At 40.5% G+C, this 144179-nt stretch overlaps 1 protein-coding gene across 1 annotated transcript; it reads right to left on the bottom strand.

Moving 5' to 3' along the window:
- Positions 1-39860: 39860 nt before the first annotated feature.
- Positions 39861-126468, bottom strand: dysf (dysferlin, limb girdle muscular dystrophy 2B (autosomal recessive)). The gene is made up of 58 exons (XM_084560033.1): positions 126152-126468; positions 113528-113583; positions 112806-112897; positions 112380-112485; positions 109799-109922; positions 109459-109715; positions 108971-109099; positions 108470-108532; positions 108270-108320; positions 108141-108171; positions 107887-108002; positions 106778-106904; positions 106589-106692; positions 106414-106482; positions 106270-106313; positions 106021-106103; positions 103625-103657; positions 103282-103397; positions 101987-102100; positions 101721-101898; positions 100957-101081; positions 100724-100830; positions 100351-100546; positions 98457-98603; positions 98243-98374; positions 96874-97040; positions 96370-96484; positions 95973-96078; positions 95305-95447; positions 93905-94078; positions 93380-93464; positions 93211-93288; positions 88963-89144; positions 88729-88869; positions 88071-88100; positions 87918-87953; positions 87721-87762; positions 86530-86631; positions 86199-86360; positions 82315-82489; positions 82159-82232; positions 77125-77184; positions 70841-70852; positions 66804-66902; positions 60858-60986; positions 60217-60372; positions 60047-60138; positions 56867-57037; positions 56637-56779; positions 54612-54751; positions 54436-54524; positions 53548-53643; positions 53329-53470; positions 48205-48304; positions 45086-45258; positions 44506-44615; positions 43885-44032; positions 39861-43520 (listed from the first exon to the last, which is right to left on the bottom strand). Exons 1-58 carry the CDS (start codon positions 126237-126239, stop codon positions 43464-43466), a joined length of 6417 nt encoding a protein of 2138 aa, XP_084416159.1. The 5' UTR covers positions 126240-126468; the 3' UTR covers positions 39861-43463.
- Positions 126469-144179: the final 17711 nt, after the last annotated feature.

Genomic DNA, 144179 nt, shown 5'->3' with positions numbered 1-144179 from the left:
ACAATTCTCCTTCAGCGTAATCTAGCTGGAAACCTTGTAGTCCAAGTCAGCGCATCCAACCACTAGAACACAAAGTCGCAATATCGCCCATTACTTCAAGTGTAATCATCGACATTGGCCAGTGTAACAATCGTCTATAGTCTACACTGGAATCATCAAGTGGATGTATCTTGAGTTCTTGAGTAAGCTTTTTCAGGGTTTTTGCCAAGCTAGCGGTGTAATCAAAGTGACTTCACTCTACATTGAACCAGGCGATTGATTGATTGATTTGACAGCATTTAAATCCTAAACTGGTATGACTGGGATGCCTTTCTGTAATAGTATTTCCTGCTGTCCCTGCTTGTACTGGTCTTCTTTTTATATAGCGCCTTTCTACCTACCTGGTACTCAAAGTGCTTTACAGTCACAGACACATCTACCCATTCGCTCACTCAAGCACACACACATTCACACACTAGTGCCATGCAATGGGAGCAGCACCGCTAACCCTCTGGTTCATGGATAACCCACTTTACCTACTGGGCCACAACTGCCTCACCGTGCAGTTTCACAGTTTATGCATTTGGTATAAGTTTCAACTTTGCCAGTAGATTAGTATAACTCATAGCTCCTGCAAGAAAAGATCTATAGTGCTGCTGATTCTTTTATTGTTTTTATTTTATATTTTGTTTCAAGTGACTGATCCATCTTTTATTAATCGGCTTACAGCTAAGAAATAAGACATTATAACATAAAGCAGACATGCACACAAGCAGACTTGCCTGCAAAGAGCTTAACATTTTTCTTTGTGTTTCACATGATCACAAAACATAAGTGTGGAAAGTCAGACCCAAAGGAGGAATAAATTGTGTTTCCCTGTAGAAGTTTAGCATGATTGAAAATATGTTTGTGTTCACTGTAACCTCCAATGTACAATCTACAAAACATGTTTTAGAAAGATCTATGTCCGCTGTATACACACATTGGAGGTGATTTATTTGAGGGTACAGGAGCAAAACTAGAAGAAGAAAGACACATTAAGAAGAGACAAAAGAGGGAGGCCAAAACAGTTTGACACATGTGCCAATCAGCAGGCAAAAAGTTCAGGGTGCTGAAAGAAATTCCTGTAAAAGTTCAACTGGTATGACAAGGAAGGCAATTACTGTGTTTTTTGTGTCTGCGTGTTGTCACTTTGTGGTGGATAAGAAAGAAAAAAGAGTAAATTACTTTTCTGTCAATTTATGTTCAAGGTGTAGAGAGATGGATGATACCACAGTGGATGGTAAGAAAGGGAAAGAAAGACACGACTGTGCACATGAAATGAAAGGTGATGAGAGAGGGGGACTTTGACAGAAAAACCTCTGTGACTACAAATAAGACTCCAATACACAAAGAGCGAAACGTGTCTTGGATTCTATCAAATCTGAACCCTTTTCGTGTGTGTTTTCTATCTCACCCACTGTTCTTTTCAATCAGTATTTTTGCAAACTGAAATACAGTGTATCCCAAAACAGAATATCACACTGTGAACATTTCATCCTGCAGAATAACTCTTCCCACTCTGCAACGACGTGTGGAGAGAGAAATGAGAGAGGGATGAGAGAAAGAGGAGGATGGGCTCTAGAGATGAGTGACGTTCTGATTAAGAGAGGAGGATTGCAACGATAATGAAGCATCTGCCCATTGCACCTGACCATAATACCTGCAAATGGCCCCTGTGACATCTATCAGTGAGTGCATCTGTCTTTGAGTGTCTATAACAGCCTTCATCCCTCAAAGAATCTGACACATCTTTCAGCGTCTTCCTATTTAGACACCCGGGGAAGAAAATAACAGATGGGCCAGCTGCAGCAAGATATTTAAGGCCAAACTGATGAGGGCAAAGAGCCGGCTGAAAGATGGACAATGAAGTATTTCCAGGGCAAGAAACTCAAGTCAAGCTAAAAATATTAACATATCGACCTTGAGGAGATTTTTCCTAAGAGCCTCAAACAGTGAGGTCTTTGTATGTTTGGACACTGTTATTTTAGCTGTATATAAAATCATGTTCAAGTTACAGTTATATAATGAATAAGGGCTCAAAGTGAAGGAATGGTGTAGGAGTTCCAACTATTCTTAAACATAGTCCTATTCCAGAACTATTCTTTTAGATGTGTTTTCACTCTGGTTTTATTATTCTTGAGGCTCACGAATGGTTTGCAGCTTATGGTGAACCCTCTGTATTTTCTCCTGTGCATCTTCTCTGTCACTGAACAAGCTTCTCTGTCTGACTATGGTGCACATTGTTCATGATGGATCGGATTTTGTTCAAGGTCCTTGGATCACTGATGTCAGGGACTCCAACTTTGCCACTACCACAGAGCCCGCCTTCTGTATCAGTTTGTCCAGCCATGAGGTGCCCTCCTTCTTAGTGGTGCCTCCCCTGCACACCGCAGCATAGAAGAGGGCATTGGCAGTCATAGTCTGGTAGAACATGTCCAGCAGCTTCTGGCAGATATTAAACGACCTTAGCCTCCTGAGGAAATAGAGACGCCTCTGACCTTTTGTGTATACGTAAGAGTCTATGTTAGCTGACCAGTCCAGTTTGTGATCCAACTGTAGACCCAGGTACTTATAGGTCTGAACCACCTCTACACACTCCGCGTTGATAGTTAAAGGCTGCAGATGGGGCCTTGACCTCTGGAAATCCACTACCATCTCTTTGGATTTTAGCTGTATTGAACTGAAGGTGATTCTCTCTGCACCATGAGACAAATTGTTCACCAGATTCGTGTATTCCTGCTCCTGTCCATCCTTGATACACCCCATAATTGCAGTGTCATCTGAGAGCTTCAGCATATGACATGGCTCTGTGTTGTACTTGACGTCTGAGGTGTACAGGAAGAATAGGATGGGGGAGGGCACAGTCCCCTGTCCCATTCAGGTTCCCCAACCTGACATACTGAGGTCTCCCAGTGAGATAGTCTGCTATCCAGGAAGTGGGTTGTGAGTCTGCTCCCATCTCTATTAGTTTGTCTCTCAGCAGCAGTGGCCGGATGGTGTTGAATGCACTGAAAAAGTCAAAAAAACATGATCCTCTCAGCAGCATTCCCCTTGTCCAAGTGTGAGAGAGTCCGATGAAGCAGGCAGAGGATGGCGTCCTCCACTCCCACCTTTTCCTGGTAGGCAAACTGTAATCTTGCCCGGAATTCACCCAAAGACACGTGGGAGACTCCAAGGTCAATTGGAATATGGTACTTTGGTCTGATTAGACATGATTATATTTTTTTGGCAATCAGTGCAATGCTAAGTTTGGCAAACACAAAACTCTGCACTTCACCACAAACACGCCATCTCCACAGTTAAGCATGATGATGGCAGCTTCATGTTCTGGGGATGCTTCTCAGCAGCAGGCCCTGAATGACTTGTAAAGCTAGAGGAAACATGAATGCATCAAAATAAAGGAAAATCCTGGAGGATAATCTGCAAGAGAACTATAGCTTGGGAGAAGATTTATTTTCCACCAAGACAACGACCCAAAGCATACAGCAAATACTAAACACTGACCCTAAGGGGACCTTTATGCAATCATTTGCTTTAACTTATATATGTTTAGTTAATTTACATTATTTTGTAAAAATCAGTTTCTCTGATTTTGATATTAATAAGTTGTTTGTTGTTGCAAATGCTTGTCAAAAAAGCCTAATTATATTGATCATGATTTCATGTATAGCAGCAACAAAAGGGTCAAACATCGAAGGGGGCTCAATCCTTTTTTTTATAGGCACTGTACATGTGTCACAATTCAGCAGCTTCTTGTTCCAAAGCTTTGTCATCCACCCATCTAGGTTTCATCAACTGAAAACATGACATACAAATGACCCTCCCTGTGTCTTGACAGGTCACACCAGTTCATTAAAAGGGAGGTCATAAATGTTGGCCGTTCCATTAATTTGCTCTGAAACCTTTATTTAAAAATCTTGACCGCACATCATGATTTCCATTATTAAGTATGACGGCGTCTCTGTAATGGCGACCATGGTAATCCTGGGTAATTCTCCATATATCAACCATCCAGCCTGAGTTCACTGCCAGTAATTGCACATACGGCATCAGGTCTCATCTTTATGGTGTAAAATGGAACAACAAGAAGAAAATGGGGAAGATTTACTGTTAAGCTGAGGTCAGTCGGTTTTTATAACTTTCAAAGCAACACACACACACACACACGTCCTCGCACACACTATCAAAGCAGACAGATATGACCTCATCGTGGTCAGTTATTCAGTCATCACTGGCGGCAACCACAACCATGACTGCAGATTCATATATCAAGACCCCTGTGAAGCGTGTGTTTTCTCATGGTTTATCTGTCTGTTTGGAAAGCTGACAGCTCTATTCATTCTCCTGTCCACACACACTTCTCTGATGAATCTGTCTTCCTCAGTTTATTCTTCTTCGATCGTGACAGACTTTTTTGCTTTCAGTCACTTTTTATTTAATCAATTTATTCATAAAAAGTCTGTATTTTACCAGGCGAACTTCTTTTGAACTCTAATCTGCAGGACCCTAAAGGACGGTGCTGTTTTGTCACACAAATGGTGTAGACGTAAAGTTTTATCCATTTTAAGGAAACCAAGGAGGAAACTGTTGATCAAACAAACATTTCTTCAAGAGTGGGTTACTTTCTAATTAGCGATGACTAACTTTTTGTACAATTTGAGTGTCTGCTATCAACAAAAAGGCCATATTCTGCTGAATCGTCCAATCAAGGTTAAAATTTAGTTAAATTCTAAGTGAAGAAACTTTCTGTCCATAGACCGTTTTCAAAGCACTAAATATTGGTAAAGATGCCTGTAGGCAATACAGGCTATTGTTAGATTTTTTTTTTTTTGTTCAAACTGGAATAAGTCTATAATAGTAGAAAAAAAGTAGTCAAAGTGCCCCATGAAGTACATACATGTATAAATATCATTTCATACCTATATGAATTTCAGATTTGGAGAGTTTGTTAAAATAAATATTTCAATATCTGATGAAAATGTATATTGACAAGAAATTTGCATATTCTTGTAAATGTTTCACACAATCAACACACATGGTTTAGATGGTGCTTTAAGCCTATTGAGGATTATGTCATATGTTCTGTAGTATTCTTGTGCTCTTTCAGGGCCTGGGTCTGGTGGCCAGACCATAGACTGTGACTGTGATAAATATGGCCAAACAGACACTATTTTCCTGGGGATATGGGCGGTGCCAACTGCGCTCTGTCCTACCGTCACCAGTTACAAAGAAATGTTGAATTTCTCTCTTTCTTCTGTCTGTACCCGGCTGGGCTTAGGCAGATGGGTCCCTCCATATGAGCTGGGTTCTGCTCAAGGTTTCTTCCTGTTAAAAGGGAGTTTTTCCTTGCCACCGTTGCCTTCAGGCTTGCTCTGGGGGTTTCAGGCTGGGTTTTTGTAAAGCGTCTTGAGACGATTTGTATTGTTATTGACGCTATATAAATAAAATGAATTGAATTGAATTGAATTATACACTGTATTTATTCTATTTTTATTTTTCCCAGCTATGCCAGTCCTACAGGAATGCTTCATGGAGCAGTTGGTATGGCAACTTGTAGTCATTATGATGTCGCATCCTGTTTGCATTCCATCAAATAACTAACTAAAATGAAATTCATCAGAGAAATTGACATTTGAGTAGGCATCAGTAGCATATATACTACCTAAAATGATATAAACCATTCTTGTAAAAAATCCAATTGACGTGTATTTTAGTGTTTTAGTTTGGTCCAAGTCCCATCTACTAACATGGAGGGAGTGGAGTTCATGACCTATACTGCCGCCAGCCACCAAGTGGACCTCTACTTGCTTTGGCTTTACTTTTGAGGAACTGTTCCGTAGTCCACCTTTACACAGTCAATGGATTAGACAAATAGCTGAAAGGACTGAACGATGTGTCCTTCAATAGATAAGATCATCATCCATCAGCCTCCCCACCCTGCCTGCATGACCACCATGGGGTCCAGAGCCTTCAACCGTTCAGTCCCCCACCTCTGGAATTCCCTTCCACCCAACATCCGTAACATTGACACATTGACTATTTTTAAATCTCATCTCAAAATCCACCTGTTCCTACAAGCCTACCCACTATGTATTCTTTGCTCATTTGCTACTCTCGTTACTTGATGCTTTGTCTGTGCTGTGAGCCTGGAGATGTTGGATTACACACACATGGAAAGACAAAAAGTGTAATTTCCACCACAGTACCTATAGTTTAAGTACATATAGTTGAACACGAGGTCTTATCGTATACATGGCTAGCCTGGAAGCCAGCCCAACCTTCCCCTCCCAAACATTGTTTTCTGGCAGAAAGTTGGTCTGGAGTCTCCTCAGTGGAAACGGACTCTGCTCCAACATAGTGACATAGTTAACACCGTGGAGTTGACTTTGTTTACAACAAAATGGCTCCAATCACCCCATAACGAAATTCAAACAGTGCGTGGAGAGAGTCATATTCTGATAAGAAATTGCTATGTATGATAAATATTAATGTTCATTGGTATAATTATATGTGGTCTTCTCTTTTAATAATAACATGGCAACAATGAAAGAGTCGTTAGTTTTCTAAATTCTAAATTACAATACCAACACTAAAATGTATCTACGGTTCATTTCTTGTTGTGTTTTGTTTTGTTTGATCCATAATAACTACACAAGCAGCAGGCGTGCAGCACCTTTACTGGAAACAGAACATGAGTTGTGAGTCAACAAGCAGCTGGTATTCTTATTGTATTTTGTTGGCGTGTGGCAGCTGCATTAGCAAGATAACACCCTTTGAGTTGCAACGCCTTTTTTGCCTCTGCATCGTCCACTGGAATGTGAAACTCGTCCGGTATTTTTCATGACAAAAAAAAGAAGTGTATGATCGTTACCATGTGTTCAATGCTCTTCTCTTTTGTATCAAAGCCTGTATTTCAATGTATTGAATTATATGAATTAAATTACATATTGCATACAGATATTTACATGCTCATCAGTGACAACAATTAGGAATATAGTTTGTTTAGGTGTAGCCCTCTCTCCTCTAACAATCGAATAAGGGGTTTCTTCAGAGAGCCACAGTTGATGCTACACATTATATGATGTCATGATATGCTGCTGGCCTCCATGACCTCTGACGAGCTGTAAATCCCACCAACGAGCTCCTTGGCTCTTTCTGTGTCCATCTGCCTCAAGAACAGTGCAATCAATCGATCTCATAAATATCAAATGCTGAATAATAAACGCAGACTCTCAGACTCTGGTGCTGACCCTCCACTTAGCCTGCAGATTGTCCTGGATTATAAATTCAGTCTGTTAGTGTCATTAACGCCCTGCGGCGCCTGAGGTGACAGCTGACTTTTGGCAGATGGCGTCACCAGACACCAAACCGAGAGGGTTCTTAATACCTTGATTAGACAGGCTTTTATATTACTTGTTTATGGGGTGTGGTTTTTAAACAGCGCCATAAAAATATTTAACTCTCTTGATTAATTCACGTATTGACATAGAGATAAATGTCAGTTGTATTTATAGACGGAATGATGTTATGTTCTCAAGTCTTCAGTGGTTTCTTAAGTGGCAAGTGTGCTCATAATGACATCTATAAATGGATCAATGTCAGCGTCGAGATTATCTGCAAAAACCTCAGAGAGATTGTGGTACTCTAAACTGAATAACACTAAACTGAACAGTTAACAATGCAAATGCTATGCTAACTGACTTATATAGTGATGGGTAAAGGTTAGTGCCTCACAATTATATTTACAACTGCAGTAATCTATTGTTGGCCACTGGGAGGCGCAAACTGTCAAAACGAGGTTAAGAAAGTTGTGAAATATGCAACCTTAAATGGTAGCATTGTTATTTTCAAGCCACTTGCGGATATAGCTGATAAAGAACAATCCAAGTTGACCAAGCAGTTATATTCCGAAGTTTGCAGGTGACACGGCTGGGGTTGTACAGATCTCCATTAATGTCCTGCCCTCTTTATGGGATGAGCAGTACTGTCCGTCTTCAAATACGTCAAATACTACCTCCTTCACATGGCCAAAAGAAGCCTGCGCTTCTTGAAGAGGCTGAAGCGCCCCAACCTCAGCTCTGCTATCATCATGACCTCCTTTTACCGGTGTGTGGTGGGCAGCATATTGACCTCCATCACTGTCTGGTATCGGAACTGTTTGGCAGCTGACAGTAAGGTACTACAATGAGTAGCCTTCCTTCCTTGGAGGACATTTACTGTACCTCAGCACATGCAAGAGCAGAGTATGAGTATGCATCAAAGCCAAAACAACTAGGCTGTAGTTTCGCTTGTTCCCAGAGGCTTTTAGGTTTTTAGATGTTGTAGATAGATGGTAGATGGTCTTCATCAGGGTCATCAAGAAACACAGTGCAAACAATATATTTTTTTAAATGTGTAATTTTAAATGGAAACAACCAAATCATGTACATGCACATAAACGTATAAGCCAATTGGGGACCTTCAAAGCAGGCTTAGTCATGTAGCATCAAGTCAACCAATCACATACATCCACATCACACCATATATGCAACACTGTGCATATAGTATGGGTTGGGTATATTATCATGTGGTTTCAGGCCTATGATTAAACCACACTGGCAAAATGAGGAAAGTGTTAACCTAATCTTCAACTGGATCAGTAAACTATCAGCCTATTATCAAAAGTTGGATGATCCCTCTGCTGGGCTAACACTTCAGTCTCCTCTGCTTTTATCAGGTTTCACACCCGGACAGCTGCTGAGCTTGAAACCAGCAGGGAGTCCGTCTCACTGATGGTATGTATGTGTGTGTGTCCATGAACAGCACCAGAATGTGTTTTACAGCCTGGGAAGGTACCGTCCTCGGGGCTCGTGTTGTTAGTGAACCACATTCTTTTCTCTTCTCATAATCACGCACAGGCCCACAGTTCAACACCAGGGCAAGACATGACACAGAAACAAGACGCTTTCATCGCAGAAGAAAACATCTCTTATTGATATATTTTTCCCATTAGTTTCAAATCTTTTTTTCATCAGCATCTTACACAAGCAGATATCTTGCTGGAGCATTCGTATGCATGATAGCAGTATAATTTTCAAAGCGTGTCATGCCTTCAATGCTTTGAAAACTATATTGTTATATAGTACGCCAGTTTTTCCTAAAATAGTCTTGCTCCTTATTTGGGGTTAGGTCCACCTTTGGTTGTTATGATCCATCTGAGCTTTGTTAGCCGTATTTTATTTATAGATTCAAATATTTACGATAATAGAGCTGTAGTCATAAAAAGTACAGAACATCTTGGTATTTTTTCACACTTGGAAAGCAGTTTGCCTTCAGGGACTAAATGATGCAGTTTCCTGTAAACCTTTTACAGAAATGTTAATAGAGAAACTACACCAATTCTTTATGTCAAAAGATTTTACATCCATCTAGGGTTATCAAATATTCTGCAAAATTGCAAGTTGCTTTTAGAGTTTTAAGCCAACATTAACGGATATTTTATCTACTTAAAGCATTATTTATACATACTTATTTATACATTTGAGCTAAATTACTACCGTCCTGATGAATCCAAGACCACAATTTCTTCGCACTTCATTGGTTTTGGTCTACATCATTCATCAGTGAATTCTTTACTGTTAACAGCTTCTTGCCATGTTTTGAAATTGCCTGCCAGTGCGTAAAATATGTTATAATGCTACAATTATAGTCCTGGACAAAATCTTAAGACCAGGGGAAAAATTACAAGTATTTGCATTTCTCGCCAGTGTAACCAGATTGTAAGTAGTACTTCAAAAGGCAAAAAGAAGAAACAGGATCAGGAGACAATAAATAAAGCGTGGGCAATATATTGCAAACTCCATTTAAATTCAAACAGGCTGTTCATCAGCTGATCAAGAATTTAAGACCATAGTCAGGCAAAAGACAGGAAAAATTGTAGCAAAATTCTGGCTTTTATGTAATTTTCTCTCAGGCATTCACACTGTCATGACCTCCTGATGACAAAAAGACTCTCTGTCTTTGAACGTGACAGGACTGACGACCTGCACAAGCAAGGCCTCTTGCCATTGGTCATGTACCATCTCTGCCAAGGCCGGATGTAGTAAGACAGTCATTTTAAATAGGCGGGTTATGGAACAAAAAGATATCAAGGCCCTTACTGATGCTGACTGCAGCCCAATAACTGTAAGACAGCATCTAGAGAGAAGGGCTTAAAGGACAAAAAAAATGTCTTCAATGGCCACTTCTTCTCCTATGCCACAAACTTAGACTTTGCAAGGGACCACCAAACATGGGTCACTGAAAGGTGGATGAAAGTTTTATTCTCTGACGAGAAACAAATTTAACCTGGACGGTCCTCATGGCTTCCAACGTTACTGATATGACAAGGAGATCCCTCTGGAGATGTTTTTTATGCGGCACAGTGGAGCAGAATAATATCATTCTTTCGGATCATCCTGTTGCCCTTTTCTAAATCCCATTGAGAACTTTTGAGGATGGATGGCAAGCGAAGCTAACAAAAAACAAAAACAAGACCGTGGATATCCTTGATGAAGACATCTTCACCACATGGAACAACATTCCCGTCAGCCTCCTGGAAAGACTTGCATCAAATATGCCTAAACTAATTTTTGAAGTGATCAACAAGAACGTTGGAGCTACTCATCATTGAGTCCTTTTTTGATACTTTTTGGGCTAAGGTCTTAAGTTTGTGATCAGCTGATGATGATGGTCAGCCTGTTTGAGTTTAAATGCACTTTGTAATTAATTGCCTGTCTGTTTTTTGTCTCTTGCTCCAGTTTCCTCTTTTTGCATTTTGAAGCACTACAATCTAGTTACAATCCACCAGTGTGAAATGCAAATTCTTGTAATTCTTACCCTGCTCTTAAGATTTTGTTCAGGAGTGTACAGCATATTTTCTGCTATTCTTTTCATTTTTAAAGGTTGCTGTCTTTTAGTAAGAGGCGGGACATAACACAACACTGAGAAATAAACAGCAGATGGAAGCAATGTACCGGAATTTCACTTATTTTTCTAAAATTAGTTTGTTGCTGTTATGTACAGGTAATTACGCTATTATGTTACTGGTCCGACCTGCTGTCATTGGGCGAGAGGTGGGGTACACTTTGGACATGGCACCAGTCTACTATAGGGCTGACACACAAGGACAAAGAACCATTCACACTCACAGGCACACCTACAGCCAATTTAGAATCACCTACTAACCTAATGGGCATGTCTTAGGACTGTGGGGGGAAGCGGGAGCACTCGGAAAAAACCCAGGCAGGAGGCACAGAGAACATGGAAACATAAAATCCAAACGGAAAAGAGAAATGATTAAAAAGTTCAAGAATAGTTGATAAGGTGCTTCATTAAAACTATAAATGACAATAGAGGATAGGACAAGGTATCCAATCAGCGTATAAAACCAACTTATATCGAACAAACGTAAACAGCTTGAATTTCCCTCGGGATTAATAAAGTATCTATCTATCTATCTATCTATCTAGTTTCCAAAGCTTTGAGTGTTCCTGAGCAATGGCAACCATCTCAGTAACACTGCACCAGGCGGTGGTGGGTCCAGTCAAAGCCGGCTTTGAAAATCATTTTTACACAAGCACAAACCTCTACATCATCTGCAAATACCATCTCCATTATGAAGCATGGTGGTGGCAGCATCATTGGACATGAGTGCAGAAAACTGAGACAGGCAATTCAACTTTTAGAATTGGTGCAGACTGGTGTGAAAACACAATAATCATATCAAACGTGAATGGGACACTTTTTCAGGCCCATAGATTTTTCCTAGGATATACCTTAACTGACTGCCCTTTATAATGTATACATATCTTTCTACATATGTTAAGACATGAGTACTACAAGGTGAAGAAGGTGAAGGACATTCTTAAATGTGTCGTTTTATCAGTGTACCTTGTTGGAACCTCACAATATCCAGACACTAGACTCCAAAACTGCTTGCAGGGCTGAGTCCAGATGTTCTTTAGAGAAAAGTAGAAATCAGAGGAAGAGAAGAGTTGTTCACAGTGTTCACCTCTCCCTCGTGTCGCTCGTTTGTTGTCTCTTCGGAGGCCATGAACTTGGCAGGTGTGAAATTATACCTCTGTCCTTGTTCCTCTCCTCTCCTCTTTCCTCCATCATGCTCTTCTGACCTCCACATGCACACATCTGGCAGATGGGCTGTACAAGAGAGTGAATCCATCTGAGGGAAAAGAAGACTGATATTTGTAAGGGCCGATATTCACAGTGTTTCAGTATAATATTTCTACACTGATCAGTCATAACAATATGACCACCTTCCTAATATTGTGTCCAAGTCTCCAAAATAGTTGTGGCTCAGCAGAGAATGGACATGGGCCTTCTGAGGGTGCCCTGTGGTGTCTGGCAACAGAATGTATTAGGGGCTACTATGGGTTGAGGGGAGGGGCCTCTGTGGATCATCCCACAGATAATTCATCAGTTTAGGATCTAGTGAATTTGGAGGCCAGGTCAACACCTTGCGCTGTTGTTCATGTTTTTTGTTCCTAAACCGTTTTTTGTGTGTGTCTGTGTCAGGCTGCATCCTGCTGGGGATGGCTGCTGCCATCAAGGAGTGTCATTGCTATGGCTTGCGGGTGCCTGGTCTGGTCTAGGTGAGTGGTACATGTCTAAGTAACATCCACACGAATGGCAGGTCCAAACGTTTCCCAGCAGAACATTGAATTGTCACAAGATGGTTAATGATATTTACTTCTCCTGTCAGTGGTGTTAATGTTGTGGCTGATCGATGTACAGACGTGGGCAAAATTGTTGATTCCCTTCCGTTAAAGAAAGACAAAACCACGGTGGTCACTGAAATAACTTGAAGCAGACAAAAGTAATAATATTTTCTAATGACTAATGAAAATCAGACGTTGATTTAGAATTTTGGTTCAACAGAATCATTTTAAAAATCAAACTAATGAACCTGGCCTGGACAGAAATGATGGTACCCCTAACTTAGTATTGTGTCCCACATACTTTTGAGGCAATCACTGCAATCAAGCAATTTCTGTAACTCTCAGTGACATTTTTGGATCTGCTGACAGATATTGTGGCCCACTCCTTGTAAGCAAACTGCTCCAGCTGTCTCAATTTGAATGGTGCCTTCTCTAGACTGCATGTTTCAGCTCTATCCACAGCAGTTCAATAGGATTTAGATCAGGGCTCATGGAAGGCCACTTCACAATAGTCCAATGTTTTGTTCTTGGATGTTTTTAGCTATTTGTTTTGCGCCATTATCCCGTTGGAGGACCCATGACCTATGACTGAGACTAAGCTTTCTGACACTGGGCAGCATGTTTCACTCCAGAATGCCTTGATAGTCTTGAGATTGCACTGTGCACTGCACAGATTCAAAACGGCAATGGGGCGGCTGTGGCTCAGTAGGTAGAGCGGGTTGTCCACGAACCAGAGGGTTAGCGGTTCGATCCCCAGAATGTGCCACATGCCGAAGTGTCCTTGAGCAAAACAGTGAACCCCCAGTTGCTCCCAGTGCGTGGCACTGGTGTGTACTTGTGTGAGCGAATGGGTAGATGTGTCTATGACTGTAAAGCGCTTTGAGTACCAATAGGTAGAAAAGCGCTATATAAAAACAAGGCCATTTACCATTTACCAAAACCCCCTGTGCCAGATGGAGCAAAGCAGCCCTCGAACATATCTGAGTCTCCTCCATGTTTCACAATAGGTACACCGTTCTTTTCTTTGTATGCTTCATTTTTGCATCTGTGAACATAAAGCTGATGTGACTTGCCAAAAAGCTCCAGTTTTTTGTCAAGTCAACAGAAAGTTCCACTCCAACAATGGAGTCCTCCTCTTTTGTCTTCCATTAAGTCCACTTTGGCTCAAACAGCAACCGATGGTGCGATCTGACACAGATGTACCTTGACCTTGGAGTTCACCCCTAATCTCTTTATAAGTTGTTCTGGGCTCTTTCTGGAGAGAGTTCCACTCCTGGGGAAAACATCTTGTGTGGTTCCGGTTCCCAAGACTGTGCATCCCAGCAGGCCGAATCACTTCAGGCCAGTAGTCTTAACCTCTCACCTGATGGAAACCATGGAGAGGATCATCGTGGGCCAACTCTGTCATTTGGTGCAAAACAACATGGACCCACTGCAGTTAGCCTATCGGCCAGGCATAGGTGTGTAAGATGCTGTCATCTACCATGTCTTTCTCACCTAGAGAACGCCGGTAGCACTGTGATGATCATTGTGTTCTTTGACTTCTCCAGTGCGTTCAACACCATTCAACCATCACTGCTCAAGGGGAAGCTGGAAGGAGCTGTGTGTCTGATGTTGTAGTCTGCAGTACAGGGGCACCGCAGGGTACTGTACTCTCTTCCTTCCTCTTCACCCTGTACACATCGGACTTCAGACACAATACAGACAGCTGCCACCTCCAGAAGTTATCTGATGATGCAGCCATTGTCAGGCGTGTATCTCGGAAATTATCTGGAGTACAGGGAAGTCATCACTAGCTTTGTAGACTGGTGTGCACTGAATCACCTGCACATCAATGCCAGCAAGACAAAGGAGGTGGTGACTGACTTCAGCAGGAAACCACTTCACACTGCACCGGTGAACATCCAGGGCTTGGACATTGAGGTTGTGGAGGAATACAAATGCCTGGGTGTTCACCTCAACAATAAACTGTACACACAATACAAACACCATGTACAAGAAGGGCCAAAGTTGTCTTCACCTGCTGAGACGACTGAGGTTCTTTGGGGTGTGCAGGTCACTGCTCAAGACTTTTTCAAATTTGTTTTTTGTAATATTCCTGTCAAATTTGTTATTGTTTTTTTGCCTATATTTTTGCCAAATTTCACGCTACTGTGACAAGGAAATTTCCCATAAATGGGATAAATAAACAATGTCTTATGTCATATGTCAAATGATTTTCAACATTTTCTAGGGGTACCATTGTTTTTGTCCAGGCCAGTTTCATTCACCAAGTGTATCCTTCTTTTCGGAAATATTTAAGCATCCATGTGTCATTGCATATGTGCATATATGTGATCTGTGTGTGTGTCACTTTGTGCGTTATTGCATAAAGCATAAACGTGTGTGTTCCCATTATAGCCTTCCAGTTTCGTGGAGGTAATGTAGGATTTTAAAAAATCAACCAATCATGCGTCAGCCTCCATCTGTTAATCAATCTAACCGATGCAGACTCAGAGTTCTTCAGTAACCTTACAATATTCCTCTGAAGAAATGCCACCACAAGGTTTGACCTCGGCTCTTCCCCCTCCTTTCTTTTCCATCCCTTACAGTTTCTTCCCACTCTTGTTTCTCAGCAGTCTGGGTTTTAATTTATTCGTGCACGAGATTCCATGTGTCTCACAGCTGCACCACAGTTTCGCCAAATCCTTGGCCCTGGCCTCAAATTGTCAGCCATGGATGGAGTCTGTCTACTGCTGCCAAGTTTTTCTCTGCTGTATTCAGACTAGGCTTGTGTCGTTTTGGAAAAGAATTAAGACTATCCCTTCACTGCAGTTACTTTTCATTTAATTTTTAGAATCAGACATTGCCTTCCAGGAGTAAATCAGGCCAAAAGTGTAAAAAATCTCCAGAATGTGTAGGTTATATGATCTATATTGCTGGTCAGTTTCACTGATAGAGGCTCAACTGTAACGTGGAGTTGGAGGGAAGCTTAGCCACGATTGCTAGTAGCATAGCTTCAGCATAAATAAAGTTGCAAGGCAGGAGACGAAGTGGAGGAATTTCCACACAGTACATTTATTCAACACAGATAAGGACCATATAAAGCCAGGTCTCACGGGATATTCTATAACACTCACGGATAATAGGACATTCGAGACTTGTAGCCTTCACCAGTGTCCACATTATTGAAGTTGAGGAAGTCAAAAAAAGACAGATGCAAGCGTGACACTTGCTGAACTAAGAGGTGACAACAAGGGAGGCGCCATCCTGTGGTGTAAACTGGTAATGCTCTATGTAATACTCTTACACAACCAATATGCAATATCGATGCATAGACTTCACAAGCCTGCACGGCAGACCACTGTCGCAACATGCATTTTTCACCAGAAATAAAACAAATACTATTGAGTATCTGTATCAAAAGACTACTGCCTGAAATAAGAGCTAGGCAGGTAAAAAGAGCAGCATCTATTAATCTGGAAACAGCATCTATTAATCTGGAAACAGATTAATAAATGCTGCTGGGGAATATTTTCTGAATACAATAGGGCTGATGGAAAAAATGTAAAATTAATTCAGAAACAGGTACATTTTGGGAAAAACTGTTTTAATGTGCCTTAGTTTCTTTGCATTTAGTGTCTTGTCTGTGCCAGAGCACCTGTGCAGGAGAGAGTGAAGTGTACTTTGGAGTTGCTAACTGGATGACTGAAGGAACTGACAAGGTTACACATCACTTTCCTGTTCCATGTGATTTGCAAAGAAATTAGTTTGTGTTTCTTATGTAACTTGTAGAAGCCACTTGTTTCTGTATGATACGTGTTCATATACTTAATTAAGTCATTTATCATAAGCTTCTCAAATGTTCTTTCGGGTTTATCTTTAAGTAAACTTGAAGTGTTGCTCTGATGGAACAAACAAACAAAGGTAAAAATGTCACTGTAAGCTCTGGGAATGTATAATGAGCTATTCATTTAATTCATTCATTCATTCATCCATCTTCTGTACCCGCTTATTCCTGTTAAGGGTCGCGGGGTTCTGCTGGAGCCTATCCCAGCTGTCATCGGGCGAGTATTCATTTAATGATCGGCACCAATTTGGAAAAACTAGGGGTAACTGGTTAAAGTGTCTTACTGTTAACAGACAATTAGCAAACAATCTGAAAAACTGTTGCATTGTCCATCTTATTATTTCTTATGGTAACATTATTCCTCTCTCATCACCCAAGGGATGGAGTGAAGAGAGAGAAGTAATGTTGCTTTCTTGTTCTTTATGTATTTCTTATTTCCTTCTCTCCCTTTTTGCCATCCTTTCTTCTCTTTTCTTTTCACCTCCTCTTTCTGTCTCTCCATCCTAACGGCACAATACCCTGTCTGTGTAACTAAAATAGCAGCTCAGCTACAGTACAGTGTTTTCCATATGGCTCCCATTCACTCGCCATGGAGAAAGGCTATATTGTAGCTGGCCTGTAAAAACATAACAGGGGCGACTCTTAAAATATAATGAAAACCCCGTTCCTCCATTTACATTGCCTCAAGGAGTAGTTTTACCTGGCTCTTAGACACATCGTCTTGGTTTGCTGAATATTCAGACTGTAAAGCGATCCTGAACATCACACAGTGTCATTGACCCTGGCAGATTTTAACTGTACTGATTTTGTACAAGTTTGAAATGTGTTAGATAAAAATGTATAAAATACAAGGTAAAATTATTGTAGATTCCAGTAGGAAAGTTTAAAAGTGGAAAAACAAATCAGGAGCAACTGAGTGCATACACAAAAGAAACACTGTACAGTACAGATGGGTGCTTCAGTTTTAGAAATGCTTACAACAATGTACCATACTGTCTGCAGTCTAAACCCAGTTCCTTACACATTTCAATAATGCATCCATATATTTGAACTTTTTACTTAATTACTGACAACTCTGCACACATTTGAGCTTATGACATCATGTACACAAAATGTTTAGTTCAAGTGGTAAAATCAGCTGTGTGTCCTGAGAACACCCCTGTCAACCTCTAGAAGCTACCGAGGCTCACAGTTTAGAATCCTAATGACTTCAAGTTAGGGTCTGTCCAGACCTTGCATTAAGATCCGATCTGGGCGATGCGATCATGTAAAAGACAGGTGTGAACACCCACAGGACTCATTGAGATCACATTTGAGACAATCGATCTGTGACCATGTTTGAAGGTGGTCTGGGTTGCATGTGTCTGCATGCGTCCATATGTGTCCGCACGTGTCTGCATTTCTTTGGTAGTGTGAACACAGTGTGTCCTAAATCACATTGAAGTGCTCCTGCGTCAGTAGAGTTTTGCCTCATTCATTCAGAAAAAAACATAAGACTGCCATTATTAACGATCACCTGAAAACGAAGAAGCATGGTAAGTGATGTTTGTTTATTAGTAATTTTGTCCTTGTAGCTGTTAACTAAATAAAAAAGTAAAAAGTACAAATTAAAGTATTAATAATAATATGAGTACATGAGTGTGATTCTGTGTTACTGATACAGTCATGATGATGTATAAGGAGCCTTGTGTGGTTAAGTGACATATTTTCTCAATGGCCAATGTCATTATTTACCTTTATTACCAGAGATTATGGTGTATATGGAAACTTCCAGGGTTAGAGTTATAATCTGAGTTTTCTTCAGGTCTAACACACATAAAACAGCACTGTTTTCGGTTCTGGAGCAGCAGTAGAGATCCATTAGAGAGAGAAGCTGTTAAAATATGCATTTGGAGACGCATGTTAACGTCAGGTTTGAACACACACACCTAAAGCTGAATATCTGTGATCTGATAGCCCAAATCGAATCTTAACGCAAGAAACAGGCCCTTAAATAGCAACACTGTAATTCAAGGCAAAAGAAAAAAAAAAAAGAAATTGATGCCCTTGATATAATTGAACTTAGAAACTGTGAAGCTGAGAAATAAATAAATAAACTAGCTAGAGAGCTGATCTGTTCACATTAGCCTACCACGTCTTTATTAGCTTAGCAATGGGCACAGTAATAGACTTTAATGAGGATGAGAACCACAGCAATGGGAGTCGTTCAGCCAACGTCAAGCTCATTAAAATATGCTACACTTCAGGGGCATCGCAAAATTGTATTACACGATTATCCCAGGATGTTGATAAGATAAAAATACACTGAGCAACAGTAGCATTTATTTTTTGCCGTATTCAAGATATTTTTAGTTCAGTTTTTATCTGCACCAGCTCTGAAAGTAAACAGAGCTCTTTATTAGCCAGTTGCTACCTTTGTCTGATGTTAAGTTATTTTTTCTGATATTCTGAGACACATACACACTATACTGCTGCATAGATGCACAGTGCACTGCCTTTCTATCACAAGTAAATGAACCTGGGAAAAATACGTAACACATAGGCATTCATCGTAATAATGAACTGTACTTCAGTGAACTGTTTCAGACAAATTTATATTAGTAGAAACATATGGCTCACGCACACACGCACACACATGACATTTTCGGCTTATAGTCATTAATATCAGGGGTGATATAATGACTCCCGAGGGCCCTGACCTTTTTAAGAGGGATGGAAAACAAAGGCAGCGCTTAGACAGCCGGCCCATGAATACGCACACACAGACATGCTGCTCCAACTTTTTCGCTATGATTTACTGTGATAAAAGGGAGGACCGTGGCCTTGGCAGTCTGCACTACACTTTTACTAAGATGATTTTTTTCTGCCCCGTTATTTGTGTTGGTGCTGGAGCAACATGGTGTGTGTGTGTGGTTGTGTGGGGGTCTAGATTGGTCTAGATTTGTGTAGCCCTTCAACTAAGGACTTGATAACTTTCCAGCTACTGAAAACCTTTATTTATTCTTTCCTTCCTTTTTATACAAATGGTCTTTAACAGTTAGTGGGAGTGAGTGTGCGGTAGATCTTCTAGACTTTCAAATCAATTTTGGATACTGATGTTATGTTTTAATGTGTATAATGTGTAAGCTCTAATTCAGCTATCTTTCTGAGGACCAGTTTAAGTTACCATGGGACATTTGTGCAAAGTGAGGACATTTTGGCCAGTCCTCATCTTTGGAGCGTATAGGGTAAAGGTTACAATTAGGTTATGGTTAGGTTTAGGGCAAGGATTAGGCACTTAGTTGAGATGGTTAGAGTTAGGGTGAGGGGCTAGGGAAATGCATTATATCAACAAATGTCCTCACAAAGATAGCCATACAAACATGTGTGTGTGTGTGTGTTTTCTCAGAGATTTCTTGCACATACGGAGAAATTAAAAGGGATTCGGTTATCATTTATTTAAAGGAAGGAAGACATACCTTGATAACTTCACAGTAGATAGATAGACAGATTCCCCAACCTGACAAAGTCCGCTATCCAAGAAGTGTGGTGTGAGTCCACGCCTGTCTCTATTAACTTGTCTCTCAGCAGCATCGGCTGGATGGTGTTGAATGCACTGGAAAAGTATATTAAAAAAAACATGATCCTTACAGCAGTATTCCCCTTGTCCAAGTATGAGAGAGTACGATGGAGCAGGAAGAGGATGGTGGCCTCTACCCCCACCTTTTCCTGGTAGGCAAACTGCCGTGGGTCTAGACTCACAGACAAATTATAACCGCTGAGAACTGATTATGCTCCATCAAAGATCTGCCTGGCCAGTCAGACTGTTTGAGTAGAATCAATGTTGCGGTTGTCTGCTAACTGGTACAGCGTTACATTGTCTTTGTGTAACATATTTTAGTGTTTATATTTAGTCCTCTAATGCTTGTGGCTTGAGCTTTTATAGTTGAGAACAGGAAGTCTTTAATGCGACTTAGGACTCATTGCATTCAGCCTGCCAAAGGAAAGCAGACACATGCGCACACATGCGGACACACGCAATCCAGACCACGGCCTAATGTGGTCTGAAATCGATCTCTCAAATACGATCTCAGTGATGAATGAATGAATGAATGAGATCCGGTTGCCCAGATCAGATCTTAGTGCAAGGTTTGAACAGGCCCTTTACATTGAGTTTCCACATTTATACCTCTACAAGAAAGCAGATTTATTAATACCTACAGTACGTACAAAGGGAAGCAAAGAGGGCACTACAAAGAAAGAGGCAAATAGCAAAAATGATAGAAATATAGAAGTCAATTTAAGGTTTAACGGGCGACACAGTGGCGTGGTGGTTAGCACTGATGCCTCACTGCAAGAAGGTTCTTTGTGGAGTTTGCATGTTCTCCCTCAGTCTGCGTGGGTTCTCTCCGGGTACTCAGGCTTCCTGTCCAAAGACATGCTCGTTAGGTTCATTGGTGATTCTAAATTGGTGATTCTGTGTTAGCCCTGCGATAGACTGGCAACCTGTCCAGGGTGTACCCCGCCTCTCGCTCCCCCGCGACCCTTCACAGGACAAGCAGTTACAGAAGATGAATGAATGAATGAATTTAAGGTTTAACTAATTATTCTTAATATGCAGGAGTAGTGGTTTGATATCTAGACTGCCCACACACACCAGAAAACCTTATTCGTTATTAGAGCCACACTACAGGGAGGCTTAACTGCTGGGACGGCAATGAGGGCTACAAGCACAAAGCACTCAAGGGAACTGCTCTTCTTTAATAGCCTTGGCAGCGCAACAATGCTGTTATCTTAATGGGTAAATATGCAGAGAAAAAAAAACTATTTTAACCTCTTAAACACACACTCCACAACAGAAGTATCACATTATGTTTATGTTGTAGACATACACAGACGAACAAGCCTGTAAAAGCCCCATGAAACTGTTCTGTTCTCTTTACCGTCTGCTCTAATTGGCGGAGTCCTGCGATTGGCTGCTGGACGTCTGCCAGTAACCAGTGAGAGACCTCGGTCTGCTCGATCAAAACCACGGATCCTAAAACAGCAGGGCAGCATAGAGCATGTGTGTGTGTGTGTGTGGTCACCTTATTCAACAGTAAAAACACTCACTGACACACATACACGATTATACTGCATGATTACAGTCTACATTTACCATAAAACCTTGAATTAATGAAGTATGTGAAACATCCTGTGTGTGTCGGCCACATATGTTAGACTCATAACACTCACAGTAGGAGGTTTCAAAGCCACAATGGTCCTTGTAATGTAATTGCTGCTGCGCTGAACATGTAATGTTTGACACACCTCTGGGTTGACGACACATACACTCTACAGTGGTTTATGTACACGTGCCTAATAATACTTGTAGTTGATGGTATATTTTAAAGGGTGAAAAAAAAGGAAAATCCTAGATTTTGTTTGTTCGTGAATGTTCTTAGTCATCTTGCTTATCAAAAATACAAGGTCAATCAAGGGGAACTGTACTTGGTTTCTTGAAGTTCAGTTGTTCAAACAACAAAAGATGAATCAAGCTGGGATCCATGGGGACACCAACACTGGAGATGTGGAGACATCTTAGTCATCTTCTTCTACTGAATCAGTTCAGTGTAGAGACAAATTTGACAGTTCTGCTATATTTCGAAGTAGATGAGCTCCTCCACAGCAGCAGAACCTCTTTTGTGTGGTTTGTAAACACAAATCTAATCTTATCAGATTATTTTATTTAGCATCCATGTAAACAATTAAGTTTGAATCTCTGATCAGACTGATTTTAATCAGGTTGAAGAAACAGGTGAGATTCAAAATACACCTGCAATGAACCCTTCTCGCCAAAGAGAGGAAAACAGAGACATATACTGTATGTTTGCTTCACCCATTGCCATGTTATACATACAGTCAATGCCCGTAAACCCCTCATTGAGGACTTGAGTAACACTTCAACAGGTGACGCAGCGACAATGTTGCTGGCAACACACCCTATGTCTGGGGTATGATATTCTACATTTTTCATACTGTCAGCAAATCCACAAAAGTCAAAACCAACAATGAGCTGATACTGCAAGTCTTTAGAAGTTTCTGCATCCAAAATCATGTACACTCTATTCTGAAAAATCTAACAAAAGAAACTGCAAAATGGACTACACCAAAGATCAACACAAACACTAAAACGTTATTTGAAGGTGTAATTAAAAATGAAAGCATGGTGAAGAAAACTGCACTCTGACACACTGGCATGACACATGACGGATTAGAGTAGACTAGTAAGGGGAATAGTTTTAAGGTAAAATGGAAACTGAGCTGAGCCGCGCAACAGAATTAGCGCTAATGTGTGGCTCTATTGTAGCACACGCCTTTGAACATGCAAACACACACAGACGTTATTAAATGCCAGACATGCACACACAGATGCAAAAAAGATTATAGTCACTCAGAATCAGGCTGAGAAAACAAGCGGCAACCTTGGTTAAAATGGATTTAGTTTATTAAATGTAATAATCGCAGCAATAAAAACATGTTGGAATAATGTTTTGGCCGTTTCCTCTCTGACGTCTAAAACCCCCTTTTCCTGCTCCCATTTACAGAGGTGAGGGAAAGGATGTGTGTGTTTAGCATTAACTCGAGGATGCAGCGAAAGGAAAGTCTCCAAGTTAGAGTCAAATAAAAGGATTTAACCCAACAGGATATTACATCATGATCCTGGCCAACATCCCAGACGTTTGATTGGTCGTTTTCATCATGCCGGGCAACATTGGGTCCAAATGTTTAGTCTACACTCATTTAACTTTCACTATACCGCTATAAGCCCCAGCTTTAGGAATTACACATAAAGGGAACATTTTATTAAAAGTCAACCAACAAGATGGATGGAGGGAAAGGAGAAAAAGGGGGAAAAACGTGCAATAAAAGAAAGAGGTGCTTTAAGCAGGAAAGAGTTATCGCTTGAAAAAGAAAAGAGAAATCCTAAAAGTTGGTTCAGGGAGGAAAGTGAGCAAAAAGGAGAGGGGAAAATATGTGAATAGAAAGGGATAATGTTATTTTGCCTGGAAACGGTTTTCCTGAAATTTTGATTTTATTTATTTCTTTATGACATTCTCTAGACTTCTAATGTTTCAGGACAAGCTAGAAGATGACACACACATTAAAGCTGGACGCATTATTAGTGCATAAAGATATGAAGCCAAGGCTCGTCTCAGGAACTTCTCGGAGAGTTATAGACCTTCAAATCTGAACACACAATCTGGTGTGTTATATCATAAGCATGCCTATTAACTCAAATACATCCAAATGTACACAGAAAACCACATTCAGTGTCGGTCATGGTGGTCCAGGCCTGCTGGCATTGGAAGGTATCAATAAAGGTTGTGGTATTGGAGCGTCTGGAAGGGTTTTAGGTTATGTTGCAGAATAGGTAGGCAGGCAAGGGGAGTGCTGAAGGCAGGGTGGCCCTGTCATGGTTTGTGCTTAATGTTGTAATCAGTTTTCTTGTTGGATTTAAGTTTTACTTCCTGTCTGTCTGTGATTCCACTCACCTGTCCTGCCTCGTAGGGGGACACAATGATGTGGTTAGCACTGATGCCTCACAGCAAGAGGGTTCTGGGTTCTAATCCATCAGCCGACTGGGGTTAGTGGACGGTGTTTCCTTTAGGTTAGCGTTAGCGAACTCCATGTTTGCGTGTGGAACTCCATCAGTCGCTGCCATTTGTCGTCGCCTCAATTGTCTAGCCCAGGTATTTTCAATGTTTTTTTCCAACCAAGGACCCCCAAAATGAGGGATGGAGCAAGGACCCCCTACTATATATACTGTATGCAATTGTGTTTTATATTAAACAGGGCCTAGTGCAGACATCTTGCACTGAATGACGACATCTATGGACCTCCGTCACGTGAGTAAGCGTATTACGTCATTTCACGCTTCCTCACCGCGCAGTGTTGCTGTTTGCAGACTGTTTTAGATTCTTTGAAATCACAAAAAATGTTCTCTAGTGGGGAATTCTTACATATCATTTACTCAACCAACACCTTGTGCTGTTCTCCATGGCATAATCATACACTGGCCTCAATAGTTGGGTGTTGTGGATAGGAGCTGCAGTGCAGCCAGGAGTATTGCAAAAAGGACTGCACAAGGATTCATGGGTTAAATAAATGCTGTTGTTTTTTCATTTATTTATTTATGTTTTATGCGCATTTGAAAGATCTGGTCTCTGACCACATTTGGAGGTGATGTAAATGCATTTCTTTGCTAGTTTGAATGCAATGCGTCCTAGGTCGCATTAAAGACCACCTTTATTGAACACATGTGCTCCTGTGTCAGCGGAGTTTTGCCTCATGCATTCAGAAAAAAACACACGACTGCTATTATAAATGATGGTCAGAAAGGCAAAAAAGCACCATAAGTGATGTTTGCTCATTAGTAATGAGAGACCTTTCAAATAGTCTGTCCCTTTGGCTGTTAACTAACTAAACAATAAACAACTTTAATCAAGAATTATCAGTATTTAATATGAGTACATTGATGCAGTCATTTTGATGTATAATTTATTTACTTTTATTACTGGAGATTACGCCAAAGCCACGACACACACACATAATACAGACATTAGACATGCCTCCATTTATCAGTTTGCTACAATATGTTGGATGCATATTAATATATGTTTAAAGACGTTTAAATTTGTGGGAAAAAACTATAAAATATGGAAAGATTGTCTAATCAACCAAAAATGTCATGACCCCCTGCAGTACCTCTGCAGACCCCCAGTGATCGTGGACTCTCAGTCGAAGACCTCTGGTCTAGCCCCAGACTTGAGACTTGGTACCCACCTGTTTCATCGCTACAGCACACTGAATTTTATTAACATTTCATGGTTGCTTCTTGTCTGTATTATTAGTTTCTATCTGCTGTATTTCTTATGAATGTATATGTGGTGTCCTCGTACCTCTGTAGAGATTCTTGGAAACAATGGTTGCACAAAACAGCATATACTGAGGCAACAATTGTAAAACAAATCTGTGGTTTTACAAAAAACACAAAACACAACAACTTATTATCAATAAGAAAATCTACCTAGAATGGCTATTTTGCTAACTACACAGAGTATCTTGGTCACCTAAGCAGGAGCATATTGACTCTGCAGGTGTAAATAAAATGAAGTTTAGGCTGAATTTTACAAAGGAATATCTGTCTCCTGACGGTTGTACCCCTCTGGTAAATGTGGGCTGTTGCTCTATATCTTTATCTCTTCCATTTTCCTTTCCTGTCAGAATCAGTCCTTCCTCAATTGGCACGTCACTTGTCCCATTCAATGAAACTGTTTGCCTGTCATCTTCCAACCAATCATTACCCCGTCCTTTGTGTTTTAAAGTCACTGTCATTCTGTCACTCCATCCACAGGCTATTCATGGCATAACTCTCCTCCTCCTCACCTCCACCTCTCCATTGTCATTCTAGGAGTCTTCATCAAAGGTCTCCTTCAGCCACCTGCCAGCTTCTTCTTCTCCACCACCACCAGCTTCTAGACCCGAGGGGTCCTGTCCCAATCTAACATTTTAAATTCAGTTCTATGATACTGTCACACATGATAAATAAATTTGATCAACAAATTCTTCATCCACTTGATCACTCCTTATTGAAGTGGAATTGTCCTTTAAGTTGCAATTGATATTCGCTCGCAAACCAAACATCAGGTTGTGGCTAGAGCTGGGTGATATGGTTTGAAAATCATATCTCAATATATTTTAATTGAAGGCATGAAGAACTGTTGTTTATTTTTTTACTGATGTAGATTTGTATAAAGCCGTATTGTTCCACAGTTGAGATAGGCACCATGTCTTTAATGATAGTTACTGTATAGGATAGTAATATCCCCCCACTTCTCATGCTTTCTTTCATAAGGCCCAGCACTGTGGGTATGAGTTTTGCAACATGGTTTGTTTCAAGGCTGGGAACGCTTCCCGGTCTGGGTTGCAGTGTGCAGTTTAACACACTCTTATAACACCATGCACCATGTTGTAAATGGTGAAAAAGATTAGTTGTTCTCAAGTCTTTGTTAGCAACTTGTTTTCGGCACTCTGTACGGAATACATTCTTTGGCTGCACATCTGACACTTTGAATCACAACCATCTCCAAATTATTGAGCCATAGCTTCTCTTTTTACCAGCCAGCTCTGGTTGGGTAGCTTGATTTCTATCTGTGTTGCTCTCCATGTTGTCGCTGTCGGACTACTGAGTGAGTGGGAGGGGAGGGCCAGAAAGGTTCAGAGAGGGAGACGGGCGGGGCAAGGTGAAGCAGAGCGAGACTTGGGAGAGAAGAAATAGGCAAGCCATTGTCTAAGAGTTTTAGTGCAACATCAATTATATTGATATAAACTGTATACATTCACCCTACACTGATCAGGCATAACATTATGACCACCTTCCTAATTGCATAGGTCTCCATTGTGCATCATCAGATAATGAACATAGGCCCTCTGAGGGTGTCCTGTGGTGTCTGGCAATAGAATGTTGTTAGTGGGGGCCTTCGGGTCCTATGGGTTGAGGGGAGGGGCCTCTGTGGATTATCCCACAGATACTTGATCAGTTTGGGATCAAGGGAATTTGGAGGCCAGGTCAACACCTTGTGCTGTTCTTTATGTTTTTTGAGTTGTTCCTGAAGTGGTTTTAATGTTGTGGCTGATCGATGTATGTCTTGTATCAAAAAATATGGATATATCTTAAAAACTCAATATACTGACCAGCCCTAGTTGTGGCTTATGGAAGCAAATCATGAGGTAAACTCACACAAAAAGCAAACTCATAAATCAGATAAATTCTTCATTTTAATGAGTACACTTTTTGACTGTTTTGAAAAAAAGAAAAAAAATTGACATTTTACATCTAACTTGTGAGTGTGTAGCTTACCAGAATGTAGTTTTAAACAAACCTGTCTCTAAAACAACAGAAATAGTTTGGATTTTATGGTTTTTACTGTAACTACATTACTAGAATGTAAGTCGTGACCTGGTCTCGCCACAGTTTGGACACAGTTTTGACCTGAACTCAACTTGAACTTGAATCTGAGCTGAGCCTGACTGTAAGGTTGTCTGGACATTGGGCTGTTTAACCAGTCAATATTTCCTCAGACGTGTCACCAACATAAACTCCGCTCCGCCAAACAGAACCGCAACTGAGCTCGTTATGTTCTTTAAAACACTGATTAGGATGTAACTCATGGATGGAGAGTTCAGCGACCAATCAGCTCAGCTCTCATACAAGACAATGAACAATGAGCTGCACAAAAAAAAAAACTGCGTGCACTTAGATTTATAGAGCAATCATCACAGTACGAAACTAACTTTACTATCTATTGTTACTCCCAACAACACAGAGGGATATTGTGTAACTGTGACCACCAGAAAGCACTGGAAACACACGCAAACAATGGGCACAAATACACAAGTATACTCGGTTAGAAAAAAAACAAAAAAAAAAACTATGTGGGTTAAAATCACATAAACACTGCACACGCATAAACAAATACAGACATTCAAAAATACACACACAAAACAATGCGGGCACCGACATGTGCAGGCGAGCACGTAAATGCTGACATGCTTGGATAAGCAAATTTCAAAGGTTACACAGTGATGCAAAAAAAAAAAAAAAAAGCAAAGAAAAGAAAAAGCAAACAAACACGAGACAACGAGGCTGAAACATCCCTCACAGACAGCAATAACGCACACTCCATTTCACTTCATCGCCCCGTTTTTATTGTCAGCCTCGGCGGTCGTTAAAGGCTGCCCTTAACGAGCGAGAAAATAAAAGTCTCTCTTTTAACAGCCCGAAATCTTATTAGTGCTGATGCTAATTTGTAATCATACGGTCCCACTGTTTCTGTAAAATCTCTCCCTGCGTGAGCAAGTGTGATAAAGGCCACACGCTTAAAAGCACACAACCTGCCTACAAAGCGCAACAATAGGAGTCAGGTAATGCGAGGCCGAACAAAGGCATGCATTGTTTTGTGAGACAGGACGACGTTTCAGCTCCTACACACTGACAGTGTAGGAGCCTTGACCTGCTGCTTCCTGTCAGTACAGGAAATGGACAGGCAGCTTGTGTGTTTAGATGTCAGGAGCCTCGCCTTGACATTAAGGCGAATTCGCGTGTGAAGGACGACCTTGAGGATGACTCCGCGCAATGTCGAAGCCGTTTCCTTTAAAAGTCCCTTCAGAGTCAAAGAAGAGTTGTCCAGACTTATTCTGAAGGGACTTTTAAAGGAAACGCTCTTCTTCCTCTTTCAGCGCAGCTCACTCATAATTTTTTGGTTGCTTGTCCGACACTTGGAGGAGGCTTAAGACGCCTCAAAAAACATCTTAGGCACAAAAGTGGAGAAAATATAGAAAACAGGTATCTTGGGAAAAGACTGGAAAACAATGTGAACGTTTCCTGAAGGCAAGTTTGTTGGATGAGGTCAGTTTTTGCAGGAAAACATCTGAAGATCAAATTACACACGGGCAAAAGAAGACATTGACCGATTCAGGCGATATTTACTACATCTCCAAAGACCTGCAATTAGTTCCCAGCTGTTCTAATCACCAAGGATGAAACTTTGACTTCTCAGATTGCCTTAAATGAACACCCAGAAGGTCTGTCTGGTTTGTCTGGTTTGTCTGGTTTTTCCACAAAAACTTATATAAAACTTAAAAGAAAAATAATACACAGTTATTCTTGCATCCCTTCAGCTTCATCTTATGATCAATCAGTAGTGCATGGACCCAAAGATGGGGACCAACAGTTGTTTACCATATCAAACCAGTAATCCATCCAATATACAAGTGCAACCAACAATGTCACAAAATCAAGTTGAAATTAACGCATTGCTACTCAGCTGAGTAAGACGGAGAACAGGAACAAGGGAAGGAGCGCAGCAGAGTGTGAGCAGTGCCTATTTGATATGCAAACAGTGCAAGACGTCATGACGACTTGTTCACACTGCCTTCACGTGATTGTCCCAGTATGCAAGTCGCAAGAAGGGAGATGATATGCTTCATTTGAAGTGAGCCGCTGCGGCATCTGGATGCACTTTTCTGATGACAAAAACGTTAAAGCAAAGTGTAATTTTTGCTACAATCAATATTTCAGAACAATTTAAACTCCCACCAATATGGATGTCTGTATGATTCTGATCCAAATCTTACTCATTCCCTCATTCTATCCCAGATAGTTTCCCAGATAAAATTAGTTACTCCTAGACTGGCTTCTCAAAAATGAATATAATATGATATATAAATAAAAATTAGTTTTTTGATCATCTCTTTGAAAGGAACGGATGCACAAGATCAGACTCCATTTAAAGGGCTGTGACTTCCATCTCTACCAAGCAGGCAAAACTATGGCAAGGCAGGAGAACAACTTCCTTGTTTGAAGACCTCACTAGTAACGTGTCACATGACAGGTAGGTCATTAAGTTTCAGCTCTCTGATGTGTTGATGAAAACACATATTAGAAGATTTAAAACTTGAACCATGTGTGTACCTGCTCCGGTGAAGACCTGAGGAACCTTTGTTCAGGCAAAAGTCTAATACAATCTCCAATCAAGATGACTGGTGTCTGAAAAAATGTGTCATGGTTCTGTGTTTTGATGTTGAGTTTCATTCAATTCAATTCAATTCAATTCAATTTTATTTATATAGCGTCAATAACAATACAAATCGTCTCAAGACGCTTTACAAAAACCCGGCCTGAAACCCCCAGAGCAAGCCTGAAGGCAACGGTGGCAAGGAAAAACTCCCTTTTAACAGGAAGAAACCTTGAGCAGAACCCAGCTCATATGGAGGGACCCATCTGCCTAAGGCCAGCCGGGTACAGACAGAAGAAAGAGAGAAGAGAACAGCAAAGAGAGAAGAGAAGAGAACAGCAAGATAAACATACATCTGTCATAGATACACATATCTGACTAAAGTGTACATGTGGAATCTTATGATACAAACTGATGATGTTACATGACAGTTTGAAAATGTAAGAGGAATCATAGGCAGGTTGGAGAATTGTTCATTCAGGTAGGAGTGGATAACTTCAGGATTCCATGAAGACTAGGCAGGCTGATGAGACCACGACAACAGATGTAGTATAGAGCTCCACAGGAAACACACCACTCCAGGCCAGAGATACTCACAAGAAGAGGGGGGAAGGGGGGGAAGAGGGGGGAAGGGGGGGAAGGGGGGGGAAGGGGGGTGGGACACACACAGCAGTAAACATTCTACATAGTAATAGCACAGAATTGTATGACTAGTAGTATATAGGAAATTAGAGGGCAAGAGCTCTGTGCCAGAGAAAAGAAAGTGGAGGATGCGAGAGAGGAGAGAGAAGAAAGAAGGAGGACATGTGTTTGGTGCATCGTCCCCCAGCAGCCTAGACCTATAGCAGCATAACTAAGGGATGGTTTAGTCCAGCCCTAACTATAAGCCTGATCAAAAAGGAAAGTCTTAAGCCTGACCTTAAAAATAGAGAGAGTGTCTGCCTCCCGAACCCAAACTGGGAGCTGGTTCCATAGGAGAGGAGCCTGATAGCTGAAAGCTCTACCTCCCATTCTACTTTTTGAAATTCTAGGAACCACAAGTAGGCCTGCACTTTCAGACCGAAGTGATCTGCTGGGATGATATGGTACAATAAGGTCTTTAAGATACGATGGAGCTAGGCCTTTAAGGGCCTTGTATGTAAGGAGGAGGATTTTAAATTCTATTCTAGACTTTAAAGGGAGCCAGTTTCATGTTGTTGAGTTTCCTGTTTTATTTTGTTAAGTTTTTCCTTGTTTCCTGTCTTGCCTTCTTCCTGTCCTGTGATTTCCCACCTGTGTAGTTGTCTGCCCGGCCCTGATTGTTTTCACCTGTGTCTCCTCTGCCCTTGTGTGTATATAGTCCTGCCTTAGCCTTTGTCCTCTGTCGCATCATAATGTTCTTCCTTGCCTTGTCAGGTCTTTTATAGACTTACTGTTTCTATGTCAAGTTTTACTCTTGTCATGTTCAGGTGGTCTTCTTGTTTTTGAGTTTTGTGTTTGGATTATCTTGCCATTTAGCAGCGCTTTGTGTTTCATTAAATTAGTCTTTGCCTACTCCTGCCTCATCACCTGGGTCCTACCTCACCCCGAAAACCTTGACAAAATGTGTGCCTGTCTGACTTATGGCTACTTTTGTCATTAATATTGTTAATGAAATAAGGAATAAAATCTGACATTAATGTTTCGGTGATCTTCCCAGTAAACACTTAATTTGTTATTTGGAGGTCAACCCAAAGGTTGTATGAAAGAAGTTGTCTCCGGGTTTGGAAAGTGAAGCCTGTACTCAAGTGCTTGCATTCTTCCTGAAGAGCTTTATACAGAAAAACTCTGCAACTCTTTATGATCCCATCTGCCTGTTTTACTTTAATAGAGCATGTTGTTCATCCTGCATGTTCTCCCTGTGTCTGCATGGGTTCTCTCCGGGTGCTCCGGCTTCCTCCCACCGTCCAAAGACATGCTCATTAGGTTCATTGGTGATGTTCATGTGAGTATGAATGGTTGTCTGTCTCTCTGTGTTAGCCCTGCGATGTACTGGCGACCTGTCCAGGGTGTACCCCGCCTCTCGCCTGATGACAGCTGGGATAGGCTCCAGCAGACCCCGCGACCCTTCACAGAACAAGCGGTTACAGAAGATGAATGAATTAATGTTCTTTTTCAATTACACATTTAGAGTGAAATAGAAGATAAAGCAGGGATTGCTTTAGGGCGTGGCAACCTTTCATTGACAAGTTGCTGCAGTATGGGCATGCATAGTATCCTCAAGTTTTTAGTCACATCCACTCCTCCGAAATACAAGATGGCAACGGCAAAAATGCCAAACTCAAGGCTTCAGAATGGTAGTCCACAAACCAGTGGGTGATGTCTCAGTGGCAGTGCCGGCTTCTTTTAAACAGTATAAGGTCAAAACACATCCATATTGGATTAATTTTTTGAAAAGTTACAAATAACCATGAAAAATTTGATTTGTACTTCACAAGGACCTACCTACAATTAAGGAAGCCTTAAAGTTGGAAAACTCGGTGGCAGAAGCAGGACGAGATACATTAAGAGCCTGTAATTAAATTGGTCTTTCTGAATTTCTGACAAATTTTTAAGCTTTGGTTATGGGTCGGTTACAAATGTTAGGACACTTGGTTATATTGAAATATACTTGCACATTTCTGATTGTCTTAGAAGTTCATGGTAGTAACAAACCTGTGATTTTCCAGTTACTAGACGTTCTCTAGCCACCACATCACTCTGCCAGGTGTTCAGATCAAATCAGTCTGAGATGAACCAGTGGATGAGGTAAAGAGCAGACCACCCTCTCCTATCTGAGCGCTGGAAGACGTCACAGCGTGCAGCTACGCAGTGACTAAACCCCCCAACAATTTGGTGATTAGACTCTTGTTAAATTATATTGCTTTTTCCACTGAGCTGTTCAGCTGCATTCCTCAATGCTAGTTAACACGGGACTAATGAGAGAGGCATGGTGTGTAAAATGAGTTTACAACCGAGTGTTGGTGGTACAACAGAGAGCAAACAATGGCAACACAATGAGACACACAAAAAGGACGTATATTGTGACAAACATATAAAATGTGGTCAGTTAAGCATCATATCAGAAATGATAGTGGTTTTATATCAATGGCAAAAAAAAAAAAAAAAAATGTTGATTAAGTTAAAACACTATGGCCGAAAACAAATTACAATGTAACTGGATTAAGGAGGCTGTATACATTATGAGTTAATACCTTCATTTTAAAAGCGCATAAATAAAACAAAAACAAAGAAGGCCATTTTCTTTCAACCAGTGCACCTATAAAAGTAGCAATTAGCATTAAAGGTACACCAAATTAGCTGTAAGCTGTAAGTTTATGTTTGCAATGTACCCATTGATGAACAACAGTTCACTGGACCATGAATTTTTTAAGAAAACAATGATTCTCTGTCAAATCCCAAAGCATTTGTTTAACCCCTTAAACAAGCTAACATCCAGGAAATGGAGATGCATAATGATTGGAGGAGGCTGTTGGGAATATCAGTGTTATTTTCAGACATATTAGAAAATGAATAAATTAACTAAATCAACAACAACCTTAACCCTTCTGTTGTCTTCACATTCTGTATGCACCCCACCCTCACTAATACACTAAAATAAAGCTGTTTTAATTCATTTTATAATCCAAATCTATTTTTTGCATTAAGAAACAACCTGTCATTCATCAAAAACTATGTCTGAGTTTTCCCTTTTTACAGTGTGGAAAGACTGCGTTCATTCAGTGGACACCACTCGTTCTTAGTTCAACACAGCTGTCATACATGTTATTTTTACCAAAGTAGATTATTATATGTTATTATTATTACTTAGGTTACTGCAAAGGTGCGCAGAAAGTAGTTTTGAATAATTTACTGAATTCACTTCCAATAACAGTCATACGTGAACAACATAAACCAACAAGGCAATCTGAGAGGGCAACCACGACCCCTACAGGACAACAGCCACGAAAGTCTTTGGGTCCCAGAGAGTAGATGTGGCCTCACTTAGTGACCTGTAAACTCCTGCTAATGTTAGGGACCGTATTTCGGCATGCAGGTCAATCCCATCCATGCCTTTCCAGCTGTTTCAAGCCTTCCAAATTTTTCATTTCCAGATGTTTTAAATAGCTGCTGTGATGAACAGGTGAAATGTTGAGGCAACGCCCACAACATGGGAAACAGCATATCTTGTGGGACCTGGCGTCATCTTTATGACATTTTGAGCTGCCACCCTACCCTGGTTGTAACAAAAAAAAAAATAATCTAGTTCAGCTTGTGAGGTTTCTACATCAGAAGAAGATGCATCATGAGCTGGATGTGTTCCTTCGCATCTTCTTCTTCAGATGCCTCATCATCCTCCAAATCAAATGTGCCTTGTCGGAGATGACCCGAGCCTCAATTGGTACACAGTATCCATGACAATATGAATAAAGGCAATATTTACTTGTTTCTAATGATGGGGTCACAATAGAAAAATTCATAAAATTTCAAGTTAATAAAAACAAAACATTTAATGGGTTTTCTCTGCTGTTAAATACAGTGTGGGGTCATTTCTGACCCGAAAACAACAGGAGGGTCATGCTAAGACTGCTGCTAGGCAACTGTTAGTGTCTAGAAGTCACCAGGGCTGGTTAGAAAGCCAACATAATTTACAAAATACTAAGTCATGATTGAGCGCAGGTCACATTCACCACTGTCTATATACAAAGTAAATACAATCACAGTCTCCATCTGTTTTCGCCCCAAGCCCGCTACCAGCATAGAGAATTTGATGGTAGGAACCAAAGTCATAGACAGTGAACTCATCTTAAGATAAAATAAGATAATCCTTTATTTATCCCACAGTGCAGCATACAGTCCAAACAATAGCGCACACGAGAGACATATTATATGATAATAAAGGAAAGTCTGAAAACCTTAGCAAACACACTACAACACTTTGTGAACTCTGACCTTTCCAAAAGTTTCAACATATGAGGTTGTGAAAACCAAAAGAAAGGGCCTTTCATATGGAATTTTCTAGTGTACACAATAAGGATACCTCCATCTAAAGCAAGCACTTGTTCAATAACTTTTTTTTGCGGGTTAGCATGCTAATAGTTGCTAACTAGCACAAAACACAGAGTGCAGCTGATGAAAATGTTGATTTTGGTGTAAATTTGCAGATTGAATACATGTTTCCTTACTGTCTACCACAGGAGCCACATGGAAGACATCTTCGACATGCATCAGTTATATCTCCCTTACCAAGGTTCAATAAAATTCCAAAAGCTCCTACATCTTCCATTATTGTCTTACACAGAGCAGGTTTTGCTGTTGGAACTAACTACAATGGAATCATTCATTTTCCCAAATTTAATCCAGAAATCATGCAAACTCAAGTTTGAAGCCAAACGGTGAACATTAGCGCTCACTGACAGAGAACTTCATCGAGGCAGGGATTTGTACTCTGGACGGCCTCTGAGGTGTCAGCGCAAGCTTTTAACGCACATCTGTACACATGTTTGCAAGCTGATATCATATGTCTGGATATGTGTGTGTGTGAGAGTTTGAAAGCTGATATCACCAGTTTGAACTTTGGCAGTGTGAAGGATAGACTCCCAGGTACAGATGGGACTACAACAGTTTTACTAGCTGCAAGTGTTTGATGTTATAGGCCTCCTCACTGCTACATGTATGTGTGTGTGTGTGTTTGAGGTGATAATGAAACAACTGGAATTCTGTTTGCAAGCCTGCCCTCCAGTCATTTTCCATCACGTCTGGTGAATGAGCTGAACCTTGACCTCTCCATGTTCAAAGCTGCCTAAAACACGCACGTTTGAAATGTATGTTGGTTGTAAACAAAGGATTTAGTTAATGTTTTGAGAAATCCTGTTTATTTCATCCGCAAGTCTGATTAACATAGCAGTGGGATGAGACAATGTCGGGAGGAGGAATGAGGATGGAGCAGTGGATGTAAAGGAACTGGTTGAACATTAAGAAGAGGGAAGAAGAGAATAAGAGGAAGACTTGCTTTCCTCAGGCTACCAAGCTAGGCTAACTGTTATCCGAAGTGCTAACAGTTGCTCCTCTACTCCCAGTTTAATGCTAGTTGTTTCAGCTCCGGTTACTTCAGGTAAGTAAACTTGAAGCTATACCACTCTTAAAATAATGATTCATGTGTCATTGAAATGATACTGTGCAACTTAGTTCGGCTTTTTGAAAAGACAGCAATTTTAAGTCATTTACTTTATATATATCTAAGAGATGTCAATTAATCAAACAAGTTAACCAGAGTTTATATTTTCATGTAACTTTAGTTGAGCTTAGTAGTCAAGTTCTGCATGGTTTAATAGCAACGGTGAATGTGTGTCCAGAGCTAACAGCTAACTAGCTTACTAAGCAAAAATGTCTTAATGATGGCTCACTTCCATTACATGTCCCAGCAAATAATAACACGAAACTAGGATGTACAAATAAGAATAATAAGAAAAAGAAAACCTTTATTTGTCCCACAATGGGGAACAGCTTTGCCCAATTTAACCCCTTAACGCCTGAATTGATTTTTCAATTATATAAAGAAATTTATTATTTGTGTTTTTGCTTACCACTCTGACCGGTCCTACAAAAAACTAGTGCTTGCAAAAGGTTCCTAGGAATTTTTTGAATGTGCACAAACCGACATTGGAGTATTACATCGTTATTTCGGCTGCAGTCTGAGCGGAAACAGTGCATCTCGAATTCACAACACTAGGCATTAAGGGGTTAAAGTGGTTCAATCACATGCAAAGGATTACATTTAAATACCAACATGGTTAGGATTTTACGGTACTGGTGCGAATGTGTCATAGGGAATTAACACCAGTATCTGCGGCTCCCTTTAGATTTAAAAGCTTTGTAGTTTTTTACTCACCGTATATGTATCCAGGCCTCAGCGTCAATGTTTTGGTTGACTCTTGTAGCTCTTATCCTAGTTTTTAAGAGTGGTTTTTAAGCTCTTGAAGCTTTTGAAGTGGTATGTGCTTCTGACCATCACCATCTTTTCAGCCCTTAAGTTGCCACTTAGGAAAAAGAGAAGCTCTGCAAACCCACTAGTTATACCTGCTCAACAGTAATCGATGAACACTTTCATGCTAAACATTCAGACATTTCTGTGAGAAGATGGTAGGGACCAAAAACTGAGCTAAAAGTTCGTCAATATTGAACTTCCAAACTTTAAACATGGCTCAAAATGAAAGCTAATGTTGCTAATGACAACCTGGATTCACAACCTCCCTACTGCTTCCAAATAGCCTTAAACAAATCAGTCATTGCAAATTAAAACAATAACAGAGCAGAAAAGTAATTTAAATACTGAGGAAAACTCTGAAAAATCAGAAATAAAGACTTTTGGGACACAAAATGCAAATATTTGGAGTCTTTCAGCTGCAGCTTAAACATGGCCCAGAGTGATTTGTACAATAGGAAGTGATAAGGAGTTAAAAGGGAGGGAGGAGGACGAAGAGGGAGGTCATGGAAGGGTGAGGAGGAAGAGGAGGAGGAGGAGGAAGAGAAGGAAGACAGTGAAGGTCAAAGAAACCGAAAGATGGAGCAGCAAAGACAGCCCACCCACACTGCAACACACTGTGGTCAGAGGTTCACCTGCAGTTCATGCTGACCATAACAACACCCCTGAGAAAGAGGGTAAAAAGCAGAACATAAGACAGACGAGGAAAAAGAGAGGATGAGGAGGGATAGAGGGAGGGAATGAGGTGGGAAAGCAAAGTAATAATTTAGGGTTGTGGGAGCTCAGGAGAGGAATCAGTCGAAAAAAGTCTTCTGCCGACTCTGCAGGTTCACATGGGGGTCAGTGAACTAAATACATTCTATATGCTGGGGTTAGGGTTAGGGTTCATCTGCACAGTCTTTCGTACTGTATGTACTCACAGATGTTTCTTAAAGCATTCACGCCTAATTTTACATTATAGAAAGACTGCAGTCTGGGTTTTATTAAGCTTCTTACGTCTCGAAATATAATGGAACCTCAACCAAAATTACTAATCCCACCGCCAACTAAAATGATCCAACACTGAAGAAAGTTAATCATTTATTTTAGCCATGTCCAGAAGCTCTATTGAGTTAGTATTATTTTAGATTATAGTCAGAACAATTAAATTTGCGCTTGCTCTTTTTAACATCTTTAAAAGGTTGTTTTTTTAAAAATGTGAAGAATCTAGAAAACATTTCTGAATGCAGTGTTTCGTCTCCAAACATGAGCCTTTCATTTAAACCAAACTATTCTACTTTGGTCTCATCTGTCCACAAAACATTTTCCTAATAATCTAATCTGGTTTGTCCACATGGTGTTTAGCAAACTGCAGACAGAAATGTTGTTTTTGGAGAGCTGTGGCTTTGTCCTTGCCACTCTGCCATGCACACCATATTTGTTCAGTGTTCTCTTGATGGTGGATTCATGAACATTAGCCGATGTGAGAGAGGCCTTTGGTTGCTTAGAAGTTACCCTGGGTAACTTTGTGATCTCTCAAATTAGTATGTGTTTTACTTTTGGAATGATCTTTGTTGTTGTTGTTGTTGTTGTTGTTAATGTGGTAGCAGTCATCTTAAATCTCCTCCATTTGTTCTCAATCTGTCTAACTGTGGATTTGTGGATTCCAAACTTCTTAGAGATGGTTTTGTAATTGTTTTCTGCCTGATGATCAACAACAACTCTTCTTCTGAGTTACTCAGAACACTCTTTTGTCTGTGCCATCACAAACTTCCACAAACATGTGTTGTGAAGATCAGGCTGAGACAAATTCCAGATTTTTACTAAACCAAACAAGCCACTGAATGACACTCTCACTACATTGATTAGAAACCCTGAACTTGTAATCCTAGAGGTGCACTTACTTTTGCGCCTCACAGACATGTAATATCGGCTCATTTTCCTGAACAAACTAATTTAAACAAGTTTAAAGGGGAACTACCGTTTTTTTACAACCTGGACCTTATTGCTGGCATAAAATACGATCGTTTACTCACCTATATAACTTTGGTGTTATTTGGAGTCCTTCGGAAGATATTTAGCTCCAGTGGAGTACCGCGTATATCCATATAGTGGGAGTGACTGGGGCACCGAAACGCAGTCTCTAAATATCATATTTTATGCAAGAAATAAGGTCAAGGTTGTAAAAAACGGTAGTTCCCCTTTAATATTTCCATTTCATGTGTTGGGTTCTCCTTGTAATTGTAATAATTCAACATAATTAAATACCAAAATGTAATCATCTTTGGGCAGTGCCCACCTTCAACTTACACGACTAGGGTTTGTTTATGACCGCCTGTAATTGGAAGAAACCGTTTAGATCCTGTCTTTCTTAACCAGTGAAAGGTCCCCAAAAAGTTTCATCTTCGTTCACATCTTGAGTCTGGAGTCTGGTCATTAATGTATCATTAGAGTACCAAAACTGGGGGGAATTAGTGGCTCACATGTTTGTTCGCCCATCCAACTGTATTGTTCCCCACAAAATAAAATGCAAAACCGTCACATGCCATGTACTCACAAACGTATAGACAATAGGTAGCAAACAATGGACTCCTTTCTAGAGCATGTTTCTTTGATTTCTAGGCAGATTTATCTACGGATAATAGACACTGAATATAATTGCACCACCAGAAAGTATAAGTTAAGCTGAATCTTAAAATCAGTGTTTGTACATTTGATTTTTGTGTAAATTGTGTAGAAAAAGAAAAATATATTCAGAACAATACTTCTTGTATTTTTTTAAATCCACAAGCATGCACACAACCAGGACACACATGGATCAGAAAAGCAGCTTTATTGATGATACTGACATGGTGCAATGCACAGTGTATTGCTCTTTTGAGATAAGAAGCTGTGTTTAAAATACATCCAGTATATGTCTCCCACCAAAGCTTCAAACACCATCAGTACAATTTAAGCTTCTTTTACAATGAGTAGGGCAGGGATTTAACAGAATCCAGTTTAACTGAGTCTCTGTGTCATTGATAAGTGCAGTTTTGAGGAATCGGGAGGTTATCACAGTCGACAGCAGAGTGCTTGTGTTAAATGTGAAGCATACCGCATTTCTGCTTTAATATTTCAGTTCTCAGCGTTTATTTTTGTTTCATGTATAAAGGCATGTTGCATTCACTGACACAAGATAATTGGGAGGAGCAGGGCTGAGTCAATGGCCATGTTTTAATGGATGATATTTCTATAGTGTTTCCATGGATGCTAAATCAAATGATCTGATCAGATATATGTGTTCACATCAAAGCATCAATCACAATAGAACTTCATTGACAAGGTGATCCTGCTGCTGTGGAGCACCAAATCCTCTCTTTTTTATCTCAGCTTAATTGACAACACTGAATTAATTCAGTAAAAGCAGATGGCCATAATGCTTCTTGTACAGACGGACATGTACAGACTCTGGTTGACCATCATCGTGGAATTGGAATAGCAGCGTACTTGATGAATGCATTCTGGGATACCTGGCTGTACCAAGTCCCCGCAAGTTACCTCTCAATGCATCCTCAATAAAACAGGCGAGGCGAGAACACATCTGGGTATTTGGACTGTATTTGGTCAGATGGTACTTTGAGTTGGAACAGCATTTGGACAGCAAGTGGGGACATTTCACAAGAACAGACAAGAACGCACACTGATAAATGCCCCACATTTCCAACGCTGCTGTCCATATTGATTCCATCTTTTCAAACACGTATTGTTTGAATAACTGGTTGTTTTTCTGCCTCCCCTCCCTGTTTCTGTCCCTGAGAAAACATGCTCAGAAAGAATGGATTCATTCCAACTAGAGAGAAAACAGCAGGTTAAGTGTTTACTTGGCTATTAGGGGATCAGATGTTAATATTGAAAGGAGAATCAAAGGTTTACAGCACCCCTCTCAATCTGATTGATCAAGGTGGCTACATTAGGTATTTTTATTCAGATTATTAGTGTAATAATAGCGTTAGCATTTAGCGTTACGGACAACAGAACTGTCTCCATTTTGAGGTGTGTTCATGTCATGTCAGCAAAATGTTTAAAGCATTTTCATACACGCTCTCTCTCTCTCTCTCTCTCTCTCTCTCTCTCCCTCTCTCTCTATCGCTATATATATATATATCCGTTAAGGCAAATGAGTTGTTGGACAGACTAGACAAACCATTTTCGGTCAAAATGTCACCTATATGCATTCATTTGTATCAGCTGCACTGTCTCAGCAGTATATGACTGTTTGGACTCAGGTGGACAGACCCGCAACCTGACACCTGACAGTGCAACAGATTTTCCGTTGCTTCAACAATGCTCTTCTGCAGATTCATTAGCAAAATTTCACTTACACCGTTATTTATTTTCTTACATTCAACCGTGGAAGCTAAATGGTGTATTAAAGAAACTCTAAATCCCTGAATAAAAATAATCATTAAGCACTTTGTTTATCTTTGGATGTTTTGACTGTTCTGCAGCATAAATCAAACACCTTAAAAAGTTTCTTTACATACTTAGACGTATTCCATAAAGTAGTAGTATGGATGAGAAATAAGTTTGTTACATAAACATAAAATAAACTCTGCAGATGACAGCTAAAAATAAACTCTGGGATTAAAATCACACCACAATTTGAAATTCCAAACTGCCAAAAAAAAAAAAAAAAATATGGTTTTGCACAATTTAAACTCAGTGTTTAAAAGCCTGAAACAGAGAAATCTTTTTCAGACTATCAGTTGCAGAGTTGCAAAACAGGGTAGCGACAGAACTGAAGCTTGGAACTGTGTGGTCACAGTTATTTCTAAAGGTTTGAGCCTTTTGTAACTCAAGTTTTATGGTTTCAGAGCTTCTTTTTTTTTCAAACATTTCAGACCTGGAAAACTAACTAATATAAGAGGATAAAAGAGATGTGTAGGAGTTAAAAGAAAGCAGCAGCTGTGAGGAAAGAAAACTCAAACACTAATATAAAATAATATTTGCAGGACTGAAAAAAGAAAAAATCACCTGCTTTCAAAACCTAGTTTCAGACTTTTTTTTAAACAGGATTCCAATCTTTTTTTGCAGTGCTATACACTGGAGTTGAAGCCTCTCTGACCTGGGTTACCAAAATCCTTAAACAAGCAGCCTGTGAGCCCATGTGACTGTTTGTTTACAAGTCCTGGTTGGCTTGTAATCGGCCACTGTGAACCTGAAAGGAACCAAGCAGGACCGAGTCAGGTTTTCCACGCTGATCGTGACCAAAGGAGATCAAGTGAAGACATGATCGCACTCCTGGGAAATAAATCTAGTCTAGAAGAGTGTGAGTATTTTACTTCCACGGTTTTGTGTGCTCAGGGAATCAGCCCACGCTGAGTTCTAATCGGTCGACACCATCTATCCCAAACAGGCTTTGACTAATAAAGCTCAAGCTCGGAGATCAACAAGAGCAAATCCCGGACTTAACCTGCTGAACCCTGAGAGCGCTGCGAGCAAGGGAGAGGGAGGAGGAGGAAGAGCTTGAAGTATAGAGAGAAGGAGAGTAGGAAATAGAAGAAGTAAACAGGAGGAGACGTAAGACGAAAATGAGAAGCAGGGGTAGGAGGAAGAAGAGAAAAGAAGACAAAGGAAGGTGGAGAAGGAGACGGAAATGAAGAAGAGGAGAAGGGGAAATAGGAAGACGAAGTGCAGAGTTCGAAGCCGAGAGAGAAGGACGTGTAAGAGGAGAATGAGGAGAACAGGGCAAAATGGAAGAAGAAGTATAGGAGGTGGACAGGGAGTGAAAAGATGGATTGCAGAAAGAAGAGGGAAGAAATGGATGAGGAAAAGGAGGATAAGGAAAGGAAGAGGAGAGAGAAGAAGAATAGGAGGTTAAAATAGAAGACGATAAAAAGGATGACAGTGAACAGGAGGAGAAAGAGAAAGGAATTAAGAGGATGAGAAGAAGAGGGAAATAAAGTAGGAGGAAGAGCATGAGATAGGGGATGGTGGAGGGAGGAAGATTAGGCGGAGGAAGCAAATATACTTAAAATATACTGTAATTTATACTGTATTTTAGACTGAAGCAGAGAAATCCCACAGCACCTGAAGGCATCTTATATAACACCAAGATATAAACTTTTAACTATATAACTTTGATTTGATGATTAGAACTAAATCTAACAGCAATTGAAGGCAGCATGAAAAAGGTGATTTGAAAGCAAACAGCTGGAGCAATAAACTTTGAAATTTGTTGGGAAAAGCGAGCACACATTCAGTTCAGAGGTTCCAGTGAATGTAAATAGCGAAGGCACAAATAGAGGAAGTCACAGTCAGATGAGTCATCACTCACAGCTTCAGGAAGATGACAGGAGATTTCTAAGGGATGAAATTCGAGAAATTTGCTCATCTTTCTGTTGCTTTTTTTCCACTTCCCGTGCTTTTCTTTTTCATCACTGCTCTGCTTTGGCTGGTCCGAAAGGTCCCACCATCTTCATGGCAGCGTAGTTCTGCAGAAGGAAAAACATCAGACATATCCAGGACTTTACTTGTCTGTTTGCAACATAATTTCCTTTCTTATTTTCCCTTTTATATCAAATAAGCTCATGTAAACCAACCTCTCTTTTGTTTCTCCAACTTGTATCAGCCTTTTTCTTCTTTACCCAGTGTTTATCAAATTTCAACTTCTACTTTGACTTTATAAATTACTTATCTCTTGTTTAAGACTCCTTTTGTCATAAAATCTTTTAAGAAAAGAAACAATTCTGTAATAATAAAATGAATTGCTGAATTGTGCAAACACATGAATAAAAAGCAACGTTTTTAGTTCTCTGCCTACAGGACATTTGCTCGCACACACACACAAAGACTTGCCGGGAAGGAGTAGAGGAAGACGCCGAGGAAGAGGAGAATGAAGAAGAGGATGATGAAGAGGATGATGAACCACTTGAAACGCCTCCACAGGATGTACTTGAGGGTCTTGTAGGGGGAGGAGAACCACAGAAAGGACGTCTCTGGACGCCTTGGGGGAGCAAGAGGAGAAAAAACGAGGGTGAGGACTCATGTTTGTGTACATTTGTTTTTTTGTTTTAGTTTTCTGGGCCTCACAACATTTTGAGGGTTAAAACCTGTTACAGTTATGTTACGGGTTAAAGTTAGATTTAGAGTTAGGCACTAAGGCCCTGTTCAGATCTTGCATCAACATTCGTCCTAGGCAATCCCATCGCATATGATCAGCTTAAAGTACACAGGTGTGAACACACCCATAGAGACAGCAGCCGTTATAATATTCTACTGTACCACAAATGATGTCTGTGTTTATTTGCACACAAAGAAACTAAGATCAGATCTCAAGTGCTGGCTGGAGACACATGTAGAGACACATTTTATTACCAGGTGTGAACACAGGTACGTGCAAGGTCTGACTGGACAGTGCCTCAGCTGAGATGATTAGGAAAAGGGTAAGGTTAAGGTATTGGGTGGTTAGGGACTCACTGGGGCTCCTCCAGGTGAGGGTTCATGTTGGGTTCATCTCTGCCAAGGCCAGCAGGTCTCTCGTCGTGCTCATGCTCAGACACTATTTCCAGAGACATCTCCACCTTCCCCTGGAAAGAGACGACAAACATACACTGTGTCTTTAAGCTCATACCGCAAAGCAGAGTGACATATGTGTATAAATAAAGCTCCATTTTGGCTCGCCACATTTTGGTTACTTCAAACGTCAGCACTTGAATTGGATGAATGGTACAATGAAACTCTGTTTGGTTATTCTCTACTAACCAGCAGGGGACCAAAAAAAATAAATAAAAGTGAATAAAAGTAATTAAACCCTAAGTAAATAAGTGGACCCATGTGCTGAAACTGTTGTTGTCCAAAATGTACACAAAGCAGAGACAGACATCCTGACGGACAACAAACTAATTCATGACCCTGTACAAAACTAGATAATGCATTTTGAATTGTTTTGATTTTCAGTTAACATGAAGCACAGTGATCTAGAATAACACAACCTATATTTGTAGGAGTGAATTTACAGATTAAAATGAAATTATTTCTTCTGCGTTTGCATGCTCACCGCAATGATCTTCTCTCCATTTTGGTTGCATGTGCAGGGCCACCATCCTTTGACGGTCTTCTGTTCAAACAGAGACACCAGTTTGTCGGCTGGCTGGTCGAGCAGCTGCAGGTCACACTTCTCTGGTGTCTTGGCGGGACGCGGCATGTGGTTCAAGTCCATTACGAGGTGGCCTAAAGAAACCAGATTTTACCTTTTCAGATAAAATAATCAGTCCAACAAACTATTTAGCACAGTGTTTTTAAAACTGAGGGTCAGGATGAAGTGTGACCCTGACTGGTTCGTTGAGTTGAGAGGAAGCTGACAAAAATAGGAAGGAAACAAGGTGGAAAAAGAGTATGCACATTGAAGGAGAAAAGAAGCGGAGATGAAGCAGAAGACAAGAAAACACAAATTGGAGGAAGATGAGAAAGATGAAAAGACGAAGAAAAGGAGGGAAGGGAATTGACAAGGAGGAGAGGAAGTGTGAGTGAGAGGATCGAGAATAAAAAGAGATACAGGAGAATGACAAAGAGGGGACAAAAGAAGACATGGAGCAAAGGAAGAGAAAGAAAGAAAGCCCATGTACGTGCAAACCGATTCTCTGGTCGTCTGTCTCTTTGGTCTTTGGCTAACTTGTGGACAATCCAGGCTCTGGTTGCGTAAGTTTTGTATATTTCCTACAACAATTTGTTTCGTGCAAAATAAGCAGAAGATAAAAGGATTGCTGGTAAATTGACAGAGCTAGCTCATCAATGACTTCACTGCAACGTTTGGGTACCGGCCAACTTGAATTCGCCAAAGGCTTTTTCACCTATCATCACTACAACTCAGTGAGTTTCATTAGCATTTATGTTCTCTAGTCACCACATTGCTGCTTGTCTCTGTCTGTGTGTACGCCGCTTTTGAGGTAGCAAAGATGAAGGTGAAAGGAAAAAAGACTCAAATGCCACTTAATAACTGGAACAGAGAACAATATCAATGTCAACTAATTAATTTCCTAATTAATGTTCACACTAGCTCCACAGAAAAATTCTGTGCAAGGAGGTTGGACTGGTTTTCTACTCCGAAAACAAAAAACCGACTTTAATCGGAAAAAAGAATAGCATATGTTTCTGTTACTTCTGCAAAACGCCTATAAAAGTGAATATTAAGGTCATTTTAACCTTGTAATATGCAGAGATGGCAGCAGATGCAGAAAAAATTGCTGGAGGGCCCGTGTGCAGCCGGTGAAGGTGGGCTGGCTTGGATTTGTGGCAAAATCCACCATTGCTCTTGTTAGTTGGATCCATTTGTGGCTTGGTGGCTACTTGGGACTTGGGGAAGATGAGGCCTTAATCACGTTATGTCCTAGACACCCCTAGATGGGGCTAACAGCTCTCCTAAATGAGCTGGGCATACATGGCAAAAGCCAGACGTTTGCAGTAAGAAACATGTCCCTGGCAGCAGAGCGAGCAAGCGAATGACTGTGGGTAAGGAGGAAACATGCTAGCTAGGGAGCTCACTAGAGGTAAGGGTAACTTTAGTATCTGCGAATCATGGTTGATTTGGTCGTCTGGGTCGTGGTTCAGTCCGAATGATTGCTGATTGCTGATTTCTGCATAAAAGGGCTGGGTTAATTTCTGGGTTGTTGAAAGTCACTGAATGGTGGAAAAAACTGGGTGGTGCAGTGGCAGCGTGGAGGGGGGTGACTCCAGGACGCTGGAATTCACTGTTAAGCCTTCTTGTGGTGTTGTGGGCCTAACTTAACGAAACATCGGTGAAGGGAGGTGCCCACTTGAAAACCCCAATGACATGCTGCATAGTACTGTTGACTAGGCCAGGTATCTGGTGTCTTTTATACTGTGGGTTTAATTGTCCACTGACCGGGTGAATCACATATCGGAAATGTATTTGAGGGTTGAGAAATATTTAAATATTTCTTTATTTTTTAGCTGCTGAGCGGGCTGTGCAAGCCAGCAGCATTTATTTAGTTCATATTTTATAATGCATTGACTGTAGGTTTGAAATGACATGCTGCATACTGCCATTGACAAGCCCAGGTATCTGACATCTTCTTGCTGGTTGGTAGCTGGCCAGCTGGCTGCTAGCCTGGTGGTTGTTTTTTTTTTTTTTTTCCTCCAGTTGCACGGGGCCTCTAAATGTGTTTCTTGGCACAAGGGATTGTAATATCTAATCCTGTGTATTAAAGAATGGTAATTCTTGTGTAAACGAGGTCAGATCTGTTGAATCCAACTGAATCAGCTGTTCATTCGGTCAGTTTTTCTTAATGACTAATTAGAGTGTTCTCTGAGTGATTTATGAAGATACTGCGGTGAATGGAAGTTGGTAAACGTTTGATCTTTGTTGACATTCAGTATGTAGGGATTGTACAGAAAGCCACTGGAAGTGTTTTTCCAGAGTCGGCTGCAGTTTGACGGTGCGACCACTGGAAAATGGCTCGTGTCTGACCCTCACACCGTGCAGGGAGATTAACAGTCAGTGGTCTGAGTCGACGAGCTGAAGACAGGCAGGCATGGAAAAAATGCTTTGAGGTGGCCACACACCGCAGACTGTATGAGGTGAATAGCCAAGCGAGGGAAAACGCTGCAGCAGAGCGAGACGGTGACAGACAGCAACAGGTCAGAATCTGGATTCCTCATCTTCCACCTCAGCTCGCACCGCAGAGGGACGCTCAGTCGACAGACCGTCATCCTCCCCCCTTTGCCAAAGAAAGAAACCGAGGCAGGGGGGGAGTGAAAGCAGAGAGGCACGGCGGTGGAGTTATTTCAAGGGACTGGGCCGAGGGCAGCGTCAAGGGTGAAGGAAAGGCAGAATTTTGACAGCTTGAGCCACGGGAAGAAAAAATATTATCGGCCCCTCCTCTCTGTGAAATGTGCCGACACAGTGGAAATGGAAGAGTGTTAATTCTAAAGATAAATGTTATCGGAGTAGTTATTCGTACATTGCACATATGGTTCCCTGGATAGATTTACCTACAAAGCCTCGGCCAAAAATGAAGGAAAATCCGTCTAAATGTCAAACATATATATTTCTGACTATCAGCAGAATATGGATCCATTAATTTAAGAGTAAATAAAAGTGAAGGATTTATAGAAGAACGTGATGCTAAAAAGACCAAAAACATGCTTTTTTTTTACCAAGGTAGTCGTCAAAAGAGAACTTGTCGTTGTCCCATATCTGGACGGTCAGTTTAGGGACCAGTTTAGTCTCAGCTTTGTCCATACTCCAGAAATGTTCCTGCAGACCCACAGAGAGAGTAGAGATAAGGAGAGAATGTTAAATTCTGCCATTTTATAACAGCAACTTCTGTCCTTCTATGATCTGTATTCACACACCGTTTTGTTCTGTGCTCTTTAACCTCTTAAAAACGGTCCTCAGGTCCATATGCATGACCCTGCTCTCTATGGATAGGTAATACTTTAAAGAATGGATTCCCAGTGTTAGTAACACTGTGGCTGTTACTATGCAAGATTAATTTGCATAAACTAAACTAAAGGAGTTTATTTTATCCTCGCCTAAATTTTCTTATACATTAATTCTGTCTTACATTCTAAAACATATAACTGTTGCTCCCATAATCAATATTATTTTTTAGTCTTTTACAAATGTTGTCAAACTGTGCTGAATGATAATACATCAGAGTGGATGGATGCTCCTCTCAGCACTCCATCGACACATCTCTCACAACATTGCCATTTCCCCGCTGGAGCTGTGTGTGCACATACAACACTTTCTATCTGAACTCACAGATCTGTGCAGGTGGGTGTGTGTGTGAGTATTATACCCATTGTCTGTTATCACCGCTGGTAAATTTGCACTAAACTGCCAGACAGCATCTGATTCTGTCCCACCTTTGTGCTAATGGGCTCCACACTGCAGCTGGTGCATGCACAGCTTCACCTCTTTCCATTTCCTCACTCGTCCTTTTTATCTGTGCGCGAGACTCTTTGGCGGTTGTGTTGATTAATAAAAATATGGCTTTTCACACCTGGATTAAAATGGGTCCCATGTGATTTGCAGCAAATGTCAATACGTCACTGCTCCTAAATATATGAGGTGAGGAGATTTTCCGTAAACTAAAGCTGCGCTTTGTCTCACCAACAATTACCTTTCCTGAGTTTTGTGGATTTTTCACATTATCATTCTCAGATCAACAACAACAACAACAAAACAACAATAATAATGATAATGTGGGATTCAACATTGTCTCAGTCAGTAGGTATGAAAATCTTTTCACAGCATGTTTCAGATCTGGGCCATGGTGGCATCCAGGGGGAACAAAACACTGCCTCTTCTCCTTCATGGGTTCAAGACTTTGCAGAGTTAAGCCTAGAGCATTATTTACCCAAGGATAATTAGTATGTAAATGCAAAAACATGCTCTGTGACGTCACCCACAAAATTCTCACAAAGTGGTGATGTCTCCGGGTGTCGCCATCTTGGACGTGCCACCTAACCCCCATTTTTGATTGGTTGGCACTAACTTAAATTTAGATTCCTTTTTTTAAACTTAAAGCTATTCAAACTGAGTTTACTTAAGTGAAAATACAGTACAACAAAGGCTGTGGGACCCACAACCTTCTGAGGATTAAAAACCTGTTTTAGGATTAAGGTTACCATTAAATAAGGGTGAGGGTTAGGCACTTAGAAGGTTAGTGTAGCGCATTATGTCGATGGAAAGTCCTTTCAAAGATAGAAAAAGTTGGAGTTTGTTCGTGTGTGTGCGTTCCCTGCTTGACTCACTTTATCCTCAAACTCAATCCAAGTACATTAAGATATCACTCCACAGCTGTCACAAGCAGAGGTGGGACGCTGTGCGTTTGTGTGTGTTGGTGCTCGCTGCAATATCTAACGGCATCAGTCAGCTTCTCTTTTGTTGCCAGGGTGCTAAGTACCAAACCTTGTTTGGTTTTCTGGCTCACTTGCTCTCTCCTCTCTCCATCTTCTTCTCAAATCTATTGAGCTCTGTTGGTGTAAATTTTAAAGTTACACACGTGTTCTGTGTTGCATGTTCACTGAACACTAAGAGAACCTTATTTGATGAGTATGCAATAATAATCAATGACCGGTATCCTTCAATCAATCCAGGTAGTTTCATCTTTTAGAAAACCAGTTTAAGAAATGCTTGTTCAGTTTGACTGACACTTGAAGAGAGGTAATAATTTGGGTAAATTCATGCAGCTGAAGCAGCCAATTGAATAATTTCATCACATTTTAACCTTTTTAACTTATATCTTAGTTTTTTAGTTCCACCAATTATGTTCATTCACGACCATTTTCAGATGGTCCAAGTTTTTAAAAATTAAGAATCTAAATCTTATTATGAATATCAGCTTATAATATAGCCACTGAATAGAGCTTACAGAACATTGTAATCAATGTTTTTAGGTATTTTTAGAAATGAAAAATATTGTCTGAATTCAACTTCTCAAATGGCGGCATGATTTCTTGCTTTTGTTTGTCCATACATGAAATAAAATGGAATATCGGAATGTGTTTAGTACAGATGGTCGGAGAAATTTGAAAATGACATCAACTGTAACCGACTGAAAATTAATTGAGAAAAGTCTGTCAGATTAGTTGCAGACTTATATGAGACTAAAAGTAAAACATCAAATAAAGGCTGAATTTAAAGATAGAAAAACACACTCTAGCTGACTGCAATGAACTAATCAAGTTGGAAAAGATACCAAATGTGACTTTTCCATCCACATGTGCCAGCCCGAGTGTTGATAGTGCTGCTGATCAGGCCCTGTGACTCAGTGATTATGTCACTGACCACTGAGGTTTCTGGCTTCATAAACTCAGCTTCTGGCTCCAGCTCTGTTTTGGAGTCGAGGCTCCCCACCCAGCAGAGAGTTCTCATTTAAAACTCGCTCTCGCCTTTTCAGCCGCTCACTGATTGAAGATGCTGCTGCGAATTAGTGAGTGCCATCGTAAAACATGTCAGACGCGGGCGGCTAAAGAGGCTCGCACTTGGGCCAAGAAAAGCAGATGACAGGCGAGCTGTTATTCCAGTTTTCAAACTGATGTGATGTTATTTTAGCTCTTCACTCAGGGTCTTTGAGTCTCAGAGAGTCCACAGCTAACTCATGGCCCTTTTATTGTGAAAATTAGTTTTTGTTAATCGCAGGCCACAGTGGACCAAACTTCAGAGTCTGACTCAGTTGAAGTTTTTGCCACAGGTCCCCTATCCCTGTTGCTGTCATGGTTTTGAATGTTTTATGTTTTGTTTGGGTTTTCTTTTTTTTCTTCTTTTCTTTAAGTTTTACTTCCTATCTGTCTGTCCCTGCCTCTGTGATTCCACTCACCTGTCTTGCCTTGTGTCTTTTGTCTGCTCCTCCCTCCCCTCAATCCTTTCACTTGCAGTGCCTCTTGTTCCCTCGTTTGTAAGTTTTTTATAAGTAATTTAGTTTCCTATTCCTGCCTCCTCGTTGTGTCGTGCATTTGGGTCCTACCTCACCAGAATGGTTCCAACAACTCTCAATCAATTGATCTACAGTTATTTTTAAAAGCCATGCATCTGTGTTATCTAAAAAGTTGCTTCAGCCCACTTGTAAATGAATGGAAAGCAACGCTGCCATGCTAGCAATTAGTATCTGCTCTACAGTCTTTGTCCGTCGTAATAATGCTGATGTGCGTCAGCTGCCAAAGGTACAGCAAGCAGGACACAACAGCAAGTCCCACATATGGCCAGTATGTCAATAGCATCATCTCTAGATAGTCTTTGTTGAGTAATTGTATGGAACACAATAGATGGGGACAGAGCTATGACTCCCAGAACTGACCACCAACCAACAGAAAGAACTCTCCATTTTCGACTTTCTTATGTCTCCGAAGAATTCACGCACATTCACACATTTTCAATCAGATTCAGTTTTGTTCAGAAAGTCTCTGCCATAATTTGGGATAACCGTAAAACACTGCGATGCATCACAATTTCACAAAAATTGATAGATTTATGTACATTGATTTATGTACGTCAGATTATATACACAACCCAGAGGCACTGACTACCAACCAACAATTAAAACTCACTGTAAAAGTCCAAATATTTAAATTCAGAAATCCCCTGGATGTTCATCGTCCATATTTCGTCTCCATGTTTTTGACAATCGACTTCTGTCTTTTTTCACCCTAAAGTCTTTTAAACAGTAAAGTTCATTCATTCATTCATTCATCTTCTATACCCGCTTATTCCTGTTAAGGGTCGCGGGGGTCTGCTGGAGCCTATCCCAGCTGTCATCGGGCGAGAGGCAGGGTACACCCTGGATAGGTCTCCAGAGACACAGACAACCATTCACACACACACACTCACACCTACAGCCAATTTAGAATCACCAGTTAACCTAACCAGCATGTCTTTGGATGGTGGGAGGAAGCTGGAGTACCTGGAGAGAACCCACGCAGACACAGGGAGAACATGCAAACTCCACACAGAAAGGCCCAGCCGGCCCACGGATTCAAACCGGTGACATTCTTGCTGTGAGGCATCAGTGCTAACCACCTCGCCACTGTGCTGCCCTAAACAGTAAAGTTGACATATTTATATACATCAATGTGCATGGTATATGTATGGATAGTGTTCCATTAGCATCTGCTCTAGAGGGTCTGTTGAGTCCTTGTCTGGAACACAACAATCAAAACTCAATGTAACAGTCCCAATGTTGACCAGGCATTTAAAGTCAGAAATATCCGGGATGTTTAATGTCGTACACTTTAAGAATCCAAAGAATTTCCTTGTTATTGATAATCAGGCTCAAATAAAGTCTGCATGCAACTGGGGCTAACCGTCAACAAAAATTTCTGTGATTTAACACATTTATGTATGTCAATTTATATGGCAAATATGGTGAATATGTCAGTAGCATCTACTCTCTTTGTAAAATCAGACAAAATTCACTATAACAGTTCAAACGCTAATGCTGCTGTCTCATTGTTTTTAGGTCGGAACATCATCAAACCATTGAGTAGCTTGTGATTAGTGGTTTTGCTGGTATGGTAGGGTGTTTGATTTTTACTTGGCTTGCAACCTAATGGGTCTCCATATAAAGAATTCCTTAACTTGTCATTACAGAAATTGTGGCACAAAATGACATATTTACATAATCAACATCATCCATGACATTGTTCAGTTGTTAAAGTCCAACCAACAGACCAGAACAATTTAAATGAATGTGGTCAGAATATTTATATCTATGCCTGCTTCGTCTTTCCGTCAATTATAGCACCAGCGTACAACAAGCAACTGACTCTGTTTACCTTCCTGTCAACGACACACAGCTGCTCTGCCGGCAAATAGTGGAATGGAAACAGGAATCTATAGTTAAAGTTTCCCTCTCCACCCAGGGAGCGGTAGTGGACGTCCGTCTTCTGCTTGTTGTACTCGTGTCCGTCGAGCCAGCTGAGAAAAGACATCTGCTTAGATATTTATCTGATGCAGAAGAACATGAAGACATTGATCATTTTCCTTCTTCATACCCTTTGACGTAGATGTCGCTCATCTTCTCCCCGCTGATGCTGATGTCATCCAGGATGACATCACTCGTGTTCCAGACGATGCAGCGCAGGAAGAACCTGAACAAGGACACAACCTGATTGATCGATAACTACTGATGATGGAGGTTTACCATATTACTGTGGTCAATCATTAATCATTATCAACTGAGACAATTATTGACTATAGATGGAATTAGCAACTGATCAACTGTCTGACAGTCTTACATACTGTCTGATTGTTTAATTGATTCACTGTCTTCAATGTGACTGTGTCTGGCATTTGATAAATAAAAGTTCTAAAAAAAAAAAAAGTCTGATTTACCGATTGACTGTTCAATGGATGGCTAATTGGCTGACAAATCAACTGACGTATTGAGGTACATATTGATTGAACCAGAAGGTTAGCGGTTCGATCCCTAGAATGTGCCACATGCCGAAATGTCCTTGAGCAAGACACTGAACCTCCAGTTGCTCCCAGTGCGTGGCACTGGTGTGTGAATGTGTGTATGCTTGTGTAAGCAAATGGGTAGATGTGTCTGTGATTGTAAAGCACTTTGAGTATCAATAGGTAGAAAAGCGCTATATAAAAGCAAGGCCATTTACCACTAAAACAATGACTGACTGATCAACTGACTGCTTGCCAGTTGACTGACCGACTGACAAACCAATTTACCATTTTCCCATCGTACAGATTAATTGACTGGTCAGACCTTTCACTGACAGCTGTTTCAACAACTGACTAAAGTGAGGAATTGGGATCTTGACTGAATGGTTTGACACCAACGAACTCACTGACTGAATGTGTGACTGAGTGTCTTACTGATTTCATTGTCAGCCCTGGAAATAAATTAGATGTATGTGTGTTTTTACTTCTTGGCTTTGCGTGGTGTGACGTTGAACGGCGGTCCAGGAGGTCCCAGAGACTTGGGGAAGAGATCCACCCACATCATCAGACGCCCCTGACAGACAGCACCAACAGCCAATCAAAAGGCAGTAATTGACATACAGTCAAACCATGCATTTACTTGCGTGCGTGTTTGTATTACCTGCTCTATATCAGGTTGCAGTGGGCTGTACAGCGGCCTGGTTTCCACATGTTCAGGTACCAGTCCCATTGTCCTCAGGATGTGAAGGGAGAGTCGCTCCTTAAGTTGGCCGAGGTAACGTTTGGACACATTTTTGTCGTCTGAAAACACACACAGATGGACATTAGAGTTTAGGCCATGTTACTCTGCTAAAGTTCCCAGCGTGGAGAAAGGTAATCCAGAATACTTTGTGGACTGGAAGGAGAGCAGTTCACATCATTATTCACGCACATAAATACAAACACAGGTACTAATAAACTCCAAGCGGCTGGTTGGTCTCTGCATCATGACCAAAAGGAGGAAAATCTGAGCTGCTTCCAAGCATTAATGAAAATACAAAGCTAACGTGAAAAGTTTACAACCATAAACTTTGAGTTACCTCGACTATAGAAGATGGGAAGGAACGGCTGAAGAGGAAAAGAAGAAGAGGCAAATAAGGGAGTAGAGAGGAGACAAAGTGAAAAAAAAAAAAGATAAGTGATAAAAGAAAAGAGCACAGGAAATGAAGAGAAGAGGGAAGGAAAAGCTAAAATAAAGGAATACATAGAGGGACTGAAGGAAAGAAGATGAAAGCAGAAAAAACAAAAACGGGTGGAGAGCTGGAGAAGGGAAGTTAGAACAAAAATCATGTGGTTCAGATGAAAAAAGAGTGAAACAGAGGAGGTAAAGACAGAAAAAGAAGAGGGAAATGAGAAATGAAGGGATGGAAAACAGATCTGGAAAGATGAAGGTTGAAAGAAAGTAGTCCTGCAGTTGGACAAAGAAAGAAGAAAGGATGATGAAGGTAACTGATGGAGGAAAGAGTGGAAGAAGGGAGGAAAGAAGAGAGGGAGGTGAGTGAAAGATAGATAAAAGAATATGAGAGCAAGTGAAAAGAGAAAAATATCAAATAGATACCAAGGACAGAAGGAGAAAGTGATAAAAGAAAAAGAGCACAAGAGATGAATAGAAGAGAGGAAGTCAGGAAAAAAGAAGGAAAAGCAAAATAAAGGAAAAAATAGGAGACTCGAAGGAGATAAGATGAAAGCAGAATGGAAAAAGAAAAGGATGGAGAGCTGGAGGAGGGAAATTAAAACAAAAATCAGAGGGGGGAGGACAAGGAGCGCGGCCTTTTGGCCAATTAGCAACCACGTTTGACGGACAGCAGGCTGACGCACAGTAACCGCGGAAACCGTGGAAAGAGAGCGCTCCTTCTATAACCAAGAGTGGGCCACGCTGTTGATGTTGGCTTGTACACACACACACACACACGGCTGTACCATAAATCACATGGCAACAACCATGACCTTGCATCGCTGCAGCCATGGAACATATTCATGGCTTCGGTGAAAATGAATCCTGAATATTTATTTCATCGCTTTGCTCTTCAGGTGGTCCTGCGGTTCCACTACTACCCTCTGTCCTCCCTTCATTCCTCTGTCCTCCCCCTGTCCCTCCTCCAAGGTTCTGCAGTGCTGGTAGCAGAGGAGGGGAAATTGGGGGATGTAGGATAAAAGCAGGGTTAAAAGTAGGTAAAAGAGGAAAGAAATGGACATTAGAAGACAAAACAGGAGAGGAGAGAGTGGAGGAAAAAAGAAGGATGTGTGAACAGGAAGAGCACAGGTGATGTTTAAGAAAAGGGTAAAAAGAGGGAATGGGGAGATACGAATGAAAGACAGGATTAAGACAGGATTAGAAAAAGTTGATGAAAGGAAGTAGAGAAACATGAAAAATAAGTGAGATAATAAGGGATAAAAACGGAGATATGATTTTCAGCGAGACAGAAAAGAAGATTTGTAGCAACAAGAAAGAAAAGGGCAAATCAACAAGAAGAATTTGCAGATGATACAGTATAAATGTCTGTGGTTGTTTTTTTCATGAAACCAAGAACGATCACTGTAAACAATCCATACAAAATGGAAGCTTTTTAGTTGTCTCTGCACTCTCTCTACAACTGATTTGCAGATTTATTTTTTGCATTTATGTAATTTATTCTTCGTCACTCACCCAGGTCTGCGGCCGTGTATCGCTGTCCTCTGAAGCGGACTGCGTCGTCCTCGTACACCAGCCTCCCAAGGTTTCGTCGCTCACACAGTCTGCACAGCAGTTGCCTGGGTGTCATCTGGTCTCTCCACTGATTCACCCCCGATCTATGGGATGAGAGAGGGATTTATGCTCGTCTAGTTTTTAAATCCCATCACAGGAATAAACTCCTTGAGTCGTTTGAGGCCACTCACACGCAGTAGGACTGTGGCAGGCCACACATGGCTCCGTATCTGGACAGGAAGCGGTTCTCCAGGTCGATCACCGTCTCGCCAATCTTCTCGTCTTTGGTGAGCAGGTCGTGGTCGTACAGTGTCACCCGGAGGTCCTTCTCAAGAGGGAGGGAGCAGGTGAGCTCAAACATCCTGGAGAAAAAGATGCAACAATGGAAAATCTGGTCACATGGTGCAACATTTTGAGCATTTGAGATGATATGATGTAGTGGTTTGCCTTTTGATTTCACCTACGTAACATGATATATGGCACTGAGACTAAACAGTTTCCATCCATCCATCCATCCATTATCTTCCCCTTGTTCGAGCCTGGGTTCCGGTGGAAACAAGCTGAGCAGGGAATTCCAGACATCCCTCTCTCTACCAGCACATTGCTGGGGGATCCCTAGGTGTTCCCAGACCAGTCTAAGTATATCATCCCACCAGCAAATTCTGGGTCTTACCCAGGGTCTCCTTTCACTTGGCTATGTGAACCTCCAAAAGGAAGCATATAGGAGGTATTCGCACCAGATGCTCAAACCACCTCAACTGGTTCCTTCAAACAGAACGGAACAGCAGCTCTACTCCAGGCTCCCTCCAGATGTCCGAGCCCCTCACCCCATCCAATCTTTAAGGCTAAGACCTGCCATGGTACCTAACCTAATTTCAGCCACTTGTATCCACGTCGCCATTCTTTCAGTTACTACCCAAAGCTTATGACTATAGGTGAGGAACTGTAGATCAACCACTTGAAGCGATGGTCTGGAGTCTCTCGGTTGGGAACTGATTATGCTTCAAGAAAGATCTGCTGGGCCAGTCTGATGGTTTGGGCGGGCTTAACATGGAGATTGAACGAAGAGTAACAGCAATGTGGTCATGCATGCTGAATGAGTTAAAGCCATCAGTTATGAGAAACAAGTTGAATGACGTGTGTGCTGAATCGCTGTCTTGGCATTTTTTCCCATGACGTGATGCAAGATAATTTGACTGAATGTGACACTACATAACAAGTTGGAAGGCTGACCTAATATAATTGTCTGTGCACTAATTTTAGCCATCACACCACGTCATTGCATTTCATTATGGGGTGCGTTTCAACTAATAGAGAAAAAAAAACCAACAACCTCTGCGCGCATTTGGATGTGCCTACAACATCAGAGCAACAAAATACATGACATATGCTTCTCGACAAAACGTCAGAATCACGGTTAATTGTTCATCCGTTAAAGTTAACTCCACGGTGCTCTGATGAAGTGTATGACTACAGCGGCGTTCCTCTTCTGTCCATCACCACATATAGCCCGCCCAAACAATAGGATCAGGCCAGCAGATCTTTGCCAGTGCATGATTCATTTAAATATGACTGCACTGAACATTATGGCCTGTGGGGAGTGCATTACAGTAGCGTGAAAGGTTGCTCCATATGGTGCTTTCCATGGGTGATTCTGTCAAACATGCTATCTAAGTGAACGATAAATGAAAACGATTAATGACTGTTTTGTGATGGGAAATATGTTTGGATATTTTGTACCCTGACATGGCATTAGACAACATATACTTTAGGACATCTATTGATGTTTTGTGATGTGACACAAAATCTGGCATGCTGTCTTGTGATGAGATATTGTGTGACATGCCAGTTTTGATTTGGTGATTGTTTCCAACATGCTACATGGTTTGGCAGTTCACAAGCTCTGTGATTCTATTCAAGACCGATGAGTATGTTATAATCATGTAATATATTATATTTTGAGTATGTCTATAGAGTACATATATATGTGTTTTTATTTATCTGACATTTTAAGAGGTTAAGAACTGAACCTGTCAGGCGCAAACAGTGATGCTGGGAAAGCAGACATTGTTTTAGTACTGTTTTAGTGTTTTAAAACTATGAATTTGTTAAGAGTACGTAGTATTGTGTCTTTGCAGGCCCAGAACCCAACATGAAGATGCTAGTGTCATTGTTTTGAATCATATATTCAGACTTGCATAAGTCCAATACTATCTAGGGGCGACTAAGAAGAATTTTGTTCTTGCTCTCTGTACTCTAGCTGTATTTCACCGTGTTGTGAAGAAAACAATGTTTTCATCTTTATTTACATCAGAAAAGACTCTCAAAGTCCACACACTGGTACATGGCTCTAGTGTGCACTGCTTGTTGAGTCTGCAGTTAGAGCTCTGATATACACTGTCTCTCTCTCCCTGTCCTCTGCTGTGATTGGTTTGTGTGTAGTGACCCCTACTGGTGTGAAAACATAAGGAAGGCAGAAGAAGAAAGAAGAGATGAGATAGTGATCAACATATTAAAGAGCACAAGAGAAATTATGGAGCTCATACAAGTCATACTCTCAGTTAGTTTAAATGTTCAATATGAGTTCATGTCTATGTTTCAAAGTAGCAAGTCCACGCATCATTTTAAGATCTAAAACCACAACAGATCATGAAAAGGTTATGTTTAACAATATCTCATATTTGGAGTGTTTATCAGAAAGGCCAGAGAAAAGAGGCTTCAGGTGATATAAAGCCTCACATTCAGTTTGTATGAGTTGGTTGGTACTCATTTGAGTGAAAGGTTGTTCTGAATTATCAGAATATTGACTAAAGGGATAAGGACCTTAAAGAACACCTTTCAACATTGTTCAAAAAGTACTTACCAGCAAAACAACGACAATGACAACAGACAGAAAATACACACTTACAGCCAGTATTTAGGTATATTGAAAACACAATTAGAAATGATCACCTAAAAAGGAAAAAGCACCTAATGTGATTTCTGTTTATTAGCAATCAGAGCCTGTTAAAATATTTTGTCTTTGTAGCTGTTAACAAACTAAATAATAAATAAATCTAATCAAGAATTAACAAATTAAATTATTTCATATGAGTACACTGTGTGACTCGACATGTGGTCAATTACTGATGTGATAACACTGATATATAAGGAGCTGCGTGGAGTTAAGTTTGGTATTTCCTCAATAATCACTAGTGTCTTTTTTTTTACCTTTATTACCAGGGGTATTTCTATCACTGCTGAGGTTAATGTGAGGTCTGAAGGTGGCATCTGTGTGATTTGGATTAACCATAATGTGAGCGATCAGGAATCTCTGGACATTTGCTTTTGTCTATAGACAGACAGATGGACGAGGACTTCATGGTACATACTTTCCAAAGACAGGGTCCAGAGAAGAAGGGATGTAGTTGTCATGGTCACTGATGGTCTTTTTCCCCAAAGTAATCTTCACGTAGGGGTCACACTGAAATAAAAAAAAAAAAAACGTGTTTTTTTTTCACATATTCAATTGATAGTATATGTACCTCCGCTCTCTTCCTACCTTCCCGTTGGTGTCTTTGGGCTGCAGTCCTTGAGCCTGGATGATGTAGACGCGGACCAAACACTCCTCAATGCCGTTGGGAGGAAGTTTTCTGAAATGTCTGGGGGGAGCAGGGGCAGAGGGGTCATCTGGCAGGGTATAGATCTTAAACATACCCTAATAGTAAGGGAGAGAGAGGACAGAGGCAAGATGCAGTTAGAAGTGAAAATGAATGAAAACAAGAATGCAACATTTTGTCATGGGATTATTTTTAGGCATTTTGAAACCTGATATGACATTAGACAACATATATTTTAAGACGGACAAAAAATATTATCTGAACATTTGTTCAATTTGTGTGATTGGTTTTCTATTCCCCTGCACACCACGTCCTGTCAATTTGATATGATTTCACTCTGAGGGTTGAAGTGAGCGCCCTCCACATTTTTGATGAGTAGGCAGCCTTGTGGCTACACATACAGTATTTTGTATTTTTTGTGACATATTGAGCATTTTATGGGTGTCCTCATATCATCCATTAGCCCAGGAGGTTGTATTGTTCAGGTGTGACATATTTTTCACATAATTCGCGGTGAACAAAACTAAGATAAGCAGGACAAAAACCAACAAGTTGAAAGAGAAGAATACAAGTTTTAATTTACCTTGAACTCTCCCACCACTGAAGGATCTTCTCCTTCGTCCTGAGACTTTCCTCTGTACAGTTTGAACGTCTGACAGAAATCAGTGAGACCTTCAAAATCCTCAACCTTCTCCAACTCCTGGTCATAGACCTATGATAGAAGAGACAAGGGCTTTAAATAGTCTATCAAAGAAAAAATGGATGAAAAAAAAGGGCAAAGAAATAAAAATAAAGAAACGTAGAGAAGTACAAAGGGAGTAAGCGGCAAAGATGGAGAAAGATGGATGTAAATAGGAGGATGACAAAGATGACAAAGGGAGAGATGAGATTAAAAACGAGGGATGAAGAGACTGAAAGGGGCAAGACAAGGAAAAAATAGCATTGTTAAACAAAGGCATAAAAAGAACAGGAATCAAAAAAATGAGGAGGAACACACACACACATTATTTTAGATGGCATCATAGCTGAGCCTTGGCCAGCCTAATTCCACTGGTATTGGATTCAAACTGCAGCCAAGAACTACTCAACACCATAGTATACTCTGTGTGGGCGCTGGCACGAGACATTGAGCGTGTCTTTGTGTGCAAATGCATACGTGTCTGGGCAGGGACGTCTAAGTGTCAAAAGCCCAAAAAGATTCATTTGTTTTCATTAGCCATGTTTGTTTGCATCAGTCGAGTCCACGGGTCTCGATATGCAGCCAAAGAGGCACACACTACGCAGACATACCCACAGAAAAGGCAAACTTTCACAAAGCGGGATTGAAACATTGGTTCGGTATCAGACAAACACAACTACTGTACTGTCAAGGATAGAATGGAATAAATATTTTCTGCAAAGTCTTAGATCACGCATGCATCATCGAAGAATTAGTGGCAATGAAGACCAACTGCAGTGTCACCTCACGTCAGTAAGGGAAGAGTTACCGTTAGCTGGAAGACTATGAAGCCAGGGAGAGCTACTATAGCTGGGAGGCTAGGAAGTTAGGAAGAGCTACAAACCATTGTACAGAGCTGGCTTTTCCTGAATTATGCAGATCAGTTGGTCTACAGTTTATTCATTTTAAATGATCATGTTGTTGTGAATATTTATACAGTATATTCAACATGCTGAATCGACTAAAAAGCAGTAAGTAAGCAGTTTGTTTCTGCACGTATAGACCTATAAAACTAAACCAGGTGGACTTCCATTAATGCTAAGCTGCAAGTAAGTGGAATAAATTTTTAGGGAATCAATAACAGAACAGTGTTCCAGTTACAATCTCCTTACTATGTGTGCTAATTAATAGAAAACAGTAAACAACAGCTTTTCCACTACACCGTACAAATTCTTCATTCAAAGATTCCATTCTAAAAGATGTTATTATGAGAAACAGTTTGAAATTTTAATGTTAGACGCCCACGGACTAAAGCCATACACCAACACGGTCAACCACAATTATTTCCCAAATTTTAGGAAATGTGTATTCAATTTATTGCCCCTAAATTAATCAATACAAATCTCATTATTGAGCAACATGTTTTTGCAGAAAAGAAAAAAAAAAAACAGGCCTTAATTTCTGTGCAAGTAAAATGTGTGGTTTTTGTATGTTATGTACATACCAGAGTTCCTTGTGTTGCAAGCAGTTCATTAAGATGAGTTGGAAGGGAGGAGGAGAAAGGTTATGAAAGCAGAGAGCGGCTTTCCTTCAGCTGGAACATCATTGATATTAAAAAATAACAAGACGTATATGGTCAATGTTTTTGGCAGAGAGGGGTGAAAGAGTTTAAAAAGCAAGGCAAAGATGAGGGGCTGGAAGAGGAGAAAACAAGAGCAATGATGGGGATGATGTAAACGAAAGAAAGGTTTGGAAACAGCAGCTTGTTTCAATACTCAAACACCAAACCCAGCACCAAGGGACTGGGAGATAAAAACACAGGGGAAGAAGGGATTTGACAAAACTCTAGGGGGCTGATAATGTATATAATACTTCACATACAAGTACTAAACACACTGTATTGGTCCAATCTTACCCTGCACAGAAATCAGATTGATTGGTCATTAGACAGTGGGAACCCCAAGCCGAGCTTTGAGAGCAGAGACTCTGGGACATTAGCAATTCTTCTAATAAATACTGGTTTTGTTCTGTGACACGATGAAAATGAAAGAGGGTTCTGCGAGGTGTGGGGGGGGGGGGGGGAGGGGGGGCAGGTGATAACAAAAGACAGTGATGGTGGTGTCATTGTGACAGAAGCTAATTCATTCTACTGTCGAATAAAAAAAGGTTATGAGGAAAGGCAGAGGAGACAGGTAAGGAGGGAGTGAGGATGTAGAAGGAAAGGAGTGAGCTAAGGATAGAGATAGATGCTTTAACTGAGGATAGACAGATTGGAAAGGACAGCACGGAGAATGATTGGGGTTGAGGGGAAAGTTTGATGCAAGAAAACATGATAGATAGATAGATAGATAGATAGATAGATAGATAGATAGATATCATAAAGAAATTGCAGCTCATCTTTACAAATGACTTCCACTCTATAGTTAAAAATGATGTATTTTGTAGAGTTTAACAGTCTTTTTGTCCATCAGAAAAGAAAAAGTGTATGGTGCAACCACTACAGCTAATGACAACCACTGAGGCTGAAAAATTAAACTGACATGGAAGTGCGAAAAACTGTATTTCGCACTATTTCGAGTCAGTCACCATAGACTGCCATGTTAAAAATGTCCAACTTTATAGCAGAAATATACATGTTTTCGGTCTGGTACATAAAGCAATGTAGTTTTTTTTTACACTTCGCCTGTTTAAAATAATATCAAGGCTCTAAAGACAATGCGGAATTAGGATTGTTTGAGTTTGAATTAGCTAGGGTGAAGTCAGGAACTGTCAAGATGACGGTGACTGGAGACAAAACACTGGGCTCCAAAATTGTCCATCTTTGTCCATCTTTTCAAACCTGACATTTAACTTGACACTGAAAAAAACGACGGTGACTGTCATCAAAAGGAATTTACAGCTTAAGGTAAATCAGTGAACACTATTTATCACTTTATCTACCCAGGTTTAAAGACTTTTCAGAAAATCAATCTTACTGGACATTTTGCCTCCATTTAGAATACCATTAAGCTTTAAGGCTAGTTTAATATTATTTAGCAATGTCCATAGCTCATCCTCTAGCAAACCTCCGTAATGGTGCCAGATGAGAGTGCTGATCTGGTGATGCAACTAAAAAGTCTTTGCAACAGCAGGAGGAAATGAAAACAGAAAGGTGGCCAAAAAGGAGGTGACATCAAAGCTGAGGCTGAAAGCTGAGGTTATTAAGGGAGCAGGTTTTTCTCAGGTCAGGGAGACACTGGAAACAAGTGTCTCTGCACCCCAGTGACTGTCAAAGGGCAGGGGAAATCAGAGGAGTTAGAAAGGGCAAAGAGAAAAGAGGTGGCAGTGCTGGGTTGAGAGGAAGGTTGGAAACAGTGGCTCATTTCCCTGCGACAGTAGCCGATCCGAGCAAAGGGCTTGTCTAAGAAATGAAGGGAGCAAGAGAGGAGGGGGAGAGTAAATAATAAAAGGAGACCTTGGCGCGGAGTAGGTGCAGGCGGAGGGGGAGGTGAAAATGATGCAAAGCGATGATGGAAGTAAGTGCCTCAATGGTCAGTTCAGTTTCCATCCAGCTGTCAAGTGAATTTCGAGCAAAGTTTAGAAATGTCGCAAAAACTCAAAGGCAACTTGGACATGTTTCCAACGGGCCAGGGTGAAACCATTTAATAGGCTTCCAGACTGAAAAAACACACCCACTAGAAAAATGGAAAGAGTCTTTCTTGGGTCAGCAACCATTGAGCGAGCTGTTGTTCTCTATTGTTTAGTTTTAGCCATATTGTGTGAAAAAGATTTTACATGAACAGTGGTAGTTAGAGGGTTATTACTGAAATACTTCCAAAGTTGGTTAGATGATTTAATAAATTTCCAGAGGAATAATTTAAAATCTTATTTACACTCTTTTTTGGACCACATATCAAGATAAACCCAGAAAAATGGAAACAATTAGCTCTGTTATGGAAGCAAATGGATATAATCTGAAAAGGCAGAGTTAAACCCAATGTGAAGTGGGTTTCAAGGGAGAGGTTAGAGGTCCGATGTGAGAGCAAGAATAAAAAGGCCATGTTCTGACATAATTAGTCATTTGTTTGGGCATCAGACAAGAAGACTGACGTGTGCTTTGAGTCCCAGTGGAAGACAAGGTCACCATCAGGGCCAAGAGAACCAGGATAATGGTCAAGCAGAGCGTGGGCGATTGCGCTCTGGGGACGGCAGGAGACCCCGAACGTAGGAGACTAAAGTCAGGCGAAGGGGGATGTGATTGCTAGTTTTGGACTGGCCGACTTCACAGTACGTCCTTTTTCCCTGAATCCATCCTAGTGCAGCGTCCCCTTAGCGAATTCACCATGGATGAGTCATTGGAGAAGTTCGGAAAACGGACAGAATGTCACGGCGCCGGGCTGCGAGGATGGGGCATGAGAAGAAAGGCGGAAGGAGGAGGGGAAGGACAGAGGGACAGACTGACAGAGGGAACTGGCAGGAGGACAAACATGTGATTTAAATGGTGAAGGTTGGGGCAATGAGCATTTTAGGAAAACTGAACAAAGAGTTGCTTTGTCTATCTTCCTTTTTCCTAATAATAATTCTGGCTTGGATTTGCATCTGTAGGATCAAAGATAAATTCATTCTTTGTCAACAGAAAAACAAAAACAGGCTTCCAAGTTACAGTTAATTTAAGAAGTGCAATATAAATAAAAAAAAAATAATATGATGAATGTGAACCACAGTAACTCAACAGTTGTTTCTGTCATAAATCGTGAAAATATTTCAGTGTCGCAAAGGAAAACTTCCTTTCAGTTCAGGACACATAATTACCTTTTAGCAAGTAGCAATCTAGAGTTTAAGAAGGTTTGTGGAAACGTTTTGCTTGTTGCTCTTAACCCATCCTGCACTGCTGTCCTGCCAAGCAGCAACGTTTTGGAGAAACTGCTTCTGTCTGCTTTTATTTCTCTAATACTGCTTCAGGTCTCCAGACTTTGTCTCAGTATTGAAACGTGTCTCTTAGATGTCACTTCATGAGGCAATGTGTTTTCAATGCCACACTCTGACTTTTAAACCTTGGGCAGTTTCCTGTTTTTATTTTGAAAATGTTTCTTCCTGTGTTGTGTTTTACTTTAATTATGATTTATTATTATTATTATTATTATTTTAATAGGAAAGTAAAAAAAAAAAAAAAACTAAACAAGTACATTTACATTCACGTCCTTTAATATGTAAAAAAAGAAAACAGGAAGATAACTAAGTAAGAAAACAGCCGTTATCTGATTCATGTGAATCTGGAAGTTTTTGTAGGCAAAGAAGATGATGACGGTGAAAAGAAGGAGTTGGTTACAGCAGTCAGTGATTTTGTTGCTCTCTACGAAAAATAATTATGTTGGTCAAATTGGACCACGGACTTTGGAACAATATTCAGACTTTATGACACAAAGAATGTCTTCTGAATCTGGAGAAGCGCCAGGTTTTTCCTCAAGAAACATCTGAAGATTTGGGGCTGAACATAAACCTCGTAATGATCCATGCCTGTTTTTGGATTTAAATATATATTAAGAAATGTTTTTTGTCCAGTTTTTCTTAACTTGAAATCCCAAAAGATGCATGGTCCATTTTACCTCCTTTTCGATTGTGTTTGGTTTCTCCTTATGTGCCCCTCACGCAGTACTCGCCTCATTAGCCTCATGTTTCAGTTCAGCTCTTCATGGTTCCTTGTTTTCTGAGTTTTGTCTTCCTTTTTGTTTTAGATTTTTTTGGATGGATTAACCTGCCATACTCTACAGTGCGTGTGTGTGTGCATTCAGGTCCCACCTTCCTCTACACAGTATGACAACAGCCAACAAATATTTTACCTGATCTCTGCCTGAAAACACACACTTCTCAATATATTTCTGTGGATCTTACCTTCAGAGTGTCGAAGCCTCTCTCCAGATAAGTCCCGCACTTGTGTTTCTCTCCAGTCGAAGCGTAGAACTTACTCCACCAGTCCATGAACTCTTCTCCCTGTTACATATTTAGATGTTGGCAGCTTTAGAAAGGTATCTCTGAATCTAAATGTCAATTTTATGTCAAATTTATTCTTAAAGTACATTTAAAAACAAAATGGCTCGACTGACAATAAACAAGCAGCTTTCACAACAAATTGAACCCCTGAAAACTGTTCCAGATATAATAAAAAACAACAAAAACTAAGCCCTAATGATGAGTGGCTAAACTTGAGCAGTGAATTTATCTGGCTGCATAATTTAATTAACACATCAAGATGAAGATGAAGATATATATAGGCATAACATATATGTATATACAGGCATAATGTTATGAGTGGAAGGGCCTCTGTGGATCAGGCTTGTTCCAGTGCATCTCACAGATACTTGATCAGTTTGGGATCTAGTGAATTTGGAGGCTAGGTCAACACCTTGTGCTGTTTTTCGTGTTTTTTGAATTGTTCCTAAACCGTCTGGTCTAGGTGGGTACTACATGTCTAAGTAACATCCACATGAATGCCAGCTCCAAAAGTTTTCCAGCAGAACATTGGATTGTCACGAGATGGTCAATGTTATTTACTTCTCCTGTCAGTGGTTTTAATGTTGTGGCTGATCGATGTAAATACTACCTTTTAAATGCACGTTTGTTGTTTTTTACAGTCTTTTCTGTTATTTTGAATGCATTTCTCTCAAAAAATCCTACATTTAAACTTGATATATTTCTGCTTTTGTTCTTTTTAAAGTATATCCATTGCAATCAGCTCCATTTCTTTGTTTTACTTTCTGGCTCTAATGTCAAGTCAAACTGATAAAGACAAATCTGCCTCCTCTCCCTCCAAAACACATGTGGCTACTGAAGCAGGTCTTGCCTCATTGATGGGTCTGACATCTAAGCTCCTGTCACGACCTTCTAAACACTTTTCAAAACAGAAAAAAGCCCTGCGTCGAGTGGTGTGGTCGCCTTTGTGGAGCAGCGCCGCGCCAAGCTCAGAAATAATACGCTTTTCATGATTTTTTCCAATGATCGCATAGCAACATGGAGAGGCCAACTCACGTCAGCAGGAGTAAAATTGCCTCTGGTGGCTCTGTGGCATTAAGGTCACGGTATATGGGCGTTCTGAGGCAATGGAAACGGGCAACACTGGGACAGGAACAGGCACAAAGTGGACAAAATCTACATTACAAGAAACATGTTATGTTAAAAAATTATGTTTGTGGATGAAGAAGAGTCATTCTGCTGATTTTCCCTTTTACCATCATTTCTCTGTGACACATTAGTGTTCTACAGAAATATTGCACACACCTATTATGTGTTTCACTGGTTTATTCAACAGGTCATGAAGCCATCTCTTTCCCTGATTCTTGCACTTATTTTGTGGTCGACATCACTGATGTAAAGCAGGGATTACAAGTGAACTTCAGCTTGTCATTTGCCCAACGTGCACTGGTGTGATTCATGTGATGCAGACGGACAGACTTTCATGTGATTATGTCACATAGAAAGCTGCCCTCCGAAGGTCATGTCTTTTTGTTTTTCTTTCATTCACGTTTCATGCTTCCTGTTTTACTGTGAAAACTTCCTCTCGTTTCAGACCGCTTCACTTCCTGCCCTTCCTGTGTTTTTCCCTCCAGTTTTGATTGTCTGCCTCGCTCTCATTTGTTTCACCTGTGTCCCTTTATCATTCCCTCTCTTGTGCATTTAGTGTGTTTCTCCTTGTCTCTGTGCCAGTTTGTTTTTGTACCTCAGTGTCAAACATTCCAGCAGTCTTCTCTCGTGATCTGTTTTTTTGGATTATTTGCCTGTTTGCTGACTACTGCCTTTGCTTCACCCTTTGGATTTGTTTGCCTGTATACACTAACTATTGTGTACCACCCTTCCGCAAGTCAACAGTGTTTGTTTGAAACCCTAACTGTTCATTGGAGTTGTGCTTTTGAGGAGTTTGTGGAGTTCAAGTCTTAACAGTTGTGGGAACCTTTCCAGATGTTGGTTGCAGTGTCCGACAGTTTCTGTAAACACTTGATCACGCTGTGATTGGTCAGTTAAGTAGAGGTGAGAAAATAAGAGTTTGAACTTTTCTTTCTGGCTCGTTCTTTCTGTCATCTTGCATGGGAAAAACTGTGTCAACTCCATAAATGTCTTCCTGTTTGAAAATGTAAACAGTTAGTACGCCTCGCCCCTTTGTATGTTGGACAGCTTCTCACTCTTTTTTGATCATGGCTGTTCAAATCAAGTATAAAACACTGAGGGGGGTAATTCTGTTTTAATTCCTGTTCTACAAAGACTAGAGTGACTTCTCCCTCATCAAACCAACCCCTTAACATTCACCTGTGTTTTCACTTCAACAATTTACAGTAAGTATAAGAGAGCGTGAAGAGTTCTGTCCTTGAGTTGGTTAATTTCATAAAGAGAAAAATCCAAGCTAAATTCGACAAAAATGCATCACCACTGATCGTGTGACAACACTCAATCTGCCAATTGTGTCTGAAACGTGAGCAAAAAAGCAAACACAGAAAATTAGGTTCTGCGCTCTGGACAAGCATTACACCAAACAGAACTATAAAAAGGTAAACTTTAGCAGCATAATGTCGAATGGCACTTTGATTATATGTCGTGCTTCATGCTATAAAAAAGAGGCATAGCCTTCAGATGATTAGACAAAGCAAGGGCGCAAAAGGCTACAGGTTTAGCTCAACCTTTTCGTAGTTGGTAGATGGTCGTTTTCCAATAACGGAGAGCGTCTATCCCTCTGGTTGTGCTGGTGTGAACACAGCAATCGTACTTTACAGAAGAACAAATTCACCGAGCTGTACCCGTTTAGAGGGGGTTGTCTCAGCCCATTTGCAATGATTTCCTGTAGCTCATTTGCAGTGTGAACACAAGTTACTCACTGACCAGTATGACATGTATTATTACAACTTATCGTCACATAACCGTTAAGTTTACCTGATGAGTCTTTAGAACAGTGCAACCCGACAGAGGTGTCTAGCAGTAGCAGTGGCAGTGTCTTCTCATCATACACACATGTTGTTTTCTATGTATAGCCTAAATGCTTGATGGAATTTGACATGTTGTTCATAAACACATGAACCACAGAACAGCAATAAATTCCAGTGCCCACACTCACTGCTGATTCCCCACTTATGATTTCCTGAAATCCATTTTTTCCCGCAAATTGCGACCAATCACAAAACAATTTACAAGAACTTAGTGTTGAAGAAGTGTCAGAATTTTATCTCAATTGCTCTGCTTACAGAGGCCGAAGCAAGGTTAAATGCAACAATACTGTATCAAATACTCCCCGAATGGGAACAAAGAATTCAACTTAACTGTGATTTGATTCGAATGGAGTAAATGCTGCAGGCGTGATGGCACTTTAAGATCCAAAAGCTTAAACAAGGATCAAGGGACTTGGTAGAGTTTGCTGAACACATTTCATCCAAGTCTTCAGTTCTAAAAGACTGGTGTGGAGTTACGGTTTAAATAGGAACATCTGTGGGTGTTCCTCATTAGAAACTCGCATAACTAGGGCGTGTAATGACCAGATACTCAACTGTAGTTGGAAGAATTTGCTTTTATTGATCTATGTGAAACTGGAAAACCCCTCTTTAAATAGGGAAGGTGGACTGAGATATGAATGACTTTACAACACTGAATGAACATTTGTCCCCAAAAGGTTTACACCACTGTTTAACACAAAGACTGGAGTCTCTGGACATTAATTAAATAATTAATTAAATCAATTCCTCCAATTACAGGTCATAAGAATACAAACCCCAAATCCTCACCAGTCATGTGGAAGTGAAGACGCTACTTGGATGAGTGGCCAGATGTCCAGTTGCCCTTGTTTCAGCTTTTTTTATTTTGGATATATTCTAACCTGGACAACTGAGAACGTTCACGTACATACAAGATCCACATTAATAAAATCAAAAGGACGTCAATATGAACAAACTTACCCACTGTAGCATCTGTCGTTGCATTAACAACAAAAGACAGGAAGTTAACTTTCATTCTATACACGTGAACACACACAAATGCTGACAGGATGTAACCACTCACCACAAATAAGACTGAACACATTTTAAGTAGCTTTTTCAAAAGATTTCTTAATTCTCAATGCTAATAAAACTTTAAGGGGATTCCAAAATGAAAACAACTTAACATAAAAAAAAGAAAGAAAGAAGTCTCTCTATTACAAAATGACTGCTGGCATGAAAGTGAAAGCCGTTAAAGTCGTACAGTTAAAGCTATGAGTCATCCTGAGGCCAGCACTTAACAATGCCGTTCTGTTTTGGAGCAATTTAAAATATATATCTTTGTTTTTGAAATGTTGACTGATGGCTTTCTGAGGTTTGGATATAAGTAACTTTGATTTATATGATGTGATTTCGGGGGGGTGGACTGTCTGACATGATTGAATGAAACTCTGTTACTGTGTGTGTTTTATCAAGACTTGTATTTTCTCAAGTGTGAAGCTGCCTCATTCATCCAATTTACTAAAAGTCTGCTCACATTGGCAACGCCGACCAGGGAGCTATTTAAAAGATCGTTTTTGATTATTTTCTCACAGATGCGAAAACGCCGTCCGCCTGTGTCTGGTGCAGTCCGTTGGCCCTGACACATCAATGAAACAACTACCACAAAAATGGAAATTACCAACGGGACAGATCAAACCAGCAGCCCATCCCTTCACGCACACGCATTTAAGTTTGACCCGTCCCCACCCTGCAACCTTCAACCCTCCAAGGAACACTCAAGTTTAAAACACACATGTGACGCATGCGCCACTTTTTCCTTTGTATGTGTTTTTTAGTGTGTGTAGGCACAAATGTAGAAACAAAAGTGCTCTTATGGCACTGGGTTTGTGCGGAATCCCCTTTTTCCTACTTCCCACAAACTCAGAGACACACAAACACACACACACAATGTCGAGTGTGGAAACGATGGAATTCCTCGTTTTTCCAAAGTTGCAGCATGGCATGGAAAAGGGCAGCGCGTAGTGTTTAACTAGGACATGACATCAACACACATGCATGGTGCTCAGTGTCTAAGGCGTGAAGTCTCTGCTGTGTGTTATTGTGCCCTGTGTGTGCAGCTGGTGCCAAGCATTGATGACAAGGGGCGCCAGAAACTGTATGTGTGCCCACCAGTGTGTGTCGGGGTGAGTTCGCTCACACCCACGACTCCTGATTCAGACAGATTAAGGCCGCTGGTGGAGCGTTCCAGACTGCGACGTGTATTGCACTCTGGAGATCGAACACACACATGAGCGCGCACACACACATAGCCTGCAGTGGTCTGTTCAGGGTGTCAGTGTGGTTTGCAGCCTATCATTAAGCCCTGCAGGGAAAGCCAGTCTAACCGAACCAGACTGGCACCGCCAAGAACTGTGCAGGCACAGCGACTGCATTTACATAAGGGCTCCGATCTGCCCCATAAAGGCCTTTTGTGGGGAATCCCAATCCACAGCAGAGAGCAGAAATCCTGGAGTTCAGAGATCCTTCAGTTCACACACAGACACCAAAACTGATGGAGTGTTCAGGAGCTTCTTTGTTGCAAGTCAAAGATGGCCAAATTTAGGACCATGACACACCAAACCAACAGTCGGCCATTTGCTGGCTTTGGGCAGTTGATTAGCTTCTGTACCTTAGGCCTCATTCAGACTTTGCATTAACATCCGAACAATCAAAACGCAAGTGGCCATCTTTAAGTACATGTGCATAGACCAGGCGTTAAAATGTGTCCGCACATGTGTCTTAAGCCAGCACTTCAGATATCTGAGTTTTGCAAAACACAGACATAATATAATACTGTATACAACTGCTGTCTCTAAAGGATCCCTACCTACTGCTGAATTACGAATAGCTGTGTGTTGTTTGTGCGTCATGACTTAGAGAGATGATACATATTTTTAAGTTATAAAGTCTCTCCCACAAACTGAGAGCACACACATTAGGTTAGTATTCATTTATCTCTGCCCTGACTAGTTATTTTAGAGACAAAGCTTAGATTTTAAAAGGCTCTCATTACTAATGAACAGACATCACTTACGGTGCTTTTTCCTTTGCAGGTGATCATTTATAATAGTGGTTGTTATGAATGAAAGAAGCAAAACTCCACTGACACAAGATCACACCTTTTGTGTTTCACGAACATTTCATGTTGATCTCTTCTTAACATTCAAATCAGCAGATATTTCCACAACAACATAGTCATCTAGAATGAATAAGCTGATCAGCATGATTAAGGAGAGGCCAGCTCTGTATGATGGTTTTTAGCGCTTCCTAGCCTCCCAGCCAATAGTAGCTCTTCCTGTTTCCCCTTTTGAATGACAAATACAGACCTATTTCCTTTCACATGGGTTCAGAACGGACGTGCCAGCTGGTTGCCTTTGGGCTGTTCAAAGGCAACTTTTTGGTCTGTTGCCAATATTTTTTTGATGTCTGTTTGGTGTGTCCAGGCCTTAAATAGCCAACAATGTGTAAATGCCAATGATAATCTGTTCATGGTGCCAGCATGCAAGAGATTTAATACAAGATGCATACAGCCTCAGCTTACAGGTCTCGTTGGCCAGTCATGAGGATTTTGGTCTGTAATTACTGACTTCAGAGGATCCAGCACCAAAATCAAGCAAAACCACTCTGCCTAAAACCTGCACTGATTTTATTTTACCCTATTCTACATCTTCATTTCCAAAGTAAGCTTTAATGTGAAGAATGTAAGGTAAATACTGTGATGGATGTTTCAGCAGAGCTGTTAGTGTGTATTTGTCATTTGCTCCACTGTCGCTTCAAGGCAAAGCACCAAACCTCAGCAAAGAATAAACGTATTCTTTGCTATGAGTGAGTGACGTTAAACAGAACAGACCCAATATGCATCCAGTTCCTGAGGGGGGTAGTTAACAGTGATAGCGACCACAACATCGTGGAAGGATTAACTTGTTGAAGATCAACAGATCTGCTCGCTTTAACATGTCGGTTTTTTCTTAGTAGGCACTCAATGATTTGTGGGTCAAAGCTGCAGGTGTTTAGGTTATACATAGACAATGCTTCAAGTCTTATAAGGCTCAATATGCTTTAAATAAAAGCATCTGAAATCCAAAACATTTCAATCATGGGAATTAGGATTGTGGCTTGATACTGTTTTTTCTCTCTACCCAGTCGGCTTCAAGCAGAAGGGTCTGCTCAAAGTTTCTTCCTGTCAAAATGTTTTCCCTCACCGTAATGCTTGCTCTGGGCATCAGGTTCTGGGTTCTGTAAGCATCTTGAGACAATTTGCGTTGTTATTGAGCTGTATAAATAAAACTGAAAACAAAACAATTTCAAGTTCAATATTGACTGTCCGTCCTTATTGCAATCTTCTATGACCTCTACCAACACATTTAGAAAATATCTGCCTCTTTCTAAGCTAAATTCTCTACTGGTTATTTGCTAACTTTGTCCATTAACTGGATACTGGATGGGCAAGTCACATTCATTCCATCCACTGTTAATGTAAACATATTGATTGTAGCAGTCTTAAAATGTCTGTCTGATGCTGGCCAGCAAATATGCTGATATGCGCTCTGATTCTGGAAGTGAACATCAGCTTACATCAGTCTGCGGCTGCAATTAACAGAACAAGAAAAACAAAAATGATTTAGTAAGCTATTCTGACATCTTGTTTCTGGTCACAGTGTCATTAAAGGGCCATAAATGTGTGTTTCATAAACCCTCAAAAATGCCACAAATTCGCCTGGCATGAAGCCATGTCAGTTAGTTTCTCGGGTTCTAAAGCAGTCAGGAAGGATTTATGCAAGCGGAGGCAAACACATTTTCAAAGTGGGATTTTAACCAAAAATGACCAGTTTTTTGTGGGCAAACTGTAAAGGTTTTGAAGAGAATTAATGGGAAAAACAAGGCACTGTATAATCACATTGTTTGAAGGGATAAAATTCATACAAACACACATCACTAGTGGATAATCATAAACGCAAAAAAAACACATTATATGTAAGTGACCTGACAGATTTTTTTAAATGCAACTACCATACAGAAAGGAGAAAACGCAGAGGTTGGTTTGATCCACGATACATACTGTCGTCACGCACATATTTTAGCAGATGAGATGTGAGTCCAATGTTCATTTTCCATCTGAGCGACGTTAGATCTCAGATATCTTGAATACGGAGGTCGCAACCTCTGTGGTTTGAGGAGCCATGGCGCTCCTGACAGCCGATCTTCTCAAGCTTTTCCAAGTCTGAAACTAAATCTGACTGATCTGCCCTGGAAGCTGCTCTACTGAACACGCACTTTTCAATAATCTGGTAATCATCAGACATACGCGCGTGACCCGTTTTTTTTTTTTATCGCGACCCAGAGATTAAGAAGCCAGGATTTACTGCACATGAGAGACCAAGCTTTTCTATTTCTTCTGCAATGAAATATTAGCTGCTGCATTTTCCTCCTTTTCAGTAAAACCTCCTCTGATTCTTTTCATTCTCTCTGCTTCTTTTTTAGTCATTTTCTCCCTCCTTAACCCACTCTCATTTATCCATCGCTCCCTGGTCTTTCAGTAACTGTCTGCTTACAGAGAGTTGTGGTATAGAGGATCTATAGCAGCCTTGTTGACTTTGGCCTCGGCCAGACAGAAAGCCGAGCCTTTAATTTGACTGGTTTCAATATCTGACCCTTAATAAAACAAATATCTTTGTTTGGAGAGAGAGAAATCACCTCCAATTACCATTGACTACTGAATGTGTGTGTTTGTGTTCACAGTCTGGGCCAGGTCAAACTAAGTCTAAAAAATTGACCTGGCTTGGATAAATAAAAAATGGAAGAATGTAACAAGGAGCGTGGTCTCCCATTCAGATCTGGGATCAGATTTCTTCTGTAACCATATTGCTTGGTGCATTGCTCTGTTAAATCCCTGACTTCTACAGTAGAATGTATTGTCCCGAAAAGAGTTTGAGATCAGCCCTCATCTCCACGCAGTTAGTGTTATCCATCACTGTCTTTTTTTTAAATAAACTCCATCAATAAAGATCTTTCCACTAAAATTAGATATGTTACTGCCTACTGTCTTGGAAGAAAAACATGTGGAGGCCTAGTTTGGCACCTTGAACTTGTTGCCTATGTGAACAGACCTGTAACCGTAATTTCTTTCAGGATCATTCAGCACCAGAATATGAAATAGGAGGAAGATGTGACAAAGAACAATGTAGTACAGTATATGGTATATACAGAGTTGCACAAACATTTTTGCAAAATTTTCTACACAAAACTAGCGCAAAATATCACGGAAGTCCCGACAGTAGACAAATGGAACACAATCAAACAAATTCAATGGAAATATGATGCTTTCATGTTTGCTTATTCAAGAAACATTTCTTAAGATTGTTAAAGTAAATGAACCCTTGTTTTTAGTATCTGGTGTGACCCTCTTGTGCAGCAATAACAGCAACTAAATGTTACCAATCTGTACTGAGAATTGTAGCCCAATCCTACAGAACCAAACTGCTTGCTTCAGGGCTTTACACATTTCTATTGGATTAAGGTCAGGACTTTGACTTGGCCATTCCAGAACATTAATTTTGTTCTTCTTTAACTATTCTTTAGTAGGACTATTTGTGTTATTGGCATTGTTGTCTTGCTGCATGACCAAGTTTCCCCTAAATTTTTGCTCTCGGACAGATGTCCTCATATTTCCTTTTATTATTCACTGGTATAATTTCGAATTTATAGGTCAATCAATGATGACAAGTCGTCCTGGCCCAGATGCAGCAAAACAAACCCAAACAAAGGCATTACCACCCCATGTTTCACCAACAGGATGAAATGATGCTGGAATGCAGTATAAATTTGTCTCCAAACAATCCTACTTTGGCCTCAGATATTTAGCAAATTGTAGGCAGTCAACTATATATTTCAGTTTATATTCAGATTAACTTGTAATCCCAGAGGTACACTTACTTGTATAACTCATTAACAATATAACATTGGTTCATGGTCCAGAATGACAAATATACAAGTATAATTTAATATTTCTGTTTCATTTGTTTGATTGGGTTCTCTTTGTTTACTTTCAGGACTTATGAAATTCCACTGATGTTTTGAGTCATTTTTATGTAGAAATGTACAAAATTCTGGAGGGCCTTAATACTTTTAAGCAGCATCATAATTGAGATGGTGACACAACAGTTAAATGCAAAGTATGTTTGAAATATGAGTGAATGAGTTAAAAAGATGAGTTTGTTACCTACATGAAGGCTGGAACTAGAGACGGAAAGGTTAATGATAGCTGAACTGGTTCCATCTGCAAGCTACAAGACACATGCACACACACATAAAAACATAAACAGGTTACCTGGTTAGGGTTAGCCACAATATTAGCATCAAACATCAATGAATAAATGCACAGGTAATGAGTAAAAAAAGTAATGTTAGGAATACACTCGAAACACTCTGTTCTTTAAAGGTAGCATCATTAGTGAGTCAAACATCATCACACACTTAATCAAAAACCTTAAAACCAGACAGGTTTTGACAGGGAAAAATTAAGTGGACCACTATTTTGGTCCAATTCTGTGAGGTGTGGAGAGCAATACTCAGCTAATTGGCCACCATAGAGGCAAAGGTAAGACAAATCATTAGATGAAGTTATGGAGGAGCTGAGCACATGAAGTAATGCAAGAAGAAGAAGTCGAAGAAGAAGGAATTTAACATGTGCTGGTGACAATGAACCAATGAGAAATTTTGGAATACAATTAAGTTTTGGGAGTTAGAATATTAAACCTTTAGTACTGAAGCAATCTGCAGAATTGAACGTGGGTTTAGCCTAATACGCATCGGTGCTTTATCTTAAACTTTTACATGAACTTCTTTGTCTCACTCAAACTGAGTCTGTTAAATGGAGAAAAAGTAGTACCCAGAAGTGGGACAGGACGCTCTATTATGCTAACAACTCTAGCAGCAGCAACATTTGGACCTTACTAATGCTTTTAGTAGCTGAGCAAGACCTTTCATTAGGGTCTCTGTGTCAGCTATGGACACAAAAACTGACTTCTCAGCCCCTGTTCAGGCCTTACATTAACATCTGTCCTGAGAAAAACAGAATGCAAGTGGCCAGCTTTAATTACCTGTGTTCACACCTGGTATGGTATGAGTCTCCACATGTGTCCCCAACCAGCACTTGAGAGATCTGATCTCAGTTTCAGTGCTCTGTGTGCAAATAAATAATCACCTCATTTGGGGCACGGTGAAAGATTATAACAGCTGCTATCTTTGTATTAACCAATAGTCTTACCAGCACAAATACACAGGGGCCAACACAACAGAAATGCTGCTTATTAGTAGTGCCAATACAAGGCATTATTCAAATCACCACATCTACAAAGAATCAGATAAAACACTACCACTTGTCACTGAGCTTGTTGACCAAATGCTGTCCTTGTAAATTAAAACCTCTAAATCATCCTCTGGTTAGATGCTGTAAATGCTTTTGGGTCAACAAGCGTGCAGAACATTTGACCACCGCCGCAACTTTATTTCTGAGTTGCGTCACTGCTATTGCATCCACACTTGTTGTTTTGGTCTCAAAGCACTTTATTTGGATGGGGGTGTTAACGGCAGGGTGTTGTACTGTAATTTCAACACCCTTGGACTCACACACACACTTGCGAACATAGCATAGCTCATGCTGTGCACTTTTTGGACCTCCCAAGTCAGCAATTTAAGATTGTCTTCCTCAAACAGAAGAAGACAAATGAGTTTTTTCATCGTGAAAATAGTAGAGGGGGTCAATGAGGCAAAACCAGTATATTAGAGACAGTCCTGTGTTAAATAGATACAAAATGGTCAGTGTTATGTTCTCCTGTCAGTGGCCTTAATGGTGTGGCTGATCAGTGTATATGTGAAGTGGAAAAAATAAGAGAACTCTGGTTTGCAGTGCCACCAATATCTCAGAACTGAAGCAATTCTGTTGGGTTTCCTCACATGAACTATTTGCATCAGGTAAAAAAATAAATAAAAAATGGCCTCGCTTTTATATAGCGCTTTTCTACCTATTGGTACTCAAAGCGCTTTACAGTCATAGACACATCTACCCATTCGCTCACACAAGCACACACACCAGTGCCATGCACTGGGAGCAACTGGGGGTTCAGTGTCTTGCTCAAGGACACTTGGGCATGTGGCACATTCCGGGGATCGAACCGCTAACCCTCTGGTTCGTGGACAACCCGCTCTACCTACTGAGCCAGGTCCTTCCACAACATTTCTATGGGGTTAAAGATAGGAATTTGACTTGGCCATTCCAAACCATTCATTTTGCTTTTCTTTACCAATTCTTTTGTAGAACAACTTGTGTGCTTAGGGCCGTTCTCTTGCTACATGACCCAATTTTTCTAAAAATTCAGCTGATGTCCTGTGGAGGGTAAAAGTCATCTTCAGTATTTCAGTTTGATTTGTTTGATTGGGTTCTGTTTGTCTACTTTTAGGATTTGGGTGAATATCTACTGATGTTTTGAGTATGTAGAGACTCTGAGGGGTGCAAATACTTTTAAGTGGCACCGTGTGAGTTATACAAAACTCAGTCTAAGGTTCGCCAAGTCTCCAACAAATCAATAATAGTCAGTGTCATGACGGAAACATGACCGTGTGTGAGGATGCTGTGGCATCTGGGGTATACCAAAGAGGATGCAAAAATTTAGAGAGAACGAGTGGTTGATGGACCGCTACAATAACAGAAGGAAAAAGAAGAAGATGAGGATACAGCTGAAGCTGTAAATCGAGTTGGCAGATAAATAGAAAGAAGGAACCAACACCAAGGAATGGAAATTGTAGGAACAGATAAAAGAAAGATGAACACAATGAGGGAAGAAGAATTAGGTAGAGAAGAAAGAGCAGAAAAAAGGTCGAGAAGAAAGAGCAGAAAGAGTAAGAAGGGATGAAGGGTTTGTCCATATTCACTCAAGGAAACACAAATCCAGTAGCAAATACACACAATCTAACACACACATGCAGAAGCCACGGGGTCTGTCTCGTAGCAACAGTACCAGAAAAGATGGGAAGAAGACAAAAAATATAAGATCCAGTAGGAGAAGCGTGGAGAGACAAGGAGGACAAAAAAAACAAGATAAGGAGGAGGACTAGGAAGAGAAGGGTAGAAAGAAAAGGGGAAAGAAGAAGAAGACAAAGAAGAATACAATGAAGGAGGAGAAGGATAAAAAGAGACAAGACCATGGAAGAGACCAGGAGGAGAGGGATCTCAAACACAGAAGAAGAAGAAGAAGAGAGAGAATCAGAGGAAAGTAAGAACACAATGAGATGAGGAAGAAAGACAGGTGGAAATATGGGAATATAAGGATGAGAGGACCAAGAAAATTAGGAGAAGAGCGAGGATGAGGAGAAGCAATGAGAAAAAGAAGGTAAAAAAGAACGGAAGAAAGGGAGGTAGAGGACAAATGATTAAAATATGGAAAACAGAGAGGGGCAAGGAGAGAGTGAAGGAAAGAACAAGAGCAGACAAAGAGAGGAGACCAGGAGATTCAGTGGAAGAGGGAAAGAAATTGAAGAAAAATGAAGAAGAGAGAAGCAACAGAGGAAAGAGGAGGAAAAAAGAAACCAGGAGAATGATGAAAATGAGAAGGAGATGGCATGGAAAGTGAAGAAGAAAAAACAAAGACTGACAACCAATGACAGGAGAGAAGGAAATGTGAGGAGATGAAAAGAAGAACTGAAGGATGTGGAACAGAACCTGCAGGAATCCAGAACAAGAGTCTTGAGTCATTTCTTCTCTCACAGAGGAGGCTGACAGGAATCACGAGCTTGGAATTCTTTCCTGAAAACTCAGAAGTCCTCAGCAGATTCTCTGTCTTAAAACGTTACTTCGGTATTCTCAGAAAAGCCAAACCAGTGGTTTTCCATGTTGCAGCTGATTAACTTCACATCCTGCACGCTTAAACATTAGTCCAGAAGATTTTCCAAGACCGGCCACACTGTCTTTACTGATTTCTTACCAGGCAACTGCAGATTTTGCATAATTACAGCTCACAACAAACACAAAATGGCAAAGGCAACTGGCAACGTGGCTTTCATATTCATATTTCACATAATACGTAGAATGATATAATCAATGGATTTTTTCTTCCCCGATGGCACGGGCATATTCCAAGATGACAATGCCAGGATTCATCGGGCTCATGTAAAAGTGAAAGAGTATTTCAGGGAGCATGAGACATCATTTTCACACATGGATTGGCCACCACAGAGTCCAGACCTTAACCCCATTGAGAATCTTTGGGATGTGCTGGAGAAGGCTTTGCACAGTGGTCAGACTCTCCCATCATCAATACAAGATCTTGGTGAAAAATTAATGCAACACTGGATGGAAATAAATCTTGTCGCGCTGCAGAAGCTTATCGAAACAATGCCACAGCGAATGTGTGCTGTAATTAAAACTAAAGGTGGTCTAACGAAATATTAGAGTGTGTGACTTTGTTTTGGCCAGGCAGTGTATTTGTAGATTGGAATGTTCAGTTTGGATTAAGATGAAAAGCAAGACAAATCTTCTTTGTGCCAAATGACAGAAAAGTTTCCGATAGAAGTCTGACAAGTGGCAACGGTGCAGGACACACCGACATAACTAAGGGACACTTTTTGTTTGTCTAACACTGGACATCTGACCGTTGCCTTGGTGTGTCATGGCCATAATAGAGTGGCTTTTTTGGTGGAGCAGCTACAGAAATGACAACAATTTCAAGGACCATACCTTTAAATTTGTATTAAAGTTGCCTCTTCATAGAAAAATGACAGGAACATTTGGTAATCGCGACAAACAGCAACATCAACATCACAACCCATTTCTGAAATGATGCTTTTTGCTATTTATAAGGTTGTTTATATTTTCTGTTAAAGGACAGATCCCACAAAGTACTGTGTGCTGAGTCATACAGCTCAACTTTTGCCCAAATATTATTAGAGACACATCAGTGAACCGTTTCTTCATAAACACAAACTGCAGTTTATTTTGGCTCAGTGTGAATTGTGCTCTTTCCCCTGTGTTTCAGTGATTTTGATTAGAAATGGAAAAGCCAGCTGTTTAAAGAGTCTCCATCTTTTCTGTGCTCAGGCTGAAAGCCATAGCCTGGGTAGAAAGGTCATCAAATATTGAGAGACATTGCTTTTTTTGTCCTTTTATGGATTTGGTTGAGCCACAATCAAGATAATGTGTAATACTTGTGTGATAGTTCAGTATTGTTCCCACAAAGCAGCTTTAACTGCCAAGATTGTTTTACCTGGTCAGGAACGAGAGGCTCCTGGTCATCGATGTCAATAAAAACCTCCCCAGAAATTAACTGTGGCATCTCACCTACACAAACACAGAGACAGGTTTACCATGAACCATCTGTCTGGATCTTTTGTTTACATCCACCCATCACTTTGTGTCTTACGTCTCCATCCGTCCTCCTCCTCCTCCTCCTCAGGTTGGTCCTCCTCTTGGCTGTGCCGGTACTCTTCCAGCGACCAAATGGTGCACTGACCGACCACTGGCTTCCTCCCAAACTGACGGTTGTCGATGACTTTGATGACAATTGGCGGCATGTAGAGCTCCTCGCGGGGAAGTCTCTGTGAAGTGAATGAAATAGAAAAAGTCAGGTAAAGATACTGAAAACGAGGAAGACGTGATGCCGAAATAAAACAAGACAACCTCCTCCTCAGCTGCACTAGGCTCCACAACACATAACTGACTGGTTACACCACCGGCCCGCATAACGCTGATTGGCCGTGGCTGCTGGTTGTCTGAACTTGATTGGTCACGCCTTGGTTACTGTCCAATCAGGGCATCACTACAACTTTCAACACTGCACCTATCTAAAGGAAGAAATGACCGAATGCATCGTGCCACAGATTTGATCTTAGACAGAGAAATCTGGAATCCAACTGGCAAGAGATGCAAGCAAAATCACTTTATATGAGACTTTAGTTTTTATCTAATTACCTTTGCTGCACCATTCACATTTATTTTGTCAGAGTAGATTCTGCTCAACAAAAAAACAAACCAACAAACAATTGTTTGAATAATCATCTTAATATTCAAAAAAGCTGAAATAAGGAACACTGTTAACTTGACTCGTGTTAATGACCACTTACTTACCTGTCGTTGGAAGAAAACCTCCAATGCCAGGTAAGTATCTGGAATCTCCCCGCCAGTCATTCAGGACTGCAGAAGCTACTTAGATGAAACGTCAACTAATTTTACAAGTCCAGTTGCCCTTGTTTCAGCTTTTTTGGATACCATGGCCTGGATGAGAACCTTCACAGATGTACATCCTTTGAAACTGCTTCAGTAGTTTATTGGCTTTTACTTCATTTATTTAATCATGCTAATCAACCTATTATTAACTATTCATTTAACTTGATTTATTTTCTTCTTTTGTAAAGCAAATGTTTTGAAATGTGGTTTTCTTTATTCTTTTTTTTTTTCTTTTTTGTGTGCTTTCACACTGATTAGAGGAGCAGATTCATTTGCATGGTTAATTTTGGATGGAACATCATTGTGAGTGATTCTATGTTTGTTACATGTTTCTTACTTTCAGCCCAGAAAGCGTAGTATTGTCCTTTTTGATTCCAGTGACTATCACTGAGTTGTGCATCTTATATTTCATACATCTCCACTTGCGTGTAGTTATTCAGCAAAAAGAATTAAAGAGAAAGGGCTTCAGAAGACAAGCGGACCATCACTTTGCCTGCCGGACTTGTTGAAAATCTCCTGGTTGGTGCCGACAATGGAGGTGCTAACGCTGGCAGACCTTCTGCAGTTTACTGTACGGTATGCATTTCATGAAGCTGCTGTTGCAACAAAGTAATATGTGACTTCACTTGAGCTTTCTGCATGTTGAAGCGAGGTAAGGTGAAATCAAACTTTTGAAGCCTTTGCAGCGGCCACATTTATCCGCTCTCATTAAGTCAAACTCTAATCCATTTGGCCTCCCTGGCTTTAAAACAAAGGCTTAAGTGAGACAGATGATGCTAAACATACACAATAACCTCAGAAAGCTAACATTAGGTGGTTAGACTTCTTCAAAGAGTTGTATTTAAGGAAAGTATGTGCATGACATTTTCTGCCCCCGTGGCATAAGAAAACACTTACGCAGTCAACTTAAGACCTTAATATTGTTAACATTAAATGCCTGGACTCGGTACAGGGGCTGCATTTAAGGGAAAAATATGTGCATATTTCCACAGTCCGGTTGAGACTGTCAAACTCTTGCGGTGGTCAAAACACGACCTTAATCTTGTTAACATTAAACTTCAGGAGCCAAAACAAGGATCTGTATTTAAGGGAAAAATATGTGAATATTTCCATACTCCAGTTAAAGCTGTCATAATAAAACGGTGAGGTGCTCAACTTCAGACCTTACATTGTTAACATGAAACTCTCAAGCCCGTTCTGGAGCTGCCGTTAGGAAAAAGTGTTCAGAATATTTCCATATTTCTGCTTAGGTTTTCATAAAAAAAAAAAAAAATCACTTAGGTGGAATGTAAGGGCAATACATTCTCAGAGGACACTTTCACATGTGAATAATAAATAATGGCTCCTTACGCTGCGGTTTCGGTTGATTAAAATAAATGACTGCCCCAAAACACTTTCTGCAGAGTGAAAATGGAGGTGTACATGGAGTCATAACCACATAAAACATGATTTAATCACTTATAATCAATGTCTTGTATAAGCAACAATACTGTGATTACTTCTATGGCATCTACAGTGAACTTGGGCATTTTTAGCTCATTGTTTTGGTTTTACAGCCTGCAAATGCACTGTTTTGGTTCATCCGCATAGTTATTAGTCACATAAGGCAGCTGTTTTCATTGAATGCTCTTTGATAAGTCTTGGGGTTTTAGGTGCTTGCTTGAGGGTGGACATACCCATGGACATAGTGAGGTTTGAAGCAGCGACCTCACAGGTGCTTCTCTGACACTATTCCACAGTTCCTTAGCGTCACTGTCCTTGCATAAGTTTATTTATGTCAGGACAGATGTAAATAATGAATTAATTAATAATAACTTAACATGTGTGCTTTCAAGCTCATTATGTTCTGGAATTTGTATCATGTCCCCAAATCATGACGCCAACACCTTCTGGTTTGTCAACAATCAGCTCTACCCACTGAGCCATTGTTCTCTGCATCTAAACTCCAGTTGAATACACTTTGAGCAGAGGTCAGCCTTGTACGGCCCTGTGAGCAGTTTATGGGGTTTTAAGTGCTTGCTCAATGGTCCTGAGCCATGGAGGCTGCTCCCCATCTTTACTTTACCTTCTTAAGTCTTAATTTATTGTCTTTTTCCAAAGATTTCAACCAAATTGCACTCTTAAATTTAAATATTTCTGGCAATCGGTAAATGGTAATGCTATTGGTACTCAAAGCGCTTTACAGTCACAGACACATCTACCCATTCGCTCACACAAGCACACACACATTCACACAACAGTGCCACACACTGGGAGCAACTGGGGGTTCAGTGTCTTGCTCAAGGACACTTCGGCATGTGGCACATTCTGGGGATTGAACCGCAAACCCTCTGGTTCGTGGACAACCTGCTCTACCTACTGAGCCACAGCCGGCTCAAATTGGAGCTAATCTTTTGTTTAAAGGGACTAAACAAGTACCCAACTGTGGGTTTCAGATCATGTCATAATTTGAAACAAAAAAAAGGCTTTGAAAAGTTGAAATCTACTTCAAAAAAGTGTTTTGCAAGTTTTGTTTTCTGATTTCTAGGCTGGTATAATGAGTTTTTAGGCAGTGGAAGTATATATTATAACCTACTAGTCATGTCATACAGTATATTACAGCCTTTTCTGTGATATATGGTAACACATTTATACTAAGTGCACAATTTCTAGTTTACGAGGCATCAAATTCAGTTGAGTTTATAACCTTGTTCTGTAGTGACACCCACCTACTCAGCATTTGTGCCTATGTCATAATAGAAGTTTCCACCCTGTAGTTATGTTGTATTAGTAATGTATATGCTAGTATCCTTGGGAAAAGTCCCCACCCTGCATTTTCACAACTCTGAGCTGGAGCTACTGCAACTAAGCTGAGAACTTCTAAAATGTTCAACTTCTAAAGCAGAATTTGTACTTTTCTTGGAAAAACCCAAGGAAGCATAGGACCTTCCTCTTCCTCTGCCATTACTGTGGCTGCACTGATGAAGATAAATGACCAAAGCAAACCACATCACAGCAGAACTCTCATTAGCCATGAAGGCAGCAGGCCTCTCCACTGATCACAACTGAGTGTACATGTGTAGTATGTCTCAGTGTTCTCACCACATCAAGGATGAGCGTGTTGACGTCAAAGTTTGGCTTCTTCTTCACACTGCGGATGACGCAGCTCTGGACCATCGTTCCGCCGCACTCCACCTGGAGGCTGGGAGAGGTAACACTGGCCAGCTGGAAACTCTTCAGGTTACGAACGCCCCACGCTAAGACCTTACAGGAGGAGACAGGAAGGGAAGGAAGTATATGTAATTCAATACTGTGAAATAAATATATATTTTGAAAGACTGAAATGAATTTTCGTAAAAAAATATATCTAATCAGAACCACCGAGTAGACTTTTATTTTCATTCCTTAAAATCTCTAAGGACTTTAGTAATACCTCAATGGCGGTTCTCTGCAGAACAGGTTTGATTCCCTGAGGAATCATAAAGACATTGGGCTCTCTCTGAGGAGGTGGGTACGGGAGGTCCGACTCCTCCGGCTGCCGAAAGGAAAGCAGCACAGCAGCGTGTCAGAGAAGATGATTTACAGAGGTGTATTGAGAAGGCGAGCCATGCGGTTTTTAAACTAACATATAGTTATGTTTAATGAAGATGTTTAGTGTTAGTACATCGAAAATGTTTAAGTGTTAAAACCACACAAACACAACATTCAATGTGGGAAAAAAATGATAAAAACAACTTGTGGAAGGCTAAATATGTATCTTGTTTTATCATGTTACCATATGTTTTTCTAAGATAAAGACATAATGCAGCATAATTACATTTAATGAAATATTATTTGATGTTGACACATGGTTCTGAAACAGACAGCAATCTATTGTTCTCAGACAGAAGCTGTTTGAACAACATTCTACTACACCCCTCTCCACTTGTAATCTGATCACGCAGGACAGCCATTAAAAAGTTTGAACAGGGCTTGTAATCTTGTAATCTTGGTAAACTGAAATTTTCTTGCAATCTTGTGAGAAAATGAAATTTAAAATAATACAGTTTATCCCCCCCCCCCCGCCCGGTTTATATGTGTTCTTTTTATTTGTAGTGTTGTATGTATTTTAAACCTTTATGAACCCTTCCCACACTCTTACTAACCTTTCCCACACTCTTATTAACCTTTTCCATACTCTTATAAACCTTTACCCCCGCTCTCTATCATAAGTCACCAGTCATTGTCTACCAATCAAATAATAACTATATCACAGTTTTAAAAAAAAAGTGATTGCGCGTATTTTCCCGCGATGTAGCGAAATTCCCGCAATATAAAATTAGACATGTATTAAAAACCCACGAATTAGCAAGTCCGCAAAAACTCAACCGCGAAGTGGCAAGGGACGACGGTATCCTCTTTAGGATACATATCTTCAAGTGATGTAAAAGGAAACCAAGCATTGTTAGTGCAGGAAACATAACAAAACTATGAAAAAAGTACAAAAGGAAAAGCTTGTATGAGGACTTGTCAGTTACATGCATGTATGACGAAGTTATCTGGTTTTCTGTAAATGGACACGCTGACATGAACCGGGATGGTTAAGGATGGCTTTGATCTTTGTACGCGAGTTTTTATATTGTACCCATTGCTGCAGATTTTCAGAGAGGAATCCTGGAAACACCAACTGGGGATGCAACAGTGAAAAAACACAGAGAAAAAAGAAGAAGAGCAGTGAAATAAAAAGAGAATTCAGCACGAAAGGATACCTTCCTTTTTTTATGAACGCATACCCATGACTGATATTTGAATAAACCTTTTCACTCATTTTGATTGTTTTACCTCATCTAGAGCATGGGTGGAGGTCATAAAGTCTCCCTGTGGATGAGAAAAAGTTGATGTTAAAGGAAGAAAATGCAAAAAAAGAAAAAAACAAAGCGGAAACTCAAGCTCAAGAAACTCAAGAAAACGCAAAACATTTTGAGATAAACGGACCTCTTGACCTGGAATATGGTGAACTGATGGCTGTAGAGTCAAAACAGAGATAAATTACTGTCATACAATTAAAGCTCCGAATTACAGAGAATGTACTGCATTACCCAAAACTAATACATATTCCAAAAAACCTAAAAGGCCAGGACATGCCAAGCTGACAGTTGGCCCTTGGCCACGTAGGGGATGACGATGTTCTTCCTCTTGTTGTACTTCCCCTCTCTGTCCTTTCAGCATCAGAGTGTGTTTCTGAGAGGGATCTTTCTCATTTGCTGAACAGATTAAAGAACCAGTACATGAGAAGAGAACGGATGACAATAACATAACCATCTAGTGGTCCATCTAGTGACCATCTATTGACAGCTAAGTGTAGACCAGATGATTAAGGAGGCCAGCTCCGTATGATGGTTTGAAGCTCTTCCTAGCCTCCTAGCTTCCTAGTCTCCGAGCTAATAGTACCTCTTCCTGTTCCCACATTTTGATTGACAAACTACTGCCACCTGCTGGTATCAAGATTTTGTGCAGAACATCCAGACACCAGAGACACGGCGACATAGTCATCTTTCATTGCCAGTAGTTCTTTGGTGTCAGCTTGGTGTGTCTAGGCCTTAAAACACACATCATTTTCCAAACTGAGTATCAATAAATCAAAAAGGTTGACCTTTTCTCTGCGTATGAGCTCAAATGCGGCCAGCAGCTCGCCAGCACTCTTGTCTCCTCTGCGGATCGGGAACCAGGCCAAGCGTGGCGATGGAGTCATGGATGGCTGGCACACACAGCGGCCCATGAACTCATCTGCTCCCTGAACATTTATAATACAGTCATATATATCATTTACCAAAAAACTGCATCCAACTTTTCGTATTTTGGCATGAAACTTGGACACAACACTCACATATGTATCTTGATCGTAGAGCTCCACCACGACGTTGGGAGGATTGGCCATCATGGCCTCTAGGTCGCCAAAGATCTCAATCTCGTAGAAGATGAGCGTCTGGTCCCAAGTGGGATTGAGGGTGTTCCGCACTGTCACCGTCTTTTGGGACTGATGGAGGAACGACACAATAGCGTAGGGGTCTGCAGAGAGGATGCGGTTCATTAATATCTTTAAAACACATAGAAGAAGAAACTTAGAACTACTACTTGCAAATATGGCTGCAAAATTAACTGAAAATGAACTTTTCAAATTTCATTTATGTTTTACTAATGAAAATCTTAAACTATATAGTATATCCAAGTTTGGTCAAAATTAGACGACAAAGTTTAAAGTTCAGATTAAACCAGAAATGAAGCTTGTCTTCTAGTATTCTACTAATAATCAGGATAAAAATGCCTCGGGTAACCACCTCAATTAGAAAACACTGGTCATACCAGTACAGGTTTCCAATCAGATTGAGAGGGATGGTGTAAATCCTTGATAATCAGTTCAGAAGGAAAATCTTAGCTCCTAATAACCATGTAAACTCCTGATGTGGTGGCTTTTTGCTTGGAATAAATCCATGCTTTCTGAGCATGTTTTTCCCATGTGCCGTTGACTTCAGGTGGGGAGTTTCCAGAAACATGGGACAAAGAATTGTTCAAACAAGTGATTTAGCATTGTAGCGTAAAAGAACATTGTGCAAACAGCTGCCACCAAATTGGGGTCATGATACAAATTTTGGAATGTCATGTAACGTGAATGGATAAAATTAGCTGGAATGCCTGTGGGCAGCAATGATGAAAACGTCTTGGTCAGCTTATTTTATTGAATGAATTCAGTGTTTATCAGGTTGATATTGTCCATGTAAACCCATTTTTTTTTTTCGTCAGAGTAGATGCTGAAGCTATAATAAAACAGAGTGAATGCATTTTAATGGGGGTCCTCACAAGTGTAGAAGAACAGATGTGCATGTTTAAACTATCCTGGCGTCCTGCATGGTGACCTCAGTAGCTTGGGAATGCTGAGCTCGAGACGGAGGACTGGGAACGCTGCTCGGTGTAAGTTTGTTATTCTAGGTCACAACCACTCTCCTGCATGTTAACACACACATCTACCAGTGTGAGTGGGTGTGTGGGTTGTGCGCGTGTGTGCGTTCCATCCATACAAACACACATGAATGTACAGTGACACAGACTGAATAGTTTGTTATTTCAGGCTGGCTAAAGAGTCTCCACGGAAGCCGTTAGCATCAGAGTAAACATAAGTTAAGATGCATTTTCCCACAAGCACTCAATTAAACCTCTGACACACACACACACACACACACACCACAAACACACACATACTGTACAGACACACCACCCATGGTGACCCATTCAATTAACGTCCATTCCCAACAGCCCATTAGCTCATATAAACAGCAATACAAACAGCCCAGGGGGTTATGTATGTCTGTGTGCGTGTGTGCGTGCGTGCAGGGGAAACAGCAGCAGCAGTAGTCAAGACCCGAGCTGGAGCCACAGAGGTAAATAAACATGATGAAGACGACTGGGAAAATATGAACTATTAAATCACAATTAAAAATACATAAAGGATGACAGTACTGTAGAAAGAAATAAAGATGGAAAATAGACTGATGAACATTAAACAATTCAATAAAGCTGAAAACAAAGACATAAAAACATAGGCTAAAGCTTTGGTGATCATTGAGAGAACATGACTGAAGCCACAGCAAGGTAGAGAACTGGCACTTTTGTGACAAGATGATACAAATACATTGCCATTTAAAAGTATTTGCACCTCTCAGAATGTTCAACATTTCTGCATAAAAACAACATCAACAGATTTTCAGTTTTTTGAAAGAGAACCCAATCAAAGAAACAAACGTTACAGTTGTGCATTTATTTAATCGATGTATCATTTGTTCATATCTGTGAGTTGCAAAAGTAAGTGAACCCTTGTTTTTTTTCAGTTTCTGCTGTGATCTCCTTGTGTGGCAATGACAGCAACTAGACATTTCTGGTGACTGCTGATCAGTTGTCTATGATGAATTTTAGCCCAATCCTTACTACAGAACGACTTCAGTTCTGAGATGGTGTTGGGTTTCCTCCAGAGGTTGCGCTAGAATTTTTCGTTATCTGTTTGACTGACAGGGTCATAAAAATCCCTTCATAATCTATTTTTACCAGTCACTTTAACCCACTTTAACCCACACCACATCCTCAGAAAGCTTCTTTGTTTGTGCTATCATATACTTCCACAGACATGTGTTGTGAATATCAGATTGTCACAAATCCTTGATTATTTTAAGCAAAACTTGGCACTGATTGATACCTGAATCTCAATGGGCTGACTGGAAACACTTCAGAGGAAATGGACTCTAATTTGGCCTTGAACTTAATTTATAATCCTAGAAGTGCACTTGCTTTTGCACCTCACAAACATGTAACATTGGCTCATTTTTCTGACTAAACAAATACAAACGTACATTTCTGTTTTATTTGTTTGATTGGGTTATCTTTGTCTACTGCCAGGTCTTGCGTGATAAGCCATCGAAGTTTTATGATATTTTTGTGCAGAAAAGACATCCTTCAGCGATGTACGATGGTGCTAAATGTTTTTTACAACTGTCCTTCTTTAAATATAAAGTTATTAAAGCAATATAAGGAAATACAAGGAGTTTACAATAATATTGACAAAATATAGAATAGTAGAGTCTGAATGCATTATTGTTGCTATAGATGGATGAAGGCCAATCAAATCAAAGTTTCAGCAAAGCTTCTTCTTCTGCTGCTGTCAAGAATATCATCTTTTTCAAAATCCTGTATGCATGCACTCTGTAACAGTTTTTATAGAAAACCTGTGCAAGACTGAAGTTTGTATTCTTTCCATGGACATGGAAACAAAGATTGGGCTGCAAACATTTGGGCAGCTCCAATGAGCAAAAATCAGTTATCAGTTATATCAACAGAACAAGAGAGAAATCAAAAAACACTGACAAGTGCTAGTCTAGGTGGCTAACAGCTAGCCTTGCTAATAGCTCGAGGTTAGCAGTCAAACACTGCATATATGAAATGAAAAAGTGACTTGAATGCGGCTTCAGGATGAAAGAAAAAAAGAAAGAACAAAAGAAATGGTAGGTGGACAAGCAAACAAAACACCAGTGTTAAGCAATCTTTAATCATGGCTGCTCAGAATCTATGTAACTCCACATTAAGACACAACTTAAGTCCATCCAGCAGCTCTATTCTACTCTACTCTACCATCCATTGATCCGTTACACTGAGTGTATGTGTGTGTAGGTATGTGTGTGAGTGTGCCAGGATGTTCTCCTCTCATTGACTAACCTCCAATCATCTGCAGTGAGTTTCTGATTAATGTATATTACCAGGACTGATACTGATATAGATGAAATAAATGGAAATAAATGAAACGCACCCACTTGCCAGATCATTAGGTACATTCGTGAATGCATTCTAATCATAGACTGTATATAAATATGGTAAACACATCCCCACTTCCTTCCGTTGGTTCCACGCATAGCCGCGCTGTTGATGACCCGCCCACACTACCAGCAGACTCACTGGCATTTTTGTTTAATTAATACTGCACTCGCTACCTCCACCAGTTACAAAGAAATGTTGGATTATGCACTTTATTTATTTATTTTCCAACTATCACAGTCCTACGGGCCACTTCATGGAGCGGTTGGCATGGCAACTTGTAGTTATCATGATGTCACATCCTGTTTCTATAGCATCAAATAACTACCTAAAACAAAACTTATGAGAAAATGTGTATTTTAGTGTAGTTTGGCCCAAGTCCCATCTGCTGACATGGAGGGAGTAGCGCTTATGACCTATACTGTAGTCAGTCACCAGGGGGAGCTCTGCCTTTATTTTTGAGGAGAGGTTCTGTCGTTCATCTTTACACAGTCTATGGTTCTAATATAACAGTCCTGCACTAAATCCTCCTTGTACTGTTGTAATGTTCAGCTAATGTTGAAACAGAGTCTGAAAGGTGGTAATTCAACTGGACGATCAACTGACTAAAATGTAAAAATAATAGGAGCGTGTGTCGGTACAACACAACACGATTCAATAGTACTACAAACCACAGCCTCCGCATTGAAAACACAGTTTAACTAACAGCACTATTATATTGGAATAGTGTAGCTTATGAAATGATGAGTCAACGTATGTTAAATAATTCAGCATACAGTACCTGAGAAGCTGTCTTTGTCCATAGCCAGCAGGTCTCTGGCTTGATACAGGTAGCAGCGCAGGTGGTAACGGGTTCCACCTGCAAACGCATAATAAAATAAACTCGCTTTACTATACTGACTATAAAACAGAGGAGGGGAAGACAGGTAAGGAGGTAGTATGCATCTTACGGTCAAAGAAACAGGAAATGGTCGGTCTGTTGACTCCAAACGTGGTCGTGACCGACTTGTCGTCATTCTTGTCCTCTATGCTGCTCTGGGGGACGAGGAAGAGGACAGAAAGGAGGAAAAAGTCAGTAAACTCTGAATCTGATATGGGACGGTCTTTCATGATTTAGGTCTCCTTGTTTTAACAGAGGAAACTCTTAAAGCTGCAGTATGCCATGATGTTTAACACAGGAGTTTGTCTTTAACTATGGCGAAAGCAAGAAAGAAAGAAAGAAAGAATATAGTAAGTAAGAGAAAGAAGGAAAGTTAAGAGAAAGAAAAGAGCTGCTGTTTAGTGGTTAGAAGAATCAGCTTTGAGACCAAGAGTTACGGGTTTCGCTGAGGTGCCTGGACCAACAAATGAATGAATAGATGGATCAAATGCAGAGAAAGACATTCTTGTCATGTCAGAACAAAATAGCTGTTGATTTTTTGAAAGTAAGGACTTTCCAGAGAAGTAGGGGTTGGTACAGGCCATCTTTCCCTCACCAGGGAACACTCCAGAGCAAAGATGGCTGCCGGTCCAGTCTTCTCTAGCGGCTCCATGCGGCACCTCCACCTGCGCCTCCTGAAGCTGTCCGTCTTCCTGGGCTTCAGGTGGAACTTCCAGCCGAACAGTGAGGCGTACTCCCAACCCTCCCTCTCCGCCTCGTCCGGACGCTGCTGGAAACACACACAGATACTGTATCTGCTGTAGATCTAAGGAATTTCACTTATTTATCATGTCATCCTGTGAAATATCTCTTTTTCTTAAGAGTCATGCTCCTATAGATGTCAGAATTCATGATATTTGTGATGTCCATTAACTTACTTAACTTTCAATTTAAATTTAGTTCACTTACTTAAGTTTGAAACAGCAAGTGTATAAGTGTCCTGCTTTTATATTGTGTTTTTATATTGACCTTATTCTGTCTCTGTTTGTCATCAAACTTGGATTTTTGCAGCATACTGCTGTGCCATTGTAATACCTAAGTTTCCTTTTGGGAATCAATAAATTCTTGTCCTGTCCGATCTGGTCTGGTCTGGTCTGTTCATGTCTTGTCGTCTCCTCTCTTTTTATCCAGTTTTATTTCGTTTATCTTGTCATATCTTATCTTAACATCCCTTGAAACATATCACAACGACTTTCAGTTCAGTATGATAAACAGAAACTTTAATCAGCTTTTTGTCTTTTTAAACAAAGTCTCAAGTTTAAAGGCATTTCTGTTTGTTTCCATCTGGTCGTTATTTATGAAACTTGACCACCACCTAGTGGCCGGAACCGGGAAGTTCAGTTGCTTACACGGAGTATAACATGAGAGATTTCAGATTGAGATGAGGAGGGATTATTCAGCCATGTATTTGGATGTCATGATAAAAACATATTCTTTGCCTCTATCTTTTCACTCTGGCTATATATCTATCTCTCTGGCTCAATTCAGTTCAGGTCAACAAAGAAGAAAATATTTCAAAAGCATTAGCATACTGTTGAGTGGCACAAATATAAGAAAAAAAGAGTAATAAAACAACTTATTAAATAGAAGACAAAATAAAGACAAAACATTGAGGATTTTTAAGGTATTTAGTATTTTTATTTTAAGAGATGAGTGACTTCATGTATTTTATTTCTTGTTTATTTTAGATTTTGAATTTGATACTACTCCACTGTGTGACTTGAACACATGTGCTCTATTCTATTTCAAACTACAGCCGCTACAGCTACACCTGGAAAATACTAAAAGAAAAGAAAGAAGAAATTTATAGAGAACAGAGAGAGTATAGAGAAAGAAAATGTATTCATGAGCGGTTTCTGAGGATGTATATCTGCAGTATAAACCACTAGCATAAGGAGTCTCAGTATTGACTCACGCAGTATTTTTGAGGTCGAGGTTTTAATTTGTGAAATCTACCTTTTTCAGAGCATCCATCTTCTGTTGGTCTCGTCGCCTCATCCGAATCCATCGCCTCCTTCGGTTGGTGTGGTACATCTTCTCCGCTGGCACCCAAGACTTGGGGCGGCGGTCTGGAGGAATGGTGATGCCGTACTCCCACCCTGAACACGCACACACAGGCTGTGTTTACATGGACACTAGTATACAACTAATAATCCTAATAACCACTTGATCTGCTGGTTTCTCTCTGGTTATGATAAATATATTCTTTCTGAGCATGTTTGCTTCACATAGGATCATCATTCTGGAAGTTGTAGTATGTGGTGCTGTTAAACTGGATTGAAATTATTTCTGTTATTTACCCTAGCACATCGAGTACAATGTCCAAATAATAGGAACATGTGTCATTAGAACACAATTCAGTAGTACTGCAAACCACAGCCTCCACAATGAAAACACAGTTAAATCAACAGCACTCTCAGTTATTTGAAACTAATGCTGAATACCTGAAGACAAGATTTAACGTAGCACGGTTATATTAGAATGCACTAGTGTACCTAATATACTGGATAGTGTGTAAATCTTACCAGATTATTGTATTTAAACAGTTAAGCCACAGACATATTTTCTGTTTATTTTACATCTTGTAGAAGGAGATGTTTTCTTGTGTGTGTGTGTGTGTGTACCTTGATCATCCACAGCCCTGTTGAGATCTTCACTCCACTCCACCTCCTCCCACACCCAACCTGGAGGACACTCCACTTCGTCCTTTGGAATCGCTTTCTCCCCGTTCTGACTCAAACACACACAAGGTTTTTAGATTAACTGAGATGAATGAAGCCATGTTAAATACAGAGACACGCATACACAAACATACCACGTCAGCGTATCTTTCAGGCATGTCATTCCACTGTCAACATTATATGTTGTCTCGTCTTGTCTAGTCATGTCTAGTCATTGCTTATCGTATCTTGTCTTGTCTTTTATCTTGAGTTGAGTTCTGACTCAAAAATACACAGTGTTTTAAGATTAATTAAGATGACTGAAACAGTGTCAAGTACAGAAACACACACATAAACATACCACATCAGTGTATCCTTCTGGCATGCCGATCCACTGTCCGCCCAGCAACCTCATCTGGTTTTCAAACACCTCCTCTGTGAAGGTCATGTGACCGGCGTCCACATCAAACAGCAGTCTGAGGCAACATGAAGCAGAACGTGTTTTAAAAACTACAAGAGTTCATTTTATCTGAGCTTGGGGTGAGAATATGGATGAATGTTTTCACCAATTCAAAACCTTAAAAGCAGTGAGGAAACAGACAGACAAATAATACTAAATAAGTGGCTTCATTTTCAGTTGTAAAACCCATTAATAGTTTTTAGCAATGAGAAATGAAAATATGCACCTCTTTAGCTGATCCCTTGTCCAAATCTACACATTTTAGGTGGGAAAACTGTTGTGAAAAGAGGCCAAAAAGCCTCTAAAAGTCAATTCAAGGATGCTCAGAATTCCTATATTATTTACATCAGCATCTCAGAGAAACACGTGCAAAGACATGTTTGACACAGTTAATCAGAAACTCACGTCCTCTCGGGGCTGATATACCAGTCTCCAGCCCAGCTCCAGCCAGGGGAGGGTTTAAAGCTCTCTTTGGGCAGTTTAACTCTCCCAGTGACATCGCTGAACTTGGGGTAGGTCAAACCTGTAGTTCCCCAGCTTCCCACCAGGGCGAGCCGAGTCTGGTTTTCATACTATAAGAGAAAGAGGATGTTATTTGGTGATGTTTATATTATGTTCACAATGGAACTTTTTTGTGGTATTCACAACCTCCAAGGACATTCAATGTAGGGAAATCTATATCAGTATAAGTGGTGCATTCACTAATTAAAGTCCCCTGCATTACAGCAACTACCTGGGAACTATTCACAGAGGAATCACCTTTACCCCAAAACTAAAATGTACAATAATAAATTGACTAAGTTATGCAAGCAAAAATACACTGCCTGGCCAAAGAAAAACAAAAAAAGGCCACACACTGTAATATTTCATTGGACTGCCTTTAGCTTTGATTACAGCACACATTCTCTGCGGCATTGTGTCAATAAGCTCTTTAAATTATAAGATTTAAGCTACGTATAATTCTCCAACCTGAGTATGATTCCTCTTGCATTCTCAAACTGTCGTATAACATCATCAGTTGTATGTTGTATTTGTATCATCAGATTCTACATGTACGCTTTAGTCAGATATATGTATCTATGACAGATGTATGTTTATCTCATTTCTCCTGCTGCGCTCTTCTCTTTTCTGTCTCTACCCGGCTGGCCTTAGGCAGATGGGTCCATCCATATGAGCTGGGTTCTGCTCAAGGTTTCTTCCTGTTAAAAGGGACTTTTTTCTTGCCACCGACACCTTCAGGCTTGCTCTGGGTGTCTTGAGACGATTTGTATTGTTATTGACACTATATAAATAAAATTGAATTGAATTGAATTATGGATAATTAGGATTGCTAGCTCCCTCAGCTCGGCTCAAACTCCCCCCCTTTTGCCATTTTTGAATTAGCCAGGAGTTAGGTGGAGTCAAGCAAATGAATCCCATGGGTGACATCACAGAGGGTTTGTCCATTTTATTTAGAGTTTATGGTATAGACCCCACTTCTCGCCCGATGACAGCTGAGACAGGCTCCAGTCCCCTTGCAATCCTTCACAGGATGGCAGTCACCGAAGATGAATGAATGAATGATACAGACATTTTTACACAGACATTTTGACTTGATGATGGAGTTTACACTTCCATAAAGTTTCTCCGAAAGTCATGAAAGTGAGTCAGTCTGCACAATACAAAGGTAGTTTTTAACATTTATCACTTGTGTTCTGTTATGAGTTGATTGTGCTATAAGCGGCTACGTCATCCTAGCTGCTTTAAGGTCATTGTTGGAAGCAAATCGTCTTACCGTCTCAGCAAAGACAGACAGTTTTCCTTCAGCGTACTGGTTGAAGTGTTTGACATCGGCGGCCAATCCGAACCACACTTTAACCCTGAGCTGACCGGGAAGTTTGGCCTCTCCTCCACTGCCCTGAGGGTACTGCATGACAAACACGCACAAAGACCTGGTCACGTTTTATGTCAGGAAAGAAGAGTGTATGCTTGTGTGTTTCTCTGTGTACCTTGAGGAACACCGTCTGCAGCTGTCCGCAGTGTTTCCCACAATGCTGCTGGGAGAAAATGACAGTGTGCGCTGGGATGCGGTAGTAGGCCACCCTGCGGTCACCCTGCAGCATCCAGATCACTATGTCTGGGAGACTATTCTGGGGCTGGGTAAGAGACAGAGGCCACACACAGACAAAAAAAAAACAAAAAAAAACAGAAAGAGAGCATTAGTGGTAATTAACTTTCCTGTGAAAGTAGACTCTTACTGCTTCTTCCCTGTCATACCCCCTATTACTATAGCTAAAATGGCTCCATGGATCTTCCTGACTACTGTTGCAGACATTTGGGAAAACATATGTCTGGCCCTGATGAAGGCCACGAGCCTAAAGGGGTCGGTCTAACAAAGTTGTTTGACATAGAAGTGTGGAGTCTTGACACTTTTCTTCCTCCATGCACCTTGGAAGTGGGTAAACAAATAAAATTTCTTCTTTGACATTTGGGAAAATGAAAGGAGTCGCCAAGAACACATTTTTTTCAAGAATTATTGCAAACGATTGTTTTCCAGTCCTACTGAAAGAAATATGCAAAACAGCATGAGATGTTGACCTAGCCTCCAAATTCACTAGATCCCAAACTGATCAAGTATCAGTGCAATGATCCCCTCAACCCATAGGACTCAAAGGCCCCCACTAACAACATTCTGTTGCCAGACACCACAGGACACCCTCAGAAGGCCCATGTCCATTCTCTGATGAGTGGAACGGTTTTGGAGGTACAAGGGAGACCTACACAATATTAGGCAGGTGGTCATAATGTAATGCTTGATCAGTGTATAGAGTATAAATCACACCCTCATATATACTTCATGGATCACAGCATTTGTATTCTTGCTGCGAAGGTTCTCAGTCATCCAGGTTATTTTATATCCACAATACAAAGCTGAAACAATGGCAAATAGACTTGTAGAGTTTCTTGAAAATCTTTAATCCAAGTAGCTTCTTCAGTTCTAAAAGACTGGTGGGGAGTTGGCGTTTAAATAGGAACATCTGTGGGCATTGCCCATCAGAAATTTGTATGATTAGGGTCTGTTAAAGCCAAAGCACAAAAACATATCCCAGAATGGACAGAGAGGTAGAAAACAACAAGAGGAGGAACATTGGCAAATGTGGGTGAAGTATCAGGGAAACCCAGGAGAATTTTTATAATTTTAAATTTAAACTCGGTCACATACTGAGGCAGACACTTGTTCAATTGTAGTAGTAGTGTAGTTCAGTACAGTAAGGAATGTACGGACCTGTACACTGGGTAAACAAAACAACCCATTCACAAACAAATGGCTCAACACAGGAGAGCCAGCTTTTTAAGAAAGGGCTCAGTGGTCCACCTACACCCAAAGGACAAAGGAAAACTTCAGTGAGGACGGCCGCGTCAACATTTTATCCAGAGAAGACAGATGGTTTGAAAGAGGAGTAAAGGAAGACATCTATGTCAAATTGGATAAACCCTCTCCAAACAAGGGAGGAGGACTGAGATATAATCTGCCATCAATTTACAACACAGTCTGAACTATTATAATCACAGATGAGTATTAGTAAACCCAAAGCATGTGAGTTTCAGGTAAAAATCCAAACTCCCCCCAAGTCATTGAGAACTTTGTTTTAGCTTTGTTTTCAATGAACCATGAATTGGACCACAGACAATCCTTACAGACATCGATCAAAAATTTTGGTTTTTACTAATCCAGGGAGTGGGACAGAAAGAATGAATCAACCAACTTCTGTGTAATTCTCACATTTGAGAAGTAGTTTAGTATAGGGTCTAATAGTTGAATTGGACCTACCCATATGATGTAAAGGGTCATGTAAAGAGAGGTAGTACATAAACCATTTAACAGTCAGAAGCCTCACACACCTCCTCAGCCATGGTCCTCAGCCTGTTGGCCCAGTCCTCCGCCTGCTCCAGCACCGTGGACAGCTCGGTTTCGGGTCCATGTTTGAGAGACAGCGCCGCCCCAACGATGTGCTGCATTTGGAGGGTACGGATGTGCCTTAACGAGCGATCCAGAGGTGTAGCACACTGCCATTTGTCGAGAGAGGGCAGCTCCTCACTGGGAAAATAGAGAGACATAAATGCAGTCATGGAGTAAATGATGGGTAAAAATTTCCTTGCTTAACATGAAAATCACATGTACAGGTGGATAAACATTGTAGAAGTCCAGCACTAGGGTAAATTTTCAACCACGGGATAAAACTATTTAATTAAACAAAGCCTGACAATGGTTTACCTGCAGTCTGTGATGATCTGATCCAACAGCTCCACCACTCGGAGCTCCAGATCCTCCAGATCGCTGCCTGCCTTCACTTGCAGCTGCACCCGCTGCAGATTTGTCTCCTGGACACACAAACACATCCATATGGTGAACGCTTCTTTTGTGACACACAGTGGAGGTTCATCTGCCAAAGGCCAACAATTCAGAATGGTGCTAACATACACAGATGCAGACGCAAGCACACCCACCAGTCTTTCCACGATAGCCAGCAGCATGTTGAGAGCCTCGATCCTCGGGTGGATATCTTCCCACTCTGACGACAGAACCACCACCGGCTTAATATTTCCCCACGGCAGGTAGTAGTAATGGCAACCTGGAATGTGAGAATACAATAAATCACACACTAATGATAAAGCTAGGGACACACTTGTAAATAATTGTAAAATATGTGTATGTCAGTGTATTTTTCTATATATTTTTTGCAGCAGCAGTCTTGGGCGTATAAAGATATTGTGTTATGACTTCAGCCAAGCAATCAAACTAGCAGTTACGCCGTAGAAAGCAAGCAGAGTCCGAAGTACGGCCTTTTACCCTGCAGAGAGCAGTTGCATCAAAGCTGCCAAAAATTCCAAAGGAAGCAGAAGAAGAAAGCAAGCAGAAACAAATAAGCAGAAGTGGATAAAGAAATGGGAAACTATGGAAGGAAAGGTTCAGCTTCTAAACCCTGTCAAAAGGTTCTCTCTTTAAAACCAAAGTCATTTGCATTTACTGTCGATCTAAAAAGATCTCACGGAGCTTTCTGGGCATCTGAGATTTTCATAAGAGTAATACAAAAACACACATGCACATTAAATATGGAAATTGTGATTAATTGCGATGAAGTATGTTAATCTATAGACACTCCTACTGCACAACATACACAAATCAACACAACAAGCTAATATTATCACATATACGGTATCTTTTTCATCCGGACTACACAGCACCAGTAACAGCCTGAACTCTGACTTACCATCAAACACGGCCCTGCTGAACTGCGTGGTGGAGGCCAGCGGGAGGCAGGTGTAGTCAAACCTGTTGCCGTAGTTACCAATGCTAACTTCAAACTGGATGGCATCATCAACGTCCTGGAGTAGCGTGGCCGAATAAAATGCTACGAAGAGAGAGAACTTCCTCTTCCTCATGAACTTCTGTAAGACGGAGAGAACGGTTGAGAAAGAGGACAGGGATGGTATCTGTCTATTTATCTATCTGTTTAGAACGTCCTTTGTCTCTCACCTCCACCACCAGGAGATCATCTGACGGTATGTCTTCATTTCTCTGCTCTGGCTTATCCACAAGCTTTGTGGTTAGTTCCAGTAAAACTCGACCTCGGTACGCCACGCCCTCCCCCTGAAGGGTAGAAATAGGATTGTCACTACTTGTGATCATATACTGTAAATCCTATGTTTAAAATAAAAGGATATCTCAATGTTTCCAAAGCCACTAAAATTTTATTTGCACCCCTCATAATTTACATTTCTGCATAAAAACTACTAATGGATTGTCACACAAGTCCTGAAAGTAGAGAACCCAATCAAACAAATGAAACAGAAATATCATACTTGAGCCAATATTACATATCTGTGAGGTAAGCGCAGCTCTAGGATGACAAGTTAATTTCAAGCCCAAATTGGAGTCCAAGTGTTTCCTATCAATGTAATAAGACTCAAGTGCCTTTCAGTGCTTCATTCACTTTCTGAGTTGAAAAAAAATAGTTGTTGCTCATCAGGCTGGAAAATATTACAAAACCATTTCTAAAGTGTTTGGAACCTACAAATCCACAGTCAGAGAGATCGTGAACAAAAGCAGGATATTTAAGATGACTGTTACCCTACACAGCAGTGAGTAAAATTCCTGAACTTAATCAAATAGAAAAGTTGTTGAAGGACCTGAATAAAGCAGTTCATGTAAGCAAACCCACCAGTATCTCAGAACTGATGCACTTCTGTACTGAGGAATGGACTAAAATTCATCCGCCTGATAGACGACTGATCACCAGTTACTGGAAATGTTTAATTGCTGTTATTGCTGCAGAAGGGAGTCAAACTAGATATCTTCAAATCATTCACTTTGTTAAATAAATAAATACACAAGCACAATATTTCTGCTCTATTTGTCTAAATGGGTGGTTATTGACTACTTTCAGGCCATGTGAAAGTCTGCTGATGATTTGAATAATTTTTATGACGAAATGTAGAAAATTCTGAAGGGTGAATACTTTCATCAAGACGAATTTGTGCTAAATAATTTTCTCATCTGCCTATCCAAAGTGTAGACTTTCTTCTCCCTATTTCCACTCATTCCTCGTGATGGATCACAAGGCATTTCCAGCAAAATCCTGGTCCATTATGTGTTTCTTAAAACATGAACACTACCATTTGTAAATTCAAAAAAATGGTGTGAAGCAATTTATAGCAATGTTTATATGGTAGTTCTCAAAAGTGAATCATTGCTGCGTAGTGCTATTAGTGGCCAAACACAGTACAAGGTACCTTTCTAGGAGTCTAGGAAAGAAAAATAGTTAGGGTTACTTTTCCAAGATTTAGAGCCTCATGGGGGTCGTTGAAGGCGGTGAACTCTCGGGGGCTGCCATACAGGTTGACAAAACACGGGCCAAACGTTGGTAGAAAGCCAAGACTGTCGTCAACTGCAATGAAAGAAAACGGACAATTTATTATCGCACCAAAATCTAGATCTATGATAAAAAAGTGCTGATTAAATTCAGAAAACAGCATCAGATATGATTTCGATTTCTGTTGAATTTTGTCTGATTCATCGTGATTGAAAAAGATTAGAGTTGAAAAGAAAAGATCTGATCACTTGAATAGAGAGAGAGATTCACACAAAACAAAGTAGAGAGGATGGTGGACGTACTGCCAGAGTGGATGGTCCGTGGAGTCAAGTCATCTGAATGCGTAGAGAGGAAGGATGGTTGAGAATCAAAGACAGAAAGGAAACAGGTGTCTTCGAATGCCACTCAAACCCAAACAGAAGCCCTAGGTCTCCAAGCCAAACACCCTTAATACGCAATGCAATGCTTATTTTAAGTAAAATACTTAAAGCAAGACGATAAATTCCACTACTGTAGAAAAAGTAGTTCATTCGAAAAAAAAACTGTCAGACAAGTTTAGTAAGTCAATGAATTGTGCAACATCTAAAAAAAAAAGTGTTAGTAAAATTTGAGGCGATTGACCAAAAAATGTTTCACCATGACTTAGATGGCTTGGAAATTGTTTGAAGTTACAGGCAACAGAAAACAGTAGGAGGAGGATATGCCCTTATTTTTTAAATCTGGGTTTAACAGTTTTCTCAGCCAAGGACCATGTTGGTATCATCATGTCACAGCTAACAAGTCTTTCTTTTGACTTAGTTTGCTAGCAATATTAAATTAGCCATAGTTGAGTCAACATACATTTTGTTGAAGATTTCAAGAAAATAATTAATTTACTAATGCAAAACAAGGGAAGCCAGTGGCTGCCTGAAAAGCAAGTGTAAATATAAGCTATAAGAATATCTGACACAAAACATGTGAGGTACATTTTTGTACCTAAATGTGTGGTAAATCAACACTTTTGACTGGTTAATAATACTAGTAGAAATCTTCTCAGAGAGAAAAACAAATTAATACATTCTCTTTTTGGTTGAACTCGTTAACACATTGTCAGGCTGTACGAGCACAGATTTTTGTTTTTCTGTGAAAATACATGACTTTCTTGGACCAAAATCTTTGCCTGGAAGCCAGAACAACTTCCCTTCCCACATTTTTCTTGTGGCAGGCTTTATATGGACAGATGTGATGGACAGAAGACTTACGACAACCTGTTATGAGCACATGGAGTTGAATTTGTTTACAGTATAATGGCCATGATTGGTTGCTCGACTTTCCAAATGCATACAAAGGTGTTTTTATGTGATGATTCATTATTATCCATGGTTTTCCAGACAATGGCAAGAGTGTGCTCAACTCAAGCATGTTGTCTTTATCTTGAACAACTCAAGCTGTTTCAGTGTTAGCGCACAAACATTACCGAGTTAGTCTTCATGCATGTCACCTGAATACCATCCATGATCTTCCATGTCTCCAACGAAACTGGCTATTACCAGATACTAACTGTGGTCTAACCATGTGAATTACTTACAAGGCCTTGCAAGGCCGAGCTCCATCTTATCTTAAATACCTGTACCATATCACTTTGATCTCAAAGTGCAGGCTTTCTTGTGGTTCCTGGAGTTTCAAAAAGAGAATGGGAGGTAGAGCCTTCAGCTATCACACATGTTTTCCGTGGAACTATATCCTAGTTTGGGTTCGGGAGGCGGACACCCTCTCTACTTTTAAGGTCAGGCTTAAGACTTTCTATTTTAATAAAGCTTATAGGTAGGGCTGGCTCAGATGACACCAAACCATCCCTTAGTTATGCTGCTATAGGCCTAGGCTGATGGGATATGATGCACTGAGCACATGTCCTCTACTACTTCTCTCTGGCACTCACCTCCTATCCTCTAATTTTTTATCTAATTTGTTCTCTATTGCTAATCATGCATTTGTGAACTCCTACCGTATACCTTGTTAATAGATGTGTGTCTCTTTCCTTCCCTTCCCCTCCTCCTCTCCTCCCCTCAAATTCTCATATAACATCATCAACTATTTCTTGTTTCACTATCAGATTCTACATGTATGCTTTAATCAGATGTATGTATCTATGACAGATGTGTGTTTATCTTGTTCCTCTGCTTTGCTCTGGGGGTTTTAGGCCAGGTTTTGTAAGTGTCTTGAAACAGTTTTTATTGTTATTGGCTGTCACTAAATGCCATTTCCGTCCTCCATACCGCACCACTCCACTAAATTGCTATAAGCTTTCTGCGCTGAAGTGAGTCAGACTAAATGCTGTAAACTCCAGTTTCAATCACCAGAACATCTCTAATCAACCCTGTTCAAAAACTTATCTTAAGTTATCATAAATCATTTTTAACCCAATGGAAACTTCTGCTTTTTATGCAGACTTTCTGTAGACTGAAAATAAAGGACATTTGTTTAAAAAAGGCCATTTGACCTGTGTGATTCACTAAAATCTCTTTGGTAATATCTCTGAAACAAGTTGTACCTGTGCAGAATACAGCCATAGCTACTAAAAGTTCTTCAACCCATGCAGTTGGGTTTTTAAGCACACCAGGCAAGATTAGTCTGAACACTTGTGCAGGCAAATCCAGTTTATTCAATTTAAACCGAGCCGGTCTGGTCTGGTTCAGACCATTTTGGACTACTTACTTACCATCTATTTGTCCTCCGGGGGCAGAGACTTTAGACATGCAGAGGTGGGTGGTGCCAATGACGTCGTTATGGCTGGCTCTGTCCCTGGAATGATAAATCAGGAAAAAACGTTTTAAGTCTAATGGCGACATGGACTGAAATGTACCGTAATCTTAGTGGGGTTTCCAAACTGGAATTAAAACCCTTTGTCCATAATCCTAATTATAAACTTAATAAACTGTATCTGTATATAAAAAAATATGGTATTCACCAGTCTAGAATTCTGATCCTCATCTTTTCACACATGGAGGGAAACTGGGAAAGTAAAAGAATACATACAGTATATGAAAACACCTTCTCGATAGCACAGTAAAGTTGTATAATTCTGAGTGTTTGAAATTTTGAATTGTCTCACTCTAATAGGCATAACCAGACTCTGGTTCCACTGTGGATTGGCGTTCTTCTCCAGAATCTTAGTGCAAACCTAAAAAGAAAGACAATACAAACCACCTTTATAAGTCCAGTTTTTGTATTTGGCGTTGGGTTTGAAATAGCCTTAAATGACTTTGAGGGAAATTGTATGAAATCACCGTTTTGCCAGCAAAGTGGATCTCCACCAGGGGATCCACCAAGTTTTTCCTGTTGCTGTCAAACCCAAGAATCTGCCTCATCCCGTCCATGAAGGCATCGTCCACTGCAGAAAGAAAATCAAAGTCTCTCTTTTGTCCCTGTTATAAAAGAAGATTAAATCAATGCGACTCCTCACACTGGACACTCACTCTGCGGCAGGTCCTCAGCTCTAAAGATCCTCAGGGTGAACGTGGCTCCTCTCAGAGACAGACCAGCTGGCCTCAGCAGGTTTCCTTCTATGTCTTCTTTATCCTCCACACACTCACGCTTATCAGCCTGGAAACAAACAGAACATTCTGTATATCCAAATATATTCATTCATAGATAAACAATTGCACGCTTTGAGAGGTGAGATAAGTTTCAAAAGAGTTCTAAGGACTCTAAAGGCTCAGAAGGCTATTCTTACACTCATGTAACTAGTCCAAATCATTAGATACATTTGAATTTGCCATAAAACTTTACTTCCAACAGGTCTACAGAGGAGTTCAATTATTTGCACTTCTAACCACAAAGTCTGGATTTCTTATTTATTTATTTATTTATTTATTTTTGGAGTGGAAGATTGGTCTGGAGTCTCTCCATTGGGAACTGATTATGCTGGCTGGGTAACTGGCGGATACTCTATTGACTGACATATTGAGCATCCCTGCTCTAGAGGTTAAGTGATAATAGATAATAAATGAAGAAATGAAAATGGCCTGCTGTCTAAAAGGCAAGCTGTTAAGAGTCTGCTACCTTGTTGTTTAAAATATGTTGACAACAGAATTAAAGAACATTAAAGGAGAGTCAAAGCCAAAGTCAAACAGTGATCAAGGCATTTGATGACAATGTCATTCAATGTCACATATGTCATTGCTGTGGTTATAGGACTATCCAACTGCCCCATAATGAAATCCAAATGTGTTACCATACCTATATTCTGAAAAAAAAAAAAAATGAGTTGGGCTATACCACGATAGGAAGATACTAACTGGCCTAAATATTGTTCATTCATTCATTCATTTTCAGCAACCATCCTCTGGAGGGTCGGAGCTGGACCCTATCGTGTCCTATGCAATCCTATCCCAGCTGTCACTGTGCAAGAGGAGGGGTACACCCTGGACAGATCACCAGTCTATCACAAGGCTAATACAGAAAGACAGACAACCATTCACACTCACACCTATGGCCAATTTAGAATCACCAGTTAACCTAACGAGCATGTCTTTGGACAGTGGAGGAAACTGGAGCACTTTTTCCATCCTTCCGTGAGACTCACCGGTGGCTCATCTCCAGCTGCCAGGACAAACAAGCTGACCTTCACATAACCTCTGACCCCAGCAGAAAGATCATCAGGGTCACACAGAAGCAGCCATTTCCTCAAGAAGCAGTGTCCTAAAGAGATTTCAAAAGCCAGAAACCGATAGCTTCAAACTAACCAGTAATTTAGTTAATGAGCAGTTTGACTCTGGTCTATTCTTTGGGCGAAAGGTTTCACACATATCATCAAAAACGTTACAAACATGTACTCACTGTGCTCATTGTAGACAGTGCCAACATCCAGCTGTGGAAAATAATGGAAGGATTTTAGATTCCTTTTACTTACCACAGCAAACACACACAACAGTCGAACACTGACCAGCTATGTGGATGGCAGATTACCTTGAATTCACCGATTACAGCATCAGTTCTAAGGGAGCGAGAGTCACACACCTGCGATGCAAGGAGGAAATACAAGGATTTTATCCAAATCAAACTCTGTGTGAACTGTGAAATCTAAATCACAGTATGCTACAAGTAAAGAACGGTGTTGTGGAATCTTTTTTCTCCTACAGATGACACAGACTAAAATGTAGACTCACCGTGATGAAGATTGGTTCATCAAACAAGTCTGAGGGCGTCTCGAAAAAATTCAGGAAGAACGTCTGTTGAGGGAAATAAACCGAAATGACAAAATTCATTCGACATCACCTGTGTAGAAGAACCTATTTGCATTTGCAGTAAATTATTTTTGCTGGCATTGATCTCTTTTTGGATCTTCCGTGCGTTGATGTGCATAAGTGGAAGGGCTATATCCCCCGGAAACAGAACAGAGGAAGCATCAGTGACACAGAAATTACTTTACACCAATTAAGACTGAAACAGCATAAGAGGAGTGGAGATGTGTTGCAAAACGGCTTAAATATGGCGCCATGTAATAGATTTGCCATGGACGTCTCAGCTAAATTGTCAAGTGATACATTAACTATCAGCTCATATTGCTGGGCTTGTGAGCTGAACTTGACTTTGTGTCGCCAGTCTCATTTTAGGGGTGAAGCTGGAAAGTCATCAAGAGAAAAATACCATCAAATATATTTCATTACCTCGTCAAAAAAGGGATTGTTGCCCTTTCGTATGCGGGTTCTCTTGGTCTGCCCAGATACAGATACCTTGACAACAGGTTTTATGTTTATGCCCGGCAGCTGCCGTCCTTCAATGACTCGAATGCGAATCTGGAAAAGAGTACCAATTGACCGTGACATGGATCAAAATGCATATACACTGATCAGCCACAACATTAACACCACTGACTAATGAGTCACAACTGATTTGGAGGCAAAAGATTCAATACTAGGAAGATGGTCATAATGTTATGCCTGATTGGTGTACATATGCATGGTTTTACTCTGTTTCTAGTGTAATATGCAAAAATCTCCACAGTGTGGCACTGTGTTCAAACATTCATACTCAGGACAGGTCATCAAATACAGAAGTGATTTTTTTTTTTATAAATCCTACATATTTTTTTCTGACCTCTTCATTATAGCATCAATAAACAGCTCCAGCTCTTTATGTCTGAATGATGACAAACCTGTATATCTTGTGGTTTATTGGGCAATGGTTTGTTCTGACTGCTGGCTCCTCTCCTCCTCTTCCTCAGCCCTCCTTGGGTGTTGTAGGATGGCGGTGAACGCTTGGGTGTCTGGGCAGTGGGAGATTCCCTTCCCTGTGACCCTTGAGGGCCGATGATCACCATGGAGCGTCCGTCGTCCTGTCCCTGTTCCTCCGTGGGCTCCACCATTATCATACTCTCTGTATCCTCCTCACCCAAAGTATCCAGAGAAATCACTGCACAGGAAGAGAAAACATGGAATATAGTTACACAACTTTGACACTGATGTTGGATTTATTGATATGGCAGGCCGTGTTACTTGTGACAGTGTCCAGTTCCACACTGGGGTTGTTATGGTGCAGGGCTTCTGGCTGGGGAGGAGGCTGAAAGATGGGAACCGACCCTGGAGGAGGGATGTAGGAGACCTGCAAGGTCAGCGTAGCCTGGTGGCAACAGAAAACACAATCAGATTTAAGTCTACTAATCGGTTAATGGAGTTGTAACTTGTCTCAGGTCATTATCAGGGTTATTTAAAGATGCCATTGAGCTGAACTGGGCTGGAGCATCATTGTGCTTTCAATTCATATTGTACATTGTGTTAATTACAAAAAATAAAAAGTTGGGTTGTAGGTAAAACACTTCACGTTTTCATCTCTCAACTGTGCAGACCCACATTACTGCCATGCCAAAATACCTCCAAAATGGTTGTTGACCCTAGCTCTACCCTTGCTAAATAAGATAAATTCAAACTAAAAGCATACATCTCACACGTGCTTTGAACCAAAGTGGCTCATTGGTTTAAGGGGTTTGATTCTTGCTTTCTATATGTTTCCTTCATATTATCGTAGATAACATAAGATTCCCTGATTCGCTTGCAGGGTGCAGTATGTGATGTAAAATGCCTCTGTTTCCTACCGCAGGAAAACACAGCTTAAGTGATAAGCTGTAATGTTTTGTAAACAATTCATTGTGGTTTGTGTGTACAGTAGTCACATTCTTTGGTTGAAATCAAGTGCTTTCTAATGGTTCTCCAAACGACCCATGTAACATATGGCTAAAAAGCTTTTACTTATTGTAAGTAAATCCATAGAAAATTATAAATCTAGACTATTTATTAAATATTTATATAGAATAGCTAAATACCAAGAATATGATGAGTTAAACACAATGTACCGTACGCAAAACACACACTGTACCTTCCATAAGATAAACACAGTGTGTTACCTAGATGGAATGAAGAATGGCGTTTCATCTGCCACTAGAAAACCTGTGTTCCACCTTACTTCCACGTAAGGATGGGTCCCTACGTATTTAAAGAGATGTGAGGCTGTCAATGAGGGTCTTCACAGAGAGATAAAGACAAAAGAGAAAATGTAAAATAAAAGAAAAACTAAAAAAGACAGAGAATAACCACAAATGATGGTTTATTAGCATTTTACATAGGCAAAAGCAGATCGTAATGAGCTGGCAGGCAGCCTATTACAAATAAATCACTGCAAGCTAATCATCACTAACAAAACTGCACATCAGATATACCCGCATGAATGCTGGTTGAACATTGGTAAAGTTTTCTGAAAAGTTCAATATCATCTTGTCAAAATTATGTTATATCCAATTGCCATTAGCTTAGTTTATAAAGACTTTGCCACTGCTTGCCTGGCTCCATCCAAAGCTTAAAACAAAATCAATTTACCAGAACCTCTGAACATGTTGTGTCTCATTAGTTTGATCCATACAAAAACTGACAAATAAAAATTACAATTCATTTTCTGTTTGAGGTAACAGTCAATGGGACCAACTGATACAGTTGATGGAGCAGTGGAAACATTGACAATATTCTCTTTTTAAAAGGAAAAATAGCTAGCTATGTCCACACGCTAGCAATATATTCATTTTCATCTTGTTTCACTGAAAACATTTAGGGAAGGAAATATACAAGTGAGATGTTCTGGTCAACAGAGTCTGGAACGTCCACTTAGCGATCAACTGTTTGCTACAAAGCAATGGACAATGAGCTAGTTGTCTTATATGTGGATGGGGCTGTATTGTAACACAGTATGTCAAATGAAAGTCCTTTGTTTCCTAGGAAACACAGCTTAAGTGATAAGCTGTGATGTTTCTGTAAACAAAGACATTGTGGCCTGTGTGTTCAGTGGTCACATTCTTTGGTTGTGTTCAAGAGCTTCATAATGAAAACAGTGGAAACATTTGGGATGGGGAATATACAAGAGTCTGGAACGTCCACTGGCGACCGACTGACAGCTACAAAGCAATGTACGAGCTAATCGTTTTATAAGCTCCTGGAGTCTCTACTGGTTGTCTGACAACTGTACAGACAGAGAAGAAAAGAGAAGTGTGTTTGTTTTTGTAAGGTTCAAACAAAGACCAAGTCTAGTCGTTATGATAAGCTAACCAAATGATATAGCTTTATATTAAGAGACACATGACAGAGGTGTCATGCTTCTTCTCAAACTCCACAAAGAGTTTTCCACTAAATAAACACCAATTGAACTTTGAAGTGAATTGCACAGAGGAGAACAGAGCTGCTGTTTTAAACATATTCTAAAAATTTGCAGCAATACCTAATGAAGTCTGAAGACTGAGAATGCTAACGGTGGACTTTCAGTAAGTGCCTAGACCTACTGACCCATCAAAACTCATCAGAATCAACCCATATTACTTTAATTTAAATTAACAATTGAAATAAATGAATTACTGACGATAATAAAAGACGGGAAATGATTCAAGACAGGAAAAGAAGGAGGGACATATTCTGCTGTTATTCAGGAATGCCCGTCTCTATTTAAATCTCCAGACAGGAAACTCTGAGTGATTTATGATTTGTCTGTGATTCATGATACAATGAGGCTGTAGATTTAAGTGTTGGTGTACATATTCACCCCTGTGTTGTTTCTCTTGGTGTCCAGCAGGGAGACGGTGAAGGAGGCAGCCAGGTTGGGAGAGTTGAGGACGTCTCTGAGAGCCAGCCGACACTCACCCAGAAACCTACAAAGACCAATAGGCACTTGACTTGCATGTTCCACATTTTCTATGACTTTATTCTTTGTTTTTTGTTTTTCTATTCTAGTACACTTATTTGACAGAATTAGTTCACACGAATTACGAAGAATCAGAATGTAAAAACAATGCTGCAAGAGAAGATGTCTCACAAAAGACATATCAAAATGGAAAGAAAATGCACAATTTTAACAGTTTGGCAATGCAACATTAATTTGTGAATCAGATTTCAAACAGAAGGAGACTGAACTCCCACCTGTTTCCCACCATGTTGCTCAGATAGAGACCAAGAGGCATACTACCAATACCTGTTTCTCCCCATTTTCTCATGGTCTTTGACAACACAGTGAATTTCTGCTCCAGAATCCAGAGGAATCCCCTTTAGATCCCATTCAAAACCCTGGCAGAGAGACAGGAAACACCAGAAAATTAGATAGGATCTTACAAATAACAATGACAATATAATTTTCTGTCTTCAGGTGGTCTTCAAAAAATCTGGAATTAGTTGCTAGTAAGTAATTTTAATTTGCGTCTTAAAAAGGTAAAGCCACTGTTTGTGGTTTAATTCGTGTCGGGGCAGTTTTTGCTTAAATTCTGCAACTTATTGTTTGCTAAAAAAAAAAAAATCATTAGGAACCAGAATTTAGTCTAGGAAAGATCGGCTGCATCAGTTAGAAAAATGGCTGTTCCACACAGCTATTTCAGGTTTAGTTTTAGATGAGGCTAAAAACAAAAACAAACCAACAAACAACCAAAAAATAAAAAAAAAACATTTAAGACTAACATTTTTTTGGAATGCTGTAGGAAAGAAGCAATTTTTGGGCCCAAATTACGCCTTTTGCATGCTGTACAATGGAGGTGGAGAGTACAGAGGTGACATGACACATAAGACCACAGTAAACAAGGTAAAATAAACTTATTATCCTAAAAAAGTTCTGATTCATGATTAAGATGTTACTGGACACAAATATTTTATAACAATTTTAACATAACTGTAAATAATAAACTTGGGGCTACATAGCAGACTTACCTCATTCCAAACAGGGTTAGAGTTGTTTTTGATGATCTTTGTCTTCTTCTTGGACCCTAAGGCAGATGTAGAAACCATAAAGTTAACACTTATTAGCTAGCTTACAGGATAACAATAGCGTTTAATAGGTCAAATAAGGTTAGAAACTCTTTTCTCAATCCGATTAGATAGTGAAGTAGCCATCAAGTTAGCTAGCAAAATCTATGGGAGTAATCGTTAGCTAAGCTAATAAGATGATTGTTTGGAATTTAGTGGTTTAGAAAATGCATACATCAGTAATAATAATTATTATCTACAGTAACAATCTTTGTGGGGACATTCATTTTGCATTTGCAATATATGCATACCACGTCCTACCCTTATCTTTACCCAACAATGGGTTTGAAAAAATGTACTGATCCTCATTTTTGCAAAATGTCCTCACTACAAAGCTCTAAAATGCAAATCAAATCAGTCCCCAAGAGACATCTAACCAAGCTTGCACAAACCCTTTTAATAATCTGATCAAACTCTTGTTAACTCCAGTTAAGTAGCCAGCAGGTTAGGTATAGTAGCTAGCTAATACCTGCTTCCTAGGAAGTTAATGGCAAAATCTATGGGAGCAATCGTTATGTAAGATGCTAATAAGATTTAGTCTTCTAGTAAATGCGTATGTCAATAATTATAATTGTATTAATGATAACAGTGCCTCCTCACCCCAATCTGATTATCTTTGAGATTATTCTGAGACCAATAATGAGTCAATAAACATCATATTGTGTGGACATTCGTGGATATCATGCACTCCATGTCCTAGCCTAATCCCTACCAAAACAATAAACCATAAACCTCACACAGCACTGCGAAGGATTGTAAAAAAAAAAAAAAAAAGAGGACTGGCCAAAAAGTCCACACTTTTATTAAATGTCCTCGCTTACAAAGCCTAAAACACAAACCAGTCCTTAAAATACAGCTGAACAAGTTCACACAAACACACAGTAGCATAAATATGTGGTCACATTATTGCCCTGTGGTTTCCTGCAGCATGACGTTCTAATCTCTGATTTCCTCTCAGTCGGATGGCTGACAAGAAATGAGGGGTGAGACAGGCCAGAACATATCATCAGCTACTATAGAGCTATTAGTTATCAAACTGGGGACAATTATTATCATTTCTGTTTGGTCTCAGTGAAAATCAGGAATTGATTCAGACGCAAACACAGATGTTCTTTCCAGATGAGAGGAAACTGAGACAATGACTATTGTTTAATTTTATGATACTGGTTGATATCCATGATTTCCACCCTAACCCTAAACCTAACCCTAACCCTGAGTGACCACTGAACACAATCTAAAAGTGACAAACAAAAAAAGATACTCCGTTATGCCCTAATGCAACTGTTCAAACCAGTCGCAGTGATATATCTGAAAGACCCACACAGCAAAGGAGGTATAAGAATGAAACTATACAATAAATTGACATGCACAGAAACTATGGTTTTGAAATCTGCTTGGCAGGGTGATCTGTGAATTCGTAGCTCTTAAGTCTTTGCTGTCTTTTATAACTCAGGCTAGTACATGGTCTGCATTGCTTTAGACAGCAGGTCAGGTAAATATTTTCAGGCATAAACCCTTCATGTGATTGTTGTGGGCTTGTACCAACAACATTAGATCATGTGCCCTGGAACTGTCAGAGGATATTGGATTATGGAAAATATATTTTTCTGACTTTGTCAAAAAAAATTGAAAAGACCTATTTATTTAGATCCTTTCTGGAAGTTAAAGACTCTAACATGGGGTGGGGGTTGACAAATGATCACTTGAGTCAAATGGCGGTGTTTTCTCTGTCATTTGACTGAAGGGACGGTTCAATTGAGTCAAATGACAGTTCAGACCAAGTTTGAATTAACTGAATTTATAGAGAAGTCTTTGCCAACAACTGCTAATTAGCAAGCATTGCATAATTAAAATGCTGACCTCCACCAACTACATTGAAAAAATACGGGGTGTTCATCTAATTGTAATTAAAATATGAAAAAAAAAAAAAATACACTGTGTTGTATGCACTGGGGTTTAACAACTTTGGATTTTTTAAAGTCGACTAATATGTGATGGAAGTCAAATCGACTTCGACTAGTCGATGACATCACACATAAAAACACAGTAGAAAGTAATGCTTTGCAACAATGAAATTTATGTTCTGGACCTGAATACATATTGTAGCATCTCACACAAAGGAAGCTACGGAGGCTTTTCTGTAGAGTAATTAAAGCTTGAACACAGACAGAATAAGGCTCCATATCAACATTTTGTTGGTGAATTTCATTGTCTAAAGTTATTAGACATACTGCATTTTTTTTTTCTCGGCTACATTATCCTATCTTACAACACGCTGTTAAATACTATTAAATGCTATTTATGGGGCCAATTTATATAGGCTATTCATGTCTGCAGTGCAGAAATCTTTAGACAATGAAAATCACCAGTAAATTATTGATGTGGAGCCTTATTCCCTCCGTTACTGCAGGACGTTTGGTGAAGTCGTGAACTGACTGCCGTTGAGAGGATTTGGACCATTCCTCTGCTAGTGGTAGCGGATGTCTTTTTAGATGAGTGTGAATTCTAGTAGAACTTTTGTTATATTCAGGACTGATTTACATGCATGTCACAGTAGAATGGGCTTCATCTTTAGTGACTAGTACCGACTAGTCGTACCTACTAGTCGACTAGCCGGTACAACCCCTAGTATGCACTAATTCTCTAGTTACCACCAGTAAACTACTGCAGAAGAGAAAGTTGATACACCAACTATTCCAAAACAAAAAGGTAATTTTATGGCATTTCCACTAAGGAATCCTTTACCTTTGCACTTTACAAATAATCTGTTTAGTTTACACTGACTTTAGAAACAACAATTGAGCCAAAAAGAAACAAAGGAATTTAGACATTTGGCTCCAGTTGGCCAGCAATCAGGACACAACTATAATGCCATCCATCCACTGATTACACGCACACAATGTGAACTAGGTTTTAACATAATTCATGTTTCACAATTCAGGTAATTGCAATGTACAAACACACACACAACATTTTCTCACCCTGAGTAAGGTTGTTTGTCTTCCTGTTATTTCCACAGTCACCACCCAGTTTGAACACACACTAATACACACATTCAAGTTGTCCACACACATAAATACCCACGTTAAGTGTATTCCTGTCCTTAAAAAACATCTCCACCCTTCCCAAGAAAGGTCGAGAGGTTACATTAATTTATGTGTGTGTTTGTGTGTTAACCATGTAAAATCTTTCACAGGCTGGTATCTCAGTTTGGATCACAGAAACAGGAAGTGGCACAGTGTTGACTTCCTGGTTCAGCTTGGCACATTATCTGTCATAAGCTGAAAATAGAACAGCCGGTGGCCAACAGTGCTGTGAAATACGTACGGGAAACCTAACTTTAGACCTGTACTGTGTGTGTGTTTGTGCGTACATGTAGACCTGTTGGTGTGTGTTGCTGCATTTGTTGTCTATTAGCTGGAGAATAATAATAGCATTTCAGCTGCTTCCCACTCATATATATTTACTACAGTATCTCAAATGTTTGCAACAATTTGAAAAAAAATGGTCTGGGGTGTCATTAAATAATGGAAAATACGGGAAATATTTGCAATCAAACTTCTTTAAAGTAATTTAAATTGTAGATTGTTAGCTTCCAGAATGATCCCTAGTAGTCTTCTTCATTGTCTTTATTGACACATTGATACGATTATTGGTTTTATTACTGTCACAAATTGTCAGTCAGTGGAATAGCATGAAGCTAAAATCTGAATGTAAATCATGCCATCAACATACTTAACAGTGATAGCAGCCAACAAGAACAAGAAGAGGAAGTGGGCGGGTACTAAGAATGAACAAATCTCTTTGAGGTGACACTATTAAAACAATCAGTTGTTGTTCTTCTTGTTGTACTTGGAAACATTTGGGGTGGGAAATAAACAACTGAGCCGTTCCAAGCCAGAGACTTTGGTTCCCACCACCACGTTCACCGTTGAACGTTGGGTGAACACAGGTGGAGCAGTGGCACTGATGGAATTTTCCTTTAAATAAAGAGGATGAAGTGCTTGCTCCTACCATAAGCTAGCAATTTTTTATGTTCTGTTGAGTTTCTCTGTGCATTTCAGACCATGACGATTGAAACAAAGTGGCTCACGTTGAAGTTGCATCTAATAAATGTTGAACAGTTACTTATAGTGAAATCACCGAAACTTAAAAGAGACAAGACATCAGAGTAGATGGTGCAATGGAGAGTTTTGAATTGAGGGGAATTTTCAGTGCTTGTCCTACCACTGAGAAGACATGAACAAGGAAAAGCATTTTGGACCAGCTACAGCTGTAGCGGCCGGCATAGTTACTGTACATTTCTGTGGACATGCACTTCAGGCTACAGCGTAGGTACAGAGCTATGGCCTACCTACATCCTTCTACAGTGTAGAACCGATGCAGAAGCAGAAATCTAGTAATTATCCCGATAAGATTGGATTTTCCAGTACCTCACCTTTGTATTGTTGCATCTTGAACTACAAGAAACTTCTCACAGTTATAAGATAATACAAGAGAGGTCTGTTTGTGTGTGTCCTGGCTATAATTAGCTCAGGACAGGGATGAAGTATGGGGTTGCCAGCTTTTATTTCTGGTTTTGATGGAGAACAACACTTATTGTTCCAATAACAACGCGTTGGCCGGAAATCCTGCCTTTAGCAAACAAACACAGGCTGTCATTCTTAATCACATATGCACATGTACATAAACATGACATAGATGTAAAAAGAAAAGCAAGGAAACAGTGTATGTATGTATGTACAGTATGTATCAGCGGTTGTTACATCTCATGAACAGTTGGCTCAGCAGGGAAGCAAGTGATAAAAACTACTTGTAGAATTCACCATAATACACTGTATAATGCCTCTCAGATACTATTCCAACAAAAACAAAAGTGACATTGTTGCAGAAAAGCCGAAGCACAAATGATAGAAGTGTATTTCAGTTCATCATCTATCACTCCTGTGTGTACTTCAATCCAAATAAATTCACTTCACAAAGCAAATGCTTTGGAACGTTCCTCTCTCCTCCCATGTGCTTCCTTGCTTCTCAGTTATCACCATCCCTAATTTCTATAAATGGACATGGTATCTGGAAGGGAGGAAATGCCCTCTCTCTCTCTTTCTCTGCTCTGAATTCCTAGCGTTGATGCAGGTCACAAAGCTCTCTGAAAAACTGGCCTGTGATGTGAAAGGTATTCAAGACATTTTGCTATGAAGTAAAAAATACTTTACTACTTCATCTGCTTCTGCTTTTAGTTGCTGAATCATTTTCTATGAATGAAAAGGAAAAGGGCAAAGAGTAGCAGAGTAATTGTGACAAGTCATTCTAAGGTACCATGTTTTAATTCAAGAACCCAAAAGAAAGTGGCACTTGCCCTCACTCAAGACTTAATTCTCCAGTTCAGGTTAGGTTTGCTTAACATTTAAGAGGGGTGATACGAGCATGTGTGATGATGATGACACCAGGAAACTGTGTTGGGACAAAGGCAGGAAGTTAAGAACAGAGTCCACCTCATTAAGGAGGCAGACACTCGTGGAAAGCAAAAGAACAAACAGACGGAAAAACAGACGTCCCCATCACCTAGTGCCAATTAGTGTCCCCGCAGTAAACCAGAGGTTTACGGTCCAACTTACTTTCTCTCTAATTCTATGTTCACACTTCATGTGTGAGTCTCCACTGAAGTCTTGCTCAAGCACTCATTGGTGTTGTTGGTGACGTCATTGGTTTAAAAAATTAACTTAGCTCAAGCACATCAAGCCTATCACGCAGAGGCAAGGAATCAGGTTAACTTTTCACATTGCCGTTAAAAATAAATGTGTAAATATATTTTTCTTCTGTGGGAGCACCACCACATGCTGTAATTAACGACATTAGCCTTAGCAATGTTAGCCTTAGAGATGTTAGCCTTAGCGATGTAGACCTTGGTGACCTCACGCTGACCTCACCTTTGGCGCCATCTATGATTTGTGCACCCCCTTGAAATTGTTTGTGTAAGTATTAAAATTAATAAAATTATTTTGGAAAGTCTGATCAGAAGCTGTCACCACAACTGGACTGCTCAAAGAAAGGCACGCTAACATTAGTTTAAACTTTCTATTGTTGATCAACAAAATCAGAAAAGGTGGTAAAAAGAAGATGAATAAAAACAAATAATGTTGAGCTAAAATTGGTTATATTAGTTTAGCATAACATTAGTAAATGTGGCACTGACAATATTACTGACAGCTTACAGACTGACTCCTAGCTAAGCCCAACCAGATGCCCTAAGTGTATGCACATCATGCTCATTTCATCCTTCCTTGTTTTTCCAGTTGCATTGTAATTAGTGTAATTTAAGTTTGAATTCAAATTGAAGTCACAAAAATAAAGTCTTCAATGTGAGATGAATGCTGATAAACCTGATTGGCCCGTTCTTACATTTTTTTCATAAAAAATAAAAAAATTAAACAATGCCTGAATCTACAGATGTTTGAAACACATACAGCATCACCTAAAATGCATTCATAACTTATTTTCACTTCACCCAATGTGGCCCAATAATAAGTCGTCTCAGGGTCTGCACTTGATGCACCTGAAACTTGAAATGTTTCAGGGGCACTTTAAATGTCTGGTTTTACTGATCAGTAGCTTCTTTTCACCACACTACAAGCCACCTGTATCCTCTTACCTCTGAAGGTGACACTGGCCAGAGGGTCAGAGTGTCTCAAGTTGTTGGCTCGCTGAAGAATGCAACGTAACATGGCTGAAACTGTAGCAGAATCCTGAAACCTGCGAGGCTATAGGAGCTCAGAGAGGGCAGAATTAGATCTCATGGGCTGAAAGGTGATTTGATTCACCAGTTGAAAGGGATCCAGCACTGAAGGAACAGCCAGTTACATGACCATGCGAGGATGACCACAAATGCTAACAAAGACTAATAGGTGGCAAAAAAAAGTAGAAAAAGGTGTCGGGTAAAACACGGTTTGGTGAAAAAAGTATCCACAATTCTTTTTCAGAAGTAACTACAGTCCTTATTTGGCAGAATTGATGCTAATCATCCACAGACTATTTTCCCGTTTTATCTCACGGCGTCTGTCTGGGTTGGAAACTACAAAATAAAATCTCCTTTTTCCCCAAGTGGAGATGTGTCCTAACCAAAGCTGGTTTAGTCCAACTCCCTCTGGTTGGGAAAGACGGCAATTGGCGAGCATGTCTGGAACACACACCTCACATCCAGAGGAAATCTCAACATTTCCTGTGCTCTTTTCCTCTCTTGTCTCCCGGTTGTTTCCCTCTCTTGACCAAATGTTTGCCAGCACATTATCTTCGTATCCTCCTCCACCCCTGTCTCTCCTTTAATCCCTCTGTCTTACTTTGTTTTCCATCTGTTTTCAGTAAACTGGCAACATACCAGTGAAGCTAAAGATTTTTTTTTTTAATTTCATTGTCATAGAAAAAAACTACAATTCTGATTTCCTTCAAACACTGTATTTTTACTGATAAACTCAATGTCCAGAATTTGGTCAAAATTATCAGTGACGCCTGGTTTGACATAGTCCCACGGTAGTAAGGCTTCAGTGAAACTTAACAAGACTGGTTTTGGAATAGGTAATGTAACAGTTTTTGAAAAAAAAAAAAAAACTGTTACTAAAACATTACATTTATTTTCCATTTATGCAAAAAAAACAGTTATCCCCTCTGACTGAGCCAATGGGGAGACAGCAATAAGGTCACAAACTCGCTGCAGCCAAAAACATAAATGCCAATATATGAACAATGAAACAGTGCCACCTGTAGACATAAAGCAGGATACACACACACTCTTGTGTTAGGTGACAATGAATTAAAACTTCCTATTAAGACACCAGTTTTGAAAGGGTTTATACATCGCAAGAATTGGATTTATTGGTTTTGTTATTAGGATTATTTTTTTTCCTGTTGTAAATAATTGTTAGTAATCTCTTGACACATTGTAAATAAATGGCTCCTATTTGAATCTCATTATGGGGCATGTCAACTGATGTACTGGAAAAAATACCTCTGCATGTAATTAAATAGTCCTACAACCAATCAGAGCAATGAAGAAGGTGACATTAAGACATTCCCAACAAATGCCTTAATTGCTTTCAATTGTTTGTACTTTAAAGTTATTTTGCTGTCAATGTCTTCTTACAACAGACACGATAGCAGAATATAAAAAGCTTGTTTCTCAGACGGTAGCCATTTTGATGTAAACAAAACGCATCTGCGCTAATTTTAGTGGCCTGATAGATCTTTGCCAGAGCACAATCAGTTTTAAACAGAGTGACTCCAGACAAACTTTTCACATCAAAGAAATAATTGGAGAAGAAACACAGGATCATAACAGTTTCCTCCTCCAACTACAGGTGAGTATCTGCTCAGTAACAGACCAGTAATGTGAGTTTCTGATGGGCACCCACAGATGGGCTTAAATAGAAACACCCAGAGAGGTTTCTATTTAAACCCAAACTCCCCACCAGTCTTCTATAAGGGAAGAAGCTACTTGGAGGAAACATCTTCAAGAAACTCTAAAAGTCCAATTTTAAACTTCCAATTTATTATTCAACTTTAACTTCATTATGACTTTAACTTTATTATACTGTATTATGACTGTTTCTGTTTGATGAAGCTACTGGACACCGAATTTCCCACGGGAAGTTTCTATGTACCTATCTGGTTATCCCAACATTTATTTGATATTTGTATATAGTGAATACAAACATCTTGTGTGTCTTATTACGACTGAATAAAGATTGACATGATCTCAGCAACTGTTCAAAACAAGAGTTCAATGAGGTTGTACAAAGTAATCATAAAGATTTTCACTTAGTCTCATTTCTCAGTCTTTAGGCATTATAACCAATTATCTTTGGTGTATTCATGGAAACCATGACCCTATTAACCCAGCTAGCAGCACAAGAAGAGTGTTTTCCAGTCTGGGAGTCTGAATCAATACATGCAAATCACAAAAACATACAGTACTTGTTCTTATCAATTGTTTGCACTGATGATTTATATCAAGTCAAGGAAATCCACTAAGAAGAAGTCAAGTGTCGGAGCAAATGTGTGTATGTGTATATGTATATATATATATATATAAACATTAATTTACAGGAAACTTAACTGTCGAACAGTACAACAGGTACAAATGGTCGATTTGGTCTGGAGAAAGGTCTGGGGAGAAAAGAGAGTTCTTCATTATATACTTTGTTGTTGCTCTTGTATCTGTTCTGTATCTGAACACGATCACAAAACTGGAATAAAGAAGACACTTGTATAGCAGGCCTGAGTGACCTGCTTTAAGCATCATCTAGGGAAAACCCAGAACTCATAACTTAACTGTTGTCACTGTGACCAGATATAGGCAATTTATAATAGCCTATATAAAAACCATTTTGGTCATATGTCTGTGGAGGTTTTCAGTCATCCAGGTTGTGGTATATCCAAAAAACAAAGCGGAAACAAGTTCAACTGGACTTCTAGGGTTTCTTGAAGATACAGTATTTTGTTGCGGCTTCTTCAGTTCTAAAAGAGAAGTGGGTTGTTGGGGTTTAAAAAGATTGTATCTCAGTCTACCTTTCCTTTTCAGAGAGGGGTTTTCCAATTTGACATGAATGGCTTCCTCTTTGACCTCCTTTTTCAAACTATCTTATGTTCCCTTCTACCTGCTATGTGCAATTTCTCCAAAACTGCACAAGAATTGCAAAACAAAGATGCCGTGATTACACTTGAGTCACTAAAGGCTGTCTGTTAGCTGAGGCTAAAGCTAATTTAACAACTTTTTGCCATTTCCACAATGTTGATAATGCAAATGAAATGTTCCATCTTCATAATTTGTCTACAATTGTCTACAATTACAAATAAAGACAAATAAAGACAATATACACTAGTGACTGAAAATTAACATAAATGTTTTTGTGTGTCTTACTAAACACAGGTGCTGAACTTTTTCACACTTGTATCTGTCTTATTTGTGTTCAGTCTTTCTAATCAATTAACCTTAATTATCACTGCTGCATTTATGTACACCTGTTAACCACAGTAAATAGAGAAAATGATTATTAGTACATCACTCACATTGACTCTGTAAGGTGGTAGCGTAATAATGTTGTATTATCTGCCCATATCAATGCAGAGAAACTGACACAGGATTTATATCATGAGGACCTAACATCCTATACTGCATCTTTTTGGTGATGAAACCCAGAGCACCTGACAAATGAAACCCTTAAAAAAACAGAAACGATTAAAGTAAAGAGTTACATGTGGGCTAATCTATTTAACCAGTCAGCATGTCTACTAGCTTTTCTTCTTCAACAGCCTTAAGTGTAATCAAATTTGAAATGAAGGAAGTGATGCAGCAGTTTTTAAGCAGACGCAGTAGAAACGGGGGTTCGGGTTTCAGGAGAAGCAGATGAATTAAAGCAGAATAAATATCTGATGGCAGCCAGAGAGGACAGGCTGGAAAAACCTACAGGGTACATTCTGAACAGCTATTCAGGGATGTATTCATCATGAAGCCAAAGGAGTTTTTGTCCCAGCAGTAATAGAGAACCATTCCACAATCAGGTTTAAGTGTATCATTCATCAGCCAATATAATTAGATTCAGGCAAATGCATTTAGAGGACACCTGTTTGTTCATGATTTGGAACAATGGGTATACACCAATCAGGCACAACATTATGACCACATTCCTAATATTGTGTAGGTCTCCAAAATAGTTGTGACTCATCAGAGAATGGAAATGTGCCCTCTGAGGGTGTCCTGTGGTGTCTGGCAACAGAATGTTGTTATTGGGAGCCTTTGGGTTCTATGGGTTGAGGGGAGGGGCCTCTGTAGATCATCCCACTGATACTTGACCAGTTTGGGATCTAGTGAATTTGGAGGCCAGGTCAATACCTTGTGCTGTTCTTCATGTTCCTAAACCATTTTTTTGTGTGTAGCTGTGTCAGGCTGCATCCTGCTGGGGATGGCAGCTGCCACCAAGGAGTGTCATTGTTATGGACTGGGGGTGCCTGGTCTGGTCTAGGTGGGTGGTACATGTCTCAGTAATATCCACATGAATGCCAGGTCTGAAAGTTTCCCAGCAGAACATGGCATTGTCACAAGATGGTCAGTGTTATTTATTTCCCCTGTCAGTGGTTTTAATGTTGTGACTGATCGGTGTAAATAATAGTTTGTGAAATTCCATCATGTTCCGGCAAGTCTTCAAATTTGAGCCAAAGTGGACTCTTTAAGTTGGCATAATAGAGGCACTTCTCCTGATAAAGAGAACAATGGACATATTTTCATGTGTAATGACAGCTTATATGGTAAAATATTTGTAGAATACACTCAGTGCAGCTTTGTGCATGAACAACTAACTTTACTAACTTAATATCAACTCATATTATCAACCAGTAGGTCACAAGTGTTTGTAAGTGTTTAGTCACATACTGCAGGCATTGACCTATATTGCACAGGGAAACTTTTGTGCACAGACATAGTATCATGAGTTCATGACAAAAAAACACAAAACCCAGATTAGATACACACTGAGTGTTCCTAAAATGTCACTATGGAAGCAAATGACTTCCCCCAGCTGGGTTGCAGTGCTAATCCAAACAAGTCAGATCTTATTTTGTGTAAACCAATTCAGGACGCGTTTTATGAGTTTGTGAAATCAGTAGAATCTACCTATCTGGTGGATACTGAAATCTAATTACTGGCTTCTTGTTTTGTTTGCATGGTGATATAATACTAATGGCATTAGCAGGCAATTTAATTTTGGCTGTGAATGATCTCTGAGACAAGAAAAATAACAACTTCCTTGGGTAGTCTATAAGCTACCACCTCTGTGAGACTGCATGTATTGATTGTCTCTGCAGGTCCAAAATTTTGGACCAGATTCAAAAGGTACTGTTCATAAACCCAAAATTTACAGATCCAATCCAAGGAAAACCCAAGCACAGCCAGATCAGACCTAAACATAACCAAACCAGATAGGATAATTAGAACCAATCTAAAATGTGATTGACCTGAACACAGACCATCTTATATGATCAGTTAATTGTATCTGTTAACATGTAAGGCGTTCAGAGACTGCAACAACATAATAAAAACAAGATAAAACATGCTTAAAAAAATTTCTTTTGCATCCACAATAAAATGTTTGGCAATTGAATACTACACATACTGATGCACAGTAACAAGTGTTATACTGACCTTTTTAAACTTTAGCATATTTCTATGCTATCTAGCATTTGCCCAGTTAACACTGATGGGAAACAATCACATAGGACTAGAGTAATGGTAGCAGGAACACCTGCATTATCTGTTTTAGCTCTCCCCCTTCCCACCTCCTTTCTTGCTGTCCACACTTTATTTTCAGTGCCCCACCCCACAACCGGTGGAGCCTTTCCAGCAATAATCTCTCAGCTGTTCAGAGAGATCAGTATTGAATATTGTGAAGCTCCGATTGAATACAAACACACACAGTTTGTACTTTATCCTTAAATCACCGCCTTTTTCTGGCCTTAGCCGAACATAAGTACTATCCATACCTTCATAGGTGGCACTGCAGTAGGCATCACTGATGTCGTCATCTGGAGTTTGTAGACCCTCTGCACAGAGAATAAACACACGCAACATGGCTCACACACAAATACAGCCGAGCTTTGTAAATCCCAACAACAGACAGACTGTGGTCCATATATGGCTGTCACTATTTACAAAGAATATCTTCAAAATGAAAGATATCCATGATAATAATGAAAGCGAGAGAGGAAAATGCGATAGAGAACAAATAAGGACTGAGAGAGCGACTACTGTAGCTGCAGCTATCAGCTGTCTTTCTTGCCCACCCCTCCATACACTCTCTCTCTCCCTCTCTCTCTCTCTCTCTCTCTTTATACAACACACACATTTAGCATGGTGCACTAGCTGAGTCATGCACACACACAACCACACACTGTTCCTTCAGTCACACTGGCTTAAAGAGGCAGTAATATACACACACCCGAAACCCTAACCTAGCTGTGACCTTTACCCTGTGACCAAGGTCATAACCCTCAAAATGTGTGGCCCAGAAAAATGGAAAAAACTTGTGGGGACAAGTTCAACATGGCCCCACAACATACACACTCCAATAAGAGTTTGGTCCCCACAGTGGAATGAAAACAAGGGCACGTACACAGTGGCCTTTGTTATTAGGTCACACATGCCAGAGCTCCGCCAACTTAAACCAACACACGTGGGGAGGACAAAAATGTGCTCACTGATGCAGATTTATTTTTTTCTCTCCAGACACTAGTTTTGTTAATTATTTAATTGTATTTACCAGTTACATTCACCATTGCTTTATTGCTAGCAATATTGGACAAGTAAAGATTTTCACAAAGGCAGAGTTTGTGAGTTGTGAAATGGGGTCGTATTTAGTATGTTCACAACTGACGAAGTGAAAAGGTTCTGTAAGTCCAAATTCACAAGTTTCAGATATTTTCTGAGCTCCACGTTTCAAGCTGTGTTTGCTGAGTAAAGCAGGTCTTTGCATTTCCTACATCAAGTTACCTGGTTGTTAGCTTGCTAAACTGTTAGCTTCTGAGCCTTTGGCAGCTAGTCTAGCAGTGGTGTTCTCATAACAGACGTCTAATATTACTGTTCGAACGTCAAGCATTTTGTGTACACAACTTCGCATAACCTATCGAGGAGCTCCTGAGTTCTATTTGAAAGCAGCAAAAGGGTTCCTTTTTAGAACAACGGTCCAACGGGCAGCCATTTTCGGGTGTCCTAGTTTTGTTGGTGTTGCCCAGCTGTTGGTAGCTTTTCAGACAAATCAGCATGTCAAATCAGCACCAGCGTGCGCTGGTGAGGGAGATTGCTTTGATTGGCCAATCTGTTTAGTGAACTGGTGCTGGCAAAGAAAATGAAGTGACGAAAGTAAAGAAAACAACAAAGTTCACACGGACGTTTATTTGTGGTTTTCATCTTTATCTCATCTGAACATTGAAATCCACAAACAAAATCCACAACAACATGATGGTTTAGAATGTTTAAAATATAGACCAACTAACCAGATGATTCAGGAGAGACTAGCCCTGTACGACAGTTTGTAGCTCTTCCTAGCCTCCCAGCTAATAGTAGCTCTTCCTGTTTTCCCTTCGGATTGACAAATACAGACTATTGCCACCTGCTGGCATGAAGAGGTATCTTCTTTCACACTGTTCTTTGATGTTTGGTGGCACCATAACTTTAGAAACAGAAATTGACAGAAAAGCAGCTTCGGTTTCCATTGTTTTATTATTGATCAAAACACTGAAAAGATGAGATGTGCTGTACATATAAGATTATTTCAGAGTTTCAGAAAAATAGTCACATACATCATTTTTCTTTGTTGTCAGTACAAAGAAAAAGGATGACGATGATGCCATTGGAAATATCCACATTTTCACCCATATAAAATTACAAATAAATCTCTGTACGACCAGAAATATATTAACTTAATATCCGCTTCCAATATTTCTGAAAGTGCAAACACATCATAACTTGTGAACTTGGACCTACAACTTGAAAAATATACAGTTAATATGGTTTCCACTCGTTCTACGTGAACGCACTAAACACGAACCCATTTGATAACAGTAATTTGAGTATTACTAACTTTTACTTCCTGTTCATACACCCCGTACCTGAAAGCTAAACCTCAAACACTGTCACTGTTGTCCTTATGGTTCATGGTGAGACTGTAATCAGATATAGGGAGATTTCTGTTGCTCACCTATTTATAGCCTGACCCAGTGGGCTGCAGTCATCTTCACATTTAGGTAGTGTGTGTGTGCTTACGGGAAGTATGTCAACAGGATAAAAATAAGAGGGTGGACCTCACCGATTCTACAATATGTCCATGCATGTTTTTGCCCTAATGTGCATCTGTATTACCCGTGATGTGACTAATTTTACTTACCGATATGTCAAAACAATGTGCAGCAGGCTGACACAAAACAACAGAGAAAATACAGAATACATACACAGGATTTTCTGTTTTTAACAGCCTTTGGTGGCAGTGCTATGATATGCGGTTGCTGCAGTTGCTCAGGTCTAGGTTCAGAAACATTATGTGCCTAAAGAATGAGGTCAGCTGACTACCTGAATATACTGTATGACCAGGTTATTCCATCAATGGATTTTTTCTTCCCTGATGGCACGGGCATATTCTAAGCTGACAATGCTAGGATTCATTGGGCTCAAATTGTGAAAGAGTGGTTCAGGGAGCATTTCCACACATGGATTGGCCACCACAGAGTCCAGACTTTAACCCCACTGAGAATCTTTGGGATGTGCTGGAGAAGGCTTTGTGCAGTGGTCAGACTCTCCCATCATCAATACAAGATCTTGGTGAAAAATGAATGCATCACTGGATGGAAATAAATATGGTGACATTGCAGAAGCTTATCGAAACAATGCCACAGCAAATGTGTGATGTAATCAAAGCTAAAGGCGGTCCAACAAAATATTAGTGTGTGACATTTTTTTTGGTGGCAACTTTTTTTTGGCCAGGCAGTGTATTCCAAGAAAGATGTTGGCCCACTGCTGCCAGGTCAGCAAAATTGGTATAAAATCAGTTGGCAATATCTGAAAAAAAAAAAAAAAAAAAAAAAACAGAAGCCGCATCTCTGAATTTTAGCATTAGCATTTGCCTACACTAGCTAGCTCCATCCACAGCCTTGTCCAGACCAGGCTGCACAACTTGCTGAAGACAATTGGACAACACTTCAAGCAGCAAACGTACAACAGCAATAGCAGACTGTGTGGCTGGCTTTTTCCAGAGAACATTCCAGGCTGCATTTTTCATTGTTTTGGTGCCATTGTTTTACATTTGAATAAAGTAGCAGGGATGCTGGAAGTCCATCAGCATTGGGGGTGCTGAAAGGAAGACCAATAAAATTACGTCATGTGCACTACTGGATTAGTATCAGAAACAAGAAATATCGTGATTTACTAAATTATTTAATAAAGCTTCAAACAGGGGGCAAAACTACAACTGAGGTTACAAAAGCCTTGACAGTTTATGACAGCAGGCCAGACTGGCACGTAACAGAAATATCATCAGGCCAAAGCGGCACGGCAGCAAGAAACTTAAATGAACAGAAGCACATTTTTATCTTAAACAGCTGGGTGGTAGAACACAGAAAGTGGCCTTGCACACAGGGACTGTGAATAAACTCACTCATTAGAACTCGAATGTCCATTGTGTCCAGAATGACATATACACTACCAGTTGGTAAACAATGCAGAAGTTCTCCTGCTTAGATAGGTCATCTAGCCTACTCAGCTGCGTGTAAAGACCAGAAACATCCACATCTTCAGGCAGCTGGAGAGAGCTCAGGTCATCCACATCACTCAGGTCCAACCGACGTTCTAACTCACATTGCCGAAAGTCAAGCTTAGTCAAAGGTAGCACAAATCTATTTGGACTTAATGGGATTGGGTGTGCAGCTTGTGGTACACCCCTGTTTTACCGTTTCTGTGTTTTACTTGCTTCCTGTTTTACTTTGAAAAGATCCTTGAGGTGTTGTTGTCCTTGCTTTTTTTATTATTTTTATTTATTTGTTTATTTTTTTCACTGAATGCTCCACCCTAATTAGTCTCACCTGTGTCTTGGTTACTCATAAATTATCTGTACAAACATAATCCAATCCTTGTTTCTTCCTCTTCTTTTTTCCTGGTTGTTTTTGCCTGTCTTTCTCCAGATAGCCATTGACCTGTTTCCTAGCTTCTAACCTTGTGTGTTTCCATAGTTCCCTTTAATCTCCTAGTATTTCCCAGCTCCATGCTTGTTTGCTCTTGTGGGTTTTAAGTTTTTCCTTCTTGCCACTCTTTTGTTGGACAGTTTTCTGTAGACTACCTTTCAGATTCTGTTTGATTTTTACTATGTTCTTTTCTTGGATTACTTTTTTCGTTGGAATTTGGATTGCTGCTTTGACTTTTTAAAGTTTCATTAAATTGAATTTGATTATTGCAGCGTGCCTCTTCCCTCCTCGTGTATGTCTTGCATTTGTGTTCATCCCATTTTCTCTGCTATATAGGACAGTTGCATGTAATTTCTGTTTTTTGTTTGTATTCTTAAAAGGAGAATTAAACTAAAGAAGAAGAAAACTACAACTGTCTCTGGTCGATGGACCAGGTGACAGAGTGTGTTGGCGTTTCACATGTCACACTCTTTTGGCAACAGCTCCCCCTGCCTGACTGTCACTGTAAATCACTCTGGACATCAAAACAAACACACAAATCAGGCCTAACATTGGTAAAAGGCCTTGTTTTTATATAGCGCTTTTCTGTCACAGACACATCTACCCGTTCGCTCACACAAGTACACACACAAGCACACACCAGTGCCACACGCTGGGAGCAACTGTGGTTTCAGTGTTTTGCTCAAGGACGCTTTGGCATGTGTCACAGTCCGGGGATCGAACCGCTAACCCTCTGGTTCAACTCGCTCTACTTACTGAGCCACAGCCGCCACTGGCCACTGACAGGAGAAGTAAACAACATTGACTATCTTGTGACAATACAATGTTCTGCTTGTGAGGACGTTACTTAGACATGTACCACCCACCTAGACCAGACCAGGCACCCCCACCCAGGATGTGTCAGTGTCAGGATGCAGCCAGACACAGACATACTCAGACACAGTTTAGGAACAACTCAAAAAACACACAAAAACAGCACAAGGTGATGACCTGGCCTCCAAATTCACTAGATCCCAAACTGATCAAGTATCAGTGGGATGATCCACAGAGCCCCCTCCCTTCAACCCACAGGACCCAAAGGCCCCCACTAACAACATTCTGTTGCCAGACACCACAGGACAGGACCCAGAAGACCCACCTCCTTTCTCTGATGAGTCATGAGTCAACTGTTTTGGAGGCACAAGGGAGAGCTACACAATATTAGGAAGGTGGACATAATGTTATGCTTGATCAGTGTAGAAACAGCTGTCAGCACTCACATTTTGGTCTCGAACCTTCATTGGTCATCACATAACACATCTCTAATAAAACTTACCACATACATTATTGCATTACTATTCAACTTTTATAGCAATGTAGAATTAATACTTCATGAAATGGACATTAAATCAGTGTAGAATATGTGTTAATAAAGAATTAGAATAGTGTATCAACACAGTCTCACACCTTGGTCATTTAGCCCTGACGTCCTAAGCCGACGTCTAGGGGGCCCCCTCTTCGTCGCTTGACGCCGTAGAGGGTCATCCGATAGATTTGAATGCAAATCCCTCATCTTTGTATTTTGACGGAAAGGGGGTTAGCCATCCAGCGGTTTGCCTGCGCTGGAAATATGTTTTTTGGCGATTGATTTTGTATTACAAATGTGTATTTTGCAGTAGGCTACCGTGCGGCGCATATGCTGAACAATCATTGGTGCGGTGAACATTTTCGTGGGGCAGAAACCATTGTCTTCGCTACCACGACTTTTTTTTTTTTTTTAAAGTATGCATTAAAATGACATAATTACTGGAGTTACATGACTGCATATTTGCTGTAGGCTTAAAACTACTTTTTCACCGGAAGTAGCAGTGAGCCATTGGTTGCTAGCGCTTGCTAGCGGTTTTCGTTTCCCGTAGCGGTTTATTTGGAAATTTACTGGTCTTTACTGTTCTTTACGAAACGATTATCAGCTCCCGCAGCATTTAAAAATGTCCTTGCGCAGCTCGGGAACATGTTGCGCTGTTCGCGGTTGTACTAATAACCAGGCGAAGTTGAATCTGTGGCTACAAGAGCAGTGTTTTGAACATGCACCCAGACGAAGAGGGAATGTTGTTGTGAGAGTCGGTACAGCTTCCACCGCTTACCGAGGGATGAGGAACTCCGCAGGATGCGGCTGAAACAACTGCCCGTTTCATTTTGTTGACAAAAAGCCCACGGAGAAACACCCGCACCCTACTTGTGGTTGGGAGAGACCACCGGAGAAGAGACGCCGGGTGCTAAAGAGGACTGACGGCAGTGTCACGAGGATAACAGTGTATAATATATACAGTACCAGTCAAAGGTTTGGACACACCCTCTCATTTAATGGTTTTTCTTTATTTTCATGACAATTTACTTTGTAGATTCTCACTGAAGACGTTAAAAATATGAATGAACACATATGGAATTATGTAGTAAACAAAAAAGTGTGAAATAACTCTAAATATGATTCATATTTTAGATTCTTCAAAATAGCCACCCTTTGCTTTGATTACTGTTTTACACACTCTTGGCATTCTCTTGATGAGCTTCATGAAGTTGTCACCTGAAATGGTTTACCAACAGTCTTGAAGGAGTTCCCAGAGGTGCTGAACACTTTGCCTTCACTCTGCACTCCATCTCATCCCAAACCATCTGACTGGGTTTAGTTCAGGTGACTGTGGAGGCCAGGCCATCTGGTGCACTCTCCTTCTTGGTCAGATAGCCCTTACACAGCCTGGAGGTCTGTTTGGGGTCATTGTCCTGTGTCCTGGTTCAGCGTGCCTTCAGTTTTGAATAAATCCCCTACAGTGTCACCATCAAAGCCCCACCACACCATCACACCTCCTCCTCCATGCTTCACGGTTGGAACCATGCATGTAGAGACCATCCGTTCACCTTCTCTGCGTCGCACAAAGACACAGTGGTTGGAACCAAAGATCTCAAAGTTGGACTCATCAGACCAAAGCACAGATTTCCACTGGTCTAATGTCCATTCCTTGCGTTTCTTGGCCCAAACAAATCTCTTCTGCTTGTTGTTTTTCCTTAGTGGTGGTTTTCTAGCAGCTATTTGACCATAAGGGCCTGACTGGTGCAGTCTCCTCTGAACAGTTGATGTAGAAATGTGTCTGCTACTGGAACTCTGTGAGCCATTGATCTGGGCTCTAATCTGAGGTGCTGTTAACTTGTGATTTCTGAGGCTGGTGACTTGGATGAACTTATCCTCAGCAGCAGAGGTGACTCTTGGTCTTCCTTTCCTGGGGCGGTCCTCATGTGAGCCAGTTTCTTCGTTGCACTTGATGATTTTTGCAACTGCACTTGGGGACACAGTCAAAGTTTTTGCAATTTTCTGGACTGACTGACCTTCAGTTCTTAAAGTACTCGTTTCTCTTTACTTAGCTGATTGGTTCTTGCCATAATATGAATTGTAACAGTTGTCAAATAGGGCTGTCAGCTGTGTACCAACCTGACTTCTGTACAACACAACTGATGGTCCCAACCCCATTAAGAAGGCAAGAAATTCCACAAATGAATCCTGACAAGGCACACATGTGAAGTGAAAACCATTTCAGGTGACTACATCATGAAGTTCATTGGGTTTGCAGCGCTGTCAACAAAGCAAAGGGTGGCTACTCTGAGGACTCTCTAAAATATGAATCATATTTAGAGTTATTTCACACTTTTTTGTTTACTACATAATTCCATACGTGTTCATTCATAGTTTTGACGTCTTCAGTAAGAATCTACAATGTAAAAAATAAAATAAAGAAAAACCATTAAATGAGAGGGTGTGTCTGAACTTTTGACTGGTACTGTAATATTTTGTTCAATAATATAATAGAATAATTCCACTTTCTCTGTGCATCAGTGCATGATGTCCCTGTCTTTCCCTGTCTCACAGCATTCTCAACCTGAATTGAAAATAAATTAAAGATTCATTCGTTCATTCATATCTATTTATTCTATTCATAGATTAAACACATTACATGATTATATACGTAACACCATAAATGAAAAGGAGCAGGAAGAAGAAAACTTATGATACCTGCCCCTTTCTATAGTTTTAATTACATTTAATTGACTACAAAAATAATGGTTTGTTGCAGCCCTACATTAAAAGCAATGAAAATGATCATTAAAACTACCAGAACAATAAAGATATACCTTCCAGAGGATGGCAGCAGCCTGGCTGCAAGCTCTGCCGATGATGACACGAATACCAAGGCTCGGTGATGAGGGACTTTAAGACTTTGGCTGGTCTCTACGTCTGCTTTAAGGTAAATAAGATTGTGTCCCACGCCACGATCTCTTTTAAAAAACGCGTCCAACTTTTATTACTGTGCAGGTACTGATGCGCCTCAGAGCTTTTTAGATTTTGCCTCCCCGTCCGAAGCGGCACAGTTAAAGTGGCTAACTATGCCACTGTATGTTATTTTAGGCCACTTCTTCATGTTATCCTCCCACCCCTATATATTATTAGACAGCGGGATTGTAATGTCGTCTTGTTTGAGCTGGTGTTCCCACATGGTTTACGTGTCGAAGTAGTCGGAGAAAGTGGATTCGCGCTGACAGCTAGCATGTAAAAACGCTACTTCCGGTCCGTACCGGAAGTCTCGCCCATAATTCACGCAAGGGCTCATGGGAGCTAGGAATAAGGTGGTATCAGAGCCCGTCTACGGAGAGCCTTCCCACTCTCTATTAAGTCCCATTGTAACGAATTTTGGTTGCAGTTCCACCAGATTTCCACTGGGGGCGATCGCCATGAGTGCAACATGAATGGGACTCTATGGAGCTAAACGGCTAAATGTGTCTCTTTCACCCGATTGTCGTTGAGAAATCTCAGATTTGATTGTAGGTTTTGCAAGTTCAACATGGGTTATAGGTCAAAAGTTGAATGAACGAGAACTTATGTCCTTTCATTTTCTTACAGGTTGAGTTGTTGTTGCCCATAACACGCTAGCATTGTGCTAATGAACGCTGATTGGTCAGTGAAGGACTGATTACGACCAGATCCCGCTTGACGGCATCGTGGCATCCGAAGCGGGACCAGAATGTTAAGGCGGACTTTTTCGCCCAAGTTTTTTTTTTTTTCGGCCCGGTCTTTTAAAACAACAAAACAGAAACTCTTCTAGCACGATTATTTACCCGTGTCAGCTGTGTTGTCCATGCCTCGAGAGAAAAGAAAGTTCAGAGCGCGAAAGCACCAAAGCAGTGACTGAAGGATTGCCGTAAAGCAGTATCTGGTCGTACGATGTGTATGACGTCATTGACATTTTAAAATACTTTTTAAAGCAAAATAAGTGACTCTAAAAAATCTAACACCCAGCAGTGTGTAATTTCTTTGCATCTCCTTTCAAATTCAATATTCAAATTACTGCACAAAAAATTATATCCTGAGAAAAGTGGATTTTGAGGGGTATCGCTCCATAGACCGCCATTCATTCTGCACTCGTCCTGAGAGCGCCCTCATATGGAACCAGAGTGGAACTGCAACAGTTCAGAACCCGGAAGTTCAGTGAGAGTGGAACTTCTCCCCATATTAGACGTTCTCTGGTGGTATCAACCCATCAACCTGCGTAGCATAGCAACCGTTGCTATGGGTAAACAAAACCAGCAGACTCTGCCCTAGAATTCTGTATTCTGTCTGGTCCAGTTTGCTCACTTATCTACTATTTTGTTGTGTAGTTGGGTTTTGTAACTGCAACTCAAAACACGAACAGGAGAGTATTGCGGATTGCGGGGATTAATCCACTACATCGGTATGTTATAGTTGGACGAATTAAGGTAACGGGGACGCTGGCTGCTCAAGCCGCTCCGTCTGACCTGTTTTTGTTTAGATTTTTTATTTTTTACTATTTTATTCCCGATTATTTTTCTTAAATTCTTGTATATTCGTTACTTTAGCTGTACAGTTATAGATAGCCTTTTTTGTTTTGATTGTTTGTTTTGTTTTTCCACACTTTTGTTGCGTTTTGTGGGATCTGTCTCCGGTTCGCGTTCTGCGTGCACTGTTTTGGTGATCAACTGTTTTATTTTTTTTCTGCTGGTTGCCATCGGCGAGGCCTATTTCACTGCTGTTGGACTTGCTGTCTGCTTGTGTGGTGGGAGCTGTGTTGGACTCGAGCTTGCTGGTGTCTCTCCTTTTCCATCCTGACGCTGGGCCAAAATAACGTCAGTATCAGGTAGTTTTCGAGTCTAGCGGTTGCTGCTCGCACAACACCTGCTCGGAGACTCCCTGGAACTGGTCATCGCTGATGCTACCTCAGCTGGCAAAGTGGACACAGGACAACCTGGGCTCAGCTTGTCCCTGCCATCGTGAAGTGCATCTGGGAAGTCTGAAACCACCCATCGCCGCCGCCGCAGAGTTTGGAAGTCCTTGTAGCTAGCATCCTGGCTACGCTGCTAAAAACAACCTGCACTTCTTCCACGCTGTCGCCGGCACCACCACTATGTTGAGTTACACCCCCAACCAGCTGATGAATCTCAACAGTTTTTTCACTCCACCATGCACTGCAGTGATTAAGCAACTTGGTCTTCTCCGCCGCCCGCGCTACATCCATAGAAGTTCCCGTAGAAAGTTTGTCTGCTCACAGACAAGTCCTACCATCCCGGTCCATCCCGGTCCACGCATACGTCATCAGAGCTCTGTCCGGATAAGTAGTTTGGGCGTCTCCATGGCAACACCTCTCAGTGAGCTAAATGGGAAACGCGGAGTGGATTTCAGTCTGCTACGGCCAGTGCAAAGACCTGTTGCATCATCAAGTAGCAAAATTGAACTCTTAAATGCACAGTCTATTACAAACAAATCCTGCCTTATTCATGACCATATCCTGGATAAACGTCTGGATTATATGTGCATTACAGAGACCTGGCACCCACCAAATACTTTTTCCTCTTTAAATGAGAGCTGTCCCCAGGGATATAGCTACCTCCAGAAAGCTCGCAGCACAGGACGCGGTGGCGGCCTGTCAGTTATCTATCGCAGCGATCTGGAGCTATCTCTGCAACCATTACCTGAACTGTCTTCATTTGAATGCCTTGCATTTAAATCTAAGTCCCCCTCCCCTGTGCTGTTCCTCCTCATTTACCGACCACCAAAACCAAACCCGTCATTTATCACTGAGATGTCAGATCTTTTCACAACTTTCTGCACATCCTCTGCCGATGTCATAATTTTAGGTGATCTGAACATCCACGTTGACACCCCCTCCTCCCCTTTTGCAGCTGAATTTCTTCAGATACTGGACTGTTTTAATTTAAAACAACTTGTTGATGTCCCCACGCACACCAGGGGACACACCTTGGACCTGGTCATTACAAATTCTGCCCCTCTCACCAACCTGCAGGTGTATGACCTAGGTGTGTCTGATCACAAGGCCATTTCTATGGATCTGCAATCCCCATCCAGCCTCTCCAAGCCTAAGCGGAATATCTGTTTCAGAAACCTAAAAAACATAAACCCAGAACTCTTGGCAGCAGACTTTCAACATCTTTCCACACACTTTTCATCAGCCGATGAAGCAGTGGACTACTACAACAGCCATCTGAGCAGCCTCCTGGACCTCCATGCCCCTGTTAAAACCAGAACAGTCACCTTCACCCGCTCAGCTCCCTGGTTCACAGATGGGCTTCGTAAGATGAAGGCAGCAGGGCGAGTCCTTGAGCGGCGCTTCAAAGCCTCTGGCCTCACTGTCCACAAACAAATGTACCGGGAGCAACAGCAAAAATATGCTCAGTCCCTCAAAGATGCAAGGTCACAGTTTTACTCCGATGCCATCAGAAACAGTCCAGGAAATTCCAAGCAGTTTTTTTCCACTGTAAATCACCTTCTCAAACCACAACCCCCTCCACTTACTGCCACTACAGAAGAGCAGTGCAATAAATTCATGGATTTTTTCACATCAAAAATTGCACATATTCGCTCTGCCCTTTTTGGTCCTCCCACCCAAACTGTTCCTACAGCGTATACTGTCTCACAACCCCTAATCTGCTTTCCTGTGGTTTCATCAGAAGAGGTGCAGAACATCATCAGGAAGATGAAATCCTCTACCTGTCCTCTGGACCCTCTCCCAACCTCCCTGGTGAAAACCCATATCACTGTCCTAACCCCCCTGATCACCGCTATTATAAATCATTCCCTCCAAACTGGTCACGTTCCCCCTGCCTTAAAAAATGCCATAATCAGACCATTACTCAAAAAACCCACTCTTGATCCGGACGTCCTATCCAACTATAGGCCCATTTCCAATCTCCCCTTCATATCGAAAGTACTTGAGAAAGCAGTTGCCACCCACCTTCTGGACCACCTCAAACATAATAACCTTTTTGAAAAATTCCAGTCCGGTTTCCGCTCCGCTCACAGCACAGAGACTGCCCTCGTCAGAGTCACAAACGACCTCCTCATGTCATCTGATGGTGGCTCTCCCTCCCTCCTCATCCTCCTGGATCTTTCTGCTGCTTTTGACACTGTCGACCATGGCATTCTTTTAAACCGGCTCCACCTCACCACTGGACTCAATGACACTGCTCTCAGTTGGTTCAAGTCATACCTCACAAACCGGACAGAATACATCTCCCTGGGTCACTCCAAATCACATCCACACACAGTCACCTGCGGTGTCCCCCAGGGATCAGTCCTTGGCCCCATCCTCTTCATCCTCTACCTCACCCCCCTTGGCCAAATCATCAGCCGTCACAAAATTTCATTCCACTGCTATGCTGATGACACGCAGCTTTATGTAAATGCCACAGCTGCAACCCCATCCTCACTGTCATCCCCATCAAAACTCACCTCCTGCCTGGAGGAGATAAAGTCATGGATGGAGCACAATTTCCTCCAACTAAACAGCTCCAAAACCGAAGCCATACTGATTGGCACCCCTCACCAGACCAAATCATCATCCATAACCAGCATCACCTTCTCTGGCGCCAACATCCCCCTTTCATCAACAGTCACTAATCTTGGTGTAAAAATGGACTCTCAACTCACGTTTGAAGCCCATATAAATCACCTCTGCAAGACCTCCTTCTACCACCTCCGTAACATTTCCAAACTCCGCCCCATTCTCTCCCTCTCAGATGCTGAAAAGCTGGTTCATGCTTTTGTCTCCTCCAGACTGGACTACTGTAACGCACTTCTCATTGGGATTCCTAGCAAGAGTCTGCAGAGGCTTCAGTACATCCAAAACTCTGCAGCTAGGATCCTGATGAGAGTGCGGAAACATGAGCACATTACCCCCATTCTCCACTCACTCCACTGGCTTCCCATCTCCACCAGGATTGAGTACAAAGTTTCCCTCCTCACTCACCAATGCATCCATGGACACGCACCCCCCTATCTCAAAGAAATCATCAATCCACAAAACACAACACGCTCCCTCCGCTCCACTCAATCAAACCTCCTCCACATACCCAGAACCAGACGGAGGACCATGGGAGATAGGGCCTTCTGTGCTGCTGCCCCACGTCTGTGGAATGCCCTCCCTGACACCTTGAGGGCACCACAATCAACTGACTGTTTTAAAAAAGGTCTTAAGACATTTCTTTTTAGCAAAGCTTTTGGTCCCCTTTAGATGTTTTTTTCTTTTTTAAAACCTTTTCTTCTTCTTTTTAACCTGTAGCACTTTGAGATATTTGATGTAAAGTGCTTTATAAATAAAATGTATTATTATTATTATTATTAAGTAGGCAACACCAAATGTGTTTAATTAACATTTGAGAACAATATAACATGTTGTCAGCTCCTTTTAATGTTGATTCGCCTACTATCTAGAATTACTACGGGGGATAATTAACGTTATAAGAGCTAACGTTAAATTAAAACAACTAGCCAAAAGTTATTTTTTTAAAGGTAGCTAGCTAGCGAGCTATCATGATAACAGTTATGTAAATATGACTTTTAGAAGACGTCAGGACATACACAGGTGAATATCATGTTTGTAACCATGTTGCTAAAGCTAAATAAAGTTGTTTAAAAAGTGAAAACCTGGAATGGAAAAGGACAGACAGATAAGACAGGTGTCCATTGGTGCCTGTAAGCCGATTTTCAAATGCTATTATCATACTTCACATATTTAATTTACCAATCACAGTATCTATTGTTCCGAAGACAAAGCGTGTATTGAAGTAGTAATATATTAATATATAACTGCCCTATGTCTGAAATCAGGCGTGGTCCCTGAGAACCTGAGGCCTTCTTGACAGGTCAGAGTGATCATTGGATTTAAAAGTGTGAAGTAGTACACAATGTACTAGATTGTGTACTACATGCATACTGTGTTACATAATGCACCTTTTTATCTAACTTGGCTACACTAATTTATTGCTTCATCTTCAAATACAGGCTGTTGCATACATAGCCAGGTATTATGATTACAAAATATCTGCATACCTGAGGAATGTGTCGTTGTACATTTTCCAATAATCTTAAAGCAATTTAACAGTAATACTTAATGCTGTCTATCTATCTGTCTTGCAGTGGGACAAAGTGGAAAAACTCCTGGGAGCCAAAAGACAACATTCAAAGGTAACATCCTGAAATAGCCAATAAATTGTTTGACACTGTTACTGTGTCACAGTGATTTTGTTATTGTTGCTGTGTTGTATACCAGTTATGGAGACTGACAGTTATTATATATTCTTTGATATAACTGCTTTATGATCTGTTTTGCTTGATCTTTGAGGAGACAGGCTACATGAATTCATTCATTCATTCATCTTCTATACCCGCTTATTCCTGTTAAGGGTCGCAGTGTCTGCTGGAGCCTATCCCAACAGTCATCGGGCGAGAGGCGGGGTACATCCTGGACAGGTCACCAGTCTATCGCAGGGCTAACATAGAAAGACAGACAACCATTCACACTCACGTGCACACCTACGACCAATTAGAATCACCAATGAACCTAACCAGCATGTCTTTGGACGGCGGGAAGAAGCGGGAGAACCCGGAGAGAACCCACGCAGACACAGGGAGAACATACAAACTCCACACAGAAAGGCCCAGTCGGCCCATGGATTCGAACCGGTGACCTTCTCGCTGTGAGGCATCAGTGCTAACCACCCTGGCTACGTGAATGATAAATGTTAATGTCTGGTAATGTTTTAAAATAAAATACCTGCCACCTGTCTCTGTCTGTGTTCATTTCCATTCAATTCAGTTTCATGATTGTTTACAGTTTATAAATTAGCAGCCTGAATAGGTTTGTTTTCACTAAAAAAGGGTGAGGGGTTAACAGACAACTTCATCCAATCACACCCATTACAGTAGCTTAGCCAGCATAAAAGACAAGCCCCTGTCATCGGGAAGTACATTCTTACCCATCAGCTGAATTTTTGTGCTTATATTGCTTGTTAATTACTCAGAATTGATTTAGTTTTGATTACCATTTATTGTTAAAGGCATAAGCCGTGAATCTGTAGTTACACTATAGGTGAGGATAGAAGTTACAATATTCTGAAATCAAGGAATGCCCCTGTCATAAATCCTCATTAGTGTTTTGTTGAGATGCTGTTTTTTCATTGAAACACACAGATGTCAGAAATGACCTAGTGGATATCATAACAACGGTATGTGTAACTGATTTACTCAAAGTCCCTTGACAAATAGCTGTTGTGATGTTAGTTTACACACAGGTTCAAGATGTCTGGTGGAATTAATTGGCAAAAACAAATGAGCAGATACAATATAAATTACTAATTCAGTTGTAAATCTGTCAGATATGATTACTTTACATGATTTTTTCTCATTGTTTAAAAAAAATACTTATATCATGGGCTAAGTCCTCAAAAGGCTCTCTGAATCTAAGCCTGGGCACAGCTGTGTTCATGAAATGTGAAAATCCATACTTTATTGTAGGACTATAATAAAGATATTGTTGGAAAGGGCTCAACGTGGGGAATAACATATCTTAGTTTAGGGGTTGTAACTGACTCCTTCTTTGAACTATTGACCTTTGAACACTGACTTCTGAGAATTTTTGAAGGCTTGTAATTCTGCATCAAAAGGGGCTATAGACATGGGACAAAGTGCTGTAGAAAGCTTATGAACTCTGCCTTTTGTGCCTGTGTGACTATACCTGGTGGATATAGACAGAAAGTGGGAGCGCTGTCCAAAATGGTATCTTTTCACCCAATTGACAATTATATGCTTAAATTCTGGTCACAGAAATGTGTTTCCCACACCCTTAAACCCCCGGCTATGTATTCATTTTATTATTTATATCCTCCTATTCGAGGAACTCACTAATCGTGGTAGAAACTACAAATCCCTTGAGCTGCGACATGTAGATTGATACCAAGTCACGTGATATTTGTAGTTTTTTCAGTTTTCAAACACATGTTAAAATAGGGTTGTAAAAAGATATATATGCTGATTACATCGAATATCTAGTATTGCCGAACTAGCGATGACATTGCTTTAAGTCGATATATGTAAAGAAAAAGTAAAGAGAGTTTATTTAGGATGTGTTTAGAACCGCGCAATATAGATTTACGCCAAACAGCAATGCAGTTTGGTTCTCCCGCTTCAGTAGGCAGGGTTTGGATTGGTTTATCTGCTGAACACATGAAATATTTACTACAGCCGAACTTGTAACGGCAGTGATTATAGTTGCTTTAAGTTAAGAAATGACACACAACACTGCATTTGAGTCGTTTATTTGAAAATATTATGAAGCTTTGTCTGTAGCTTGGTTGAGCGGCAGAAACCGAACGCAGCCAATCCACGGCGGACAGCTATAGACAGGATTGGAATGAGTCCAACTACGTCACTAGGCTTTCTGCCGATCTCATAAGCCTTCTTTTAATAATACTGTTCAAAATGCACCAGGTTTAACGAATGCATTGAGTAATACGGCATTACTAGCATTCACTTTGAGGATGTGGGTAGTATTTTTACACTAATCGGCTCGTTTTCTACCCCGGGATGACGACGGAGGTTGACCGGCCGATCAGCTCAGGAGGCCGGCCGTTCATCTGTGAGATGACTCGCTGCTCCTGTTCCACAGGTGGCGCTTCACTTCTCCGAAAACATCGGAGCAAACTTCCAACCAGGCGTTATTTGGATAAACTGATCACATACTGGGGATCTGCACCGTTACTTTCTAGCATGAAAAAATATTAAAACTTAATAAAGTGACGTATTAACAGCTATAGAGCGGGAATTAAAACAGCTTTTAGCCTGCCTATTACGATGCCGCTAGAGGGCACCAGCGCGGCTAGTCACCCGCAAACGTAACACTGGGTCGTAATTTGGGTGCAGGAAAAACGACAACTGTGGTCGTTCTGTAGAGGAGGACAGTCTGTGTTTTGAGTTGCAGTTACAAAACCCAACTACACAACAAAATATTAGATAAGTGAGCAAACTGGACCAGACAGAATACAGAATTGACCTTTGGCTAAGCCCCGCCCCCCTTAGTTACTGTTGCTACGTCCGACATTCTCTTCTGGGCTGTGGTTTTCTGGTTATCTATAAGGCTCTGGTATCAATATCAAGGAGCAACACTGTTCATGCAAAGCTGGGTACGTCTCTATTCACTTCTATAATCGTTATTACGAAGCAAACGGACTAACGTTACGCACGTATAACGTTGTATTTCTTCAGCGTGTGCTAGCGTATCAACAACTATGCAACTTAAGCTGTAACGGTGATGTTTTGGTTAGCTCCACAGGGTTTTGCGCGCACATCATTGGGCTTATCCATACCCTGGATGCTGTATATATACCGACAGTATAGCCTGCCGAGACCGAAAATATGAGACGCCTGCGTTAAAGTCAATGGAGCGCTGTGAAAAAAGTGTCGGACCCCTGTGGGAGCTCTCTTGGCTGTGATTGGTCAATCTACATTCTA

Source organism: Chelon labrosus (assembly GCF_963514085.1).
Source record: "Chelon labrosus genome assembly, chromosome: 1".
NCBI lineage: Eukaryota > Metazoa > Chordata > Actinopteri > Mugiliformes > Mugilidae > Chelon > Chelon labrosus.
The sequence above is the reverse complement of the archived record's forward strand: the minus strand, read 5'-3'. Positions and strand labels throughout refer to the sequence as shown.

Coding starts and splice junctions, on each gene's coding strand:
- dysf (XM_084560033.1), bottom strand. CDS start 126,239: ATGTTGCGTGTGTTTATTCTCTGTGCAGAGGGTCTACAAACTCCAGAT. Junction 109,923..112,379: donor CCAAGAGAAACAACACAGGG/GTGAATATGTAC, acceptor TGTTGCCACCAG/GCTACGCTGACCTTGCAGGT. Junction 108,172..108,269: donor CTGTAATCGGTGAATTCAAG/GTAATCTGCCAT, acceptor TATTTTCCACAG/CTGGATGTTGGCACTGTCTA.